Genomic DNA, 142,868 nt, shown 5'->3' with positions numbered 1-142,868 from the left:
CCTAAACGAATACACAGGGTCAAAGCTGCATGATGTGTAAAAACTAAAGCAAACAGGCCGAGTTGACTCTACTTCTAAAAACCCAACAAGATGTTAACAAATGACCATGATGGGGAAAATACACCGACAGGCCCGAGCCTGAAATCCCCTCACAGGAGGCCTCACTGCACATTATGATCACATAGGCTAACTCAAACAATCTTCAATAAATTGACAAACGCGGTAAGTGTTTCTTGTCTTAGACACATAATATTATTGACATTTTAAGACAGCAACCAAGCATCTTTATCTCTAGCCCAAACAAATGTGGTTGTGCTGGTGTTTAGGGTTTTCCCAGACGGCCACAAATTCATACCTTCATGTCAATGAAGCATGTTCAGACAATGAGCTATCATGTTTTATTGTGTCTTCCTGGAGGCCCAGTAACTAAAAATAAAAAAAGCTCTGACTGTTGATGCACTGCAGTACAGACAGACATTCAGATGTTTCTATGTATGAGTGCACATTAGCGGCTGCTGCAGAGAAGAGACTGAAACGTGGCCTGTGAGGCCTCAAGTCAGATTTGTGCCTGAAGGTTTTGAACAGACTAAATTTGTTTCCTAAATTCCTAATCATGATGAAGTTCCGTACATTCACTTTTTCTGTTCTGATACTGAAATCAGCACACAGGGAGATATAGGTGATTTTTTGAGGCTTTCCCCCAAAAAATAAACAATAGGCAGTGCCTAAAAAAAACAGATCAAATGTACAGTAAGGTGGCAACTTCATTGGTTACAAAGATCACAGGTCTGAGCCACCACAGATAAGAGTCGATACCTAGCCTATTTTTGTGACCACCCCACCGTTACCCCACTGTCAGATATTTAACCAAAGCTGTAACAACGTCTTAATTTCCAGTCTGTTACATTGACATTTTAACAGGTTATATACCAGACATCAGTGATGACAATCGGCACTACACAACATGTAATCTGTTACCATTATAACCTCTTTGTCAATTTGATAGGAGCTTCCCCCCATAATCCCTTTGCTGCACAAGTGAGCACTTGTTGGGAATGTCTCTAGCACTGCAGAAAGCATGCATTGTTGATTCAACACTTGTAATCTCCCTGGTTCTTTTTTCTCAGTTCTTCTTCAGTGACTGTCTATAGTCCCATTCAAAGTACATTTGCTATTTGAATTAATCATGTTTGGATGATCCCTGCTGAAACGTTTGTGACTCAGAGGGTGAAATCCAAGCAGTAGCGCTCCCTGGTGGTTGATTCTGACCTTTTTGTAGAGGGCAAGCATAGAGAGAAGTCCTTATGTAAATCAAGAATGAATCACATAAAACTGTTGATAATTAATATTTATTTTCAAAAGAACCACAGCATAGCATTAGAATAGCTTAAATCAGTGTGAATGTTTCTTCTACACTATAATCTTCTGATAACAATATAAACCAAAATATCCTTAGGGAAATTGTATTGCACATCATATAAATATTGCACCAAGACTCAGTTAACTCATGAACAACATGAGTAACTTCCTCAGGAGGAAATGAGTCAGCTACAGCCTGTTGGTCTCATCTGAGGCCATGTAAGGGCTCCCTCTACTGCCGGAGGAATAGGATGTGAACATAGTGTGAAATAGTTGTTTCCCTGTTTAAGATGTAGCCCATGATGGGAAAAAAAAGTGTGGAGTCAGTCAGTCTTTAGTTTATACCCAAGGTTAATGCTCGTGTACCAAAATAAAATAAACTTCCTTCAAAATTTGCAGCATGCTTCATGTGCTACTCTTCAGTTGTTTTAGTACAGCGTAAAGATTTTCACCTGGACATTCGGTCGTTCCCAGATCTCTGTGTCCAAACAGAGAAAACTCTTTGGATAGAAAACCCTGGGAAACTCCAGACTGCAGCAGCAGTTTGACTGCTGAAATTGACTCTTTGCTCGGTGTGTCATCTGAAATAAGAAGAAGTAACATTATCACTATGTATATGGTATGTGGCTGACTTAATGAGAGCATCCTGGAGGTTTGTTGATACTGTAACTTCCTGGTCAAATGATTGTGTTTGCATTTATTGCTGCCATAACACAAAAAGCAAACAAAGGTGCTTACTGTTGAAATTGCCCATGAAAGCAATTCCCACTGAGTCATGGTTCTGGCCTTTGGTATGAGCCCCTACCACACCCCAGCCACGGCCCTCGAACACTGTACCATCTTGTCCAACGAGAAAACTGAAACATACAGGGCATTGTTGTTGAGTCTCCTTTACTATAGAGAACTGACAAGGCATCCAGTAGGTTCATGTTGCATATTCAAAACTGCATACAATCAAATAATCTGTTGTGACATATATAGAAAACAAATCTACTTACTTATATCCAATGTCATCGAAGCGTCTCTCTGTCATATGCCCTCTCTGAATGCTAAGAACACGGTCCTGACACTCTTTCTGACCTTTGCAGCTTGGGAGGGCAGTGTGGTGGATGACGACTCTTTGGGCCGAGCTCTTCAGGTTCTCCTTCTGTTTAGGGGCAGCTGCTCCCCACTGGGCCCTTGAAACAATGTTTACTGTGGAGACAATCAAATGTACATTCAACATACATATAAACATATGTAAAAAAAAAAAAAAAAAAAAGAAAAAATATCTAGAAGGAAACCATGTGACACGATCTGCAGGTATTATCTTCATACCTTTTTGCTCCATCCCTCTGTGCACAGCTTCCCTCAGTGTCGATGACTGACTAGCACACTGTGCAGCTGCCTTTTTCAACGAGCCGGTATCAGGAGGTGTGGTCACGGGAAGTACACCGTCTTTGTTCTTGTTGCATGTGCATGCATGTTACTTAAATAGGCCAACATGTTGACTGACTGATAGTCCATGATTATGCAACATCATGTTTGGAATATACATAATGAGGAAGTGGGAAATACTTCACGTGGTGAGAGCAAAACAATTATCTTCCACAATTATGCATGCAATTTCAAACTATAAACATGTACTACCTGTTTTTGCAAAATCAACTGACATTCATGCCTTTACCGTACAAGGAAATAGGATGAGGTGTTACTAAAAAGTACTGAAAACGGTTGAGGCCAATCAACTTTCCACACTGAAAAATGCTTGGGTTTTACCACTGGTGTGAGTATTTGTAAAATCAATATTTATACATATTTTTTTAACATGTTTCAAAAAATACTCAGATGCATTTGAAACAACTGATTCTTTTAATCTAAGAAAGCACATTTGAAAATGACAACTGTTTAAAAAAACAACTATTGATACATAATATTCACAAGATGGTGTCAGACAAAGATCATTTCAGGGTCATCAAACATCAACAATGCAGCTGTTTTGACATATTATGTTCTTTTTTTTTTTTTTTACCAATTTGTGTTGAATTCTGACTGGTACAGTAGAATAAAAATGTCCATCTGAGTTCCAGCTGCGGTGTATTGTTTTTTTTGAATGGCAAAACTGCAGATGCAAATGTCAGACCTCTTCTTAATCATCATCAGCTTTACTCTGTCCATCTGTGTCCACAGTGGGGAGCTGTGCAGACGTAGTACAGTCTCATAGCATCCTGTCAGAAGAAACAGTAAAAGTTAATTTACGTTTTTTGCAGCCAAAATTGTGCGTGTATATCAGAGGAAAAGGCATTTCTTATTTTTTTTGACAACAGGGTGCAAGATTGCAGCAATGTCATGCTGCTGACCATAGAAAATTGGTGAACTTATTCATACGCAGATGACATAAAGACTTAAGCTCATGTATAGTGTATTTAATGACACATGATAGTTACCTCAGCCTTCATACTGTGAGACTGGAAGAACACTGCCTCCTTGTGACCACATCTGGGAAAAGATGGTTTGTACACAATGTCAAAAAATTATACTTTTTAAACACAACCGGTCAGTGTCACAAATTTGCAGCCCCCAAGAAGCGCTCTGCTGTGCTCTAGGCATAATAATACTGGTGATCATGCAGGAAAAAATGTCAAATTTGAAGAAGTACTGTGTACAAAAAATAAATAAATAAAAACATTAAGTCAATCAGTGTGCTTATTCCAACTTCCACAATGATTTTACTCCAATACATGCAAGCATTTACAATTAGCGGCTAGTAGGTAACAAGCATGAGCTTACTATGCAAGTCCAATTATAATTAATCTAATTATGAAATAGTGATACCTTGGAAATGTGACAAATCACTAAAAACCACAATGAGACATTATTCGAGTTTATTTACGTGACCTCAGCTCTCTCATCAGACATTACAACATCTAAATCTACTGAAGAGAAAAGTCAAACAACCGGCACATGTGAAGAAAGAATTTAGATAACTACGTAATGATGATGATGATGATGATGATGAGTAGAACAGAGATACGTCAATATAAAAAAATGACAATGTTCGTGTCAGCAGACATCCATTGTGGTGGTTCTCGTGGCTCTGGTGACTACCACCATGAGTCATCAATTTGGCAATACAGTGATTCAGATGACTACAGCAGATGATTACAGAGAGTGCTTGGCTATGTTTAGTTTACGCTTCCCCAAAGTATCCGTCACTGCACGTTATCTGTAATTGGACTCAAAAACACTCAAGTGATACAAAGTGTTGTTCTGCCCTACATACACTTAACAAAGCTGTTGATCTACAACATTCAGAGCTGTGTCAAGACAGTACTTGTCATACTAATAGGATATTAAACCACACTCTGTCTGAACCACAAAGAAGCTCTTAAAACAGCTGGTAAAGAATTAACTCCACATTTTGGAGGTTAAAACTAAGCTGCTTTTGCTCAGGTTTCCCTTCTCACATAATCAGTCACTCCAACTCACCGTTCCCAGTATTGAAATAATGGGCACATAAACATCCACCAACATGAAGACACACACTGTTATTCTTCCAAGACAGCAGGTTAACAAACAGCTAAAATAACAACATATTTTTGTCTTGCATTATTCAGGTAGAGAGAAGGAAGCCTATAGCCACAAGTCTTATAGCAAGTGTCTTAAAGAAAGGAACCCAATGAGTTGTTGTTGTTTATCAAAACTTGTTACTGTGGTTTTGTCAACTTTCTGCCCTCTGGTGGTTAAAAAAATCACCTAATGAAGCTCACAGGTCTAACGTGTTGACCAGCACTAACTGCCCATATCCTGAATGTGGCACCAAACTAACAAAAGCAGTGAGTTGGTACACTTAACAAAATAGATAAAACAGTTGGGCTGTCCAAAGGGAATGAGTGCAGTCAGGTGAGTTATGTCCAAACTTACTTGGGACATGGGTGGTCCTCTGTCCTTGGTAATGTAGGATCCTGAGAAACATCAGCGATGATCTGCGTCAACTCACTGGTGATAGAACAAAACAAAATGGTTAATAAAAAAAAGGGCTCAAATGACACACACAACTACAAGTCCAAATTGAGAATGTATTGCCTTGTGCGTGGTCACTCAATACTTTGTTTCACCCATCAAGAAAAGGATTTGCATGTGCAGATTTAACACCAAGGGTCAGCCTTTTATTGATTTTACCATCAACTTTAAGCACAAACTAAGATCAATTAGTCTGTACAACTAACTTACTTTTATCTCCTTCAGAGCTTGTGGCATTTTGGTTGCACAACAAGTAGATCAGATATTAAAGCGGAGATGACAGTGCAGTGTGCTGGGTCAGTTTTATCTGCATAATCTGACAGTGGTTCCTAATACTTACTCAACCTCATGGGTGATTTTATTGACATAGATGCAGCTGTTGTCCGCCTCTTGTTGGTAGTCACAATTTCTGCACTGTGGGTGAGAATAGAGAAAAACATCAAATATGACAATGCAAAAGGCACATCCGATCCCTCACCCAGGCCAGGATGGGCAGACAGAGACGTGCAATAGATACATACAGACAAGAAAACATTTCAGCTAGCCTAACCCTCCAGTCAGCGCCCCTGACCAAAGGCACTGGCTCATAATCTGGAGTTGGTCCCCGAGCACCGCACCGTGGCTGCCCACTGCTCCTCAGGGATGGGTTAAATGCAGAGAAAAAATTTCACTGTACTAGATGTATGTGACAAATAAAGTACCTTTACCTTTATTTCCTTCCATCTACTTTTTAAAAAAAAAAACATCACCTGCTGGAAGTCAAGGCACTTTAACAGTATTTCAGTGGTACTTCATCATTTAAAACTATTGTTGCAATATTTATTTGTAGTTGTATTTACATGTTAGGTTTCATTTACACTTTTCTTGTAAGTTACGACTCACGAGACACAAAGTTCAGTATAACCATATACTCTTTTGAAGGTGCACCCTCATTAGTCATGACTCACCATCTAAGGGTCAAAACTAATGCATGATCTCATCACTTCGTGGCTTCTATACTCAGTTTTGTTATATGCTGCCCCCCAGATCATCTAAACTCAACCTCCTGAGGTTACTGTGGGTTGTAGTTGTACAGTGGGAGGACTGAGCAGCTTCACAACACAGCCAGGCGACTAATGGTGACACACTTACCGCATAGAGCAGCACACGGTTCTCCTTGTCTTCTTTGGGGTACAACATGTTGTTACTGTAAAGCAGAATTGAATTGGCATTTTAGTATGATCATAATGACTTTATTAAAAATAAAAATAAAACAAAGCTTAACGTTAGCTATTCGCTAAGTTACGACAGCGCTTGGTTAACATGCGTGTAGCTAGTCGGCTAAGTTAGCTCATCTAACCGCTGGTCGACTCACCATTCTTGACAAAACCGGATCCCAACAAAACCCGGCTCGTACGTTCCGGTCTCTAAATCCATTGTAGAAAACTACAGCTGGAAGATACACTTGACAAATACAACAATTGTGATGCTGGTGGTCACTTCGGTGCACCCGCTATCCCCGGTCCAAAACCTGAAACGTTTGAAAACACACAAACTGCGCATGCGCGGGCTACTGGGCAGGTGACGGTTTTAAAGACAGCGCCTCCTCGTGGTTGGAAGACAAACTGTTTATTTAGCCTTATTCAATTTACACATGGAAATGAAACAGAAAAATACTGATACCGAAACCTCTGCCTCCAAAACCAAATTGCGATTAAACATGACACTTTGTCTCATGTTTCCCTTTTACATACTAGGCATTTACTTGGTATTTATATAGCCTAATATCATTTTAGGTTATGCGGGCTAAGCTGCTGGACAATTTGAATTTCCCTCCAGGGGATGAAAGTATTTTTTTTTCTTCTTCTCGAAACATTGCTATTCAAAAGGCAAACCCTTGGACCGGTGAGGCAACACACATACCACCTGTGTAAGTATTCTTTTATCATTGTTATTGATATGTAGTAATCGACAAACACACCCTATTTGTTATGCCACTGAATTTATTTGTGCATTACACAAGCTCTAAATTTGGATTGGTTTTGTCATAAAACAATAGGCCACACACATGTCCATCAAACAAAAGATTGAAGCCAGTCTTACATTAATGTAACTAATCAGAATGATCACATAAACCAAATTGAAATTTTGATACTGATGTTATTAACCCAAACGAACCCCAACAAAGACAGTGTCATTATCTTCAGTTGCAAAGATATCATTTCTGCCAGGCCCCCAGATATTCACCCAGACATTGTCCCCCTTAGACAGTTTGATGACACTGCTGACACTGGCCACTTGGCTACACTTATCTGGGAGGGAGGTGTGATACAGAGACACCACCTTCTCTCCATTCTTGTATATAGCACACTGTCCACGCCCATACACAGATGCATGCACAGTGAAGTGATAGAGTCCATCCACAGGGCAGGTGAAGAGGCCTGTGTCAGAACTGTAGCCGTGTCCCTCGTTGAGCACCACATCGGCAAATATCAGGACTCCCGAGTGTTTGGGGTAGCTGTCACAGCTGTTCAGCTTGGCTGTGAAGGCCACAGTGCCTGGATTGGGTGACACCATAACGGACTTTATTTACAGCCCAAAAAAAATCTGAGACAATATGAAGAAAAAAATATGTTGAATAGGTGGTTGTAGTTAGTGTCCTGTCACATAAGTCTCATTACATTTAGGTTTTAGATCTAGAGATTTGTTAATTATATTCACAAGTTCATTCAATTCAAAAACTGAATTTATGAATCACTGGCAAACATTGGTGTTTTAGGGGGAAGGAAGGAATGATGTTAAAAATGCCTTTTGTTTTTCTTTACCTGATGATGAAATGCTGTCTCCACGTCCAGGGACATAAGCCATGACTGAAACTTGTGGACAGGTAATTAAAAAAATATGTTACAAAAGGTTACCAGATATCACGTAACAGATGCTTTCAGTTTAGACCGCATAGTGGATGGAGTAGCTTGCCAAAATCTGAATTTAACCACATTTCTCTACTCTACTCTCCGAGCACATAATAACACCCCACTTCAAACTTCACAAGAATTATCTGCATCTGCATTTTAAATGTATTTTGATCAAATGAAAACCACCATGGGAGCAGAGAGCTCCTTACCTTTTGCCGTCTTGAAGGAGAATGCTGTGCATGTAGACGGACAAGCACACAAGTCGTATATCTGGTTTAGTTGCTCTGAAGAGCTGTTTACTTATTCCTGCTAGGTCTCTGGTGTTTAAGATACTCTCTATCAAGGTTTTTTTTTTAAACGTATTTTGGTTGAGCCTATACAGAGGATGCAATTCAATCACCCCGAACAATGAACTGTTAAAGGTAGGAAGCAAACATTTTGTTACATTTAAACCAACTTGTTTTAACCTGTAACTACTCATGGATGTGCAGCACCATAAATCACCAGTTTGACTCCTGGCCAGCTGGTCAGGTTCCTGCATGTCACTCCTAGGCTACTCTCCCTCCCTCTGCATTTCGTCTTTTGAATATGCAACGTCACATTCTGCTGTATTGTGGTGACAGATGTGCAAGAACAACGGCTGACTTTTAGTCAACCAACCTGAAGCTGGGTGAATGTGTAAACACTTGAATGAAGAAGCAGCACTGTCCTGATTAGGCAATGGTCGTTTATCTCACAATCACAAAGTCCTATAGATGCAGTGAGTCCTCCATGTTGCACAGGCTCCTTCACAACCTTGTTCCATATATAGTTTACTGACTTAGCCTATACAGAGAGGATTACACACTGATGGCACCTACAGTCACTGTGGAGGAGCCAGGCCTCACTGCTGTGAAGCTGTGTCACTTTGCAGGAGTTGATTTTTAAAATAAAAAACCCAGGTCTGACTTCCTCTGCACAGTTCACACATTAGGCTATAACATTAGGTTGAAACTATGTTTGAGAATGTGTATGAATGAATAATGGTTTCTGTAAAGCGTTTTGGGTGCCTTGAAAAGCACTATAAATCCAAGCCATTATTATTATTATATATTATTATACAATGGGAAGAGTGGAAGAGAGATTGAATTTCTAATTGGAGATACTAAGTGTGAAATAATAGAAGTAGATTAGTTTTGAACAGATATGTTACATGAAAGCTTGCTTAAATATTGTATATAATTGTTTTACATCAGTGTTAGCTGTACTGGTGCAGTTTGGGATGATAACCTGCAAAACATATCACGTTTTATGTATGAGTATCGGTAACTCTGATTCATGGTCACAAGTTCAACAATTATGCAGGGACTAACACTTATGATGAGTATATGATGAATAAAAATCTCTTAATGGTGCCTCCAGTTATCAAAGTAAAACCCATTAAAGATGATATCATCATCTCTCCCTGTTTTTACATTCTTAGACTAACAAATCTGAAATGTTGCTACCTGGAAAAAAGTTTTTGCTCCAAATTTTGACAACTTCACATGCTATTAAAAATACTGACACATAGAGGCACTGTTTAGCTCAGTGGGTTGAGCAGGTGCCCCAAAGGCTACTTGGCCCTTTGCTGCATGTCATTCCCCCTCTCTCTGCCTCCCCTGTCCTATTAATTAAAGGCAAAAAGCATGCACCTAAAAATATATTTATTGAAAAATACTGGCACATACAGTTTTTTTTCCTGGTTTGCAGAGTGAGTGTAGCCCTTTACAGGTTTTTCCAGTTGCTAACAAGCATTGGTCAAAACTGAAGTCTCACTGTCCAACCACTGTCAGAACTCTGCAAAACAGGAGCAAACTGCAATCACTTGTTTCACCACTGTTGTGGATAAATGACACTTATTTGGGGAAGTTGAAATGTTTGGTGGTGAAGAAGAGGGGTGAGATTAACTGTTGAGCTGAGATGCATGCAGATTGTGCATGAGAGTTTTTTTTATAGCTTCAGTTCTGACAAATGCTTGTTAGCAAGTTAGCAACTCTGTTTATCAAATACCATCAACCAATTTAATGCCAATTAATACCAATTCAACTTTGAGACCTTAAGACTGGATGCCTCGCTGCTCTCATGTAAAAAACATAACCTTAATCACAGGAAAAATAAAGAGCTATTCCAATTTTGCATGAAAATGCAATAGAAAAAGCAATGAAGATCACATCCTTATAGATCTTATACACAATGTGCCTTTGTGTGACATTGTGTTGAAAACTGCACAATTAGTCTGTGTGCAAAGAAATTACAAAATCATACTATCAACAATTTATAACATATCAATCAATTCACAATCTCATCACAGTCTTTCACTGGAAGTATAAAATGCTGCAAAAACTTAAGAGATTTTGCAACATGAAGGGCTCTACTACCTTGTTCCATATATAGCCTGTACTGGCTTAACCTACAGAGGAGATAACACATTGCCTGTAACAGCGCTCCGTCTGTTTAGCAATGGTTGGTGCCTGTTATATATATATCTATCCCCTCCCCATCCCTGAGCCCTTGATCCCTAGGCTAATTCCATGAATCGTCCAAATCTAAATCCACTCATGGAGCAACAGCCCACAGTTGGAAAGACATGGGGGAGAGAGAGAGAGAGAGACCAAGAGAGAGTAAGAGTGAGAGAGGATGGAGAAGATGGAAAGCAGCTGATATTAAGTTGTTGACAATTTTGTGAGCTGTTATACTCTGCTTGAGTCAATTTAGCCTCCATCAACAGGGCCATGTGCCATCTGTGTGCCCTTTATGTGTTTCCTTACAGATGCACTCACAACCCAGTGTGCCAACTCATCCGAGGGGACTGTCAAGCCCGGCTGACGTCACCCATCCAGCCTCTGTAATCGAAAGAGACGTTAATCCTGCTCCTCTCCAAAGCCTGGTAGTGGGTGGGGTGGGACAGGGAGGGATATTGAGGGAGACATGAGGAAGGAAGTTGGATTCAGGAGACTGGGGAGCGAATGCAGGCTTTGGGCTAACGGGCAGACTGAGCATTGATCCGGACAAGTGAGATAAGTCGTGTCCTGACTGGTAAAGGAACTCAGGCACACCTCCACCTCCTGATCCTCTACTCAACTTCTGGGATACCTGAGGGTTTTGGAAACCCCCCCATCCAGGCTTCGCCCTGGAGGCCAAAAGCCTTGTTGAGGGCTCTGAGGAGGGGGAATGCTGTGGGAACTGCTCACCTCCTCCTACGTCCCCACTCGCGTCGCCCGAACTCACTGTGGAGGAGCCAGGCTTCACCACAGTGGAGCTCTGCCAAGATGGAGAAGACCTCTGCCTGACTGCAACTGAAGGGTAAGGGCACGCTGAAGCTTACGAGTGTATTTTACACTCATATATAATTCTCGCTTTCAAGAAAAAAGGCTGATTCTTCTGTTATGGTGCACTATTCACCTACATCAGGTCATGATGACATGAGGTAGATAGTAGATAAGTGTGAATCTTCTGTATGTGTGAAACAGTAACCTATAGCATTGAGGTTAAAAGGTGTGAAAGTGACTGATAAGAAAGCATAACTGCGTGTGAAAAGTGTCAGTGTGGAAAATAAGACATAGAAGAGACGACAAAAAAGAGATAATCCTTAGTACATTAGCAGGAGATACTGGGTTTAAGATACCATTGAGTATAAGTGAGAGAGTGTATAGAAAAATGTTTAAGGGTGGGAGAGGGAGAGAGCAAGAAAAAAAAGCAAAAAGCAATGGAAAAGCATCAGAAGAGGTGACAAAATGACTCTGCCCAGGCTCTGTGTTTAAGGGTTTATGTAGAAGTTTGAATTTTCCTTACAGGCATATAGTTTCAATCCCAAAAAGTGCAGTTGTGTTGATTTTGTAGTGTCTCAAAGAACAACTTGTATGCACTCAACATGTGTAAAAGTCGTGCGATAAAACAGGAAACCCTCATGGCCTAATGGGGCCTCGGAATTTCATCATCACAATTTCATTCAGTGCATGCGAACATGCTGCAAGGAAACTTTCTAGTGTTGGCTCACAAATTTTGTGGAGGTGGTTGACCTGTCATGGTTTCAGATAACACCAATCTCAATATCTTGCAGCATAGTGTCTTTTTTTAATGTTCCGTCAGACCTTGGTTTCACCTAAAGAGTAACTACACGGAGATAAATATATGGCTTGTGGTTATTACAGAAATTTATTTTTATTTTACTATCAGCGGATAATGTTAAAACATGTTTATGTAAGGCCTGTGACAACTTTTCATTGAGCTCTATATCTTTCTAGATTTTTTCTCTCTGTGATTTTTTTTGCACGCTGTGCAAACGTGGACTGATTGTTGACTGAACTGAAACGTGCAGGTGTTTAGAGAGAGTGTATATGAGAAGGATTACATGGAGGTTAAGCTTCTTCATCATAATAGCTGCTGGAAGTTTCCATCCCAGGTGGCAACAAACAGCTTAGTGCAATACACTTGTCAGCAGCATAATATCAGAAATTGAATTGTAGGGCTGCGCACATTCACAACTGGGTCAAAAATGATAGCATCCTCCCAGAGCTTATCTAGACGAGAACATGGTGCCCTCATTTGGATGGTTAAGCAAACTGGCTTAGCATTTCTTCATTTGTCATATTGTACAATAAATTTAGGAGTATTGATTAGAAATACAGACAATTTGGGCACTCAGAAAGAAAGACAGATTGACTATAATCAATTTGAGAGAATGAGAAACAGAGAGAGAAGGCGAGAAAGGAGGAGCGATGAATCTGTTTTTTTTACATCCTCAGTTGTTGATACTACTGTAGGTGTTTTCCTCTGATGGGTGAGATAAAAGCCAGGGTTTATTTCAAAACCAATTCTTGACATTTTGAAAACATGTTTGCAGCTAATGATCTGAGCCTGTCACTGTTAAAATCTGACCTTTAGCATACAATTAACCTACTAGTAGATTGTTGAACACTACTTCAGGCTATCTCAGAGTAGATATTTACATCAACTTGTACATGGCCTTTGCTTTGGCAAACGCGAGTGTGTGCTAGTATAAAAAGGAGGAATTTGCAACATCAGCTCTGTAAGGTCCAGCAGTGTTTGACTTGTAATATAATGTCAGAATGTGGATGTCAACTACGTTAGCATGGAAACAAATTGCTACTTAGTGCTGAACACAAAGTAGTCTAGAAGAGTTAGCTGTTAGCTTTGACCTGCAGCAGCTGAGATTTGCTCAGGTGATTATGTCCTTTGGAAGTAAAAGCCTCTCCCTAGTAACCATACTTTAAATCTGCTTCATATTCACTCCGTTTCCTGCTTGACACACCCTTTTTAAATGCCCAAACCTCAACACCACTCATCACTTCACTAATTTAGCGTAACATGTGACTTGCCTCTGTTGGCAAATACCAAAAAGCACCCAATACAGAGTGTTCACAGAAAGACCGGAGATTAATTCTGTCATTACACTGAAATGTAATTAAAGAGTGGGGAAGATTTAACTGATTGTGAAAACAAACAGTGATTGGTACTTATGGAGTGAGAGCAAACACTGAGACACAGTGAGGAAAAAAGCAAGAGGGGGCAGGAGAGAGGGATAAAAAGAGGATTCGGACAGATCCTCAGTTCTTCTTAATCCCCCCATCGGCTCTTCTGCATAAACAGATTGAAGTTGGATATGGACACAGGCTCATGCATGTATTTGAAACGACTGAGAAGTTGTATAGTCAACTGCAGGCTATGATCCCAATTTACAGGATCAGGGCTTAGCTAAAATAAAACCAAGGGGACTTTGGATTGTGAAGGTACAGTCTTGGTTTGCAAATAGTGGCTGAGTGATGACAGAGACATCAAAAGCTCACAGCCATTTGTAAGAGCTGAATGAGCCAAAGCAGCGCATTTATTCTGTCAGGCTCACAGTCAAAAAAAAAAATAAACGACATAATCCATTCTGATATCAAACCTTGTTTGAATTCTGCTCTAATCTGGAGTATGAGTGTGTTTCAGTATGTGTGTATTTATCAGGAATACACAGTAATACCAATTTTGGCCAATGAGATGCAGGACAGAAAATATCTGAGCAATCAAAAGGCAGGACCTTCGGTTGTGTGATGGGGCTGTAAATTAGTTGTAACACTGAGACTTGGCAGGACATGGTAGAATATGGTTTCTGATTAAAAAATGGATGAGGTGATTTCATCTTGTACAAATAGATATATGACATTGTGGAAGTTTTCTATTTGCATGCTGGGCCACATCTAGTCAAATGGAAGGTTGTTGGCATTTGTTGCAGCGTTTTAAGTGTCAAACGCTATTGATCTGACAAATGGTAAAGACTGTTGCAATAAAATGTATTTAAATGACTTTCTGAATGGGATTTCTGTGAGTCTCTGCAGAGATTCCACGTGAGTATCCCAGGAGTCCATGGGGGGTTCAAAGGAGGTTACTAATCTTCTTATGTCTGTAATTGCCACAAAAGAAGTGGTTGGTAGAGGTTTTGAGAACTCAGCTCTTCTGAGTCCGTGAAGGTTCTCAGTCAGCGTAGTCATTACTCTAAGTGTTGAAGGCAAGTGGACTTCTTTTAATTCTTGAAGATGTTTCGCCTGTTATCCAAGAGATTTCTCATTAGAACCTTAAGAACTGAAGAAGCCTCTTGGATGAGAGGCGAAACGTCTTCAAGAATGAAAATATATCCACTTGCCTTCAGCTTTAGCTTCAGCTTCAGCTCTTCTGAGGTTTTCAAGCTTTACGTAGTTGTGCATTACTTGTTCACACATAACACACGAAGGAGAATTCTTATTGACAGAGGGAAGAGGATGCTGTTAAATGCTCTATGTTGGGAATGGCCCTAGTTCATTTATAATGCATGCCTTTCTCTCGTTGCTGGTCTATTTTCATTATGGCATTGTTTCTGCAGAGGGATGGAGGAAATGAGTAGTCAAGATCCAAACTGTGAAGACCTGCAAGGGAAAGACCAAAGATTGCCGTTCCGGGTATGTTTATGGGCAACATGCTTTATGAGCGGGGTCAAATGTTTTCCCCTCAGTTCTCAGTTAACTATCCCTCCCTTTCCTCCAGATCTTCCCTGACCCTGTTGAGGTTGTCCTGGGCCCAGAGACCACCTTGAACACCCTGGACCAGGACCACGGGAAAGAACGTCTGCCCTCCATTGTGGTGGAACCAACGGAGCTCAGTGAGGTGGAAAGCGGAGAGCTGCGCTGGCCTCCAGAGAACATGGACATGGAGGAAGACGAGGAGGACCTGTTCTTAGAGCAGTGCATCCCCCCAGCAAACATTGCAGACTGGGGGGATGAAGAGGAGGAGGAGGATGAGGAGGAGGAGACGTCAGTTATACTGAACCAGCAGCAAGGCTTGACACTCATTGGTGAGTTGAACTTCACACGCACCCATAAGATTATTAAGTCCTCTTAAACATTATGTTCTGCTTGTATCTATTTAGTTAAGTGGATCATGATAACCCTTGAATGCCTTTAGAACAGGTCATCAAAATAGAAAACCCCAAATAAGATGCCATACAAATTATTTTTAGTTTCCCATCATATTTAAAAATACACTTTCAACAGAAAGACACAGCTAAGCATTTTCGCTTCTCCAAGCGAAAATACACGTTCACAAGTTACTGAAACCCTATTATTTGAATTCTGTGGTTTGAAAGTATTTTTATTAAAAACACTTTCAACTCACAGGATCGCTTACTTCTGCTTTAAGAGTATACTTCTACGAAACCACAGAATTCAAATAATAGGGTTTCGAATAAGTTATACTCTTCGTCATGGATCTATTGGTCCTCGTCCCTACGTCACCACATTCACACGCATCCCTTGGCTGCACACACAGCTCTTCATGCCGTTCTCTCTCCTCATTGGATAAAGCTTGTAGGATACAAGAAAGGTTTTCTCCTCGGCTCAGAGCAGAGCAGAGTGACTGAGAGACCTGTGTTTCGGTCCAAACACTCTATATAAGTGATTGCTGTCGGAAGATATAACTATTTAAGACTTATATTAACACAAAAATATCGCTTACTTCTGCTTTAAATTGCTTCGGATTTTTTTTTTAATGAACAGGGAAAGCACAAGGTTGCCAAATTAACAGCTTGCAGAGCTATCACTGCCTTATGTGAGTTTACTTTTGTTGCAGATGCTCTGAGAAACTGATTTCCAAGGATATAAAAACTGAATGTTTTTGGTTTTCAAATTCTCCATACTGCCTGTTCAAAAACCTGGCAAGAATTGCAGTGAATGCCCATTGTAGATGCTCTAGACTAGGCTGCAATGTACAGTAAAAGTTGAGAGGTTGATGTTTAATGTTTGATAAGGGTGTGCTTTCTTTCTCTGCAGACCTTCAGACAGATGCATTTCGAGACGACACGCCCACACTTCCACCAAGCAGTGCTCCAGCCCTCAACTGACTTCACCACTAAACCTCTGCAACTCTCATGACCTAGTGAAGAAGCATCGTGACATCTATGACAAAGTATAGCAACCACGATTTTGACAGGGACAGATGATTCAGAGTGTGAACTGAAAACCAACGGCGTTGATATACAGCCACAAGGAAACTGTGAATTGTATGCTCTCATTGACATGAGTACGCATAAAATGAGCCATATACAGACATGTCTACACATGAACAGGGACATAGATACAAAAATGCACACATTCTGACTCAGGAGTCAGCTTGTTGACGTTGGTAACACAAAGTTGAGCAACATGGCGTCTTGCTAAGAAAAAGAAAAAAAATTCTGCTGACGGGGTGAGTTTGTGTTTCATTTCCCTATTTATTTCATAATTTTAATGGCTCAGTGATGTCATAGGGCCACAAGAAGACATCCTTGGCAACAGATTTTCTTTAGTTTGTGTTTTGTTCATTGTCTATATTTCATCTCTGTCTCTGATACACATAACAGGATGTATTTTATCAAACATCATCAGTAATGGTGCTCATCATCAGGGGTGGCACCTGAGGACTTTATCATTTTCACCATTTGTCAAAGCGCAGTAAACTGTTGACTGTTTTTTCTTTTTTTTTGAGCATTGAAATGTGTCATACTGATTTTCGTCCAAACATTTGGTCAATTTTGAGTTTTCTCACGCAAACTGGCATATGTCATCAGAATCTGACGTCCCATTGTGTAAATGACACATACCGAGGAATGTGGTAATCTATAAAACTCAGCATTTTCCATTAGCTTCCACTAATCACGTTTTTTTTTTCTTTCAACCTTGGACTGGATATTTGTTTTGTTCATTATGAAAGGAAGCCAGCTCTAGGCTGCTCTTCATCACAACAGCTGTAGATGCTACTGTTGTGTAAAAATGCTCTAATCTGTGTGTAGGGTGATTTGTGAATAACTTGTATATATGGAAAAGTTGATGTGTTAAAGTAAAATTGTTATTATGGACTTGACAATAAAGAAGTATGTCCCATTAATACAGGGAATGACTTTGGGTGCTGAAGATTTACATCTGAATAACTGATGAACAAAAAATAGTGGAACAAAAGCAAAAGTTGAGTCGGTGGGTCAAACAAGGGGCAGTTTTGCATATTCAAGATAAGATCCGGTTATCAAACAGGAAAACTGAAACATGACAGCAGCAGAAGTACAAGGTCTATGCCCAGGGCGAGAATAAACAAATAAATTGCAATAAAAAAAGATTTAAGTATAAAATTGACCATTTAATATCAATAAATAGAAGATAATCATTATTTGTAATGTTATGGCTGATCGGTGTATAATTACAAGAGGGGTCCTGATCATTAAAATAAATCAAATAAACCATGAAATTCAACTTTTCACCTGTTTTATCATGCAACATGTTCGTGAGGATTTAATCTCTGATCTCATCTGCAGTCAATATTTACATTTATTTTTAATATATTGGTCTCACAGGTCTTCATGACAATAACGTCAGAGGTTTGTGCGGTTTTAGAATTGTGTTCATCGTTTTTATTTTCTGTTAAATACTTTGTATTACATTCTATTATTCAATTATTCTTCTCCTAACGAAGACTGCACGTCTAAACTACTGGACAATCTGCAGTCTGATAGGACTAGGGTGTGTACATGAGGGATGGCAGTGTTTAAAAGCATTAAAAAGCAGAACAGCTTCACAACTTCCTTGTTGCAGTGAGACAGCAGCATCAACAGGAGTCTGAAACTGTAAGTTGAAATGACAACAAAATTACTACATTTTAAGTTTTGTAACATTTTACATGTTCTAAATGAGATAACTCTAAGCAAATTTTTTTTTTGTTAGATTTGATTTTGACATTTTGAAATTCAGGATCTATTATCATACTATTTACATTTGTTTTAAAATGTGTTTCGAATCAGATTCTTCTTTAATGTTGTCTCTCAACTTTGCATATTTATTTAAGCATAATACCATTAATATATATTTGACACTTCTCATCCACAGCTTGAACCAACCATGGAAACCTTTGGGGACGATGGTCCTTTTTTAAACTTTTATGATTCTAATGACACATTCCCTGATTTTGAAATTGACATTTTTACCCCTGAGATTCAACCAATCCAGATAGCGGCTCTGTTTTTCTATGCCCTTGTGGTCCTGCTTGGTGTCCCTGGAAATGCTCTGGTGGTGTGGGTGACGGGGTTTTGTATGCAACGCTCCGTCACCTCCATCTGGTTCCTCAACTTGGCCCTGACTGATCTCCTGTGCTGCCTGTCCCTCCCACTGCTCATGGTCCCTTTAGCCCACGACGACCACTGGCACTTCGGCCCTCTGGCCTGCACGCTGATCAAGGGCGTGTTCTACCTGGTGATGTACTGCAGTGTCCTGCAGCTGGTTTTGATCAGCGTGGACCGCTGGATGCTGGTCAGCAGGCCCGTGTGGTGCCAGAACAACAGACGACCAAAGCAGGCTGCCTTCATGTGCGTCGCGGTGTGGTGCCTGGCGCTGATAGGCAGCATCCCCCAGTTTGTCTACACCAAGGAGATCGAAGCAGGTGAGAGCAAGCGAGAGTGCCTGACAGTGTACGCTCCCCTCAGTGCAAAGATTGTCACCTCCGCCCGCTTCATCCTGGGATTCATTCTCCCGTTCGTGGTGATTGTCGCCTGTCACTGGGTGGTGTACCGGAGGGCGCAGCACGGACTGACGCGGGGTCGCACTCGCTCCAAGCGGACACTGAAGGTCATCGTCGCCGTGGTCCTGAGCTTCTTCCTCTGCTGGCTCCCCCTGCACATAATCGACTTCCTCTATCTGACTGTCCGTCGAAGTTCTCCCCACAGCCCCAGACTCTACATCGCACATGTTTTAGCGCTGAGCCTGGCGTACTTCAACAGCTGCATCAACCCGGTGCTGTACGTGTGTCTGGGCCGAGGCTTCAAAGACAGTATGAACCGCTCCCTGCGCAACATGCTGCACTTCATCAGCGAGGACCCCACGACCAGGATGAGCGTCGCCACCACAGACACCAAGAGCTCCAGCACCGGAAAGGAGATGACTAAAATCTGATCAACTTTGTACTGGATTTGACTTGACCAGTCTCACATCAATCTTGTGCTTCAAGCTGAGGTTTGGACATTGAAGTGCTGTTTCAACAGGCGTAAACTCTTATAAACTAGACTACAGTGTTTGTTTTTTATAATCTTTTACTGTAAATAATATGTCCCACCATAAAGACTGTACATAACAATCTGATGAAACTGAAGTTTTGTAAACAGTAGTGAAAAGTTTGTTGTAAATTTTTAAACACATGTTCAAAAAAACTCAAAGTTAATCAATGACTGTTCAATCACACTTTATTGCCAGATTGGCTGTTCACAATGCAAAGAGTTGGTTCATCGTGTCACCATGTCACTCCCAGTGGTTCTGCTCAAATCCAAGTGGACTAAAATACATAGCCGCCTACTAACTAACCATCATGATTGTTTTATAATCATCAAAAGAAACAGCCAGGACTTATCTTAAGACAGACCTAGAAAGTTTCTGTCATCAAAATACTAAAAAAGAGGGGTCTTAAAAGTGATTCTACTGTCAAACAATGTATTCTGGGAAGTCTACTAATAATGCTGATCAGATTTCTTCAAAGTTTTATTCTGATCTGTTATGTGAACTTTCATTCATTCTCATTCATTTGAGGTTTAAACACTTGACAGAAACAATCTGAGGTAATCAGAAAATAAAAAGAAGTACGTTTTAGTTGAAATTGTTTGAAAAACATAAAATAAAATAAAATAAAATAAAATGTGTTCAATTTTGATAGGTTAATGAAAAAAAGAGTGATTTCATTAAATTGGTCAAAGACAGTCTGAGTTTCTTTGACCAGTCACTGAAGTGTTAAAAGCTCCAAATGCAAATATGTTAATAGAAGCTGCACGTCAGGAAATGTTGGCTAATCTGCAAAGTGTGTCTCAACACTTGTTTTTCACTCCTACTCATGGATATAATTAGATATCTGTCCTGTGTGTTTTGTGATTCAAGTCTCAGAAATTACGTACGCAACTGACATTGAATCAACATTATTATATCAAATAAACAATTCATAATTGGTTCATAAAACACACATTCAGGAGCAGATGTGATTACATGCTTGTGTAACAGTGGCTAGTAGCACTGTTTATCTGACAGTTCCTTTGTTGACCACAAGAGAGAGCTAATACCTTAATAAAGATCTGCAAAAGATGGTGGTTAGAGGAGACAGCAGATACAGACTGAATAGCTAAAAGCTTCAGTTTGTCAACTTGCTATGAAATGTGAACTCATCTTCATTCAGCAATTTTTCTAACTTCCCTACATTAATATTCATAGACAAGCAAGAAAATATCTTAATATATCAATGGCTTTATTTAACAACTACATTTATTCCAAACAAGGCCACATGATAGTATACAAAAACATACATATTTACAGGAGTGAGTTGGTCTGTATCCCTGTGTCACTGAATGTGTGCACTTTATTGTACTGTATGTGTGCATGCATGCACACATGTCCCTTATTATGGCCTTTAAAACCCATTCCTGACTCACAGATCTGTTCATTCAATATCAGTGGCCCTAAAAGCTAATCTGCAAAGTGTGTCTCAACACTTCTGTTTTTATTCCTACTCACAGATAGATATCTGCCCTTTGTGTGTTGTCATTCATGTGGTCAAAATTGAATCAATATAATTATATCAAATAAACAATTAATAATTGTTTCTTTTGCCATGTTCATGCACAGATGATGGTGATAACATGCTTGTGTAACAGTAACAGTAGCAGCACAGAGGTAGTTTAGCTGACAGTTCCTATGTTGACCACAAGAGAGAGCCAATACCCTACATAAAGATGGTGGTTAAAAGGGACAGCAGACTGAATTTTAAATTGAACAGCTAAAATAAGCTTTAGTTTGCGTAATGTAAACTCATCTTTCATTCAGCAATTTTTTCTAGCTTCCTTATATCAATATTCAGAATTTTCATAAAAAATGAAAAAAAAAGTCTTAATATCAATGTTAAGGGCAAAATGGCTTTATTTAAAAACTACATTCATTCCAAACAAGGCCACATGATGGTATATACAAAAACATACATATTTACAGGAGTGAGTTGGTTTGTGTCTCTGTGTTACTGAATGTGTGCACTTTAATGTACTGTATGTGTGCATGCATGTGCACTGGTCCCTTATTATGGTTTCTAAAGCCCCTTCCTGACTCACAGGTCTGTTCATTTAATATCAGTGGCCCTAAAAGCAGCTGGCTGCAGAAAAGAAAGAGCAAGAGAACATTTTCTAAAGAGGCAGTGCTTTGTATGCTGTATAGGAAAACCTCACATAGACATAGATTTACACCATGATTCATTTGTTTTCTCCAGCACTAATGAGAGATGTTTCTCCAGGATGCTGGCTGAGGACAGGACAACGCCCCGCTGTTATGTGTCAAGTCTTACAACACATGAGTCGTGCTTAATTATATGCATCTGTAATTTCCAAATAATTTCAAAGAACCTTCCTGGAAGGAATGATGTAATTCTATAACGATCCCAGGGAAAATAGAGATAAGGTTCAAATGATAATACCTTTAGTTGATGAATAGACCTTTATTTTCCTGTAATATTATATTCCCCTGTAAATATTTTCCTTGGTCAATGTGGAGTTGGAGCACCAGATTACATATTTATCACAATCAGAAATGCAAATTTATTTAAAAATATGCAACAATGAAACAAATGTATCTAATTTCTAGTGTTAGCATTGGATTTTGACGATTTTGACCGTGTATTGTATTGAACTTGTGACTTATGTTTGTCTAGCTCTACACTGTTTGAATTAATCAACCATAAATCTATAATTGATTAACTATAAGGCCAAGAGACATCAAGAAAAAACTGTCAGTATATTCAGTCATGTAGCTTCAGTACAGTCTGTGTCAAACACAGTGTAACTTGGCATCACATCATCTGTCAGTTAGAGCAAAGTAATGCTCATTAGTCTAATGTCTGATGGTTGTCGGGTACAGATAAATTCAACAGATACTGCGGGCAGAAGATCTCTAGCAGATCATGGCCATTAATGTAAGCATCTCTCACTAAGAACATATTGTAATTAGAGGTAGGTAGGGTATAAAGACTATAAAGACTTGAGATGTAGCAGCCACAAAGTTGCTTTGACATTGACTTTAAAACACAGTAGTAAAGGTTATGGATCTGATCAAGTCCTCATACAGTGGTCATGACTTTGAGGGACCCTGAGCGGAATCGGAGGATCTTCTTCTTGAGAGCATGAGAGGCTTTGATCTTGACAAAGGCTTTCGGTTGTGAGGTGGCGTTTGCAGTGGCTTGTGGTGAAGGTGTGGACGAGGAGGAGGTAGAGGCAAGGCGTGGCGGCAGCTGCTGGGGCCATACCAGCCCCCCACTCTCATCCGAGTCACTGGACAGTGAGCTGGAGGCTGGAGAATACACCTCGCTCATGCTGGACTCGGACTCGGCGGGGGCAGCGCCAGCATAACCCTCCTCTCCCTGACAGAGAGGCGCTCTTTCCTGAAAGTCTGGGTGCCAGCGTTCGGTGTGCTGCTGCTGCTGCTGCTGGTGGTAGCTCTGGGGTTGGGAATGGGAACACGGGTGACCATAGCGAACTTTCCGAGGTGGCCTTCTGGAGTGCGCCTGCCCCGAATGGGTCTCTCCCTCATCCTGGCTGAGCTCTAGGTTGGAGCACCAGCGTTGGCCGTTGTTGCCCACCTGTGGTCCAGTGCCCTGAGCGAGATCCCCTCTGCCTTGGTGCCTCTCGGTGGTGCTGTACCGGCGCTCGGGCAGCACTCGCTGGCTCAGGAGGCTGTTTTCTGACTGGGATCGGTTGGTTTTACTGCTTGATTTCTTTGATCTCTGGCGGTCATTGTGGGTCTTCTTAGAGTTTCTAGATTTGGAGCTGGGGTGCTCAGGAGAGGCGACACCTCTGTTGGGCTTAGGTTGCTCAGGGTTGTAGTGTCTGGGGGAGCACACAGGGGCATGGCAAGCTTGTCCTGGGATATACTGAGCACTTACTAAATTGTGCTTGCGATGAATAGGGGGTTGTGCATGGAGATAATGCTGGGGGGATGAGGACTCACAACAAAGGTCAAGAGCCCCAACACCACAGTTGGGGTCCAGAGAGGGCAGAGGTGATGGTAGCCTCTCAGCCAGAGAGTGCGGCCTGGACTGGGGGTAGGGCAGAGCCAGATAGCAGTCCTCCTCCATGGACAGGGCCTCACCTCCACAGGCCTCCCCCTCTAGCTGGTCACAACCCCAACTTTGACTAGTAGGGTTTGCCAGAAGGTCAATGTGGGGCTGAAAATGGGGGTCAAGGAGGCGTTGCTCCATCGTAAGGGAAGAAGTTCTCCTGTGTAGAGAGCTGTGTCCAGGGGCACTGCAATATGGGGGGTCGGGGCTCAGGGTGGTGCGAGGCTGACATGGTCGTGGTGAGAGGGTGTGGCGCTGGATGAGAGTTAGGATGTAATTCTCTACCCTCAAAGCCTGTTGGTAGTCTTCCTCCGTGATCTGGTCCTCTGCAGGCTGCTGCTGCTGCTGCTGCCAGACTTGGTCGGCTCCACTAGGGTCCCACTGCCAGCCGTCCACCACTGTCCCCTCCTCAGCGATGCCCTCCAGAGGTGGGTACGGGGCGGAGAAAGAGCGGGGGAGTGTGGTGCGTAGGGCTGGCATATCCACTTCTCCATTCACCATGAGGGGGTCTCCTTATTACAGAAAACAAGACTGTTGTAGGCCAAGGCTAAGACAAATATATCTATTGAACAAGCATTTACACCATGGTTTTATTTTGGTTGTTGGGATCAGTTTAACTGTCAGCTGGATGCATTTTGCCTGGGGCTTAATAGTGTATACTGCATATAGCTCCAACTGCACTTCAGAAACACAGATTCAGTATGGTTTCTACAAGTGTAGTTAGGATCTTAATGCTTAATGTCACTTCTAATCTACAGTATGTCTTGGTGCATGTATGTTTTCCTCCCATGGGATATCACATCTTATTAAAAGATATGTTTATGCTCTGTGGTGTTCGTAGCTTTTTCTTTCCACTTGGATCTTTACCCCATTCCCTGATTCTCTGGCATTCAACAACCAGTATGATGGCGAGTCAGAAGACGCCAGAGAGGAATAACAAATCCACTGTCTAAAAAAAATGGATGAATACATGTTGTTGTGTTTCTAAAATTATGTACTAAAATTTGGATTGCTTCACTTACACATAGAACAGGAATGGCCTGTGTGACTGTCGCTACTTCTGAGAATGCATGTGTGTGCAGGTTTACGTGCACCTCAGTATTTCCAGATCTGCTAATTTTCCTTACCCACAGACTTTGGTCTGTCGTTGGTGTAATTCCAGGAGGAGACGGTCTCCGCAGGCTCGGTGAAACAAGACCTTCCTTTGGGTGACTGACCCTCACTCGACTCATAGAAACCTAAGAAAAAGTGCAGTTAGAGGGAGGAGAGATGACTATCTCATTTGTTATAGCTCACTGACCATTCCAGATGTCTAAAAATGTGCTGCTAGATGCAGGCAGCGTCTCACTACATTTCACAAATAGACCACAAAACAAAATTACAAGCAACTGGAGCATGAAGGAACAATAAGAGCAGAAATAAATTACAAAGTCTTTGCAGGCAAGCAAGAGAAAACATGGGTTCTGTTGTATGGAGCAAAAATTAAATGAAAAATACATGCCCTCTGGCTTTGTTGAAAATGAGTAAATCACGCAATGTTGTCATTAAGAGAAGCAAGTAAAGAGTTAGAGCTGTGGGCTCACCAGAACTTGGCCGACTGTCGCCTGTTTCTCCTTGAGCGGCATCATAAGAGCCATCGTCCGTATCGATCCTCAGCTCCCCCACTTGCTGTTCCAGCGCCTGCATCAGACCCCATGGTGAACTCTGGAGAGCACTCTGAAACACAAACACACACACATGCTGTTTTCTTGCTGTCTGTATTTGATTGTGGCGCTTTGAAAAGTAATTCTTAAGTAGATGGTAAGAGGCAACAATCAGCGATTTCAACAACAAAGCAAAAATTTTCAAACAGACCTTGCAGCCAAATTACTAGTCTGCAGATTTGCTAATGACAGAAACACAGCTGTGAATCCTTCACTGCTTGTTTCTCCAGCTGCACCAACACTCGTTATCATCTGTCACCTGCTGAGATGAGCTCTGAAATTTGGATTCTAGTGTTTAGCATTTGTGCATAGATGATTTGAAGTGAAGCATAAAAGAATTAATGTTGCATTTTGTTATCAGCTAATGACTAAATTGTAATAATTTGTGGGAGTAACTGTCATTTGGGTTTTTGTGCAGGAATCTTTTTCTTAGCCAACAGATTTTAAAAAAGAAAAAAAGAAAAAAAAAGAAATGACTCAAATGATGCAAGACAAACTGTCAAAACAGATGAAGAAACTTGGATGCAAGACTCTTTTACTAGTTACTAAGATAAGAATGTGGCCATCAAAGGTCACCACTGTGCACAGCATCCATATCTGTCTGTCAGAGGCCTCTCTTACATAAGCAAGCAAGCTTACAGAGGAAGCAGTCAGTTGGAACATGAATAATTCAAGGGTCTGTGAAAGGTTGGGGGATGTTTCTTCACGGACACGGACACACACACACACACACACAAATACTTGCCATATATACAAAGAAGATGTGTATATAGCACTTATAATCACAGCCTAGCCCCCCCCCCCTCCCTTCAAATAATAGAGTAAAAAAACCCACACACTCTCAGTTCTGCTGATTATATAATTTTCTCATATCTGCTAAACTTCTACTCGGAATGACTTGGTCTCACTACATTATAGTCAAAATTGGCTGCCAATTGGCTGCCACATGTGTTGAGGCTATAGTCCTCACTGCAGGCGGCCTCGGTTCGAATCCCGCATCGAGCGGCCCTATCTTGCATGTCATTTCCCGCCTCTCTGCCTCCCAATTCCTGTCTCTCTCTCAACTATCCTGTCCATTAAAGGCAAAAAAGCCCCCCAAAATATATACTGTATATACAAATTGGCTGCCATGAAGACAGAGGACTACACACACATGTACACACACACTCCCAGTGTAATTGGACATACTAGTTCTGTCAGCGAGACAATTTGCGCCAGTCTCATCTTCTGACACTCGGACTAACATCTGCAGACACTTGCACGCATGCCTGCCTGCATGGTTTAACAAAATACACACCCGCACACATACAAACCTGCACACATGCACAAAAGCACTTCATTTTGCCATTTGTAGAAGTGATAGGCCGACTGTTGACACTCAAGGCTCGTTAAGACACTTCATTACAACAAGACAGAGCGTGTCCTCACAACAAGGTGACACTTTTCACATTACAAACCTTCTATGATGGAGCACCTGTCAGGCTGTTGCTGCAGTCTCCAGCACTTCCTTTGTACAACTGTGTGTCTTTGCCAATAAAACACTGTCTATGGAAATGTAGGGAGTCCTGAGGGGGGGGGCCTATGTGCAAAATAGCTGATGCAAATCATTGGAAAGCACTGTTACTGTCATGCTGCTGGAGAGCGCTCTCAGCCATGACTGCATTAAGGCTGTGGAGATGACAAAGTCGGCCTGTCAGTCAGTCAGTCCACTCCTGAAATATCTCGGCTTCTATTTTGATGGATTGCCATGAAATTTTTTATTCATTTAGTCATTCTGCCCAGAGGAGAAACATCTGCTGTCTCAGAAGATTCCTAACGTCTACCCTAGTGCCACCATAAGGTTGATGGATTACGTCATGGGACAGACATTCAAATTCACCTCACGATGCACTGTAACAACTTTAAAGACCTCAACTTTTCATCTAAATTAGTTTCAACATCTGATCAAAACTATGGATATTCTTTTGTTTGGTACTAATTAGCAAATAGTACTTGGTAGACATTATTCCAGGTAAACATCAGCATGTTACGCAATGTTGTTGTTATTGCTGTTTACATGCTGACATTTTAATTTAGCTTAACTTCTCTGAAAGCACCATTACAGACCTATAAACCTATCCAACTTCACACAATACAAAGGTACAAGGGAAGGGAATCAAGAAAATATGGCTGCCTCATGTCAGTCAGACTTTGTTGTTCAATGTAAATGAACCCAAATGTCACAGATATTGTGCAACAGCGTCAGTGGACAGTGCTTCAGTGTTATGCTCTGAAGCCCTCAACATGGGAATCTTTGACGTCTTTTGAGAAGTGAATATGGCAAAAAGCACAGAGCCCCATAATGAGGCTGTGGACTCCTTTGTCTTAAAGGTCACACTGTCAATTTTCCTGGATGAAATCCCTTGGTCCGCCTCCTCAGTTCAAGCTTAAGAAGAATTGCACGTGTTTGTATTTGAACAGTTTAACACTATAGTCCAATTTGAACCCTTCTGAGTATGAACTTCTCATTCATTTGCTTCAATCAGTGTTTGCGCTATGACTCTTTTGTCTAAATGTGGTCATAATGCAAATGGTGCTGAGGGGCAATTGACCCATGCTAACCTATGCTTCCCACACAACCTCTTCACCCCAAACACTGTCATTTCTTTTGTCCCGACAAGGGTCCTTATTGTTTCACTATAAACAAAGCATTAGCATCCCTACATCAATATGGTCTTGTGTGGTGGAAACGGAGAGTAGGGAGCTTTGTCTCAGCTGCTGGCACGGGGTAAAGAAATGGTTGGGAGGAGGAGAGACTATTGGAAATCAATAAATCAATGGATGCTGTTTCACTCAATTGATTGCTTACCACCATTTTTTGGCCATGCCCGCAAATGAACACACATACACACACTGTGGAAGCCAAGATGCAGCTTATTAAACTATAATGCTGCAGGGAATAGGCAGACCATTGTGGATGAAGCAAACCAACCAACACAATAGTGTGGCTTTGGTGACGGTGTGGCTCCATTATTAATAGTCTCGCCCTGGTTCCCTGACACTCCGCACACTGTATCATTACTGTTTTACGGCATCCCCTGCCTGAGGCTGTTGGGGGATGGGGAAGACGGAGGACACGGTGCAGCCACCCTCACCTAGCCATTAAGCTGTTAGGCTGAATGTGCAACACAGCTCTTTCAGAGAAAGAGAATGACCAGCAGGTGTATCCAGGACATTTCTGGCTGATTTCTCATTGATATTACCTGTTGAGATGACAAGTCGAAGACAAAAGACATTGCATTTCTGTCTTCCAAGAGTTTTCTTTCCATCAGAGAGGATCAAAAATCTAACATTAATCATAAATCTAACATAAATCTCAGCTTCTGCAAAGGGAATTTTGATCTGTAGACCAGAACCCAAAGCAGTAGCTGGCTGGCAGCTTCTTTAAAACCACTACACGAGTATATGGAAATCTATGGGACGGGTTGCACAAGGCATGCAGCCGCACTGCTGGACCCTCTATAATTAAAGCTGTGTTGTGACTGGCTCCACACAGTCAAGGCTGTGGGAGGCCGGAAACACACTCAAGCACACACAAATACAAACACACACACACACATACACACAAGACACCCTACCCCCAGTTCCACCGCTTGATTGAACCACTGATCCCTTCTTTCTTCCAACACACACACACACACACACACACACACACACACACACACACACACACACACACACACACACACACGATTAATTCTGATTTGACAGAGTATGAGTTTGCACACAGACACACACTTGCACACATGCATTAATGCACAAGGTGTTTACAAAACCATTGTAGATGGCACTCATTAGCCTGCTCTGACTCTGTGCTCAGTGCACTGTGGCTTGTTGGCAGGGCAGCGGGGTGGACCGGCTATGAATGGAGTCTCTAAAGAGAGACGTGCACAAGGCCGCAATCATGTGACTGACAGCTCTGGGACCAGCTTAGAGTCCACCTTGTGCTTTTTCTGCTTGCAAACGTCAATTGGAAAATCTGGTTTCTTGTTGCCGATGTGTACTTGCATGTATATTTCCAGCTGCTGATGTGCACAAAGAAGCCAAAGACTGCAGACATTTGAGATCTTTTTTTTATGGCTGTGTGGCAGAACAAAGCAGAGGGAACCATGCAGTGATCCATTCGAGTGATCAGTCACTGCTGAGTAGACTAACAGTGCTGCACTCTCACTAATGACGTGCTGCTGTTTTAACATAAGGACACACAACTTAGTCGATGATGAGTCACTACTTCAGCAAAGGTGCACAACAAAGCCTCACATGCTTTTTGCACATGCCAAGAAAGACAGACCATGTTTAACATTTTATCTAAATCCACTGTCAATTCAAAATATTCAGAAAAATGTTCAAATTGCTCCTAATATTAAAAACAAACTTCAGGGAACCGAAGATTTCCCACAGCAAACACCTCTCCACACAGATGAATGTAAGTATGTCACATGCTCATACACAATTCATATATTCTCCTCTACTTTCTGCAAACACACACAGCAGGGCGGCTGCAGGGAGGTCAGAGCCTCATGCTTTCCCAGCTGCTGTCTGGCGTCCCACAGCTGTCAACACCTTCAACACCACACACTGTATCCAGGAGAAAAGGCCACTGAGACAGTCTGGGGCCACATTCATGTTCAAAGACACACGCACACGCGCATACACACACACGCGCGCACACGCTGGCAGTCTCACGGGTCAGCTGTTTTCAGTGTTGCACCGTGAACTATACATTTCGGGGACTTTAACCTACATGGAGGATGAGATTGGGGGGATTGGGGCTCGGACGCAGATGGTGACCTGATATGATGAAGACTCAATTTGAGACTTCAATTAAGAATCCTGAGCGTCGGAGAGAAAATACTCTCCAAGGAATTTCCCGTGTAATTACACACACGCTTGGATAAGCGGGACAGTTAATAAACATCGATCCGACAGCGCCGAGCTGCAGAAAATGAAAAACCGAGGAGAAATAAGCGGCACTGTGGGGGAAACGGTTTGTCACTTCCTCGCTGGCCTTGAAAATTGCTGTTTCCCGTCAAAGAGAGAGAGAGAGGGAGAGAGGATGAGGAGCCAGGTTGAAGTGACAGCTTCACCATCACCGGAGGATATGAATTTAAGAGCTGGAACGTGTGGCACATGGGAAACACTTGGCCTTGCAAACTGGCCCTATAATCTCTTAGGCAAAGATAAAGCCCTGTGCCCACATCGTGCCATACCCAGGATGACGCCAGCGTCCACGGCCACCTATGCGCCTTATCCTCAGGCAGGGGCCTCGGTCGGCATCATTAGTATTCTGCTCCATATGCGCCTATTGTTAGGCCCCCGGCGGAGGAGAGGAAAGGAGAGGAGAGGGAGGGGTGGCAGAGGGGGAGAAGGAGGTGTGAAGAGGAGGCGGCTGATTTAATTTCTTTTTCACTCTCCTTAATAATGGCTTCCTATTGTAGCAATGTTGGGACAACTTGCGGGCTGCACAAGAGCAGCAACAAAACTCAAAGACGGCACAAATGTAACAGCATTACCAAAAAATATATTAAATATAGGTAATCAGAAAGGCTGTCACATTGTTCAGTGATGCGTAAAAGTTCATGCAGGGGCTGAGGGATGAGATCATGCCGTAGCGATGCTGTCACACCCAAACTTTTATTCGTCTGGATTAACCCAGTTTTTTTTTATTCTCATGTTAATGCTGGCACCGCGCTGCGTCACAGCGGAACGTATTCGGCGCAATTTGGGGCTGAGCTCAGCACGGGAAAAAGCCAAGATAATCACGTATCTCGTAAAAATGTTAGCTGCAACATCAACACACAAGCCGGAGGAATAATTCATCCCTTTATGATCTGCAGAGAGCACAAATAAGAGCTTGTTAAGTAGTAAAACATACAAAAGTCCATGATGAGGGAACAATGGGCCATTAAATAGTGGGTCTGTGCCACAAACGGCGGGTGCTCCACCCCCTGATTTCGTTACCCACAGGCATAAATCTCAGCCTAAAGCGCAGAAACGCATTAGAGCCTTTCAAACGGAGAGCCTATTAATCAAGTTGGGTAACTTTTTTTTCGCAGATAGAGGTCACGTCTACACAAAAGGCGCTGCCCAAACCAAGAGTCCATGCACCGGTCAAGCGGATTACAATGAGGATACGCTGGAAAGGCTTTTATATTCAAAACTATGTACATGCATGGGGTAAAGTGGGGTTCAGCGCAGGGTGGGGTAACATTGGAAGAGCCGCCGGAATCCAAACGAGCAGTAAAAGACGCTCAATATAAACTTCTTACCAGCTGTCGCCTCAGTGTCAAGTTTTCCTGCCCCCAGCTGCTGAAACACGCCAGCTCTCCTCTGGAGCTGTCCTGGGGCAGGAGGTCTACCAGAGCCAGCGCCCCCAGCACAAGGCACTCCTGCCTCTGCTTGCGGAGCTCCAGCTCGCACAGCCCGGCCAGACTCGCCTCCAAGCGCTCCTTGGTCCGACTGCGCTCCACAGTCACCGGGAACGAGAACGCACGGTGCATGACCCCGCAAATCCCGGGATTATCTGCACAATGAAAGCTAATTATTTCCCTTATTTCGTATTTCGCATTCACCCACTTTGCCCAGATTTACGAGGGCGTTCGCAGGCTATAAAGGGCCATGCTGCATCCCATTCCGTGTGATAGTACGGTTGCCTTGGAGCAGCATGGTCTCTCAGACCTTCTATGCGCTATACATTTTCTATTTCGCAGCTGTCAAACGCAGCAGCGGAGCTCCGCCCTCTGCGACCAGCCACGGTGAAAAAGTGGGGAGTCTTCCGCCCCCTTCACAAATTCAATCTCAGCCTTCATTGGATGTGAGGCTCTGGCAGGGCGCAGCGCGTAACACTGTCCCATCCCCCTTGATTCATTACAGTGACGCGTCGACCTCACCCATCCTCTCATCTCGGCTGGGACTAATGGACTACTCCGGGGGATGGTTATTTCTGGGGAAAATAGCGAAAGGCTGGGAATTTATGACCCTGGAACGATTTAAAGTCATAATGAAGGAGCAGAGCAAGGGGGGCAACAACCAAGACCAGAATGCGACACTGGGGGAGAAAACTGTAAAATACAGGAACCAGCAGTTAAAGGATGGGCTATAATATGAAGACACTGCAAATGTCAACAGTATATTTCAGGGCATTGTGAAGTACGTATAGTCTGTGGCCACATCATTTAAAGTGTTGTTTAAAAACGCCAGTGGAATACACAGCTTTTACAGATTTGACTTAATTATCCCTGCACCATTATGCTTGCTTTTTTTATGACGATTTAAGCAGGAATCCAGACTATAATAATCTCCAACTCCAACTGCACACAAAGTGTAAAAGCTTGGCAGTGACTTCATCTTGCCATATTTGAGATTTCCCTACCACACATTAGTACCTCGGATAACGTCTTTACACAGGTTAAGGCCTAATGTTGTCAATTTAAAGTCCAAATAGCAAAGAATCAGCAGAAATGACAATCTTGTCAATACTCACTTTAAAAAATAGATATGATTTCAGTTAGATAAACTTAACAAATGTGATAGAGAAAAGCACAATTTAGAAGCAACTGGCACTGGGTAAAATAGGTGATTATTTGCACAATAAATGAAATAATATAAACAAGTGACTATACTTATGGTACTCTACTGACTCCTTTTACCCTCAGTGGCAATGGATGGACATCACATCATGGCTTCCACCTGGGTTCATGTGGTTAGTTTAAGTAACAGAGACAATGTTAATGTGCAAAGCATGCAACAGTAATTACAGTGAGAGCCATGGATATCCCATGGGAAACTTCTCTGAACAAACAGTAGTAGGTTATGAGCTTGTACTATAGGTACAGCTCCTAAAATAACAATGCTTTCAATACAGTATGTGCCATTAATATTTTAACATCTTGTGATTTTATTTTATTTTTTAAAGTGCAGTAACAGATGAATATTTCATCTCAGTTCGTCATGCAAGCTTCCTCTGTACTTTACTGTAAAGTCTCCTGAGGTCACACGTGCTGGGTCTTTAAGGAGAACTCTACTTCCTGTTATGAAAATAAAACAAACAAAACAACTCATGGTAGAAATATCAAGTCTGAAAAGCTGCATTTGTGGAATTACCATTGAAGTAGCTCTCCACTCCAAGAACAGCAACAGCTTTTTGTTCAATAGTTTTTATTCATACTTCCAGTTTCTACTTCACATGAACCAGAAAGTCACTTTTATCTTCATTCTCTATGAGGCAAAGTCATCGGCAAGTCAAAACCCACGCGCAGCGCAGGTTGGATTCTTTTGTCAGTGTGTACATGTGCACACTGCAGATATACACAACATATACTTACAGTATATTTATCTCATGTATAAAGTTCACTAAAAGTCTCTCTAGAGATCAAAACATTTTCTAAAAAAAAGAAAAAAAAACATACAGTAGAATTCTTTTTGAACAGAACTACACCAGTACATATTTTTTTATCAAGACACACTCAAAGAAGAGCATTTGCTATGAGTTTGATCAGTGGTCGTTTTCAGGAGGTGATTCCTACTGTGTGTTAACCAAGGCTGTTAGTCAGTACGGTGTTGTATGAGTGGCACTATTGTCTCGCCCGGCTCTGTAATAGCAAGGCAAATGCCAATTAATACAGTCAACGAAGCGCACAATTCATTAGTTGTCAGTGACAAAATGGTGGCATCCAGAACTCTCGGGGTCGCCTTGGTTCCACAGCTGTGCAGCAATAGCAATCATACAATCATTCTAGCAACGCAGATAACTGTGGGAGTGCACACGAGAAAAGAAGGAATGAGAACTTTGTTTGTTTTAGCCGTTTGTCGGAGGCTGTGAGAAATATTGGGGTTTCCAAGAGAGTACTGAAAACAAAACAAAACAAAACCCTCAAAACCTAATTTGCATAATTGGTGAAGTTAAACTGAGGTGTGCTATGAAAGTTTATTGTAATTTGGTTCTAAGAGGATGTGCGTTTTTTTTTTTTTACAGTTCAGTAATACAATGTTTGTACACTGAACCGTTTTCCCTCAACTTTGAAATAAAATGCAATTGCCCCAAGATTAAAATCAGGTATCAAAGGTATCAAACCAAAGCTGTGAAGTTAAACTAATTTACAATGTTTCCCTCAAAATGGTTGAACATAATTGAATAAAAAAAAAAGTAATTCAAGCATCTGAAAAAGGAAAAAAAAAATCCATTTCATCATACACTTTAAAAACAAACTCTTTAAAGCATTTCAATCACATTTTCATATATATATTTCATATATGTGACATCTCTGTACCATCATATACATGAAGCATAAGTTCACTATAATCTTTCAGTGTCATCAGGATTGTGAAAGTGATTTCTATAAAACAGAAAACATTTCCAACCATTCACATTCAGGTCTTAAGGTTTCCATGTGTTATTACTCCTGCCTTCTTCAAATGTAATACACAAACAGTAGGGGTCCAAATACTGAAGCTTTTTCTGCTGTTGTCAGTAACCCGCCACACAGGCACACAGTAAAAGATACCTTTTTCCCTTCATACTCATAATAACTTATTCTTGCCTTGCCCTGAAATAGACAAGAAAATGTGGCTGACATCATTTTGGAGTTGCTTCAGTTTGGGAAGTTTTGGAAGATTCACATGAAATCACCTCAATAATAATATTCTATTTTAGGCCAAAGCAACTCTATTTTTGAGCAGTAGCAAACCAGCAGGATTGAAATCCAGCCGTTTCTAACGAGTTTGGAAGTTGTAATCACCAGTGTGATTAACTGAAACATGCCAGTGAAACTATTTCCTCAGCCCTGCATTTATATCCAAACTAAATCACTCCCATTCCTCTCTCTCTCTCATTCTTTACCTGAAAAGGCCTTAAAGTGCTTCACTTTCTCTTCTGTTTTTTTTTTACATAAGGAAGTTTTTCTTAGTTTGGAAGTGCTTTCATCGCTGAAGTCTGTCAGCTCTAAGGGGTCTCTACTGACAAACTGTCGACAAAAGAGATGCTCTTTACCGCACCTACTCCAGTATGTGTATACACACACCGGTAATAAAACATGACATATATGATAAATACTTCATTTAAAACAAGGTGATAATTTGTTAAGGTACATTTCTACTTCTTTCTTTTGGTTCAATTTAGTTATTCTCATGCTTGCATCCAAGACAGACACTTGAAATGGGGAAAGGAGAGTATATATTTGCATCAAATAAGTTGCTTTAAAAAGTAGTTTGACATTTAGGGAGATATCAGTGTCACATATCTGCACGCCAAAGAGCAAGTTCGTTTAATTCAGCTAGACAAAAATGGATAACCGCTAACCTGGCTAGCATAAAGACTAGAAACACGGGGGAACCAACTTTCTATTCCAGCAGTTTTCCCCAGTTTCTATCAGTACACTAAACTAAGTAGCGAATAACCAGCAAAGAAGTTAGCTAATTAACCCCAAGATAGCTATCAGGCTGTAGCTTTGTATTTAGGGTATAAACATGAGAGTGGTTTTGATCTTTGCATTGAACTCAAGTAATCAAATAAGCAAATCTCTGAAAAATTTCAAACTATCCCTTTTAGCAAAGAGTGGTCAAGCCACTAATGTGGTGACAAGGACAAAGAGTTGTTCAGAGAGGGCAGATGAAGGGTCCACCTCAAAAATGCTTTATATCCATTTACAAGAGAAAAAGCATCAAGTCCAAGTTGATTCAATTACAAAAATTTGAATGATCCAATCGGTTTTCTTCCTTTTGTCATCCACAGATTTTAAGCTACTCAGTATGTGTCAAAAAGTTGCATTAATTGATAGTGTAAGCAATCGGTCACTTTGTACATGAAGGTGTAAATTGGAAAATCAAATCTTGGATACTTTATTGTGGAACAAAACTCTTCAGTTGTAAACTGTACCCTGGTGGGGCTAATGCAAGGCAGCATCCAAACGCATTAGCATTAAAAAAGGCAGTCTGGCTGCAGGAGCCAGAAAATAAAAATAAAATAAAATTAAGAAACATACAAGTGTGGTATGGTAAAAATGTCACACTTTACAGCACACATTTTTTGTGCGCGCACACACACACGCATGCACGCACTCTCACGCTCACACACACATACTCAGTCACACACATGCGCGAATATAATCGCGCGAATGCAGAATCATACTTGCACACTGGACATGTCACAGACATATCTGGCATGCATTTTTAGAAGAAAACACTTTTTGTTAGAAATTCTTTAACTGGTCTAGAGCTCTGATAATTTCTTTATGTACATAAATTAACAATAAATATAGGTAATGTTTATATATTTTGAAATATATATATTAAATAATGAAATATTCTTATATATTTCAAATATATTCATAGATTTTTTTCTAATTTGAAACATTTTTTTTTAAAGAGATATAGTCACAGTTTAGTAATAAAACAAGTAAGAACACAGATCTCCCTACAGGTGTGGCTGCAGCATCCCTTTTTCAAAGAAGAATAAGTTGTGATCAAAGTCTGGCCTTTTTTGTCCAGGCAAAAAACATTCAATTTCTTTACAAGGATGAGGAATGATGTGGTAAAAGGTAGTGAACACTGCGACTGGGGCAACTGGTCATGTGAATAACGGTCAAAAATACTGGTTCAGGTCCTCTTAATCTTTAGGTTCTACTTTTACATAATTCAACACGATGGTCTGACAGGGAACCAGCCCTGAAAGAAGCCAGGGTCAAACAAGGCAAAGGAGCTTCCAGCTACAACACTTCTTTTCCTTTTTGGTTGTGGGATGATACTGCACTCTGATTACCTGGTGGTTTGCTAAAGAGACGCTGCAGCGAGGACCTCTAGGGGACGATTGGTTTGGAACAGTCGAGAGAGTGTAGAAAGCCATTAAGACTCGAAAGGACCCCCGCCCCATTCACCCTTTCCTTTGTCTAAATCTCTCATCATCTTCTGTTCTTCTTTTTTTTTGACACACATAGACTGGAACTGGACCACATTAACACTGACTGAGGGGAGCTAGGTTGTCTAAACGCATGCAGTAGTTTTCCTTCGTTCCCTCTCGCCACTCTCCTGGTCGGCATGGCTTACAGAAGGATGCACTTGAAAACAAAGAGAGTAGAAGGAAACGGTTTTCCCACAAGTGTAGAGATGGTGCCGGTCTCGCACCGCCCCTCAGTGCCTCAGTGATGTTGGGGACACCTCAGTTCCTGTGTGTGATTGGGGCACTTTCTGTCTATGACTTCCTCCTCTGGGGGGGTGTTTTTTTTGTTGTTGTTGTTTTTTTTTAACCCTCTGTGCGCTGGTTACCCTCTGTTCCTGTTTGTCTCTTTTGGACCAGCTCACTGTTGGTCCCGCTTCTCCCACCGTTCCCTCTCTTGCTGCTGCCTGCACACTGGTTCACAAACTTAACAGGTCCTATATTGCACAGCATGCCCTCATGGCCTTGTGATGGTGTGTCAGTGATAGCGACTTCTCTTTTCCTCCGCCTCAGAGCTAAATTCACTTAACCCAATGCCTCGTTGGAGGTTCAATAAAGAGTCTTTCATCTAAAGAAGAGAGACAGAGGGGAAAAAAAACAAAGCGTCAGCTTGTATATTGAAGACAAGGAAAATCACACACTCCTAAGAAGTTATTAAATAGCTTTCCAAAAATGTCTTTACTTGGATAATATTGCAACCATTAGCTATAATTATATGAAAATGGAGATTAGATCAGCACTAGGATCAAAGTTCTCACCACGCGAGTGACTGACAGTGACCCTCTCATTTGTGCAACTATTTTTCGGCTGGCATAAAATGTGATGGTTCTAGGGTTTTCACAGACATCCTCTCTCAGTAGTGGATGTGATGCATTTTACAGAGCTAAAACGTTCAGGTACTGTGATACAGTGCTCTTAAAAGTCTATCTGAAGTCTATCCGAACTCGTACCAGTTCGATCTGGTACGAGTTCACGGGTCGGAAGTTACGAGTGGCCGTTATAGTGCACTTTCACGGGTAACAGGTCGGAAAAACACGAGTTACGGGTTGCCTGGAACGCTACAAAGTCCTAAGTCGTGACTTGAAGCCGTAACTTACGGTTTCAAAAGCCTGCCTGGAACGCAGCATCGGTTTTACCTGACAACGAGAAGGGAGGGGGGAGGAGAGCGCTGCTAAAAGTAACATGGCGGAGAACTCGAAGAAGCAACCGAGAGGTTCAGAAGTGGATCCTACTAAAAAGAAAAAGCCTTCCTGTTCGGCAGAAGGTCTGTTGGCGAAGAGAGTGACAAATGGTAGCGGTGGGTAGGGGAGGGGCGGGTTACACCGGGCCATAAGCCATATTGAGGTGCCAGCCGTATCGTTGTAATAACGCAGAAATCCTCTAGGGGGCGATAGAAGTTATGCACTATAGCTTTAAGCTGAGAGCATCACAAACATCACACATCACATAGTTCTGAGCTGATTAAAAAAAAAAGTCCCTTTGTGTCTGAGTACCTGGTCTAACAGCACCACCGACGACTTGATAATCTCCCTCCATTTCTGCAGCTCGGCGTCATGGTAACGCTGCTGCGCCTCCAGGAGCTGGGCCCACTCCATCTGCGTCTGAGGCAGTTTACTGGGAAACACAAAACACATCAGCAACGTGAGCAGAGTGCAGTCAATGAAGCTTGACTTCTATTCTGAGGGACTGCCAACAAACAGTTTGGTAAATAGTTTCACTGAGCCCAGAGCAATTTGGGGCTAATTTAAGAGACCATGTCTTCCTGTCACACACATCAGCTGCCATATGGACATAGTTTAATGTATGTAATGGTAACAGTATGTGTGTGTGTACCCTGTGTGTATGTCTGAAATTGTATGTGTATGATTTTGTGTGGTTGCTTTTGGGGAACAAAGCCAAATAACAATAGTGGATTTAAAGCTGAACGTTGCTCAATCTCCATCTTAGATTACAAAAAATGTGTGTGTGTGTGTGTGTGTGTGTGTGTGTGTACCTTTCATGAAGCCGCAGGCCTTGCCAGGTTGTTAAGGACTGTGCAGAGTACTCCAGCATCCACAGCTTGTAGAAGAGCATCATGTTGAGGAACACCAGCAGGACCAGGCTGAGGAAAGGCAGAAAATGAGTCATTTCCTTTTGTCCTTTTTTCATAGTGCAGCTAATTAGCTGAGACGTTAAATGGAAATTACATACAAACAATGATGGGAATACTGTAAACATATACTACGTATATCTGGCTATACTGGCTCATCAGATTATATATATATACCTTAAACAGATCCTATGGATGGCAATGAAAGGAGAGGAGAGAGAACAACAATGAAATATTTAGAAGGAATCTGGTTTAAATAGTAAATAAGACAAAACCACACAAATACACACACACTAAAAATGGATGAAATCATGCAACATAAATTTGAATGTCATGTGGTAATTTTGTATTTTTATCATCATTGTCAGATATAAAAGCTTGTGTGTGTGTGTTGTGGTCTGTCACGTACACAAAGCTGATGATGAGCAGCAGTTTGGAGACGCTGTACAGAGCGAAGCCTCCGGGCAGGTGGTGGTGTTCTGGACTCTGGTGCCGGGTCTGTGTGGATCCTGCCACTTGTTTGATCCTCTGAATCACTTCCTCGTCCGTCGGCGTGGTTACGGGGCTGAGTGCCTCGTCCAGATGCTGGCTGCGCATGTGGGGGAGTGGCCTCTTCTTCCGCCTCACCGTGGAGTTCTTCACAGCTTTGGCCTTGGGAGACAGCTGGTGGGTCTCGAGTATCTCCTCCAGCTTGGACAACTCCAACTCTGAGAGGGAAGAGGACACAGTCTTTATCAAGTATCTGCTTTTTTAAATTTTTTTTATTCACCCCTCCTCTTTCTTTAATAGTAAAAATAAAAATCTACGTCTGTGATTCAATTTAAAGTGTTGTGCCATGTGATTCTGTATAGAAATATATTCACACTGTAACTGCCAGAGCTGACAAACAAACTAACAACAATCAAGTTTACCAAGATGGCGGAAATTTTCTTCCAGCCCACTCCAGAAGTTTTTCTCTATGAAGCCTTTGACCAACCCCCATGGCTGCTTTCTGTAGCGCAGCTCTGTTGATACCCTGGAAGAGAGAGAGAGAGAGAGAAAACGCATCTTTACATATAGATCGACAGTCTTTGACAAAAAATGACAAATCCAGGAACAGTAAAATATTAAATGGAGTTGTTCAATTTTCACCAAAAAACTACCTCTTAGGGTTAAAAGATTACAGAAATACTTTTTTCCCCCTAAGTATATTTTGGGGCCTTTTTCCTTAATTGATAGGACAGGAAATTGGGAGGCAGAGAGAGGGGGAATGACATGCAGCAAAGGGCCACTTGATTCAGGATTCGGACTGTGGCCTCTGCACATGGGCCGCCTGCTCAACCCAAATACTCAAATACTGTTACTACTCCATCTCATTTTCCAGGTGTGTGTGGTGTGTGTATCTGACAGTCACCTACCGTAACCGACACTTGTTCTTGGCCACCCTGGTGAGCATGTAGCGGTTGAGAGTGTAGAAGTAGTCGTGGTAGGGCACGTCATGCGTGATGACCTCAGCATCGATGATGTAACACTCACTCTCCTGACTGGCTTTATACAGAGTCTGATAAAACACAGAGCATAGGGTGTGTCTCAATGTAACATCAATATGAACAATGAGCAATGTGTCTTATGGAGGAGAGCTGACCGTACTTGTGTCTCAGTAACTGTGGCTGTTTTAGGGGCCAGTGGATTTGACAGAGAGATGGTGTACAGGATCTCTCTGGTCTGGTTCCCAGCTTCCTCTTTCTTCCATGGGTGGTAAACCACATCTACACCGCAAGATGACAAGACAAAAACATGAATGACATGATAAACACTGCAGGGAGGAAGCACAGCGTTGATTTGCACGGTCTCCAGAGATATCAGCTGCAGAAGCAACACTATTAACAAACCTGAAAATCGCCTCTGGTCCATGAAGTCACTCATGAACTGCGACTCAGTGAAGAGGATGTCGTACAGCTTGTCCACACTGAACTTGTAGATCTCGTTGATGTACTGCCTGCCGTTCAGATCGTCGTGGAAAGCCTGCACTTCACCTTCATGTCAAAGACAGAAACAGACAAGATAAAAGTCAGATATTAGTTCCCTTTCAGCTCTTTCTGCTCAGAGCTACGCTACGGAGGCTCATGGGATTTCTTGGTTTCCCTCATCAAACTCATCAAATACACAATCCAACAACTCCAAAGCGCTCTTATGGACAAGTTGTGACCTGCACATTCACCACGCTATGAGATAATAACGGAACATTACAAGACAGAGTTGTTTTAGAGGTAAATGCAGAGACTGCTTGCCGAAAAACTGCCCCGGACGGGAACGCGCATCAGCTGTTTTGCATGAATTTACCTCGAAAACAACTTGTAATGTTCCATTATTATCTCATAGCGTGGTGAAAGTGCAGGTCACAAGTTTTTTGGAGTTGTTGGATTGTGCATTTGATGAGGGAAACATGTCCGATTAGCATCTGTAGCGTAGCTCTGAGCAGTTCGCGGCTCTGCTCCGCCGTTCTAAAAATAGTTTGCACCGACAATTAAAGGTAATAAACCTACTGCTAGGACTATAGGGATTATGGCAATGGGCCAATTTGCAAAAATGTTGAACTATCCCTTTAATGCTCCTATTACCCAGAAACCACTTTAGACTTCACCCTCCACATCTGTCCTAGTAGTTTTTTCTTGCACTTTTCGTGCTCCCTCTCCCTATATTACTGTCAGCTTGGATTGCCACATCACACATCACTACTGCCCCCTTCTCCTTCTTGTCCACCACCATCTCCACCATGTCTGGTCCCACAGGGTCTTTACTCTGTTTTTCTCAGCCACTCTTGGTGGTATATCCCATCAGGCCTTGGGGCCCTCACGCACAGATGTTCCTGTACACTTGGTAGTGCCTCTCAGTATCTGCCATCTATACTATGAAAACATAATTATTTCATGACTGTGTTCTTTACCTTCGTCGTGTGTTTCCGATGAGTCGCTGAGCTCAGTGGGGATGTCCTCGTTGTCGTTGAAGTCAAGTGACGGTGAGGGCACGGGACCACCAGGCCCACTGTTATCATTGTTCTTCTCTTCTGCCAGCAGCGGCACGGCCAGCAGCTCTCCGTCTGGTAGGCAGTCTGCGTATTCCTCAGCTGGGAGGTCAAACTGGAGGAAAGAGGGACAACCGCCATTAAACGCAGTCATAACGTTTTCATTGTTCATTTGCTTGTTGCCATCTGCAGTGAAAATGTGCGTGCACGTTGTGACCTACCGTGATGGGTGTGTCATGGTTTCCTGGGCTGGGGATGGCGCTGTTGGGGACGAGCTTCTTATGTAGTGTTGGGGGGCTCCCTTCAGGTTTGGCCTCCGTGCTGCTCTTAGACAAGTTGTCATTGTTGATCTCATTCTCTTCATTGGGAATCTCTTCACTGAACCTGAAGGCGCCAGAGAAAAGCGACAGGCAAGAACTTCATTCATCTCTACTTGTCTCGAGTGGTGTTTACAAAGATCTTTCATGGTGCTTTTCTGTACTACTTTGATTCCAGATGGGCTGGATTTGAATGGAGTAAAACAAATGCCGTTGACAGGATGTTTGGACAATCAGAGTGAAAGGATCAGCTCAGTGTATCTTAGAAACGTTAGAAGTGAATTCAAGAACGAGCATTGTTTTGAAATTCAGAAACAGTTGTGTTTCAATCTGTGTTTGCAGGACAGCGGCCAAACCTCATCAAAAAGAGGGCTGTTTTTGATTCAGTAAAAGTTTTGAAACATCCGGTGTGTTTGGGAAACAAAAGAAATCACAGCACATCAGTGATCTTACCACTTTACTGTGTGTGTGTACTTGCACTGATTAAAGCCACAATCACATTTAAATGGATCTGGAGCTTCTTATTTGACCTCTGTTCAGCCTGTGAAGTAAATTGTTCCTCTTTTTCATTTTGTCTGAATGACCTCACCTGGAGAAATAGTGCAGACTGGTCGGTGTCAGCCATGGCAACGCTAATAAATTCCACTGCTAAAACATTCAGATCACATAACTCTGCCGACCTCACGTGGCAGTCAAGAGAAAACTTCAGACAATATGAGCACAAATGGATTCTACCCATGACTCTGTATTGATTTTATCTTGCAAATCCTCTTTGGACACAAATGCAGGAGGAGACAGAGCAGAGAGAGGGATCTGTTACGCCTTCAAAGGAATAGCTCTTTGACTCTCTCCTTTTTGCTGTAGTATGCACACAAGGCGGTAAACCAATAAGTTGAAAATAAATGCTTCAAAGTGCAGTCTAAATTGGCAGAGAGATGAGATAGATGTCAAGTGTGTAATTGTGTATATAACTGGATTATGTTTATATTTGTATGTGACTGAGCATGTGCGTGTTGCTTATTACATCTCATACCAGGCTCCCTAATTATTTTGTAATTTGGGTAATTAGGTAATCCACTGAAAAATGTTCATAACTGCGGCCATAGAAACTGATGCTGCAGCATGACCAGACTCACCCCATGGTGTTGAAGTCGTCATCAGGGGGAACATAGTCCTCATCATCACTCGTTAGGCCGAGCTCGTTGCCATAGCACTGGTGAACAAAGTGCCACAGTTCTTTGGGGCACAGGGGCTGCGAGAGGCATGAACCAATCAAAATGAGCAATAATTTGTTGATAATGCGGATTGAAATATGTGAGGCTAGCGGCATCACCATAATCAACATCTGTGATGCTAATGTACAAAAAATAAAAAACAAACATATAAACTAATAACAGATTAGCGTACCTTGTCCAGCAGTGCATTCTGCCACAGTCTGAACATCATCATGTACGTCCGGTCCCTCGCTCCAAACGAGGTGAAAAAGTGCTGTGAAGAATGAAAAACAATCAGTCGATGAAAGAAATCACAGTGGAAATTAAATGTGCATTATGACGAATGTGCTTCAAACCCTAATTGTCTGAGTTTATCTGACACATCAGGGCAGAGATGGTGGGTGTTAATAACTTGCCAACCATTCTCCAGTCACCCATCTGTGACAGGAACATGTCCCCCATGTTAGGCATCAGTGTTAATTTCGTCAGACGAGACTAGATGAAATATATTCGTCAACGATGGTGTTTTTCATGACGAAAACAAGACGAAGACGAGACAAAATCAGTGCCTTTAAACACTGTCTGTGATGAAAGTAACATGCATTTTTTATCTACTTAATTAAACAAAAACTTGTCTCTTTCTTTTTTCGTCACAGTCTTTGGTAAAATTAAAGGGATAGTTCAACATTTTGGCAAATTGGCCCATTACCATAATCCCTATAGTCATAGCAGTAGGTTCATTACCTATAATTGTCGGTGCAAGCTATTTTTAGAACGGCGGAGCAGAGCGGCAAGCTGCTCAGTGCTACGCTACGGAGGCTAATGGGATTTCTTGGTTTCCCTCATCAAACTCATCAAATACACAATCCAACAACTCCAAACGCTGTCGTGGAGAAGTTGTGACCTGCACATTCACCACGCTATGAGATAATAACGGAACGTTACGAGACAGAGTTGTTTTCGAGGTAAATTCATGCAAAACTGCTGATGTGCGTTGCCTTCAGGGACAGTTTTTCAGCAAGCACACTCTGTATTTATCTCGAAAACGGCTCAGTTTTGTAACGTTCCATTATTATCTCATAGCGTGGTGAATGTGCAGGTCACAACTTGTCCACAAAAGCGTTTTGGAGTTGTTGGATTGTGTATTAGATGAGCTGATGAGGGAAACCAAGAAATCCCATTAGCCTCCATAGCATAGCTCTGAGCAGCTCACAGCTCTGCTCTGCCGTACTAAAAACAGCTTGCATCGACAATTAAAGGTAACAAACCTACTGCTATGACTATAAGGATTCTGGCAATGGGCCAATTTGCCAAAATGTTGAACTATCCCTTTAACACTGTTAGGCATGAGGCTTAAATCATCATTAATGATGTTAGGAGCCAGACTTTCTACCCTCTGAACCTCAGGCCCACTCTGGCGCCTCTTTAGGTGAAGATGATTTGATTTCACACAGTGACTGCTTGTATTCACTCTGTCTGTATCATTTACCTTCTCAGTGTCTGTGCAGACCTGGATGGCATTGGGAATGAGGCGGGCAGTCTTCTCTTTCGTCATTGAGCAGATGTCCTTTAGCCGTACTGTCAGCTACATGCAAATACAAAAGCACAAATGATATATATGCGCTATGCACACAAATTACTGCTTCAAGTATGACCCAATGGAGCAAATATATGAAACACAAAAGATTGCGCAGATGTGCAGAGTGGCGACAACAGGCATACCAGTGTTTCCCAGCGGAAGATGTTGCTATAGAAACAAATCCAGTTCTCAGAGAGGTAGAGTCGTCCCTGCAGGAGGATGTCCCGTTGAAGAGCACAGGAGTAGTCTGAAACATGGAGAAGTCACAAAAACTGTGAAAAAAATGTCACCAAATACGCTAAGCATGATACAGATGAAAAAATTACATTACGGAAACAACGTCATTACCATACACAACTGGTGAATAATTCATTAAGAGCATACGCTTTTCAATTAAATGTTACCACCGACGTGTAAATAAACAGTTCATTTGAGGGCAGTCACTTGACCGTTACGCAAAAAACCACCCACTGTGTGTATATTTTGTTTATAAGCTGTAAATTCAGCATAATGAAAGCAAACCACAGTCACACCCTGAGCTTTTATTTTTAAGGCATTTCAGACAAAGATGGCATTCATCAGAAAAAGGGGGAAAATCACGCAACAACAAATCAGCTAAGCTTACAGTAGGACATGATGTGTTCAAAGTGACTGAGTGCTTGTAGCTTAGAGTGTGAGAAAAGTTTATTATCAGGTGATAGGTTCCTCTAAAAGAAGCAGAGGGGAGTGTTTTTTTTTTTTTTTCCGACATCATAGGGGAACAAAATCTAGACAATCGCATCAGTATGTTCAACACTTGGAATGTGCCCCCTCTGTGTTGTGCTGTGTGAAGATTAATCATTTTCTAATTACTAATAAGTAAGCTGCACCCTGCCCCTCCTCAGATGGCCCCAGTGTGTCTGTGGCGTCCACTCACCCACAATGAGTCTCTCTGTGTCGGGGAGCTGCTTGAAGAGTTTCCTAAAGTCTTCATTGCGCTGCTTGTATGTCGGGCTCAGCACCTGCAGTGACAGACAGAGTCAGCAACATCAACACACACACAAACACACACGCACAGACGCACACACACACACACACACACACACACACACACACACACACACACACACACACACACACACACACACAGTCACACACAGTCACACACACATATGCTTCCAAAGCTCACGCTCTTCATGCTCACTGCCGCACTCACACACAATTGTCTTTTCTGTCACGCAGCGCAGGTTATTTGTGAGCATGTGAGATAACCTTGTTAAAACCTCCCACAGGGATGTTGCCTTTCGTTCTGTGGGGAATTTTGACAAGCACTGGACATGGACATATAGTGAATGGCAAGCAGAGGTATGTGGCTTGAGTTATCTGCAGTCATTAATGAGACTTAACAGCAGAGCGATTTGAAGCGCAATTCCAAAAACATCAGCCCGCTGCAGATCATTCAATACACATGCTGCTGTGACTGCGAGCATTTATAATAAGAGTCACATTCTCAGATTTGCATTACAGAGCAGCATGTATCTGACAATGAGGCTTTTGTTTAGAGACAAGGGGAAGGACAACTGATGAAATCTCAAGTATAAACAAAACCGCACAATTGTTTGAGTAACCTGGTCAAACAGATTCTTTTTCCAGCACTGGGAAGGATATCCTATTCAACATGATCAGATTTTCTCTTTTGCTTGGTTTTGGCAGACTCGATTATTTGCAAAGTGCAATGTGTAAAATCTTGGAGCGTGTGCTGCTGAAGAGTGGGCTCTCACTGTCTGCGCCAGATGCTTCCCTTCCACAGGAAAACTTCAAGAAACAATGGCTGCCAGTAGAATAACATGAGGTACAGTGAGAGAGCGAGAAAAAAAAAGGAAGAAATATATAATTCTTTGGATTGGAGCTGGTGGGAAAAGAACAGTCTGTTCACATCGAGTGCTTCATTTGCAAAACAAGAAGTGGAAATAGTGAAACAGTCTGTTGCTGCTTCTACTGGCCTTTTAGATATGTGTGTTGATGTGGAAAACTGCTCTGAAATCATGTGAGTGACATATCTGAGAGCCCTTACTAATTGCCCGGTATTCACATTTACTGCTCTGACTAAACAACACCATCATGACGCTTCTTCTTCTTCTTTTTTCTTTTTTTTAAAGCCATCATCGGTTTCCAGAAACGACCAAACACACCTACACTGTTTACACATCAAGTCACTCACACAGTAATATGATGATCGCTCCAGACAACAGGCCTCTATGAGCTCTGGGAGAATTCAAATAGCTATGACTCATAACCAAACCAGTTGTTTTCTTTAGTGGTGGCGAGCTGCCACGGGGCTACGCTTACAGCAGCATCCAGTAAAAGACAAAGATTGCTACAAAGCCATTTCCCTCGGTCCAAAAACCACAACATTTTCCAGCTTTCTCACATTGTTTTGCTCACTCTCCTCCTCTTGTTTTGCGCTTACAACTTACAGCGGGGATGTCCTCTGTGTCCCACTCAGGTTCCTGAAGATCTGAGGCAGCCCAGCCCCATTCCCAACCCCACTCCCCTCTAGCTGGACCCTGCAGAAGCCACCCTGCCAACGCCTCATCCAGCTCCAGCACGGCCTCCCAGTCTGACATAGTACAATCCTCATCCAGTTCCATATCCATCGCGCCAAATCTCCCCCTTTTTGGCGCCTGGGTGGAGGCAAATTTTCCACAACGAGGCCCCAGCGGACTCCTCGTGAAGTTGGTGGACTTGTCAGTTAACAGTAGGTTTTGGAAAATAAGAGTAGACAGAGAGCTGGTGAGGTCCAGTGGTTTGGAAGCTGCAGTACCCGCCCCCTGTTTTGGGTGCTGCTCCCTCTCAGTGTTGAGCAGTGGACACGGCACACTCCAGCCACATGATCCTTGTCTCGCTCTGTCGTTCTGGGGCTCTCTCTCTCTCTCTCTTTCTCTCTCTCCCTCTCCCTCTCTCTTCCTTTCACACACACAGGCAGACGAGTTACGGCCGTTGCCCTCTAGTAACCCCCGTCCAACAAGTCCTTTATTATCATGCCAGTAGCTTTTTCCTTTTTTCTGCTTACTCCTCCTAGTAAGTGCGAGTGCGTGAGTGTGTGTGGCGCTGTCCAGGTCTGAGTGCCTTGTAGTTACCCTGTTTACGACCAGCAAATAATCAAAGCAAGTAGACTTTGTGGAGAGAGGAGGAGTAATATAAACAAAGATGTAGCGTAGAAGGAAGAAAACAAAGCTGAATAAAACAGAGGAGAACCGCTGTTGTGAGTCTGTCTGTTGAAGTATGTGTTGAGTCCGTCTTGCTGACCGGCCTGGTGATTGAGTTACAGAGAACAGATGTGAGCGTAACCTCCAGTTACCTTCGTCTGCAAAACAACACCATCAATCTTGACAGCGTCTGTGCTGGGCTGCAGGGCCAGACTGCTTCTATCGCAGGGTGAAGTGGCTGGATAAACACACTGTAAGTATCTCTCAGCTTATCTTTTTCATGTGGTTGTTCATGTTGCGTATGGAAATCTCCTGTGATCTGACTTCTGTTGCTTAAAGCCCCCACTCATTGATGATTTGAAGGTATTGCACGTATGAAGGCGTCCCCGCCCTTCTGGCTGGTATTGAGGTCATTCATGTTCTCCTGATACCTGATCACGCTCTGTTGCTCTTCTTAGCAGGCGAGAAAGATGCAGAGCTTGCGGCTCCTATTTTAGCAGCGCTTAACTAACAATTGGTGTACATGTCCTCCCACTACTCTTAACTAAATATATTTCAAGAGTCAAGAATGTTGGCATGGCGGTGGAGGTCCCAGTGGCATTGAAAAAAAAAACAAAAAAAAACGCACCAATGTTACTACAGCTTGTAGTTCGTTGACTCCTGCTGGATGAAGCAAATGCGTGGCCCACATTTGTGCAATGGGAATGGGCCATGACTTCCACCCTTCCCCTTGCTTTGTTACCCAATCCTCCTTTAAAAAAAAAAAACTAGAGGCAAAGGAGACAGTACGAAACGGGAGGAAAAAGATATGAATCTTCGAGAATAATCTTCAGTGGCCGTCTTTTTGGGAAACAGTGCAGGTCATTGACGCAGAGCTCTAAAAACACTGAGAATGCCTTTACATCATGTGGATGAAATTCCCATGGAATGAGGGAACCGGAACAAAACACTCCTCGAAATGACTCGTGGTGTGTGCAATCAGAGTCGTCCCTTTATTTCCTGCTCAGGCAATTCTTTCTCTCTTATACTGTATGTCCAGCAAAAGAAAGAGGCCATTGTGACTGATGGTGTTCAGGTGACAGTGCGAGACTTGTGATGAGGTGGATACACCAACTTTATTGATTTGGTTAACTATTAACTTGCTGGACAAACAGTAGGAGATGGAAGAGAGTGGTACTGTAAAGCAGGGTGGGGTTTTAAGTGTGTTAAAGTGAGGGGGCGGTTGAGGGTTGGAGGTGTGTGTCCAACCTGTTTTTAATTTGATGGAAAGTCTGACGAAGTCCGTGGGCGAGTGGATCGATCTGAGTGAGGCAGCGTGCACGGCGCCACATTCAATACCTGCTGCATTTACCTGTGTTGATCTAAACAAATGTAACTCATCGACTGTGTTCATCTCACTTATCAATGCACTGTTTGTTTGTTTGTTAGTGTTTTTTCCTCCGCCAGTGTCAGTTGCTAGGGAAGCGTTGCGACAAACTTGTGCAAGTGGAAAGTGAATAAACACACACTTTTCAGAGGAGCAATGGCCACAGTGCAGATCTCTAACAGGCTCAGAACTCACATTGGGACGGATGTGTTTTTAATCACAGTGGTTTCAGTGCCATGGGAGGTCATCATTGCCATGTACAGATGCACCGTGCACACACAGAAAACCATGCATGCAATCTCCTCCATGCAGGTGTGTCATAGGTGAGACCTACATATACAGTCAAAGAAAGCCAACCGAGGTCCAAGTATCAATCGAAACGGTTTCACTTATTGATTGTGCTTTTGTGTTTGTTCTGTCATTACAGATGAGTGTACAAGATATCAGGAACACACCCTCCATGTGGAGATGAACGTTTTCCTTTAAGACTAAAGTGCATTCAAAGGGCACAGGGTAAAAACGTCGCTGCATGATACAGTAGAACAGCATTTATTTTAGAAGCAAAAATAAAATCACTGTGGTTCAATAATTCAAAGCCGCTTTGAAAGCAGGTGAAACACTCTAAAGCAGCTGGAGGATTTTGGGACTTTCAATGGATGAAGCTGATGATACTTTGGTATTTTTCTACTTGTTAAAAGAATTCCATGAAAAGACCAACATCAATAATGCATTTGGCCATTTTCCAATATTTTACAACCCCCCTGTCTGTCTGTGCCATTTAGCCCCAGGCCCATGAATTCATTCTGAAGAGCTTAAACAGGTCACACACTACATACTTTCTATACCAGAGGTGGGCTAAGTTTTTGACTGAGGGGCCACAATGAGTTTTAAAATTTGATGGACGGGACGGGCCAGTATCAGACGGATGGAGAATGTTTGTGTGAACTTATATAAATTACATGTTAAAGGCATTAACTAAAAGTAAAAGAAAACTTTAAATTACATTCAATTTCAGTGGGAGCAGTGTTGTTGGTCACCATTTTTTGCCAAAGCATCAAAGTCTTTGCTATAATTTGGTAAATTTTGTACCAACATTTGACCAGCCAGAATAAAAAGCTGGGCTGTATATGCCCGCGGGCCATAGTTTTCCCATGCCTGATCTATACTGTATTTCAAACCCTTAAAATGAGAATATATGTAAATAAAGAAATTTCTGTTTAAAGTAAAATTCACAGCCTCTGTTTCAGCCACTTTGTCCCTTTCTAAAACAGCTGGACTCTGTTATAAGAACCAAATGTTACTCAAACTGAGGTAAATACACTTGTTGGGAACTACATTCAGCGGTGGATTAACACACATACTGTGGTTCAACAGTTACCAGCACTCTCAGTATAAAAGTGTGTGTTTTAATTGTTTTCTGTAGTTTTTGGACAAACTTGGGACTCTATGGCACAAAGGAACAAAAACAAAGGAAATACTTAGTTAGTTGGATCAATTCATGGTCTTGCAATGAGATTTGCTGACGACAGAAATTTGAATATCACCTGCTTAATCCTTTTAGATAATACAATTTTGGGGCAATGCAGTTTGTTTGACGAGAGCTGGTGGTCGTGACTTCTTGTACACTCCATGTGCATTGTTCTGGTAGCCGGCTCTATATCATCTGTAAAGATGACATTTACATGTGTTAGACATTAGCAGTGTCAGGGTGTTATGTATAATGCTCCTTTCTAAACAGTGGGTCAGTACAGAAAATGTGAGTGGTTTATTATAGCTGAGTGGATTAGAGAAGGGTGTAAGAAGTTGTATGGAGTTATTGGCCCAATTTAAGCCTTTTTTTTTTTTTTTTTTTTTTTTTAACAGCATTCCTCCATTTTCCATTTTCCTCCTCTGATAATCTTACCTGAATTATAAAGTCTAAAAGTTCCGGTGTCCATGTTTGTTGGTACATGGGAAACACAGTCGGAATGGGGGGAAGCATGCTGAGACCGAAAGCACCATGCTCCATTCCCCTGTTGTTCAAAGGCATTCAAGGCTCGTCCAGAGGCCCTTGTGATGGTTTGTTGATTTGTTTAGTACAGTGAGAAACTCAGTGCGCTTGTTAGCACCTGTTGCGTACCAGATTTAGAAGTTTGGTGGTAACAGGCATTCACATCTGAAGGACTAAAATACAGTCCAACACAATCTCTGATGCAACGAATCAGTATCAGTCAGAAATGACTCAGTAATTGAAACTTTGGGAGGACAAAAATAATAGAAGTCCACTTCAACATGTCCGAATTACTTCAGCGAAAGCGTGGCTGTGCTATCTGGTGGTAACAACACTGAGTGGAGTCAATGGAATGAGAAACAGGCAGGCAGGAGGGATATTATCATCCCACCGCTCTGAGAACCAGGAGACAGAGCAAGAGAGACTGAAAGATATTCAGGGTTGTACAAGAATACAAGTCATGCTTACTCTCAGGATGTGTTGTCTTTCATGCTAGGGAGAAAAGGGAAGAGTGTACACACAGGGAGTAAAAAAAAAAGAAATAAAGCAACGTAAAATAGGAAAAAAGTCCAATAAAGACATTTATGGAGAAACTAAGGTTTGACACTGAGCAGTGTCAAGATCAACATCTTCAATCTTGACAGCTCTGTGGGCTTAGTTAACACAACAAGCTTCTTTTCAGGGTAAACGTTGGGTCAAAGTCATAAAGAGAGGTTGTTCACTGAGAAATGACAGCTGAGGAACATGCTGAGGTTTGTATGGTGTTAGCACTCCCTCCAGTGGTGCAATATAAAACTGCAACACTCAGGTGCTCTGCATATAACACTAGGGGCAACCTTCAGTAATTATTTTAAGCATCATATCTACGTAGTTTTCAAAGTCCTGCTGTCGTCTTTTCATTCTCTCCATTGTCCACATCAGACAGGTTCACCTGTTGCTCCTTTAAGCCCGTGCTAATCCCCACCTGGAGGACCAGTAACCCACTCTTGTGACTTGGCGCTCCAGTAAACAGGGTCAAGGACGATGACCTCTAATCATGTAAGCAGCACTCATCGCTAAATCAACTTGAGGACACTTCCAGGAGTCACTTCACCCACAGAATGTGAACACACACACACACGTAGCACACGGATACACCCGTACAAGACATACAAATTCAAACATGTCAGTAATATGAATAAAAACAAAGGGTGACTTACGTTGTACCAGCTTTGGCTCTTCTGTGGAGGGAGAAAGAAAGAGAGAGGGGGGAGGGAGAGAAAAAAAAGAGAGAGAGAGAGAAAGAAAAGATGTATTAAACTCTGTGAGGCTAGTAAGTACTGCAGAAGGCTTGTGGGCTCATACAGTCGTACTGCGCGTGTGAAACATGATCAACCTGATCATAACAAGTACCAAAAGGCGTGAAGGTCAAACTGAACCTCACAACCCGTCCTGCCAGAAATCACAGGAAGTGATCCACACTTTTTAAATACCACAGATGAGTGTCCGAGGTAAAACACAGCAGGGTGAAATTCTCTTTCAGTTCCCGCACTGTTAAAATGTAGGAATCCTTCAAAATAGAGTTTCTGAAAGTAAATCTGCTTCCTGTGCTGGCGGAACTGAAAGTAATTTCATTTCAAACCTGCCATTTACTGCAATAGCACATTAGATATACTGTTATAATAACATCCATCTCTCCATCTTTAGAAATTATAAAAACAATCTATAATTGAGAATGTTCAATGTACAATATCTGATTCAGCAAACATATACGTGAAATTATTTCAACTTCGAAATTTTGTGAGGAGTCTGGAGATAATATTTAATGTGCCATACCATCTTTAATTAATTATAATGGCCGTTTGTTAATATTCATATTGATATTTTTCAGTGGTGACCTGCTGCACAAATCATTCTGTGTGCTGTTCATGAAGAGCCAATTAATTTAGTAGCAGGATTATAACAGCAGAGGGCAGCAGAGATATATCTTAACCATGACTATGACATTTCAACATTTTTCCAGTCACATATACAGACTTTCCGCTCTAATACTCTATGAGCAAAAGTCCCACAGGGAAAACATGCAGGTGATCATTCAGAGGGTGAGAGAAGGAGGGAGGGTATCCAGAGGGAGAAGAGGGGGAAGATAGGGATAAAGATGTGATATCCAGTGTCTGATTACTGTGGTACTTCAAATAAAAGCAACATAGTTTTAAGTCAAAGCGACAAAAAAATCCAAAAACTGAAGAGCAACAAAATTTATACTTTTCCTGAACAGTACTTTTTATGATGAGGTATAGTTGGACTTCTTCCCAGTGAGACTGTAAAATATTTCTGCATTGCTGCAAATCTGACAACAGAAACTATAAAACGAGGAGTGAGAGTGAGAATGTGTTTCGGACAGGTTTTATTTTATTCTGACTTTATAATGCGCTTCTAAGTTCATTTAAAAATTCCAGTTTTTCTTTTCTGCTTGGGTTCGTCTTAGGTTTTCTGTGTGTGACAGACTTTGATGATACAAATCCCAGATGCTAGTAGTTGTTGGTGTGCTTTTTAGTCCAGTGTAAAAGAGGCTCTAGTGTGTGAGTGTGTGTGTGTGCATGTGGTGTTTGTGAGCAGTGAGTTGCAGCAACAGGCCCGAGGCCTGGCTGTAAGGATAGCTGGGCCTCTGTGGGCTAATCTGATTTGAAGGTGACAGAGACACGAGAGAGGAATTACTCTGAGGCCACTGTCTGGATAAAGTGTGTGTGTGTGGGGCGTGTTTGACTTAGTTTAACTGCATGCCAGTGAGTTGTGAGATCTATGACAGCAATTGTTTACATGGTGAGAGAGTATTTATTGTGACTGTTTATGAGAGAGGGAGAGAGACAGAGAGGAGGGAGACTAACCTGGAACAGTTTGTTTACTACAATTTTGTGTTGTTTTATATGTTACCACATATGTGGATGAGAATTAAAAAACTGTGAACCATTTTATTGGACACACAGCTTCAAAAGAAATTTCATAAAACACTTTTGCCTTGAACATCATTAAATGAATAAGTGAATTTAGGGTTCCTCTAACGATGGCATATGATTCTGTGGCGGAGCTTGTTATCATGAAATTAATCAACAGAATAGCTGGGAGGCGCTCATACAGAAAGTTTTACACAGTTGACAAATCACTGTCCTTCCACATTAACTCAGGGGATGGAAAGCATTGGAAAGGACATGAGGGACTGAGACTATCAAAGGGGGATCCTACAGTCGCACAGCTACAGAGGAAGTGCAGGGCCGAGGACTGTAATGGGGGCCAGCGGGGACTGTCAATGGGTCAGATGAAAACAAGAAGAAATGCTTACTTTAATCAGGTTTAGTCTGTCATACTGAAAGAAAATTAAAAGAGAAAACAAAATGTTAACAAAAGCAGTGAAGCAACATGAGCACAAAGAAATAGAAAATGAGAGAGAAGAAGCGGAGGGACCGAGGAGACCTGACATCAGATCTGTTACTGCGCTGCGTCTGAGTCTCCGTGTAGCTGGCGTGTTACATGAGAAGCCTGGTTGATTATTGCTGTATCATTGTCTCTGTTATCATCACTGGGGCCTTTCTGCACAGAGGTACGCTGCCTCTGTTTTCGCTGAATGCACTCTTTTATTTGGATTGCATTAGGGCTTGGATGATCAAGCTCACGTTGCTGGGACGACCTCACGCCATCTGGGGTCATGTGACCGCTGCTGACCACAGAGGCTCAAAGGGGGGTGGTGGTGGTGGTGGGTGGTTTGCAATAGGATTGGGGTGGGGGGTGAGGTTGGGTGGGGGCGTTAACTGTGGCACAGACGTGAGGAATGAGGTAATCGATTAGGATTTGTGTGTATATGTGTGTGTGTCAAACAGTTTGTGCAACTACATAGCAGCAAAGAGAGCATCAACAAACTCACATTAAATATCTCACTGTATTTCATTGTCTGCCCTGTTTCTGTCTCTATTTAGAAAAGCTCAACTCAGCTGAGGCCTTGTATTATGGACAGCTTACGTAAATGCTCAGCAATAGATTTAATGAGACTGGAAAAAAAGTAAAAGAAAAAAAAGAAAGGTGGGATGACATCTGACAAGTAGCAAATTAGATGGATGAAGAGACAGTATGGGCGATGCACTAAAACGTGACACCAGTTTGCATTGCGTTTACAGGACGGGAGGAGGGAGGTGGGGGGAGATTTTAGGCTCGCGGTGCGAGAAAAAGAGCAGGAGAGATTCTCTCATGTGGCAACAGAGAGGCAGCTCAAATAATGATGTAGTCCTGGAGCTTTGGACCAGGATCCTGGCAGAGTTTTTAAGCATTTGTCCCTCTGCAGCCAGGCAGTCACACAGCAGGACGGATATAAAGCTCTCATTGCCAAAATGCAACAAGGGGATAAGTTTGTAAAGAGAGGGAGAGGACACGGGCCAATGTAGGGAGAAAAAAAAGAAGCAGGGAAGAGAGAGGACATTTGACAATTATTTGCACTGTTGTTTATTCAGGAAGGGTTAGGACCAGAAACATTTATTTTCATTCTTGTAATCGTCGAAGTCTGAAAAACAACCGCCTATCCTGATGGGATCTCATCTGCACTGTGCATATCATTTGATTTTCAAATGTGTAATCAGGAATTGCCACATTGCATATCACCAGAAAGGAAAAGGAAAGGACAGGAGAGAAGGAGGAAAAGGAAGTGAGTGAGGTTCGGAGTGGGCTCGTCGGTTTCAAGGAAATGCCCATCTGCTGTGATGGTGGGTGCAGATGGGGCTCGTAATGGTTGCAGTGTGCACAGAAACAAGCTGGGTTCGGGGGGGGGGGGGGGGGGGTGAAGCATCGCAAACAAGGTTCGGACATTTCCACAGAGCTGCTCACAAGACAAGAGGTGGGTCATGGGGCGGGAGGAAGAGGAGGAGGAGGAGGAGGAGGAGGAGGGGGCGGGGGAGGGGGGGGGGGGCGGGGGGAGCTGGGCACAGGAATATTTTCGAAGAACAGAAAAAAGAGTAATGCTTACTTTGGAAAGTCGCTTGTGAGACTAGCATGCAATCAGGAGAAGAACAAAGAAAAATCAGATAGAAAAAAAAATGAAACTAGAAAGAAATCAACTGCAAGAAGAAACAGCTGAAAAGTACCAACAGAAGAACTGAACAGTCATTATCAGATGGCACACATTATCACATGGCATGTAGCAGCAGCAGCAGAGACAGAGAGAAAGAGAAAGAGAGAAAGAGAGAAAGAGAGGGCGTGCACACTGTGTTGTGGAGACAAATTAAAATTAAAAAAAATGATTCAAACAAAAGAGTCAAAAAACAACACGTGGTTTAAAAACAGCAGAGACGGATGGAGACAGAATGAGATGGAAAAGGATGGAGGGAGTGTCATGGCTGGTTTCTAACATTTTGGGAGCTGAGCATTGAGTGCTGAGCGTAACAAAACATTAGAGCCACATGCTCCTTCTGTGAAATAACCTGGATGTGTGAAAGATTGAACTTCAGCTTCACTTGTCAAGGGGGTGGGTGTGTGTGATGCAGATGGAACCTAAATAACACCTAAAACTGTTTTTATTTTATTTATCTATTCATTACTTTGTGCCATATTTATGATCATAGATGCAAAGCTGCTCCTTCTGTTGTCCTCCTACACTTCCAACACAACTCTTTCATAACATACAGTATATATAACACAAGCAACAATAGAAAGCAGAAACACCCTCAACACAGTAAACCTCTGCCAATGACACTAGGTTCTCCCACCTGCTGTGTTCACTCTGTCTTAGAACAATACTTACACGTGTACATTACGAGTTTTACTTGCTGCGTCCCTTCTAATGCTCTGCCAATGTAAAAGGGAGGTGGGTGGGTGGGTGGAGGAGGGGTGCTATGTACCTGGACAGTGTTTCTGCAGCTGAAAAGTTGCAGCAAGTAAAACCCCTGCACCATTGCATCTTTAGGCTGCATTCAGATATTGAAATGTACAAAATTTTAGAATCAGGAGATTGATAAAACGATTGAAATACTTCACCTGAATGAACAGTTATGATGTCGGCTTGTGACCTGTCTTATTAAAATCTGCTCAGAAGTTGTAGAACATCCATCTTTACTATCTTAACTGAGGTAACACCTGGCTTTAATTGGTATAGTAGATTTGTTATAAGGCGTATAAAACCAACCTTTGCACAGCTAGCATGTCGTCATCAGAGTGGTTCTGATGTTACACTACTTTAATGAAGACATACTGCAGCTGTAGTCATTTAAAGCTTTAACTATGACAGTGTGGACCAGACTATTTCTGCCCAATCCTGCACGTTGACACACTTATATCAGTTCAATGATCCTTCATTCATCTACCACATCACTTCTAAATAGAAAATATAAATAGTGAATAGTGAGTGCCTGGGTGTTGTCAGTGTGACTCATTATGTCTGATTGATTTCATTGTGTAGGACAACTCTAATAAACTCAGCTCTGTGAGGGAGGGATGGAGGGAGGGAGGGAGGGAGGGGAAAACAAGCTTTTACTAAGTGATTACATTTCTGAAGATACGGACTGACAGCAGCATTTCAACACTCGTCTGTCCTCTCTGTCATTCAATTGTTGTTTTAACGCAGGGAATAAATAAAGAGTTTAGATACTGGGGAGCCAATGAGATGTAAAAATGAAAGGCTGGAATGGAGAGGAGGGTGCAATCTCTCCTGAGGCGGGAGAGTGATAGTTACAGCTCACTAGTTACATATCAGTATGTACAAGTCAATAACCAATCATATCACATACGTCACCACAGTGGGGAGAGGAAAAAAGAAAAATCATAAAGCCTGGGACAACTCTGACGTATTTATGCAGTTGCAGTTAACAAACGGCTGCATAGGAGAGTTTACACATCATCTTGGCTATCACAGTCAGGATAAACATTTACACTCTGTGCACCCACACTTCTTTACGTGCATGTAACAAGTGCAATTAGTTGTAATGCCTGCTGTTATGTTTCTGATCATCTATGAGTTAACGCATCGTTTTAAAAAATGAGATCAGTCTATCCTTGATCCATGTCTGTGAAATCGGCCCCTCGTTACAGCAGCTTTTTGCACCAGAAGTGCTCCACAGTTGTTCTCTACCAGGAACCTCTCTTCACATCGCCGACTTTTTTTCAGTGGAAAGGACACACTGTTGAGCGTTCTTGACAGAGCTGAGAAGGTTGTGTGATTTTCGAGTTCAAAAGTAGTGAGAGATAGTAGACACTGTATGTACTTTAAACTGCACTGCACTTCAGAGTGTGAGGCTAACCTTTGTCTCTATCTGGAAAAAAAAAGAAAAGAAAAGGAAAAAAAAGGTACTCAGACGTTAGAAAAAAAAAAGAGCATCTTCTGGTCACTCACCTTTGAGTTCTTTCCCCCGCTTCGTGCTGACTGCAGGGAGTATGTTCGCTGGACAACCTGCTCGGGCGTGGAGGGGGACTTGTCAGAGGAGTGGTCGGAACCCTTCTCCACCATGTTCTCACCCTCCTGGGTCTGTGGCGTGGGAGAGCGCGAACGTTTACGTAGGACCGGTGAGCAGGCAGGTGTGCTCTTGTTTGAGTTACTGGCAGTGCTGAAAAAGAAGGAAAGAGACGGAGTGATGAGGAAAATATCCATGTCATCATTTTAATGTTACTTCCTGATAAATCTAATTAAAAAAAAACAAAAACAGAATATAGTCTGTTAAAGGACAGGGAAAAGTTAATCACAGACACTCCTTGTTTACAGGTCAGTATGGAAAGCAGTACACACACACACACACACACACACACACACACACACACACACACACACACACACACACACTTACATCACATGTGGCTTAACGGCCTTGAAGCATCATGTGCTAACCTGACTAATAACAGCTGAGCTAATACGGGAAACCAACAACAACGGCAGCAGCAGTGACGGAAACGTAGGCAGAGACGCTGTCTCACACACACACACACACACACACACACACACACACACACACACACACACACACACACACACACACACACACACACACACACACACACACACACACACACACACACACACACATCCCGAGGACTCTTCGTCTAATGCCGCAGCGGTGAAATTGATACGTTTGCTTTTGAGCCCACTCTCAATTTGATTAAGAAATCCACCGCAGCGAGAAAACACAAGCGAGTGAAATTGGCTGGACCTCGACATTTATCGAGCGGTTTCTTTCAAATCCTGGAAAACACAAGGCCTCATGATAATGAAAGATCTTTTTTTCCTAAGAGAGGATAACTGTTTCCATGCTCGCAGCAGAGCCTGGGAGACATAACAAGGATTAAATGATCACAGATACAATACCGGGTGGAAAAATAGCAGGCCTATAGTTTGTGATTGCGTTATCTACAGTGATGCTGTGTGTCGACTTCAACACAAGGATCTCCTTTATACATCCACTGACAGCAACCTAGCTAAGACAGAACTGTTGTCCTAGGACAGGTAGTCCCTGCTATTTCACTTATTTCTTATATGCACACACACACACACACACATACTGTACATGGACACACAGATCAGAGGATTAGCAAGAAGCCTTCTCCTCAAAACGACAGAAGCGAACAAAAGGCTGTGTAAGTGATCTGGGCGGCAGTGTGCCCGCCAGGCTCGGTTACTTGACATGACGTTATGCAAGCCGTTGCGTCACTGCCAGCCAATGGCCGTTGTTAGTGGCCATGAATTACTGATCTACTGTTACGTTCTTCTAGACTTCGCTGCAGCTCGGAGCAGTGGATCATACAGAGCAGCGTCGACAGCTTCTGTCCCGCTGTCGCCGTCTGACGTACCAGTGGCTGTTTGATTTTTTAAAAAGGCCAACACAGAGCCATCACAGCTGGAGGACAGATAATGCACGTCTGGTATATTATGGTACATCTAACATCAATTTATATGATTGCCCGGGGGATGATCATTTCGACTGTACTGTACGTTGTGTGCTCTGCGACGTCAACTGATTAGTCCCTACTGACCCGATTAGAGTAAATTTGCAGGATGGCTCTTTAGTGCAGTGATCTCCTGGCTTGTATTTAGCCGTTACTTACTCTACTTTTAACTTTTGATATATGTCTTGATTTTCAAGAGTCATCCACCAGGGTATAACTGTGAAAACACGAGGTGCATTGATATTCAGCATGCACGATAATCTCTGTCTGAGCCAGGAGAATGTCTGTCTGGGCTACACACAAACATACAGCACCAAATACAAGTTGGCAGACAAATAAAGCAAAAAAGGAAACTGCTGAGAGGATGTTATGAACCACCCATACACTCTCAAGTCTCTTGTGATCAATTCTGTTGTTTGTTGTTGGGTAACATCCACATTAATCATTAAATATTTGGTATTTGTCGTGTGACACAGAGTCTGTGCTTTCTCCTTGATTGTTAATATTTCATTTCATAAGTGTATTCATTTTGCATGACATAAGCAGAGGAGGTCATTTCAGAATAAAAAATAAAACACTGCAACAACCCTGTGGGCTAATGTCTGTTTCCATTGCAACAAATTAGATAACAATGAAACTAAGCTTAAAAACGGTATAAACTAGACTAGAGGAAGAACAGTTTTAGACACATCTGTGAAAATCAGCTCATCTATTGACATATAATGCAGCACTATGCAGCAGGACACAAGAGAGTGGCCACATCCTCTACATGTCAGGTGCAGGCCGGTGAAAACCCTGCAGTTCTGTTTGTCCAGCTCTGCTGAATCATCTCTCACCGGGTCTCAGCTCTCCTTAGTCAGAGCAGCACATTAATAAAACGTGTCATCTCCTTCCAGGATAATTTCATTATCATATGTTCGTGCGTGGCTTATTAAACATGCTGCACATTTGCCTGTGGCCGTTCTCAATGTCTTATCCAAGGTCATCAGTTAACTCTTGGGGCTGTTCTCGTCCATCTACAGTTAAAGTCCTAAAAAAAAAATACACAATTCAATTCCACAGGAGAACAGTTTGTACACTCAGAAGTACGTTTTTATCTAAAATACCCTGATGAGGACAGATACAATCTTAATTCAGCATAAAGTATGTGTTTTTATGAAAACTTGAACTAAAGTGAGTGATTGTGGTGGCATACAGTAAGGTGTTGGCAGGTGCAGGTCCTTCATCTTGCTTTGCCCCATTAAACACCACAGACCATGACCCTATGGCCGTAGGGATTATATTTATAGTTGACCTGTCTATACTGGGTCCCTCTGTCTCGCCAGACAACAGAGAGAGTTAACATGAAAGTGAAGGGGGAGACTCTGTAGAGAGAAAAAAATATTTATACAAGTAAATAAATAAATGTTAAGACTCCTTTTTTTTTTTAGCACTGTCATTTTACAGTCATTTTTTCTAAATACTATTAAACATATGTTTTGGTCACTTGGGAGTCATAATAATACCCTATACAAATGTGGGGACATAAAGAAATACAATAGAAAGATAAAGAAAGAGAGCAAGAGCACTGTTTCATTCCCATTCAGGTGTTTCAAGTAAGTAAAGTAAAGATTATGCACTCATCCTAACTCTCCTAATTTTTTTTAAACAAACTATGTTGCACAAGTCTGGACGCAAATATCTGCTTGTGTACATCATGGGCAACCTGACTGGGAGAGGTGACGGCACATTGTAAGATAATTAGGCTTAAAGCTTAGTATCTTCCCACACATTGTTGACAACTGCCAACCAGGACAAGTGCAATCATGAGAGATGCAACCTCATGGAAACAGTCAACATCACAGGAGTACTGTGCAGGTTACATTTAAACCATATTATATTAAATATGCAGGATGAATATGTTACTGATATTGAAATGAGCAGCATCTGATCTATTTAGAGGACAGTAACAGTTTTATTTATAAAACTTTATATAAGTTTGAACATCTATGAACATGCTCTCCAAAAATACATAATCAATCACTATGTCCTAATAATAATAACAACTCGTCTAATCCCAATCACATGTAGGAAACACAATGCACACACTGGGTTCCCTGCTCTTTTGTTACTACATCCACCACTGCTGCATATTCTCAAGTACACAATGTACTACACACACACACACACACACACACACACACACACACACACACACACACACACACACACACACACACACACACACACACACACACACACACACACACACACACACACACACACACACACACACATTATTCGATTCCCCCTCTGATGTAGACCGTCAGAGTAACTTCATACAGTGTGACAGTGACGTTCTTTTCCATGCCACATCCTGGCCTGGTTCCCGATATCTCACTCAGCTTTCGTCATATGCTGACGACAACACACACCCTCACATGTGCGGTGAAAAGGTGCAAGACTGGGTGGGGTAGGCTGGTGTCAGGTTAAACCCAGGCCTCCCTCAGGTCATTAACTACTCAAAAAAGTCAAAAACTTTTGATATTACCAGTTAAAAACAGTAGCTCTGCCTCTTAAGAAAAAGCAGCTGGAAACACAAATATTAGACACCCTAAATAAGAAATAAAGCATCACCCACTACATTATAGCTATTGTTTTTGATTTGTTTTTTTACCTGTGGAGCAACAAATGCCCAAACTGAAAGAAATATAAGAGAGAGAGAGAGAAAAAAACACCAAGTCGACCATCTCTTCTACCTTCCCCAAATACAAAAACTGACAGGACACTCTGGTACAGGACCCTCCACTTGTAGCAGAAGAGGAATTCATGGACCGCCTCCTCCTACTCTTCCCAGATACACAGCGGTAAACAATGGGAACACGGATCCGTCATCAGCATATGAATGACTAAGCCTGATCACTCATTCACACAACAGTTTGCTCTTTGAACCAGCATGGTGGTGTGGATGGAGCGAACACGCAGCTGACGCTAGCCTGCCGAGAGGTGCACAAAGGCATCCATCACAGATGCTTTGTGGGTAACTCCTTCGTGGAACAAAAACACAGAGGGTTTGCCATGTAGCGACAGTACCTGCTGCCTGCCGCATTATCTCCGGACTGTAATGCTCGGGGAGTAACAGGAAGCGCCACAATGAGTTCTGCAGCTGTCGAATAATAGACACAGCTGTCGGTACCTGTACAGTTAATGGTTTAGTTTCGTTATTTAGAGGAGTTAAGAAAAACATATACCCTGGGCTGTCATCTACCTAAAAAAACAGAGCTTGAGTCACTGATGGAGAACACGTGTTTTCAGCACCACTCACATCACATGAGTGATCGACTTATACAACTGCATTGATGAAGTGATCTGCACTGAACTATTTACTGTAGAGAAAAGGGGGGTGACAAACAATTTTAAAATTGAAAAGTCACATCGGTTAGAGTGCCGCCCACACAACTACATCGCCCAAACAAAGCTCAGCTTGGACCGAGAATCGCTATAGCAACAGTGAACAGAGAGTGTGGTTTAAATATTCAGAGTGTGACTAAATATACTTGAGCGGCTCTGCTGTTAAGAGATGCTGCGTCTGTGTGGGAAATACAGCAGGGAGGCAATGTGACAGACGAACCGTTGTGGTCCACAGGGGATTAGATCTTCATCATCTGATGACGGATTTCTGAGCTTCTTGATCTAAACATCTACAATTATAATAGCTACTTTATGATACTCATATGTATTTAGGTATTCATTCTGTATTTATGTGCAATATTTCTGCTTACATCTGAATTTGAATTAAGTGAATTAGAACCTCATTATTCATTATTTTAAAATTATGATAAAATGAGTGCCTAGTTAAAGAAACATTGACATGGCATAGAATAGCTTTTCTGTGACTAAGCTGTGTAAAATAAAATAAAAAACATTATGGTGGGATTACAACTAGGCAATCATTGTCTTTATTTTGATCCAGTGTTCCTGTACACACCATTGTTAACATCTTCCTTGATTATTTAACCATAAAGCCTCACATTTTACACAGCACAGTGCGCTCATTTGCATACTGTGCCAGAGCGATTGGTCCCAGAGGCTGGAGCACGCAACTCATCTGCATTACAGAGCTCGCCACAGACAGACTGCATGACTGACAGACCGACTGACTTCAAGGTGTTGATCAAACAGGATCCCAGTATGTCACAGTCATTCAAAATAGGTCAAGATTTTACATATGAAGTGCAAAAGAGAAAGAGAGAGACAAGCACGCTGCTTGCGCCACTTTGTTACAGTCTTTTCTTTAAATAAGCTCTAAAGCTCTAAATCCAACCGGCTCAAGCTGTCCAAACGCTCAGCTTCACAATAGAACAGAGTTCCGGGCCTTTCTGAGGGCCCCACTTGTTTTCACTGTTTTGCTGACCCTGGAAAATACCCATCTGGCAGTGGCCCTTCAGCTCCGCTTTGGTTTGAAAAGGCCATGAGGAGCGCCGCGCTCGAAAGCAGCCACTGCGCATGCACGCACAGGAATGCGCATACAGTACACAGAAGCAGACATAAACATGGGGCATGCGCGTGGACACGGAGAACATACGCCCACAGGATCACAGAAATACATGACACTTCCCTCCGTTTCCAGCGAAATGATCAATACAGCACCATCATACATGTAATCTACTAAAGACTACACATTCAATCACATTCACAATTAAATACATACATGAACTGCATGTATTATATAACCAGACCTATCCTACCCCACCCATCCACTCTCTCTCTGACCACCAACATACACATACACACATATACACACACACACACACCCTGGTACCGCCATACCCCTGCTGATAGACACAGTCCCTCAACACCTCGCCGTAGCAGCCCTCAAGACAGCGACAGCCCTCATTGGCCACCGTCACACACTCAAACACCACCATGTCCTCGTAGGCAGCCCCGAGTAATGAGCTGTTCATCCAGCGGATCATCCCACGGACTGTGGCACTGCACCTTCCTTTCTCTCTCAGTGTAAAAGAAGAAACGTAGCTGGACAGATAAAAGGAAAGACAGAGAGAGAGAGAGAGAGAGAGAGAGAGAGAGAGGGAGAGAGAGAGAGACAGACAGAGAGAGAGAAAGAGAGAGAGAAGATGGAAGAGGCAGGCAGGGAGATTTTCTTTAGCAGGCTTAGGGCCACTGATCTTCCCTGGCCAGCTCTGATCTCCTAATAACCAGCTTACATCGCCCTTAACACCACCTGCCAAAGAAGAGGCACTGGTGGTCTGAGGTGCAGCTGCCCTCCCTCCCTCCCTCCCTCTCACCCTCCCACCCCTCTCTCTTCTTTTGGGCTCTGTTCCTAAATAGTACATGCTGATCTTGCCAAGCAAGGAAACTAATCATTATGCAGACTCCATGTAATTCTGCCTGAGTGCAGGCAGGTATATCGGCAAGTAGCACTAACCTGGTCGCAGCCATGTAGAGAGCCACTCCGCAGCGATCAGCCCTTTGCAAACGGCTTCATTCACACAGCGGGAGACGTGGATGAGGCATAGGAGGAAGGAGAGGAGGAGGAGGAGGAGAAGGAGGGAGGAAGAGGAGAGAGGAGAGAGGGATGAGGGATAACGGGGAGGAGGGTGAACGAGTTCCGGAGCATGCCAGGAGGATGGGAGGAAAAGGAGGAGGAAGCAGACGCAGCACTGGCAGATTAAAAAAAACAACAACAACAACGTATTTTCCCGACAGACAGAGAGAATCAGGCCCCTTCTCTTTCTCTCTATCATTCACTCTCTTCCTCTTTGTCTAATTGAGGCTGATAAGCTCCTGTTCTCTCTTAGCAACCTGCACTTTTCCATTCCTCTCTATCTCTTCCTCCACTCTGCCAGCCGTTGGATCATCTGCCTGATCGCTGCATCCGCTAGTATCCAAGCAAGGCTCTTCTCTCGCGATTTCTGCTCCTCGCTCGCAGAATTTCATGGCTGCAGACTGACAATAGATGGAAGGAGATTCAGTGAGAACGTGCGAGCGGAGAGAGAGAGAGAGAGAGAGAGAGAGAGAGAGAGAGAGAGAGAGAGAGAGAGGGAGGGAGGGAGGGAGAGAGAGAGAGGGTGAGAGACAGAGACACAGCGAGTGTGAGGGAGGAAAGAGATGGCTTTCACTTTGCATTCCACCTCTACTTGATGCTGGTGCACTGAGCCTGCTGCTTTCTCAATTATTCATGTGCTTCATGAATGGAGGGGCTGACATCACCGGCTTTCAGGTCACTTTACATTCGAAGCTCCTTCTAAATCAGACAATAAGTGAGCTCAGGCTCCGTGGTTTTGTGGCCTCACAGACACACACACTCAACACTCAGACTATAAATAAATATATACAAACTTCAGTTATATCACTATAATAGAACTATGTTCATCAGTCAAACTCTGTTCATATGCATTTCTTTATCTTTTTGGCAGATGAATTTGACTTTGACTTAGGGAGGTGGAGAGAGAGAGTCTGTAACCACAACTGCACAAAAGCACACAAAAGGAACAATTACTCTCTGTGTAAAGTGAAAACGGAACCAGACGAACTGATAAACAAAAGACAATGTTAGGCAAGGTCTGACAGCTGCCATCAGGATATTATACAATTGACACTATATCAATATTTAATCTAAATCATTGTTTTCATCAATATTGGTATCAGATGACCTCTATATGACATATTCCAATTATATCCATCAAATATGCACAATCTATTATACTAGTGGATTTAGATCTGACCAATATGATAAAGTGAATGCCCAATTAAAACTAATTACTTATTGTGTGATTTCACTGTCCGCTGAGGCCACCGCTTTGCAGCTCAAGAAATCCAACGGCATCGTAACACATCGCCATGTGCAGAATTAGTCATTCCTGCCGCAGTGTTAAGTGCTTACTTCAGTTGATTTCACCAATTTCTTTTCTGTATTTCATTTGCAGGAAGGAGCCACTGCATAACTAAATATTCTCCTAGATACATATGGAAATGTTGATTTCAACTTCAGATGAACCTTGTTCCCCCTTAAGCAGTTCAGGGAATTTATCTTTTAATCTTTGTGTGAAGTTTAGAAGCTACTCTAAACGGGTCATGGTGTTTTTTTGTTTGGGCTTGTTTAGTGTTTTATTTCATGGCAGCTGTGGCTGTGTCAGCTGTTGTCTTTAAGGTTTGTTATGTTGTCACCCCATGTGTCACTCCATTGCACTTTGCATTTTGTTTTTTTAGCGATACATCAACTTCTCCAACTCCATCAGCTCTTGCAGAAAATGAAAGGCTTAATCCATAGGGCTGGAACTGGGGTTTCCGTTACTGGATTACTAGTGTTATGGTGGATTACACACCTATTGTAGCATTTACAGCCTCTATGCGTGAAACCTTGAAAGACATGTCTTTATAAGATGACAGAGTACTATACTTGTTACAATCAAAGTCTCCTCAGAGCCTGTTTCTCTCGAAAATAAGATGTACACCATCTCCACTGCTCTTTCTGTTTGAGTGACATCGTATTAACACTAAACCAACACGGACTGGTCTCATGAACATGTCAGGAGAGGTAATTTTAAGGTAATCCATCCCCACATACATAAAGATTACCACAGTTAGTAATCAGCTCTGTGTCTTTATAATGAAGCAAATGGAGCCCTGAGCCGTGCTACTGGAAAGACTTGACCCCGGGGCTGCAGCAGTGCTGGCTGCCTCTGTGGGAGCGCTGAGCGGAGCCGTGCTGTGGAACAAAGAGAGCTGGACCACTGAGCCCGACCACTGTGTGCCCAGATAAGCCTGCCCAGCCTCACACCAACAACTGACCTACTTAGGGGACCTCTGTTCTCATTGTTGTTGCACCCGGGGGACACGCAGATGGTCAAATTGACCACACACTCCCAGAGATGGTATGCACCGAACAGCCACGGGTACATAACTGTTGATTCACGCAGATGACTGACAGATCTGACAGCCTCCAGTCGTTTCAATTTCATTCTTCTGCTTATTAATAGTGGTGTAGTTCAAAGCACCAACACATCCCGGGTATTAGAGACACATTTCTCCATCTTTCTGAGACGAAGGCGTGCTGTTTACCAAGTCGTCATGGTAACACCAATGTGGCAACGCCTGGCTGGGTCGGAAATGTCTGTCGGCCCGACTGTGTCTCGGCCGTGCAGTTACCATGGCAGCCCGTCAAACCATTCATGTGCACCTCCACTTGAAGTGTTCACAACTAGAGGGAGAAAGAGAGAGCCGGAGGAGGGTGCGTGTGTGTGTGTGTGTGTGTGTGGGGGTGCTGCATTAACACACACAATTAGTTATCTACACAGCCCGTTTTGCTGTAAACATGTTTGGAGTAACAGGAGCAGGTGACAGTGTGGGACCGGATGGATGGCTGATGGTCCGTTTTACTCACAGCAAGAAGACACTGTAGAAAGATGAGACAACGAGATTTTCAATGTTGATGGTTGTCTGAGAGCAGAGTTTAAAAACTCCACGTCGCTACCTTTCCTAAAAACTATTTTAAAAAAACAGTCCTGAGACATAACTTCAGTATTTAGTCCCAGGCTTAATTAAAATGCTTAATTACCCTCACTGTATGGTGAACCCAACATAGACAGGCCTGAGACAATTTTTGGGTTCTCATTGAAGCTGTGACCTACTGTACCTCTGGGTACGGGAACCTGTTTTAAAAGCAGCTATAATTAAACACACTGATTTAAATTCAAGAGCACAACTCAGCACGGTGAGGTAATTTAAGGACCCGGCGGACATGTCAGAGAGTGGCGGGAGGGGACAGGAAACTGGCAACCGGATTAAACCCCTGTGGGACACTTTGTCCCAGTGGAATGGGACACAGCCACTGCCATCTGCAGGGGATACACAGGCGGAAGGAAAGAGAGCGGTGGGCAGAGAGAGGGTAGCCAGAGAGAGAGAGAGGGGGAGAGAGAGAGAGTATAAGGGAGGAGAGGCAGGTGAAGCGAGGAGGTGAAAGGGTGAATATTTGTGAATTCAAATATTGTAACTTGTGAACAAAGCTGCTACAATTCTTGGATACTTGAAAGAAAAAACGTCTGAATTCTTGCACACTGTCGGAACTGTGTTTTTTTTAAAGACACAGAACGTTTTGGTCAAATTTCAGTTTAGTTCAGTTGAGATACACTTCAGACTTAAAATACATCCCACGCAGATGATGCTTACATGTTCTGTCTGTCCATTTCAAAGGGATGAATATGCATTACCTCTCTGGTATTAACGTATATTCAAGTAGAGCCTTGGTAGCTGAATAGTTACAGCCACATGACTGCAGGATCCTCAGCCTGATTCCAGTCTGGGACTTGTTGTGTTTCATGTTGTGTCTCACTGTCCGCTTATTCCCTGTTTGCCTCAGGTAACTACGAAGAACTTCTGGTATCAACATGATCATGGTTTGGATGAGAACTTACTACACACAGAAAACATGTCTGAACTTCAATAACTGAGTAGTCCAGGCAATTTAGCTCATTTTGGACCCAAAAATAGAACTAATTGTCACAGAAGGTTTTTCACCATACATCATTTCTATGAGGTGTCTAGAACAACATACTAAAAGTCCTAAGAAATCCTAGTTGGGGAAATATGTTTAATTTGCATCATTATTTACTGTATAAAGTCTATGGTGCCGACAACAATACACCCCAATTGGGCTATTTTTTTCCTTTACTTCTATCACAATGAAACTTTACATGATGAAAGTATCCATGAAATGTAAAATTTTTTGTATTACTAGTTTCTTTGAAAATGAATTTGAATATGCAAATGAGCCTTACACTAATCAAATATGCCCAAAATACACCCGAATATGCTTCTTTTTTTCCTTTACTCCTACCACAATGAAACTTTACACAATGAAAGTAGACATTAAAAGTAACATTTTTTGTATTACAAGTTTCTTGGAAAATGAATTTGAATATGCAAATGAGCAATACACTAATGGAATATGCCCCAAATACACCCGAATAGGCTTATTTTCTTCCTTTACTCCTACCACAATCACACTTCACAGAATAAAAGTATACATGAAAAGTAACATTTCTGTATTTCAAGTTTCTTGGAAAATGTATTTTAAATATGTAAATGAGCTCAACACTAATTGACTTATGGTCAAGAAGTCATAAAGCCACAAGCAGCAAAAACAGGGGCCAAATAACTTAGTTCTTAGTTCCGCTCATATGTTGTTGAACATAACAGCATATTTACACACAGTTGTTGAAACGACTTTGATGAATTCTGACTTTCTTCTGATGTTCTCTGCAAACTGGGAGGAAAGTCATTAGGTAAGGCTTGTTTGCTAATAATAATAAAAAAGAATTTAGAAAGCAACTGGAGACAAGACTGTGCAATTAATTCTTAAGGTCAATATAGGTCTTTTAAGTGTGGCAAGTGACATGTGTGTATGCATAAGTCAAGTGTGGCAAGTGACAGCACTCAGTGCATAGGCATAGGTTAACTTATTGAATGGACATGAATGTGTTAGTTATTTGGCCCCTGTTGCTGCTTGTGGCTTTATGGCTTCTTGACCATAAGTCAATTAGTGTTGAGCTCATTTACATATTTAAAATTAATTTTCCAAGAAATTGAAATACAGAAATGTTACTTTTCATGTATACTTTTATTGTGTAAAGTTTCATTGTGGTCGGAGTAAAGGAAAAAAAGAAGCCTATTCGGGTGTATTTTGGGCATATTTGATTAGTGTAAGGCTCATTTGCATATTCAAATTCATTTTCAAAGAAACTTGTAATACAAAAAATGTTACATTTCATGGATACTTTCATTGTGTAAAGTTTCATTGTGATAGGAGTAAAGGAAAAAAATAGCCCCATTGGGGTGTATTGTTGTCGGCACCATAGACTTTATACAGTAAATAATGATGCGAATTAAACATATTTCCCCAACTAGGATTTCTTAGGACTTTTAGTATGTTGTTCTAGACACCTCATAGAAATTATGTATGGTGAAAAACCTTCTGTGACAATTAGTCTGTCGTAAAACGCTATTTTGCCTGGACTAGAGGTACTGATTGGATTTAGACTTTTTCTCACATGATTTCATTCTTCTATGCAATGGTCACATAATTCGTTTTTAAAAATTCAAATGCAAATGTGTAACTTGGAAAGGTTCAAATCATCCCCCTGCCATAGTGTTATGTTATGTCAGCTGCATGTTTGAAGGAATAACAAATACAGGAAGTCGTGCTAAACTGTTTGCTTCAGCTTGTAGATGAGATAGATAAACTATAGACTATGGATTCCTAAACAACCACCGCAGAGAGCAAATGAAAAGCAAATAAATCCTAGTTTACTGTACTAGAAGGAAATGGGTTTGGTACACAAAAAGCTATTTTTCTGATGTACAGTAGCCTTAGTGATTCATGAGAGGGAGGAGGTGAGCAGGTTCGGATGATGCTTTTAAAAAGCTTAATGGAAAATGGCCTTATTGTTTGTACAGGCTTAATTTGAGAAGCGAGCATATGGAACGCTAATGTGAAGTCTTTTCATCAGACATCCATCACAGAGCCGTACGCATGACTGTCTGTCCCTGAATGCAACTTCCAGTCCATTAATAATGAGGATGATAGAGACCAAGGTAACCTGCCTGTCTCCTAATGTAATTTTATAATTACACCACAGTGTCCGAAATAAATCATTTATAAAATAAAAACAAGACATTTTCATCACTAAATGCAATGCAACCTGTACATTACTGGCCTCCCACATTTTTCTTCCTCGTTAAAGTGAGCACCTATAATGCCAATTTACACACAACTCGTTTGTCATGAAGTGCTGTGCATACATGTGTTTCCTTCAGTTACTTTATCATACATTACAAAATCAATGCATCATCAATTACATCCCCTCACACGCCAAAGATAGGAAAATAGGTTGGATATATTGGGTGCAGGCAGAGGAGTGTGGCAGAGAACAATATAGAGTATAACCAGCAGTGACAAATGGGCTGTGGGAAGGATGCAGTAATAAAAAAGGGGAGAATAAAGTGGAGAGAGAGAGAGAGAGAGAGAAAGAGAGAGAGAGAGAGAGAGAGAGAGAGAGAAAGAGAAAGCGAGCTAATAAGCTGAGGCCAGGAGGGAAACAATTCTGCGGTTTCTCCTCACTGCGGAGCCCCTGCTGTGAACTTAGAGGTCCATTGTGGCCCAGTCTGATGGTGCAGTGCTTTATCTGTCAGGCTGCAGTTGGTTCCAAGCTTCCCAGTCCATCCCTCATAAACCCTACCAACTCTGGACATTTCATGATTTTTTTGTTTTCTGGGCAGCTAGGAATAGCTCTGCGGAAGTGAAAGGGGCTTAATCATCAGGTCCGATGACCATATAAGATACTGAGAAGCATCTGAATGACCGACAGTTCACCTATACTCCTTTTCCTTCTTCCCTTCTCTAATACTTTGCATATTGAAACAAGTCTTCTTGGTGCAGAACAGAGGCCTGGGAGCTACAATTTTCAAGTCAGTCTTAAATAGCCCAGAGACATATTAGCAGCACAGCACTGGATAATATATGCCTGGGAGTCTGGTTTGCATGTATGTACGTGAGGATCTGAGGCATCCCTGCATATGTTGGCGGATGCAGGGATGCTTTGATGTTTTGTTATGTTTGTTTTGTTTTTGAGCATGTGCACACTAGTGGTTGTGACCAAGCTAAAATCTGCAGTCTCAGGAGGCTGTAAAGAAGAAGTTGGAAGGCTTCAGTGCTCTTCTCCTTTCCTGCACGGCTCTCTGATCTGGATCTGGACATGAAGCATGGCCTGTTTGGTAACGGCCAATAAGAAGAGGGGAACTGAACAACTGACCAGACAGCTGGGGTAAAGATACCCACAGGCCTTTATGTATGCAAGTCTGTCCAACTGTCCTGCAGCAACAACCGGCTTGTCCACGGTGCCACGTGCAGAGAATAAGCTCCAGCTCCAGCCTCCTGTCAGAGCCTTGCTGTTGCTACAGCTGCTGGCTGTGTGTGCACATCTGTGTCTATGTGCGAGTGTGTGTCTGTGTGCAGATTTAAGTCACACCAAATGTCATATCAAGAGCAAACATCCCCACACTGGGGCCACTGCCAAATCCTGAGCAATCTCTCTCACACTCGCACACGGATGCATGTGCGCACAAATGCTCCCTCTCTCTTATCTCTTCCTTGTCTTCTGACAAGTAATGCTGCAAAAATACCCTCCACCCTGGCTCTCAACACAGTATGCACTTTGACAAACATGCACCCAACAGGGCAGCCTGGTTTCCAATCTGAAGACTCTTTGACACCCACTTTTCCTTGCATCAACTTACAGTACTCGAATCTAAATAAAAGTACACCCCCATGAGTATAGCAAAGATGGAAGAACACCCTCTTTAAAAAAAAAAAAAAAAACTGATGAAAATCCTATCAGGACCATTTTAGTCAGCTGGTCACAGACAGGCTTCCTACTATATAAAATGTTGATATTATTTTCTTTCTCTTTCATTGTTGGTATAGGTGACATTTACAAAATGCTGCTATGTATGATAGTCTGAAAGTTAATAAAATCAAATTATGTGAAACTGTCCAGGGCTCCAGACTGCCCCAAAATGGGGGCATTTTCCACTAAAATCTGAGACAATCTGAGATTTTTCATCTACTTGCACATGTGCATCCAGTAAATTTACCTTACACTGGTGAAATGTGGCAGGGGCGACTCAAAAAAATCTGGAATCTGTCATTACAGGTGGCAGGTCAATGTGTGTGAGGATCATGAATGAAAAGGAAATGTGACTATTTGCTTTGCAAGTCGATTAGTGCCCCTAAATCTTCTGCTTGCACTCTGAAAATTCAAAGTTAGGGGCCACTGTGCTCCTAGTAAAATAAGTTAGTCTGGAGCCCTTCTGTCTTTTTTTGTCTTTATTTTTTGATAATCAATGCAGGAAAAACATTTAATACAACAACATTATTATCAATATGAGCATCTTGAGCTATCTCATCTGTCATCAGGCAGACTGGGAGAGTCACTGGTTGGTTTAATATAGATACATATATGGTATAGATAAATAAACTGCATGATCCAGTGTCAGCTGGTGGTTTATAGGACTGAGGACAACATATTCACTGATTGAGCTACTGATTGATGGAGTGACCTCTAGGTCACTGTGTTTTGCCTACGTAGCAAACTGTCCCTGCGGAGGCCACAGGCCAGCGTAATAAACACTAATAACAGGAGAGAGATTCTGCTGGATCCTCTCAGTGATGAATCTGCAGGGGGAACTGACACCTACAACACTGTTATTTGCTCCTTGATTGATTTTGTTTGTCCTTCAGTGCAGACTGAAACACAGCTGGACAAGAAGCTTCTGGACAGGTGGCTCTATTTTTGAACACAATACTGATTAAAAAATGTACCAAAAACACATTGCATCATTTAGTAAATCTGGAGAGGACGGAGGTGGATCTTGTATTGGATACATTACAACTACAGACGTCCATGCTGTTACGTAACATAACAGCATGGCATCCAAACTATAGCCTGCTAGCCAGCCAGACAGGTCACCTCCATGTATAGGAGAAGACTATCGGATGCTAACAGATGGTTGTTCAGGGTAACATGTCAGTGTCTGTCACGGTGCTCCAAACAGATTAAATGAGGACAGACACAGGGTTAAAAGTGTTTCTGTGTGACATGATGATAAAACAGCTCAGGATGTCAGAAACCCACACACATATGCACTCACTCTGATTAATTTCATAAGGGCCTGAGAGTCAATGTTCAAAGCAACAATCCACAGCCTTAAGAAAAAAAAAAGATTGGGGGATTAAGTGATAGATTTGAGCTGCTTGAAAAAGAGAGGAGAAGGATGTACATGAGAGGACACTGACAAATATAGAGAGAATGAAAGAGACAGAGACATTAGGGAAAAGGAGAGGTCCTTTGGGGAAAAGAGGTCCTCATGAAAGTGAGAAGGAAGGAAGCGGGACGCACGTTGCCGAAACTGCTCCCCCTCTAGTTTTTTTTCGTCCTGCAGTGCTCTGTAATTCGTCTCTAAAAATATCAGGCAAGAGGAGGAGGAGCATAAACAAACACAAGGGGAGGAGAGGATAGAAGGAGGGATGGCTGGGAAGTGCACACAGAGAGCGCGTGCACACAACACGCTGTGGCAAAAACTGGTTAAAAGAGAAAGTGTAAAGTGAGGCCACCTGGATGTGGATGTGTTTGTCCATGTGAGATGACCAAGGAAGGGGAAAACAAGCGAGGAAAGACAGCGAGAGCGAAAGCCGGGGAGAGGCAGAGGCAGCATGTGCCTGCTCTTTTCCAGGCGGCCACGTGAGTGCCTCTCCTCAGCTGCTCCGCTCACACTGAGCCCGCCAGAGGGGAGCAGAGCAGGGTCGTCACAGTCGGGGTGAAAAAAGAAAAAAAAAATCATGCTAGTCCACACTGGCTGCACTGGATGTACACACACTCTGGTTACAGCATAGTGCTATATATTGATCTACTCATTACGGACTGGTATGTTTTCTGTAGATTAACATAACCATACCCAGGTTAAGATGGACAGATGACACAATTCCAGCTCTGCCAGGAGAATATGTAGCCATGGAAGCACATAATAGTCATGTCAGTGCAGCCCTAATCCAGAGAAAACAGAGGAGGAAACAGCAGAAAATGGGAACAGACACTTCGCCTCTGACTCGGTTGTGCTTTTCATACATGACGACCTTAAAGCTACAGAGAAAAAAAGCATTTAGGTTCCATTTTATGCGTTTGGTCTTACCAGGCGAGCTTGAAGCCTTTCATTAGTACAGTGAGGAGTGTCTGACGTCCATAGCGTGATGTGGGCACTGGGCTGCCCGTCCACACCGCCGCATGCTGACTGACAGCTTGCCAAACCCTCACCTCCCATGCACGGAGCAGGAGAGATGCATGGAGGGAAGAAGGGAGGAGTGGATGATGCAGACAGATGGATGGTCGGGGGGACCGAAGTCCGGAGAAGGATGATCCTCGGCTTTGCCCACCTGTCTGCTACATTCCTTCACTAGGATGGAGGTGCCGCAGTGCTGAGCGACTTGTGCCAGAAATTCAAAACCTCCCTTGGGGTTCTTCAGATTTCCCGAAAGAGAAGGAGGGTGACCCGCACCGCAATCTTTCACGATGCAAACTGCGGCATGCGGCGGAAGCAGGCGGACTAGCTGTTGCCGATGAATGGGAACATGGCTGGTGACCGGTTCCCCTTTAACTCTTCTCCATCGGGGTCTGTCAAACACTCTCCACCAAACGCCTCTGTTTGCTCGCTCAAACTCTCTCTGTCTCTCCCTCAGCCCTCTCTCTGCTGCGGATGAAAGCTGCACTTGCTGTTCTCCCAGTGAGCAGGCGCAGGATTTCTACCCTCCCCCCTCCCTCCTGTGCTCTATCGCTCACTCGCTCTCTCACCAACCCCCCCACCCCCCCGCTCCTGTTCTCTCTGTCCTCTTCCCTAGATGGCTCTCTTTCTCTATTTCTCTCCACGATAAGCCTAGCTGCCCCCAATTGGGCGACTAGAGCAGGATGCTCGCCTCCGGCCATAACATCCTCTGTGCAACGACCCCCACCCCCACCTCCAACCCCCGTGCTATGTATGAGAGGGGTATTAAGTGAGTGGGGGTGGGGGTGTGTGGAGGGGGCTGCTGCCATTTTTCCCTCTTGTATTGGAGTCCTGCCTTGATCAGTGTCAGCAGCTCGCCCTGTTAATCTCTTAATGAATTGAGTGTACTGGGGTCCTGTGTTTATAGCCGTGCTGTGTACTGTATGTGTTGTGCATACATGATGAACCAAATGAACATCATGGTGACTCAGTGCGCTCCAATGGTTTAGGTTATAACTGCACTGTGCTGAGTTTGAATCCAACCTGGCAGGCTGGTATATCAGCACAGCAGGCCTCTCAAGCTTTGGATCTCTGTAGTTAGTTAGGCGGGAGGTGTGGGTTTTATGCCTTTCCAAAAACCAAAACACAAGAGCTGAAGTGTTGGGGATGAATTCAAATATGTGTCTATTTACTTGTGTGTAACTGAAGATGGATTATTATTATTATACTATTGATTTGTGGTGAATATTATTCCATAGTTGTCACCGTACACTGTGTCATCATATCATGTGCAACATGTATTGATGATAACAACAAGAACCTGAATCACCTTGTAGAGGCTGTGTGATTTATTACATCCCTTAAACCACGTCAGGTCACAAGGGTCAGAGAGCAGCCGACTGGTTCACTTTAAGGGGAAGCGTCATCCAAAACAATGGCGACAGGCACTGGGTCAGGGTTCCAGCACATTCTTCCCCTTTAATCTTCTTAAAGCACTGCACGCAAATTACACCTCATTAGCCATGGCTAATACTACGGCTAATGCAAACCAACCCTCCAACATCAGAACACCTGAGATTCTGGTTGGACACACACACACACACATATACACACACTCACTGATGATTTCAACTCACGTATTTAACCGACTTAGATTTATTTCATTTAGTTTCACTGCTACTTGCTCATTGATTCTGGTAATTGAAGCGAATTTTGTTGTTGGACGTCCCCTGTTTTATGATGGCTATATAAGGGAAAGCACTTAGTAATCATTTTTTTGGTGTAGCACAATATAATGTTGTTGTTATTATTGTTATTGAGCTTTGCCTGCTGAGTCACTGAGCTTCATTCACTCACTCGGCCTTTTCAGATGCTGATGGAGCCAGGAGAGAGTGAGAGAGAGAGAGCATGACTAACTGAGTAAGAGATAGAGAGATGGCAAGCAACCAGAGAAGATAAAGTAAAGCAGATGATGCAGTTGGACTTGAGCTCTATGTCAGAATCAGGGACATATTTAGACATTAGAGATTACTGAGCTGTACAGTGTACAGTATGATATGTGAATCTCAGTATTGTTTTTAGAGGCTGCACAAGTAAATTGTTGTGTACTGCACAGGTGACAATAAAGTCTTATCTCTTCTGCTCCTGTGACATTATCTACACTACATCATGCTTTCCACAGGGATTTCTGATGACAGCCTGAAGCATCCCAGGAGGAGTATCACCTGTCCACAGGTACAACTGTACAAATTTTCTCCTAAATTATCATCTTATTATTGGAATTTGTTCTTTCCTCCAACAAGCTGGGGTCTATGTTTGTTTTGCAACATATATGTATGTGTCTGTGTTTGCATATTTGTGCTTGTACAAGCACTTTGGGTTCAAGAGGGCACCATAGAACAATCTATAACTAGAAATCAATAGGTAGCAGCTGCCTTACTCTTCAAAAGCACCTCAGACCACAGTTTGATTAGTTTTATGATGAAAACCTCTCATAGGGACAAGGATCTTTCATCTCTGAGCCAACGGGCAAGAAACGACATGACAGGAGGACACGCGTTCTCTCTATCGCTGGCCGGCATTGTCTCTCCCACCACGGGTTATGGTGCGAATGCAGAGGGACTGCTGGGAGAGAAAAGTGAGGAGACGGGCAAAGATATGAAAGTGCTGTAGTCTGTTCCCAGGGTGAGGCAGTGAGTGCTGTAATTTGAGCTTCAGTCAAGCAAGAGGACAGTAAGTCGTCTCATGCAGAGTCCATCTGCTAGTGCCCACCTTGTTATGGCTTCCTTACAGTTTCACAGGAAAAAAATTAACACCATAGACCATCCTAATAATATCAGAATAAATGACAGTAAACATGCAGGAAGGTCATAGAGTTCAGGCGGAGTTCACTTCTGACAGTCTCACTCTGTAATAGTCGGCAGAACATCTCGACCCAGCTTCCTCTACTAATGTGACTGATAGACCAAGGAGCATGCATGGTTAATTTCCGTCAATATTACTTTGTGATAAGGAGGAGCAGAGCTTCCACTGAGGGTCGTCGTGACACTGCATATTTTTTGCATTCTAGTAAATACTGGCAACTTAGCCTTTATGCTTTGTATGTCAAAAAATAGACATGTTATACCTACAGTACGTAAATACATACATACATTGAGACATCAGCCAACCTGCTCAGGAATTATTCAACATAGTTACTTTTTTGTTGACAATTTTTCTTTCTGTATGTGGTGATGGTTTGACTGTGTCCAGCCTGTTGAGGAGAAGCAGCAGAGTGGTGCTGAATGGACAGCTCCTCTAGAGGAGAGACTCAGTCAGATGTTCCCACTCATTGACGCCACCTGCTGGCCACACCACGGCTACTGTAAGTGCTGCTGTTGTAAACTTATTGTTATGATCAAATAATACAAAAGGTGTTCCCACAGGCATCAAGCAAAAAAAAGACACGATTTTACTCTCACGTAAAGGTAAAATATTTAACAATCTTCCCCTGAATATATGCTAAGAAAAACATGGGCTTGCTTTGTTTTAAAGTTTGCTTGAAAAAAAAAAGAATAGATGTTTGAGCTAGTGTTTTAATTGAGTGACTACTACGTTTTGACAGACAGTAGTCATTATTGAATGTCAGTACAACAGCAGTCACGGTTTCCTGCATCAGCTTCTTTTTTTAGCACTTCTTGAACCCTAATCTGGCCCAGAGATTTTTCATTTATTTCTGAGAATAGTATCGGCAGATAATCTGGATTAATCCCTCTACACTGCTTTGTGGGATTGGATGCCTTGGCGAGCTCCACTCTCCCATTCTGCCTGGTGGGCGTTCCTTCTGCCCTGTAACACAGAGAGTGGATTACTCTCGAACTGTTTCCCTTCAACATGGATAAACCCTCATAGATTGATCTCAACTATCTGATCAGAGAGGGAAATGGCTGATCATGTGACTGGCTGCGCCATTTGTTTATTGACAAACTGACTGTGTCAGATAATCCATGCTCTCAAAGCCACAGTGGGGAGACAGAGAGCAGTAATGCATTGACAGCCCATCCACACACACGCATACAATACAGAAATGCACACACATAAAACATGGTGCAAAACAGAAACAAACAAACAAACAAAAAACTAAGAAAGCTCGATTTACTTAACTCTAACTTTCATTTCATTAAATTGGAAAAGTGAGAACTGCAATTAACCCATAGGGTGCACATGCTGCTTGATATTTTTGCCTGATCAAAAGAGTGTCAGCAAAATGGAAAATATCAAAAATGGCATAAAGCTCAACTGCTGCAAACATGGGACAGGGATGCACAACAGAAAACCAGCTCACTAGGAGGCCCGAGTAAATTTAATATCATGCGGAAAACACACCGGCAGCAGACATCCCACTGCGCGCACACAGAACAGACACTAAACAGACTGCCAACATTGACTAAAACATAGAAGCTGGGCAGGGAGGGAGAGTGAAAGACAAGGACAGGCGGTGATGATGTTTGATGGCAAAAAAAGAAGCACCCACCCTGCAAAGAACAGATATCATGTTCAATACGAGGTCCACCCAAAAAGTGATACAGTGAAATACAGATGGCCTGTGTGCCGGTCACGTGTGCCATGAATAAAAGAACAAAGTACAGCACGTGCTGACATTAAAGCACTCATTTAAAAAAGCCCTCTATTTCCTGTTTCTGCTGCAGCGAGCAGGATGAAAATAGACCGAGGTTTCTTTTTCAACAATCCTCTAACACACACACATACACATACATACCCATAATTACTAAACAAAGCAGAGTGAGAGGGAGGAGAAGAGAGGGAGAGAGAGGTGGTGGTGCAGAGTGGAGTTGGGATTATGTCTGTTAATCTACAGTGAGATAAAGAAAAGAGACCTGCAGCTGTGGAAGGAAAGTCAGTGTAGCACCTGAGGAGTTTACAGTAACAACCTGCTTTTTTCTGAATGAGTGTCTACATCTTTCTTAGAATGATGAGATCAAAGCTATTCTGACATTCAGAGAATTTATCAAGTTTATACAATGAAGATCAGTCTCAGTACAAATATCCTGTCACTGTTAATATTAGTCATAATTTAAAAAACTGTTTGACACTCTCCTGCTCTCCTGTTTTCACACCATATGTACAGAAATAGGCCGTTATATACTGACCCTATTAGGCAGATGGAGTCAATCACATGTGACCAATCCACCAATGCATCATAAATTCATTCATTCAACTTTCCTCACTTGTGCGAGATTCCTTTATTTATCAGACTTAGAATTATTCTGTTTATTCACAGCTGTGCTCTGTTTCCATTTAATGCATGCAGCTCATACCACTACACATATATTAACACAAAGCTTCCACTTTAGAGGAGTGATCCTATTGCACTGAGGTCTACAGAGATGAATCTGGTCAGCTGTTACTGAGGTACTCGTACCACGTTCAGGTACTGACACCGATACCAGGAGAGAAAAAGTCAGATTGGGGCATCTCTGATAATAAACACTGTGCACTGAAAGCAACATGTGACCATTCACAAGTGCTACAGTATACTGTCACAAATGTATGATACAATTTCAATCATGCCAGACAAGTAAAACATACAAACCAAAATTAAATAAACTCTATATGTCTTTATTTAGGCGCAAACAATGTCTCAAAAAATGCAGTGTGGCCAAGTGCAATATCCCCCTTGTGAAAATGCTATGTTAAAATCAGCATTTACCTTTAATAAGTTCCACTGAGATTCATTGACTATAGCTGTGTAGCTGCTGGGACAATTTTGAAGAGACTGTTATTTTCTTTTAAGGGATAATTAAAGAGTAAGAAACGTTTATTTGACACAAGGAGTCACAGCTGTGGCATTCACCATCATAAATACAAAGGTTGTGCTCTAATAAGAACCCAGTAACTCTATCTGAATTGATGTTATTAGCTACTTCATGACAAATGCAGATTAATCAGAAAAAAATTATCTCTTATACAGTAAAGCAATAATTAGCAAATCTCTGTTGGCCACCAAAGAGGCAGAGGACATCTTTGGAGCTGAAGCTCTTATGTTCTACATTTATGACTCATCACATCCACGACCGCAAGCTCCTCCAACACACAGCCACTCCATTCAGAAAAAATGATGTCATGACACAGAAAGATCAGGTTATGCTGATCTCTGAGGATCTACTCCACATGCAGTAGTGTGCAGTTCACATTTAAGCTGCTACTGTATCACTGCGCTGCTGACACCGCTGTCTGGGGTCAAATATGTCAAGGAGTAGATGAAGGGGAGCTTTGATATGTACGTTTTTAAAGACTCCTTGGTTTTGGTTTTGTTTTTAATCATATTTTTTTTTACATTTACAGTCCACAAAACTACCGCATATATGGGGGAAAAAAGTACTTTGGCTGTGATAAACAATAATTTCGTTATTCCATATTGTTCTCAAAACATTTCCACACCAACACCCATCTCTCCGTGTTCCTAATTACATAACTATACAATGCCAACTCAGTCGTCACACCATTATGAAATAGCTCCATATGACCTCATCATCAGTGAGCGTGAGAGACTGTGGCGTGGAAAACCAACATGGTCGGATAATATGCTGTCGCTCAGGGGGGTTGTTCACTGTTGGTAACATTCAAACGCAAAATCTCCGCGGGTGGAAGAATAACCGCATCTGTGTCCTCATGCTCAGTCCTCAGAGGAACTTTTGTTTAACCTTTATTCGAGCAGGCAAGTTTATTAAAAACACAGCTGCTGCATGGACGATGCCGTCTAAAAGGTGTCCACCTTCATTCTGCTGCTTAGTATTTCAGCTTTTCTCCTCAGTGGTCTCAGTGAAGCAAAGGCTTGAAGGTGGAGTGAGGAAAGCTATTTTTATAATGAAGGGCTCTGGGCTGTAGAGCAGTGATGGGAGAAGAAGGGATTGGGTGGGGGGGGGGGTATCGACTGACCCCACCCAGGCAAACCTTCCATCTAGTCAGTCAGGGCTGTTGCCACAGAGACGACCCTGCCATCATCGAAGCCGGGAGTGGTCCATCCTGCTGCTTCAGGGCCACATGTGGACCTTGCCTGCTGTTTTCAGTCAGACACACAGATGCATTCAGGGGGACACAATGTTACGCCCCACAGCAGTGCACACACACACAGCACACACACGCACTAACTTCACATTTGCTTACCAGTGGTTGCTATGCCATTACCACGCACAAGGCCCTCAAGGACGGCTCTTGAGTTATTTTGAGCCTCACAAATGATCCACGTCACTCACGGTGACAAAGCAACAATCACCCAGCGAGGTCTTAGACTTTCAAACACCTCAACTTTGCATTGATGAAATCTGCAAAGCTAATGTCATGAATCACAATGAGGACCCACTGTTTTTTTCCGCCCCACATTCAGCCCACACTCCAGATGAAAACCAGAAACCTTAGATTGCATCAACACCAGTGTTAAATATTACAGAGGAGAAGATTGTCCTCTAGCGGCCTCGGGAACAACAAACATCACCTCCGTCTTATGTAACCCCAACAGATACAGATACCATTCAGGCTTATGATAATTACCATTCATTACTGACCAGCCTTAAGTCAACCCTCAGTGCCTGACACTCATAAAACATCAAGGCCGGTGACTAAACCTCTGAGGGAATGATTAATTGATTGTCTGATTGATTGAGTGATCCCTTCCAGTAGGATTTAGAGGGACTCATTGAACCCCAGAGCAGGACACTGCTCAGCACTCACCACTGCTGCCAAAGTGCCTTCAAGTGCCTTATATTAGAGGTGCGGGCAGCTATCCACCCACAAACCAATAAGTCATGTCTGTCACCAGCCCAGAGGAGGGTACTGCTGGTTGAGCAGATGTTGACATATGTCTCAATGACTCTTATAGACATGTTTTTATATATCCGTGATGCACCCCATCTCTCCTATTTCCCCCCCCCCCCCCCCCCCCCCCTCCAACTCACTCCTCTCTCACTCTAAAAACTCAGGTTTATGTGAATTACTAAATCATCAAAACATAATACCAAAATATGAACAATCTAATAAATTTAAATAAAAATTAAAAATCCACAATGATATTGATTTAAATTTGTGTTGTGATTTGTGATGCAAATCTCATGCTAATCCAAAACACAGATTGACTCAAGTACCACATCAGTATCTAGAAATGTACGTCATGTAAAAGAGATGTCACTTATCTGTACTTTACAGTGTCAGTAATTAAAACAGAAAATTAGAGACAGGACCCTGACAACTGCAGGGTACATATGTACAGTATGTTGAGTAATAGTTATTATTTGTTGGACAGCTAATAAAAACATTTATTTTATCCATTTGAGGGGCTACTCCATGATTGAGAGAAGAAAGAACGAATGCAGGACTTTTTGTCCATAGTATGCATGAAGCTCTAAGAGCAATACCACAGGTGTTTTGTAATGAATGTGCCCAGGACCTCATCAGGTATATTATGTTACTTTCTTGTCATAGCTCAATTACAGCCACAGAAAACTTCTGTTATCAAAGGATAAGTAGAACTCATCGCAACTAAAACACTTTACCAGACATCCAACACAGACGTTTATTCAGCTACAGTACAAATCTCAGCAGTTACACTCCAGACAACATTTTGGCCATATTTGAACCAAAATGACTGTAGTATCACATAACCTGTCCTTCTGCAGAGGACAATGCTGACAGTGTGTCAGTAAGTGATGCTGCAGCATTTTTGTTCCTGGATGTCACACATAGTGAAATCTGAGGAACAGGAAGAAATGAAGAGGAGCTGGGTCGACTAGTGGGGATCTATACAGTAAACATCCAGCCACACTGGAACAGCTCCCTCTCTTGGCACGTCTGAGTACGGCATTTTATAGATTCGTTTACAACAACTTGCGTATTGGGAGTGTAAGCAGAGTATGAAGGATGGTAAAATGCAACCTATTGATTATTTTGTGTTAATAACATGAAGCACATCTGAGCTGCCAAGTAATACCACTGCAGGTGCGTGAAGTGTCTTTTGATGAATGAGTTTTATCCTACCTTTGAGGTTTCCATATCAGTTTCTTCCACTTCTTTTGCTTGGCCTATCAGTGAAGGTAGAGAAGAGTAAGAGAGGTTTTGGTAAAAAATATCTTCTTTATTTTTCATGACGTCAATGTCTTGATGACGGTATTGATGCTTCAGGTCGGCAGCAGTTTCAGGACACCCCTAAACTAAACAAACACAATCAAAATGGACTGTAGTCTTACTGTAGTAATCTTTTATCTTGGGTCCTCGCCAGCGGCTGAGCTTTTTATTTTATATTGTCTCTAGTAGGCTCATATACTGTAGATGTATATAGATTATATATTTTTTTCATGGTGCAGAATGAGAGCACAGTTTTCCTTCAGACTGTCAGTCATCTCTCTGTGAGGTTGTTTATTGACCACTTCAGTTCAAATGACGAGCCCTAAAGTGGCGGTAAAGATGTTGTGACATTTCGGTGTTTGTTTTACTCCAATCCAGACAATTTGATAATTAAAAACAAATGTTTGGGACTGAACACTTCACACAAAATTACAATTTCACACGAATTTGTGTGTGTTTGTGTGTACATGTATAAAGTACAGCAATGGATAATTGGGACTGCAGAGCGCAGCCCTTTCACTATAATCGTTACTGCCGCCAGTGACTCAATACAGAGCGCCCACATGTACCATGAATCACTGTGATCACAGACCCTCAACCACTCCTCCATCTATTCAATCAATTCATTTTTGCTGTGGCACCTGATAATACATTTGCCTCTGCAGTCAGAGCAATTTCTTCCTACTCTTTTACCCCTGACCGAGCTTCCCAGCACTTACTGAGATGTTTCTTTTGGCTGTGCAGCACCTTCTACAAAAGTCATGTCTGTCAGATGGGTAATCAAGTTTAATATTTTTCTCACAGAGAGAGAGAGAGAGGGAGAAACCCAAAAGCTGATGTATTTCCTGTTGCAGCTAAAGGACATTCAGCTAATGTTGCGGCATGTTGCTGCTTGACAGAGGCAAAATAAATGCTCAGTGTCTTAATCGTTGACAGTGAGACGATAAAAGTGGATGTGCAACACTGACCCTGGACGCTTTGCTCCATCTCAAATGTAAGATGCAGAGGAACAGAGAGAGAGAGAGTAAGAATATTCCACTGGCCCTTTGTGAGCAGCTAGAGGGGAAATCAATCATGTCTGTGACGAAGGAAGGCAATTCAGAAGAGAGATTACAGGTTACACCACTTGATTTATGAAACCTGAAAATGGATCTCCCTATTTAAGATGGATATGTTTAAGTAAGGAAAGCTTGGGCAGCAAATTGCATCCGATTGTTGTTTGGAGTTTAGCATTCTCAACAGCTATGCACAGCTAAAGCTCTGGATGGATCTGCAGAACTATTGTGTTGGTAATTTCTCCGTGACAGATGGATCTCTCCACCTACAACATATTTAAGGTTGATCCCTGTGGATATGTGTCAGGATAAGAGTGATTATTTGCAGAGAGAGAGAGAGCAAGCGCGCGAAAAAAAAAAAGCATTAAATGTTGGCCTGCTGTGGTGGGGATAGAAGACTTTTAGCGTGATCAGCGGGATTGATTTGCTGATGAACATATGTGAATTACCCTGTGAGTCACCAGAGGCCCTGTGATTAGTCAGCACTGAAGGACTGCTGAATGCAGACACGCGGCCCACTTGGATGGATATGGTATGAGCTATAGGTTGATGCGCAAAACCTGGTGGTTATACATTTTGGCTGGCTCAGGCCTCCATATCTCTACAGTAACCCAACTCCTCATCTTTACCCTAATACTGTATCTGCCTCAGTTTACTGTGTTTAGTTGTACAGTGGACTGAATGAGACACGTCTTCATTATCTCAAATTTCCTGAGAAACTAATACTCTGCACATAAGACTGAATCTTAACTGGGCTTTGGACAACTGACAAAATGGATCGGTTTCAATTTCAGCTCCAACTGTTGAACAGATTCGGGCAGAGTCGTCTCTAAAAATGATCACTGAAAGACAACGGCGGGTCTATATATAGTGTTCATGGCATATGTGCATGGCATACTTCTTTGTGCAACTGCACAGTGAGGCAGATGTCTCCTCAGCATGAAAACAAGACCTTTCACAAAAACAGCAAGTGGGCGTGTCAGTGACAGACAGATTGGCTACAGACAAGGAGACCACTTAATGAATCACCTCCAGTAAGGACTGTCAACAGCTGCCCCCCCCCCCCCCCCCCCAAAAAAAAAAAAACAAAAAAAAAAAACAGGCTGTGATATAAGAACAACTACACTGGATCAATAAGGAATTAGCTCAAGTCTTAACAATAACTTTATGTTTGTGTATTATTTTCTTTTTGATTGAAATTGAATGATGTGTACAGAAGAACAACACTATTCCACTGTGTTCTAGCATTTTGCTAATACTGATATTTGATTGAAAATATTCAGCTCTGACAAATTTAAATGATTAAAGTTTGAATTAATTTCAGTTTAATCTTTTAATAGAAGTGTTGCAGTCATAAGCCACAAATAATCAGCAGTAATATTTTAATAGTGTACCTACAATAACATTTTTTCTTTTTACAATTGATTGATTATATAATTGTCCTTTAACTTTATACAATTTGGTAGAAGTGTGTCTAGTCTAAATGAGCCTTTTATCAATTTTCTGTTGTAGCATCACGGATAAATATTGGAATATTCTGCATAAAGAGCGAGAACATGAGGAGCTTTTTAAAATGACAGCGTTAACACGTAACACAAATTAATAATAACTAATTGGCGAATTTAATTAAACATATTTACAAACTGCACTTTACTTGTATGAATGTGTGTGGCGCAATGTGTCCTTTCTATTGACCAACAGACTCTTGAGCCATTTGTTTATTTTAATTTAAGCTAATGAACTATTTATTCATTGTATGATAATCAAAGTAACGTAAGTGTGCTTCGGTTACTGGCCTCTCTTTCGATCGTCATTTATTTAAGGACTGAAGGGATAGTTATGTGAAGGTAACACACCATTACCCGCTGGAAGTATTTATCACAGGGAGCGAACCCTAAAGCAGCCACAGGACTGCCCTGTATCCCCACTGACAGGCACAGTAAATCTAACAAAATTGCCCCTAATGAACCAGGGGAGCAGAGATCACAGTAGAGATTTAAGAGGCCTACAAGCCATCTGGAATAGCCCTTCTACACCACTGTGTGTAGGTGTGACATGCAGTCATTTATTCCGCCGACCCTACTGCATTCACCAGGTTTCGGTAAATGCATGTGCATATTTATCATGTTTGCCACATTGCTGACGAAAAGTTATTTTAACCAGCCTGAAATTAATGAGCCCCGCCCCATCTAGGAGGACAAAAATATGGAATACCTAATGCAGGCAATGAGGTGCATTGCTGCTTTTCTTACTGAATGGTCATATACTATGATCGCATAAGCCTATATATGTGTATTAAATAGTAAACCATGACATATATCTTTCACATTAGCTTGAAATCGTAATAGGTTTGTTTGAATCTTTCCATGCTAAATTTCTTAAAGCAAGTTAAAGAAAGACATTAATGTGACTGACATTTAAAAACCTGCTGTGGACAGAGAGAGAAAGAGAGAAAGAGAGAGAAAGAGAGAGGGAACAGATGCTTATTCTCAGCAAAGGTCAAACAGAAAAGGGTACAGCTGCAGAACAATACCAGGGTCGTCTACGTCATCTGACGTGGAGAGTAGCGACAATAGCACTTAATTCAGTAGATCATCATATATGATAATGATCAGTAGTATAGGAAGCCATGGATTAGAGTAGCGCATATTTTAGTAGCATATATAAGAAATACCTAAGATCCAGATAGCTATAACAGGTGAAGTTAAATTCATAAGATGTTATACTGTACGAGTTGAATTTTCATCACAATCTTGTAATCTTCAGACGCTTCAAATATAAACATAGGTTGACAAAAGTTATATTTCATATTCATTTTATTCACCTCTATGTCTGCATGTAAGCTAATATGCCGTTGACTGAGCTACAAGATGAGAATGTATCAGACCTGACCTTATGTTTGTGCATGGTGAACAGGCAGACACCATCCTGGCCTCTCTCCTGGCTCTCATGGCCTCTCTCCAATCACTGTCCCGCTGTTTCGTTGTCAGACTGTCACTTGTCCAGCATGGTCAGTCATCATCGCCAAGTCTCACAAAATCCCTCTTCTTTACTCCTCTCTCACACAGCACATCCAAAAAAATCAGTCAGAGGAAAAACAATGTCATCACCTCGGACAAAGTTGCAAAGAGAGGTGATACAGACAACAGTTGGTAATCTATACTGCCTGATCGGAAGCCACAGGATGTCCAGGCTGACCAGATGCCACTATCCTGATACAAATCTGACTGAGCCCACAATTCCTTGCAGCTGTTGTCAAACCACCATCTTTCCTCGCTGCAACACAGCGAGTTCGAGTTTTTTCTGTCCAGGAGGTTCGCAGCCTCGCTTCCTATCGTATCACCTCAAATCTGCTTCGCTGAGCCATGCATGAGCAGTTGTACGAGGGAGGATGGGTCAAAGATGTGAGCCCTCTGATTGGCTGGCCAGCCATGGTGTGTGTGTGGGAAGGTCCCTTTGGTAGGCTCACTAAGAACGGCTATGCTCGATAAGGGTGGTCCTTCACCTCCTTTCCTGCTCTCCCTGCTTCAGCCTCCCTTCCCTTGCGCTGCTTTCCGTCACTTTCTCCATCTCTCCTCCTCCTCCTCCTCCTCCTCCTCCTCCTCTCTCTGCCTCCGTTGTCTGCGCTGCAAGCTGCAGGCGTGCGTCCGTGATGCTCGACCGAAGCATCACGACATCTTTGTGACTGTGAGCTGCATTAGTGACATGGTGGCTGCACACACACAAATGCACGCATGAATACGGGGAAGGGCAGGCAGCTACGTCATGAAGTCATCCTATCTTGCAGACATAACACCCCGGCAAAGTCAGTGACCCAAATTCACCAAGCAACACACACACGCACACACATCACTGGCAGCATCATCATAACCATCCGTATGTAGCATTAATAATGTGTGCAGCTGGAGTAGCTGCTGGAATCATTAGAGGAGATTACCCTGAGATACCACTAATGAATCCAGAATAAGATTAAACAGAAAACAACGATGCTGCATATGAAATCTTGTAAGGAAAATTAATTAAAAAATAAAAAATATATGACATTAAATAAAATAAAATAAAAAAGGACAAAAAACATACTTTGAACCATTCCAGGAAGAAGCTGTGTTTGGGAATAGCAAACTGTTCATTAATAATGTGGCTCATAATTGAAGTTTTTAAATATTAATAATATCTTTTGTCAGCACAAAGTGAAGAATGCATGAGCATGACTAAATTAGAACAATTATGAGGTAAAGTTTTGAGCTGATTATTATGGATGTTCAATAATGTTCTCAGTTCAAAAATCAATTTCTGACAACAAGTTATCAGTTGTCTAAACTATAATTGACAGAATTGACTTTCCTTTTCCTTGTTCGAAAGTCATCCAGAACAAGAAACTGGGCTCTCATGTTATTTCCGAGTATCATTTACCCAATATGTTTGGATCCATGCTCTTCTGAGGCTATGTAAAGAGTGAGATCAGATTATGCTGACTTCCATCACTGGAAGCTAATGCCTCACACCACAGACGATGATCGATAATCCAGCAACTGAGACAAGGCAAGAGCAACGCGGACATTAGAACATGGACACAAAGGCAGAAAGTACAATGCTGGACTGTTGAGTTGAGAAATGTGACAGTAACTGATCAGGTTACTGGTTTATTCTGATACTGAGATCCTCTCAACTGCCTCTTAGTCCGTCAGCAGTAGACGGATCAGAGCCTCTTTCTGCCTTCCAGACGCATTGACAGCAACTGAGTCAAGCTCCTCTTTACAACATGCAAGGTATACAGAGTTTCCAAATGCACTTGCACCGTGCCCACTTTATCCAGCCAGAGGGCTTTTTGCATGCATCATTTACAGCTTTATAAAAAAAACTACATATTGATCTTGTGAAGTTTGTGTGATTCAAGACCACTTAGGAAATACCTGCAATGAGGTTACAAAGGCTACAGAAACAAAACAAGAGATGCTCTTTGATAGAGGCAAGACAGGGCATGATTTAATATGCCTTCAATATTTCATCAATATGAAACTGGATGTCAAGTATTATTTTTGGTAGTGTATAATGGAACTCCTAATGTCCTTGAATATCTCTAAAGAAATACCTTCAACTGCTTGGCTATTGTATCAACAGCTCAACTATTTTATAAATACTAAAACTCACTATCTTCTCATTCCAGTGGGGGAAAAAAAGGGTTTTGCTAAATGGTAGAACATTAACTGGCCTGGTCCCAAAAAAGAAGCAGTTCCTCATTCTGACTGATTTATTATCAGACTGGTTAAAAAAACATTAGCAAGTGCACTAGTCTTTTTATATGTGTGACTAATGAAGCTAATCCTTTAAAAACTTAAAGAGCTGAAAAAAGTTAGTTACAATATATACAGACAAACTTTCAAGCCAGTGAAGTGCAAGAGCAGCTCATCTTTAATTTAATAACACATCCCCGCATTAGCACTCATTAATTATGCTTTGAATATAAATGGTGACAACACAAGGCAACATTACTTGGTCTAATGGCTGACCTTCTGCCACATATCACACTCAACACAGAGAATAAACTCATCCTGCAACAGGAACAACACAGAATATAACTTAAAGGTGCAAGAACATTGCACAAAACCAAAAATGACTAAAATGATTGTTGAGTAAACTTGTGTATTTTATCCATCTAATAAGGCAGTGAAGAGACTTAAAAGTGATGATAAAAAAATGATGGGTGACCTCATGTGGATAGTTCTTGGCTGAATAAACTACCTGTTGGTTATATGTTGGAATACAGATACGCATTGTAGTTAACGCGGTTCATCCTGCGCCTCACTCAACTTGCATGACTAACCACTCAAAGCATAACAAACCAGACGCACACATACCAGAGCATGCACATCAAAACACAGCGTCTCACTCTCAGCTCAGAAAATGTGCCAGACAAACTCCACTTCTCCTGACCAGCAGAGCACACAGCACACACTCACACACACATTTAGCACAGATCCACACCCACCCAAAAAAAACAAAGCACTTGGTCACGGCTTCATAACAGGCCGTGATCATTACATTTCACAGCTGAAATTCAAAAATAAACACTAAGTTTCGAGTTACCCACACAACATTTGGGGAAATTCTATTACTCCATTTATGCACACATGATGAGAAAACATGCATGCATCTTGTGTATTAAATGAAGATATCATTACAGTAGGTAAAACAAATATTAAAAATCCCTTATGTATACATTTTGTAAATTCTGTAGCATACTGTGCTGGTAATAAAGGGGAGGTTGAGTAACAGTTCAAGTTCCAGCTCCGACACAATTTAAATATGAACCATGCAACATTGACATAAACCTACCACCGGGAAGATGTCCTAAAGGTTTTGTAAATCCAGTGTATGGAATGTAATGCTAAACAAAAGCTGTGTTATAAACTGTATGTTCTCCATCACCAAGTTAAGCATAGTGGACCAGCTATTCATTAAATTCCCTGGTCCACTTCTCACGTGATGCACCACAGACTACAAACATCATTACCTATCACTCACCTTTTCAGCCTGTGCCTTGAACCCCTTTACTTCACAACTGGCACAGTGTCTCTTGTGACAGCAAAGCCTTCACACCCTGAAGAACACAGTGTCTGGGCCCAGAGTGTGTGTCCACACTGCTGACCTGCCACCAGCTGGCTAGCTAAAAGACTAAAAGCTCCACAATGGTTTCCAACTCACAAAGCCCTGTTTTGGTCTGATGTTGATGTTGTCCAATAAAAGCAAACAATGGCATTCCATGGCTTGCAACTGTATTCACTGCTGGCCTCTCCAAATGTAAAGCGCATTCAGACACCTTGGTTGGTGGACAAAGCCGCAAATCTGTGTCACATGCAGAGTGGGCGGGCCGGGGCAGGTGGGGTGACAGCAAGGCCAGTCCTGCTGCATCTCTCCACCAACATACGACGCATGTTCACACCTCTGTAGGTAAAGGACCAGTGTGCAATAGGAGCCAGACAGCAGACTTACCTGATTTTGTCGGCTGCACTGTCAGACCTGGGAAGAGGAAGAGAAAAGAGAGAATTCAGTCATGAGGCGCTGCATCCTCTGCCAGTCATTTTGAAATTCAGTACGTTCATTTTCACTACACCAACTTCAAATACTATTAAAAGCTGTATATAGTAGAAATTTTCCATCTATATGTAGGATACAAATTATTAACTAGCATATAACACACAATTGTAAAGCCATAGGGAGACATTTTGCAGTATTAATCAACTCTAACACAACTTATTTATAGGTCTATAAAGCATCTATAGTTCATGCATAACATTATCTAACGGTTTTTACTACTGTATATTCAGTATAAATACTTTTACAGTATATCACCCAGTCAGTGAATATAATATTTGTGTATAATTACATTATACATCTTTATGTGTGAAAAAACATAGAATTCTGTTAATCAGTGAAATCATTACCTGTTCATATTGTAGCAACAGATTTTGATAGGACTTATTTTATCAACATAAATTATAAACATGAATAAACTCCTTAAAATGTTATACACCTGTTTACAGTTACAATGTAGTGTTACATACAGGTATGTGTTTTTACCTGCTAATACCCGAGGTAAAGTGGGGGGTTGCAGTGTCACATGCTTGTAAAAGGCAGCCAAGTACGAAATATTGCAGCTTCATCATGGTCGCATACAGTAGATAGACAGTCAATGCTATAAATTAACCCAGTGATGGCTTGTCTCTCAAAGTGTAATCCTGATTCACAATTCACAATCATGTGCTGCGTCATCTTCACTGATGAGTCATATTATACTGACTTGGCAAAGTCACGCTGTGATATTACATAACACTCTGCAGTCATAGCGGAGGATGCAAATGAAAGAAAATGGCAGCAAATAAGAAAATGTGCCCTCAGCCCCCCCCACCCCCCACGATCCAACGCGGATGCCCAGATAATCTGGCAGAGGCAGCTAAAAAAAAACGTAGCTAGTGGCACACATTAGCCGACAGCTTGCTGTCACTTCCCCCGAAAATGCAGCTGCACACAGCGCACGGAGCAAACTGCAGCTCACAAGGCAAACAGACAGACGCGCAAATGATGAGAGCAAAAACAAGACTGACAGACATGGAGATGGAAAGACAGGCAGAGTTTTTTTGGGGGGATGCAGCAGTACATCCTCCAGGCAGAAAAGCAGCTGTTTTTTTTTTACCTGCAGAGGAGACATGACATTCCGTGCCCTCTAAAGCCGGCTACAGAACGCTGCTCTCCCTGCAGCTGCTGCAGATGCCCCTCACTAGCTATCACCAGCACAGCAAAGAGAAGAGCAGCGAGAAATCCCATAGGTTTGACAGGCACTGTTCCTAATTCGAGCGAGTGGAGGCACTGAGGGAGACGAGTGCGCGGGAGGCAGAGCCAGAGCCAGAGCCAGAGAGAGGAACATGCAGGACAGAGAGAAAGAGTAGAGGTGGTAGTGAAAAGATGCACGGAGCTGAAGGCGACGACAGCTCAGTGGGAGGTTATTATGAAGATAGACAAAGAGGATTTCTACATATTCACTGTTTCAGAATTGTCTATGATTGGTGCCTTTTTGCTATTAACTTTTGCTTGATGTAAAAAACAAAACAAAAAAAACAATAGTTTATTTTCTGAGCAGCCAGCAACTATTTAAGTATATAGGAATAAATCACTGACTGCATTATATCTAAGATACACTATGTAATGTTTGACATTATCAAATGCTTCAAATTAGTTGGTGTTTGATTAAATTCTGCCTTATGTTCTTTTTCAGAAGACTTCAGTTATTTAAAACAACTTTAAATGCCCCTATAGACCTATAAATTGTCAATTTGAATACATTTACCAACAAAGGAAATATGTTTAATTTGAAATGTAGTCCAGTAATCTGCTAGTAAAATCTGAGATCTGACATTACAAGTACAACTATGCCTGGAAAGTAAAAACAAACTAGACAAAGACAACAAAAGAGGCTCAATCTTTTCTTTCCCACCTTCACAGCTCAGGCTGCAATACAAGCCAGGAGACACGTATCTGTGTCAGTGCGGTACAAGTCAGTGATTTGCTATTCACACTGTGTTTACTGTAGTATTTCAGCCCGAAAAGTCAGAAAGATATGAAAAGTACGGTGGTGCAGGTACTTCTACTTTCCTGTTACATCCTGTTCCTAATCTCCTTGGAAGGCAAGAGATTGCTCACTTGAATTTGCTCCTGGCTGCACTGCTTTACTTCAGGTATAAAGTATGAAACTGTATGATCCAGGCCAGCAGGCACACCTCCACACACACGCTTAAACAGACACGTACACACACCTACACACCGGGTTCAGTAGCTGATTTAATGTCCAGGTCTGTCAACTGGTGCTCCTGTGACAGCTTCAACATATTCCAGGGTGATAAAGAGCTAATGATACTGCCTGTCTCTCAACTCAAACTGAGCTGTGGTGAACCACACACAATAATCACCACAGGGGTAATTACATGAGGCCACTTTTAGATGACTATAAAATTGGCAGATACCTGGAAAAAACGAAATAAATGAGACCAGTGTGCTCATTAATGTCAACAATATGTGGCATTTCTATACTTGCTTTAGGTGTCCCATGTAAATCTATTTTTCACAGAGTGGGTTCCTTTCAAGATAAACCCTGTGAGTTGACTGAAGGTTTGGACTTGTATTTTGACTAAAAAACTGAAAAGTCTTCATTATTCAAAATGAAACAGGTAAAAACAGATCATGCAGTACAGCAACGCCTCTGCACATGACCACCATAGTTGCCAGAATGGGGAGAAAGTGCCCTCTAGTGGAGAATGCATGCAAGGAGTGAAACGATGGGACCAAAAACTATGGAATTCATTAACATTTTGGGTTGTTATTCTTCCCAGCAGCATAAATCTACCTGGTGTCCTCGTACAATAGATCCTGCAGCAATATAAAACACACTGCCTCCTTTATCCCTTGCTGGATTAAACTCTGATTTGATTAAAGTTACATGTTTTATTAAGCCACACTTTGATTTGGAATAGGTTGTAAAAAAAAAATAAAATAAAAAATAAAACAATGAGGCCCATGCACGTATTGCTCACCTCTCCTCTCGGATTAATGGAGTCAGGAAGCGATTGTTGTCGTCTTCATGGCTGCTCTGCTGGCTGCTCTGCTGACTGCTCTGCTGGCTGCTGCTTAGGACACAGGAGAGAGGTCAGGGTTGTCACTCATTACCAAGTCTTTCTATTAAACTACAATGTAAACGGGGTGACAATTGCATATATGCATTCCTTGGTGTGTTAGGTAAAGAAAGAGCCTATTGTGAATTCCTCATTTTACTGTAACTAATTTGAAACATTAAAGCAGATATCAGCTTCACGGCCGTTTCGGCTAATGCTGCGTTCAAGGCAGGCTTTTGAAACCGTAAGTTACAGCTTCAAGTCACAACTACGACTTGGTAGCGTTCCAGGTAACCCGTAGCTCGTGTTTTTACCATCCTGTTGTCTGTGAAAGTTCCCTATAACGGCCACTCGTAACTTCCGACCCGTGAACTCGTACCAGATCGAACTGGTATGACTTCACAGGAAGGAAAAACACAAAGTACGAGTTTCTTTGAATGCACCATGAGTTAGCAGCCCCCGCCCTTGTCAGGCATCAATTGGTCCTCGTGCTACGTCACCACATTCACGCGCATCCCTTGGCTGCACACACAGCCCTTCATGCCGTTCTCTCTCCTCATTGGATAACACTTGTATCCCACAAGGAAAATTTTCTCCTCGGGTTACAGCAGAGCAGAGTGACGGAGAGACTCGTGTTTAGGCTGAAATACTTCATGTAAGTGATTGCTGACGGAAAATAGGACTATTTAGGACTTATATTAACAAAAACATTCCACTGATATCTGCTTTAAGTTGAATCATGAAGTAAGTACATAAAAAAACAAATAAAGTGTAAAGAGCACATAATAAATAACATAACTAGGTATACAGTATATCTTGGTTATTTAATTTATTTTCAACTGTTTACACAACATTATTTGGGGGCAAAAGTGGGAAAAATGTCAGGGTTTCTGCCATGAATCTGTTACTTCTGTGACTAACATCAGCTCTTCATGCTCTCCTGCAATTTAATAATCAACTATATACAATTTAGATTCAGTCAAATATACAGTATAGCAATTTAATCCATAGGAAGTCCTGTCCTGTGCGTGCACAAATGCAATGTTACCACTAGAGGGGGCTGTATGACATCGGCTATGCAGTAGATATGGCTTCTGATAATAATTAAAGGAGGTTACAGATGAGTAAATGAATGTACACAGAGATAATCATTCATGTAAAGATTAAAGAATCATGAGTAGTTTTTCATTCAGAAATCTGTTGGAGACCTTTCTAACTGCCACTTCCGAATAATAAAGTAGAGGATTAACATCTCTGCTATCAAGTAATTTTTTTGTCAACAGAGCAAACCTTATGTTACACATACTGTATGCATGATCCTGCAGTGTCACGGCCCGCTTTTTCTCTCTACTTTTAGGTCTTTTTACAATGGATGTTTCCCTATTTTTCGACTCTGCTTCCTGTCCGTACATTGACATTTAAGAATAAAGCTGGTCTGTTAAGAAAGGTCTTCATTAATTCACACTCGGCAGGAAGCCCTGATCTCCTTCCTACAACAGCTGGGCCTGAGAGGGATGCTGAAATGGATGAAAAACGCTGATTTTGGAAGGAAGTTTTTACTTTCTTTTTTTTAAATTATACTTTAGAAGCTCTTTTTAGAGTTAATTACTTTTCTCTCACATACGTACACTGCACTTTATTTAGTTACACCACATGATAACCACTGAATTACTCTATTCAAAAGATGACTTTAAAATTGAAGATACAATGAACCAGTCAGTCTTTAAGTCAACACAATGAAATAAAGTCTAGGTTTGTATGTTTTCATAAATGAAAAAAACAACAACACACAGTACTGTTTGTACATTCCACCAGCTGTAATAGATATGATATGCTGATTTAGGTTAGAGCCAGGGTAACATTGCATTATTATGCTGCTCTTCACAGAATCAACATTTTTTATGGAATATCAGTTCCACCGTCTCCTGTCGTTGCCTATTCTCTCTCTGCTGCAGGTATTGTGAGTTTGCAAGCTGTTCCCTCAGAGGGACGACATACAGTACGTGCTGCAAAAGCAGCTGGGTTTGTTCGTGTTATGCAAGTGTTTATACGTGTATCCCTGGCTTTTGGAGCATGTTCATTTGAAATCACAGGGACAGAAAGTTGACTGGCATTGGCCCTCATTGAATAATTCAGTACTCATGCACAAAAGATGGAATATGTGCTTTGAACATGATAGCAAGGGGGCGTTACAAACGAACGTCAATTTCAAGACAGAGTTACAATGACAGTCATCTACAGTAGACAGTAAAACCACAACAAACGTGTGGAATAATACAGTATTTTGTTCTTTTCCAACATTTTTCCACAACATAGACCCCAGACTATATAGAGCACATAGAGTCAACTACCGCCACATATTCAAATTAAATATGATCCAACTCTGATTCATATTTTTTGAGCATCTCTGTGTCTACATCCACACGGTCAGTCAGATCAATAAAAGCTATAATGTCCATACATTTACTCTACTGTACTCTACATTTATTATTGTATAAAATGTTTGTGAGCTACACTGTCGTAAAGGCAAAAGCAAGATTCCCTATCCGTGGACAATAAATAGCCTATTGTAATTATTATTACCTTGACCAGGTAAAACAAAACAACTTTCTGGGGATAACTTTTTAAGGTCAAATGTCAGCATCACAGAATTCTTTTGTCATAAATTTTGTTACAAACACACAAGTTCAATTATTGAAAAATTATGTATGAACATAAATGACACAAATTGTTTACAAGTGTTTTATGAATAGGTATAATTAAAAAAAATCCTCAAATCCTCAAATATAACAGTAACACATCTAATTTCTTGTTTTCCTATGTTGTTTTGCGAATTGTGTGTTTTGAAATATTTAAATGCTTGAATGAGGTTGAAGCAGTGAAGTCTGGTGAAAGATACTGCACCACTTCCTCAAAATAGCCCTGCTCTTATCAGACTGCAAAACAGCATATTTCCACTGTGTCTGCAAGCCTCCACTGTTCCCAGACAATCTCACACACTCACACAGACACACACACAGACCTGAAATACACGTATTCTGTGCACGAGAAAAAACTAAGCCTGGAAAACAACAAGGCTGAGATGCTACAGTCACAAATGCAGCTAATTAACAAAGAGAAGTGACAAGAGTGAACACTCGTGCTGGACGTGTTACTGAAGCTCCTCTCTGAGGTCAGAGCAGATTAAAATACAGAAACACTGAAACGTTCTCATCCCATCATGAATGCAGTGGACTTAAAAGAGTCTGAGTGGAAAACTGCATCATGTTCCACATCAGTGACAGAAAGTTGAAGCTGCGTTAGAAAACTACACTGAGCCAGCCGGACTTCAAGCAACATGACAGTACGGATGCAAAACATTAAGTGTCAAACTTCAGTTATTTCTTGAGAAAAAATGTTTTTGAATACTTACAGCATTGTTTATTCCTTCCACTATGAGAAATCCAACATTCTTCAAAAAGCACTGGACCAAATGAACAAACCCATGTGTATGTGGTTAGCTATAAATGCTCGGCCATGTTGGTATATTAACTGGTTGGTCACAGTATGTTTCAAACCACAAACACACAGTACGTGTCTGTAAATGCATCGACTAGAAAGGTCTTGTACTGTATGTTTTAGTACTCTAAGGAACAAATTTGAAGGAACTGTCAAAATGACAATGACAGGTGACTTGACTGGTTTCTCAGCGCTCTAATAATTAATCCATAGCTTGAAAAAGTGCTGGGAAGCCGCGAGTGTCACCCGTGGTGGAGGAGGTAAAAGTTCAATGTACAAAACTGCCGCAACTAGAAACAATGTAGGACCACATCACCTTGAGATAGGGCACTGTAAACGTGACTTCACTTCATCACAAGTTAAACTTTGACTTGGACCTAAACACATCCTACGCAGAGTTAACTTTGAAAACTGTGGTTTAGTACTGTAGTCCCTCTTCTGTTGGAGTTTATACATTCAAATAAAATATGGCTGTTGCCATGTTGCCAAGATGGAGAGACTACAGGCAACATGCTAGCATGCTTACAATGACAATGCTAACATGCTGATGTTTAGGTATCCTAATACTAGTTCATTATCTCACTGTAATTTCCCAGCTTGGGATCAATAAAGTATATCTATCTATCTAGTTTGGTGGGTTAGCATGCTAACATTTGCTAACTTAACACAGAAACAGTCGAGGCTGAACGCAATGTGATTAGTTGTACACATATCAGTCAGTCATAAACTGGAACTTGGAACTTGGAAGGAACTTGGAAACCTCATTACTTGATGTTGACACCAGATCAAAAGTTTGGGAATAACTAGTCTTGCGTAGCCACATCCACCTCTGCAGCTCTGTGACTCTGTTCCAGTATCATTCTGCTAGCATTGAGAAAACACTAACTTGTTTGTGTTGTATTCTTTAAACTAATCAAAATCGACAGTGCCCATGCAAATATTTTCAGGGACTGGAAGATTGCACAACAACATTAACGTCTGTCCCAAATTCTTTTGACATCCATCTAATAAGAGCCACAAATGTGAACCTCATGGTTGAGTTGAATGAAAAATCAGGGAACAACCCAAGTCATTAGATTGTATCCTCTGGGCACAATGAATATTTACAGCACATTTCAAGGTATTGTTCAGACAAATTATTTGGGTTTATACCAAAGTGCTGAACCATGAGACTGGCAGAACGACACTTCCATCTCTGAACCCAAATCCCCCCAGCATGACTAAATATCATGGCTATTGACGGAGGTTTTTCAATGTAAGTCCTATAGTAGGAGTTTGCATTTGCTGTGCTAAACATAGTTGATTATGCCTGCTTTACTTAGACGTAGAGCATATTTACAGTGAGACGAATCTCCCTGCACAGCCACAGTTCCTCAGGTGCTGGTGGGCAGCAGGAGTACGCAAAATAGATTGAGATGAACGACCACCGCACACTGATAAGACTCTATGCTGATACAATTTATTATGTGAACAATGCGTTTCGCTTGTAGCGTCGTCAGGTTTTGAGCATATAGGCTAAATACATTTTCTATTAATTCTTAAATACTGAATACCACAGCTGGCTTAACAACGTAGATAGTGGAGAGTATGTGACTGCTGCAGGCACAGCTCATAACTACATCATATTTACATCACCATCAATAGGGATGCTAAATGCACTGATGCTCAATGTTAAAGTTGTTAAAGCTGTGTACAGAACATGATTTGTGAACATGTACAACAGAGCAACAGAGCGGAGTGTGTGTTCATCTTTAAGTACCAGAAGAGGAAGCTACTGTATAACCAGCCAGCTTTACAATGCTGCTACAACCTGCCATTAAATGTTAAGGACGTCAAAACTCCAGACATAAAAAAAAAAGTATAGGTAAAAACAACAGAACTGCCCACAGGGCGGCAATAATTAAAGGATGTGGGCAGCAATGCTGACTTGTGAGAAAACACTCAGTGAGGACAGAGCGTACTGCAGCATGCCGTGTCCTCGCGACTTAACATGACAAAAACAGCTTGTTCTGCTACATCAATAATTGAGTGATAAGATAAACATTAACATTTGTATTATTTATGTCACTCCCACACAGTTGTTAAGCCTGTATAATTTCTTACAGCCAGCAAGGAGGCACACTGAGGAGGAGTCTTAATATGTTTTAACGCCACAGTATGGTATTAAACTGAAGAAGGCATGCTACAACAACTGTCCAGTTGGACCCTCAGGGGGAGTCGAGTTTTCCTCGTGTTGTGATGGATAATGGCAGCATTTCACACTCAAGGATTCTGCCAGGTTTGTATACACACTCGTCTCTGGAGATTTGGTGTCTTTAACTACGAGAAAGATAAAAACTACTGATGGAGTAAGTAATGAACCTGGTTCTGTCTACCATCTGTGACCAGTGACACCTTTCCTATTAGGAAGGAGAAATAATGACTAGATACATGTTTTTCTTTTCTCTTGTAATTAGAGTGGAGTGAGGTGAGAAGGTTTAATGCTACAGAACTGGTGTATTGCATGAATTCTGCTAATAGGAGAACATTTGCTCTGGTTGAATTTACCATGACTATAACTCATTAGTGGTCGGCACATTACTGTACCTCATGATAGCCGAACCTCCTCTAAACTCAACTAAGGTCAACTACAGTAATAAACACACAAGTATAGTAATGATTACCGCCGGCGCATACAGAAACTTGATATCGTTCATTTGACAGATTTTGTGAAGTTTACATTTGTAGTCCTTCTAAGTAAATTTAGTTTAAATTGTTAAAATACCTTAACTTTGAAAGGGCGGATTTACTTTATTGACCCTATGACCTTTTCCCTACTGTGCCATCATCAACTACTGTATCTCATTGGACCTCACAACCACGCATCCAAAAGCAAGAAAGCTATTGATTTTGTAAACCCCGTGACCTTTCCTCTCATGCTGCTGTCAGACCAATCTTTAAAGTGGCCCTATGTCCTGGGCCCTTTATTTTAAGTGTTCAATATCTACTGTGTAGATGTGTGCTCTACTGAGGACCTTCAGTCACCCCAGGCAAAAGTCCACAAGGAACATGAGTCCATGATTATTAACAAATCTTGCAATGTCTCAAAGAAATACTTGAAACCCTGAGACACACTTGAAAACTACACAAGGAAGTGCACATCCACTTGCTCTAATCTATGACTATCAGAGCTGAATTGTTCAAAGCAGATGCTTGCAGTTCTTTTGTCTTTTAGATTGGATCCCAAATTGCTTTAGAAAAGCACCTGAAAAACCATCAGTGTAACTACTTCTTATATTGTGTGTGTGGTCATTAAGCTGCTTGCTGCTTAAAGAGTATCTAATCCTGAGAGGTGAAAAAAACCTCAAGCTAAACAGGAGTCTACATGTTCAATCCTTGAGTTGACATGACAAAGCTGAACTCTGGTTCGGTTAGTGATACACCACATTAGTGCAGGCAGCAGGAGCCTTGAAGCAGCATGGAGGCATTAGGGAAGATGTGGTGGAGAAGAAGGGAATGGGGAGAGGTAAGTAGGGACGGCCCCATACCAACCTGCTCTCACTGCCTTGCTCCTTCTTCTCTCGGACCTTCAGCCACTTCCTCAACAGGAAACGCTTGCGGCGAGGGGAGGCGCTGGGCGTGGAGCACCTGGACCAGGAGGAGGGGGCGTCTTCATCGCTGGAGGGTGTGATCTCAATGGAGGGAAGCTGGAGGTATTCCTTGGAGCTCGAGCGGGAACGAACTGTGAGGTGGCAGTCGTTCAGCCTTGCTCTTTCGTTTTCCCTCTCGCTGGGCACGTTCCTCATGCGGCGCATCTTGAAGCGCTTGCGGCGGAGGGTCGGGGTGGAGGAGCTGGATCGCATGGAACCATCTGAGACGACGTTGCTTCCTCCGTCTGAGTATGCCGGAGCGTCGTTTGGGACGCTCACCTGGAGTGAAGGAGGTCTAAGAGTGTCACTCATGGTCCTGACTATCTCACTTCAAAGCAAATGCAACGTCTAAAGCCCTTCCCTGGTATAAGGATTTTTTACAATCCTGCAGCTTGACGGGCTACTAGCTGCAGAAAGGTTGAGGCACAAATTAGATCCTTGACCAGCTGGACTCAGGTGGACCTCAGACAGCCCCCCTCCGTTCCTCTTGTTTATCTTAAAGCCCTGTCCACATGCCAGCCAATGGATTGAAAGACAGGCTGGGAGTCCTGATAGCAGATATCTGGGGCCTGACCAAGTCCTTCTGCTGCTCCTCAGCTGTTGGTTGATATGTATCAGTTCAGTGGCTGGCTGACAGACTGTGAAGAGCAGTCTTGTGGCAGTAAACTCAGTCTCTCAGGCTGGGGAGGAGAGGGCTGGATTAGATAACAAAGGGGGCTTCTGTTCTGAGAGCAGCAGATGAAACATGTATAAGGCCTGTCAGGGAGTGTAACACAACTCCTTTGCTGGTCGTCCCCAGGGACTGGCAGGCCAAGTTACACACACACTTACACATTGGCTGTGCTAGAGTCCGAGCTGCCAAAGCTGTTACCTTAGCTGCTGTTGCTAATGCTAAAGAGGAAGGCACCAACTGTCAGCCCTTGAATATTAATGCTGATGCTGTGTAAAAGGCTGGAAGGTTGTTTGTTGTCACTTTGTGCCCATGTGGGCGCTGGTGCAGCAGAGGAAGACACTGTCAGCCCTTGGTTGTGCCCATGCCGTAAGGGTGAGGTCCTTCTTGTGTCGCTGTCTCCACGTGGTTAATGCCTACAGGTTAGAGGGAGGTGATAGGACTGCAAGGTACAGGCAAGGCTGAGGGTGATGATGACCAAGTTAAGCAAACACACGCACATACACATACACACACACACGCATACACAGGCAGGCAGATAATCAAGAAAGCAGGCATCATACACAGGAAGTCACACAGACAGGCAGACTCCATGATGAGCAACCACAAGGAACAGGCAACGCATGAGATGCACAAACACACTCATACATGGTCACATTCTTCTCTAAACATATGCTGCCTATCCTCCACCACCACCATGCACCAGCTTAAGTTTATCAATCCATAATGCCTTTCTTCCCCAAAAATGGCATGTGTCTCTCACACACACACACCTTTAAATGTTCTGTCAATAGAACAGATAACCTCTATGGATCACTGCCACTGTATTCAATGGGTATCTGAACTACTTAACAGGTTAAAGGTCGTCCAAATGTACACCGGACCGGAGCGAACCCACTCAACAAACGTTTGACATTGACAGAGATGTCAATATGATAAACCACTGATGTTTTGCTGCAAGGACTTAAACCACACTGATCAGTTTTGGAGCTGCAACTGTCAAGCAGGAAAAAAAAACTCGAAGTGAGCTATGGCAGAATGGATCACAAAGCATATAGTCGAGAGAGTGGAGAATGTTAGCCTCAAAATACAGCAGGTACAAAGCCAATAGTAAACACAACCATCTGCGTTCTTCTCAAAGCCTACGCCTTTAGCATCACTAGAATAATTGTTGTGCACATATGGCTTTCTCAGCTGGGCATCTGTGAGGTGAGAAACAAATAGCAGGGGTAACTGTTATGTGCCCACCGAGACAGAACAGAGAGCATGTCCTGACTGCACGAAAATACCATACAAGCTAATAGTAGTACCACTTACTGCTACTACAAATTAATCATTTAAAGCCGCCAGTCAATAAAAATTCATAGAGCATTTATTTTAGGAACAGTATATTGTGTAACAGTGCATTTACTATATCTGGGTTAAAGGCTCTTTCTTGAAGCTGATATGGATTGAACAAATCATGTGGAAGAGGTCAGTCTAATTCTAAACCTAAGTTTAGTGGCTGCTCTGAGTCAGAGAGGAGCACAACCATCCCATAATCCTTCCAGGAGGAAGTTGAGAGCGTGAAAAAGCCTCTTCCTAAGTGGGACGAGTGAGAAGAGGCCTGATCTTATGAGATGATCCCGAGACTTAATGGAAGTGGTATTTGACAGCTGCACTACAGGAGATACTGTAAGACCAGTGCAAAAATGACCCCAAGGTTTCCACTGGAGGGTTTTAAAGCAGCAGACGAGCAATGTAAGTGATTACAAAACTCATGTCACATCCTGGGACTGGGACTTTTTTTTTTTTTATATAATATATCAGGACAAAACTAGCATCAATTTCTGTGTTAAGAATAAATACACTGTGAGCTGAGTTACTCTAAAGGTAATTTGCTCTGCATAAAAAACTCCTTTAAGTATTGTATATTAATACAATACTCATTTTTTGTAGGGAAACAGTTTAAACATTGCTTTGATGTTTGCAGAGGGGCATCTCAGGATCAGTGCTTTCATATTGACAGAAGCATGACTGAGACTGCCTGACTACTTGTAGAATATTATTATATTATATTATTTTCATGCAACTCAAAGTAAAAATAATGTGGAGACTCAGATCCAGTAATAACTATGTACTGGTCATAAATTTGAATTAGAAATACATTTCAACACTGTAAGTGGCTGATTTTTTCCCCCCTAATACTACTGATGTTGTAGTTGAAGCTGTCAATGCAAACACTGCTATCAGTGTCACAAAGAAAGCCTGCCAAATATTACAGGTTACCTTTGGCAAGCTGGGCTTCATCCACAAATATTTGACTTGAAGCAATTGGCCTGTTCAAAGGTTGATGCTACTGTAAGAGCCTGGGAAACAGAGCTTTCCAGAGAGTGGTGAAATCAAACACTTCATGATAACAAAGCTAAAACTGTAGGGGTTAAAGGTAATGTCCTACCAGACAGTACTACTTATCATATTCTTTTTTTTTATAAGATTACTGTTCGACTAAATGATATTTAGAAAACAGTGCATTTCTATGACGATAAACTGTGTCAGCATTACTAATGATATCCTGGTAAGTTATACATTATTAAAACAATAATGAACTATTCATTTCCTCCATCTGCATTATTAAATCATCATGAAATTGTTTAATATTCATTACGATAGATTCCTTCATAAACTGAGGATGAAGGTGTAAACAAGATAGAAGCAACTGCTGTTGACACAAAATGTCATCTATGCAAGTTCAGCTTATGTTCCAATAGACATGAAACATGCAGGACGGGCACACACACACGCACCAACACGCACACACGCAGCAACAACAAGAAAACCACACTCCGACCTGCAGGCTGTGTGTGTGAGGTGGGGAAACTTCATGCATAAATCATGGCAAGACAACGTTTCTCCTTACAGTTTCACACGTTTGAGTAGCCCCGGGTCGTAATCTGGTGGCGCTGGGTTTAACTCAGATGAACAGGTGATATAATGGGTGAACATATGCGCATGGCTGCCTATCTTGTTAATGTGTTGTTTCTGAGTTGTTATGTATGGATATTTTCAGATTTCATTAACAGATTAGTGATTATTTTTCAGTGAGTCACGTCTCAGGGACAGGAAAGGCTGTTAAACACTGCTCTCTAGCTGGGGAGCATGTTGATGCACCTGTGCAGTGTAATCATATCAAAAAGAGCACACAGCAGGAAGGACCCTAATGATCCATCCGTCTTGTGTCTCAGTGCGTTGTGCACTTTGCCATGTGTACGTTAGTGGAGTCAACAGATGGACCCACCATGGAGTAGCTTTGCTGTTACAGCTGAGACACAGATCACAGTTTTCCATCACCGTGATGGCTACACGGCGCAGAACAACCATGTGATTGCTTTGCCTTTCACGCGTCATTACTGACCATCAAAGTTCAGCTCCATTGTTCCCTGCCTCTCTATTCTTAGCACCATGTCCCTGTCAACACAATGTCAAAGACCATGGGCAGATTACAAAGGCATGCTAATGCTGATTAAATGAACACTCAAAAAAAACATGCAACATACAGTGCTGCGATCAGTCGGATGCCTTTACTCACAAGAGCTGGAAACACACAGCACCTCAGGAGCAGGAAATCTTTGGCGTGGTGGATAAAGAATTTAAAGAACTGAGACAATGAGGAGGCTGCTATTTTCAGAGGAAAGAAGAAAGTTGTGAACAGAGACAGACAGCTGACTGGCTGCAGCAGAGGCTCAGTGCTATATCACTGAATCAATCACAGGGTCTATGACCAACAAGCAAACAGACAGGAAGTGCCAAAGCAAACTCAATTTTCAAGCTTCATAAAGCAAGAAAAACTGTTTTGAAAGGTTTGTATTCAGTTGCAGCAAATCACCATTGGAGTGATTTGTGTTAATTACAATTGATTATGTTGCTTCAACAACAACAACAAAAAAAAGTTCAGAAACTGAATTAAAATTCAGTGTGGGTAAAGCCAGACAACTCAATCTCACAACAGTGCTGTTGAAAAGGAATGAACAACAAAGCTGAGATAAATAGATGAAATAATATCACTGCATAAAATATTTATACGCAGTGTCTGCTGCCCGCTGTTTATCTCACAGGCATGGTGCTATTGATGTGTTACGATGTGGAGTCCATGCTAAACAACCCACTCCCCTCATAAGGCCTTGCCACTGAGCAATTACCAACCCATGTAGGAGTGCACCCTGCAACATTACAGGGTCACAGCACTGATGGACAAATATAATGGCGAGCACAGTGAAGCTGTCATGAGATTATCAAGTCTGCTCATGTAACAGGCTTCACCCCATTCTACCATCCCCTTTCCTGCACTAATCTACTGTAAAAATCTTACTAGAGCTCCAGTCAGACTGGCATCTGAGTGCACACCGGCTCGCTATAAAGAAGAATGAAGGAACACATTGTGCTGTAAATGACTACATCCAAAACAGACCACTCTTTCTTCCACTTCTGCTGCTGTGCTGTTCACCAGCCAGGGGAGTTATTTATGGTAAAATGGCTTCTTTGTAAACATAAATACAGTAGCAAGGTTATTTTCAGACATGAGTCATATTAGTTGTGTATCATTTGAGGAAAAGGTTACAGCGACAAAGCTGCAAAGCATGCAAATAGACGATCCCACGGGGCTTCCCCACAAATGTAATTTGTCTTTTTACCGGGAGCAGGCAGTGATGGTAATGGTAATACTAGTGGAGGTGGTAATACCTGCTTGCCAAGAGCTTCAGAAAATGTACCACCCCCCTCAAAAAAACGTACATATAGAATCTTTACCATGAAGCTACTTAAATAGTTTTAAGTTTTGACGGGGAGCTTCCTTTCAATCAAAGCTGGCAGGCATGTCCCACCGTCCTCATCATGAGAACGGCTCCCTCTCCCTCCTCTTTGGTCCATGCCTATGGAGACTTGCTGTACTGATCAAAAACCAAGCTTTCATCTCTTATTTAGATCTCTTGCCTTCTAAAAATAGCCTTGTTACGCTATGGAAATGGGCACAGCTATTTGGTGGAGTACAAAACAGTCTGTAGTATAATGCAAGACTGGAATGAACAGATCTTAGTTGATGATGAAAGGAAGTCGAGACAAACCAAACAACAAAAAATTCAGACAGAATGAGGCTACATCCACTACTACGTTTTCATTTTAAAAACGCATCTCTTTAGCCGTTTCTCCTCCCATGCCCTCCCCACTGCAAGTTGTGTTGTGAGGAGTTTTCGAGCACTAAAAACAGTGTGTTTTGGAAAAGCTGCTGGCCTCCTTTCCTTTCCTTTCTTTTTTTTGAAGTCCAGGGTTACGTTGTTGTCTGGATAGGTGAAAACAGAGACTAGGGCTGGGCGATAAATCGATTTTATCGATTAATTCGAATTTGTATTTTACGTCGATTTATTTGAATGAAAATCGATTTTCTCTTCAACATCCATCACCAACGCTCCCTGCTGGGCTCCCGTAGTTCAGAGTGCGCGCGCCCCCCGCAACACCTCTCCCGTGTTGTTGCTCCCTATGAAAGGAACAAGACCGAAGCACCGCCACCACCGTGTACCAGCTACCGCTAATGACTGCTAATGATGGCAGCGCTAGTTGCCTGTTACCCGACGGTCGGGCTGTGTGTTCCATGGTGGCGACAACGGGATCGCCGGTGCGGCCGCACCGGGCACCCCAGGACAGGGCGCTGTGTGTCGGGGGAGAGAAGCAGGGAGACACGGGGTCTAAAGCTCGCGAAGCCGCGGTGTGCTGTGAGCAGCGACCCCGCTGCAGCGGCGGTGCTGATAGAGCTTGTGTTGAACAGGTAATCTTTGGTTTTATTGTGGAAGTTGTGAATCCGACACTGTTACTCCGCATTCAAAACCATGTTTGGTTTCTGCTGACAGGCTTGTTGCTCTGCTCTGGGGTCGGGGGTGTGTCGTTAGGTTCCGAGGGGAGGGCCATACGAGCTCAGAGGGGAGGTGTGTGTGTGTGTGGGTGTGGGTGTGTGTGTGTGTGTGGGGGGGGGGGTCTTTTTAAAAAAATGTTCTCATCATTTTCGTAGACCAGGGTTGTCAAACGTGTGGCACGCGGGCCAAAACTGGTCCAGCAGGGAGTCCAATCCGGCCCTCAGAATGAATTTGCCAAGTGTGAAAATTACATAGAGGACAGAAGAGGCATATTATTGTTGAAATTGCAGATGTATTTTTATCAAGAAATTTCAGATTGTTGATAATATGTTTTGTAAAAGAACAGTAACTATAAACATCTTATAATACAAAGGGAAAAGTTCTTCTTTTTATTTATAGCTTATCATGCTATTATTTTACTGGTCCAGCTCACTTGAGATCCAATTGTGCTGTCGTAGACCATAGCTTTAGGTGGGAGGGGGGGAAAATCGATTTAAATCGTGAATCGGATTTTTTGTAAAAAAAATCTGAGATTTTTTTTTTTTTAGGCCATATCGCCCAGCCCTAACAGAGACTTCTGGAAACAATGACGTAGACACCCACGGTCGCTCCCTGATTGGGTCTCATTTTGCCTCAACTACCAGTGATGTAAGCAACATGGATTATTAAATAAAAGCGTACATATAACCTTATTATCTTTGCCAACAGCTGTTGTGAAGTTAAATTCTGTACTTTAGTTGCAAAAATACTACAAACAAGAAACAATGAAGACAGCTGCAGTGTTAATCAACTGCTAATCAACAGCTCCCTGTTTAAACAGGTGGAGACAAGTTCAGTGTTTTTAGGTTGGTCATGTGCTTGTGCGCTTTCAGGTCTGTTCGAATGGACGGAGATCATCAAAAGAAGAAAAAAAAAATCTCCGATGTGGAGATTTGTTGTTTGAAAACACCATTTTAAGAAGAAAACGTAAACGGGCAGCCATAGCCTGAGGTTTCAAAGTGACTGTGTCTTAATTGAGGGTATTGTACGCACTGGGAATGCTGATCAGAATCAACCAAGAGGTTATCTTCTCATCTGAGATGAAAAATAGGCCACGCAGTTGCAGATTAATGCTACATTTTGTATCTGTGACACCTCCCGTTCGCAACATTTTCACATCCTCTTTGACACACTTCCCATACACTAACAGTGTCAGATTTAGAAAGCCTTGTATAATGCAATCATACTGTAAACTAAAAACCCATTCACTTACACACATGTTCAGATAAAAGGGAGTCTAATTGGAAGCTCTGCATTTGAATTTCAACTCACCAAATACAAAACCTGTTAATGGTTCTCAACAGGGCTTTAGGTTAATCAGTGTATCTGAATTAGGATTGATTTAGATTCTAGTTTCATGACAGTAATTATGAGCTGTTAAAGCAGATATCAGTGGAATGTTTTTGTTAATATAAGTCCTAAATAGTCCTATTTTCCGTCAGCAATCACTTACATGAAGTATTTCAGCCTAAACACGAGTCTCTCCGTCACTCTGCTCTGCTGTAACCCGAGGAGAAAATTTTCCTTGTGGGATACAAGTGTTATCCAATGAGGAGAGAGAACGGCATGAAGGGCTGTGTGTGCAGCCAAGGGATGCGCGTGAATGTGGTGACGTAGCACGAGGACCAATTGATGCCTGACAAGGGCGGGGGCTGCTAACTCATGGTGCGTTCAAAGAAACTCGTACTTTGTGTTTTTCCTTCCTGTGAAGTCATACCAGTTCGATCTGGTACGAGTTCACGGGTCGGAAGTTACGAGTGGCCGTTATAGGGAACTTTCACAGACAACAGGATGGTAAAAACACGAGCTACGGGTTACCTGGAACGCTACCAAGTCGTAGTTGTGACTTGAAGCTGTAACTTACGGTTTCAAAAGCCTGCCTTGAACGCAGCATTAGCCGAAACGGCCGTGAAGCTGATATCTGCTTTAAGTGACATTTGTTAATTAAGTCTTGCTGAGGCAATCTATTTGGGTCCGTCATGCTACAGTACACTGCTGCTCACATTTTGGCGTTGCTAATATGATTTATGTGTTTGTGATGCTATACATTTCCAGCTGGCTCTAATCCTGTTCAAGCTGCCAAAAACTCTGCTGGCATAATTGTGATAAAATTCGGACAGCCTGAACTACTCTGCAAATTAACTGGCAGGTTGATTTTTGTTTTAAGAGATGTTTTAAAACTGACTAATTCCATTATAACAATCCAGAAATGAAGCAGTTTCTTACTTTAAAAATTAAAGAAAACTCATCAGACGGCGCTGCTTTTACAGCTCCAGCAGGTATCATCATCTGCTCTCATCTGAGGATGTGAAAGTGAGCCAGTTTTTAGATCTGTTCTCACAAGTCATCTTCACAGCTTTAACTTTTCAGAACTTTATAATTAATGCACTGTCCCCTGAAAGACATGTTTTATGAAAACTATTCATTGTGATCATCATTTAATTGCATTTATCAATGAATACATTTACTTCTTTTGTCCTCAGGTGTTTCAACTAGTAGCTGAAAGCCCTCGTACAAGCCAATCAGCAACTATGGCTGCAAACCTCTCCTGTAACAACCCCAGAGCTTTGAACCTGATTAAGAATAGTGTTGAGAAAGTATCACTGTTGTGAAAAACCACATCTAGACCACACAGGATCAAAACAGGAAAAAGCCAAGGCCACAAAACCTACATGTCTCCTGAACAGAACATTATAGGTTGTAGGCCTAGACAATACGTGTAGAGTGTACCTACTCTGTCCATCTCTATCTGTCTATCACCAGAACAAAGCCAGAAAAGCCTGGAGAACAATGACTTACATAATCAGCTGCCGCCAACAGAGGAATTTTGCCGTGCATGTCCAAAAAATCCTTCTGAAATCACCCTGAAGAATCTCATCTTTGAACACAAGCAAAATAACTGCTCTATTTGCAGAATCACTGAGGTAAAGACAACTGCAAGCAACAGCTTGGTTTGTTCACCAACTGTCATTTCCTGTGGGGTTAAGAGGCATTTTCCCAGGCCTGACAGTCACAAACAGCTGAGAGAAGAGGGGCTGTCGGAAGCTAGGAGACATCAGACTGTGAGATGCATTCAAAGTGGTCTCATTCAGAGAGAGCTGGCCACAACAGCCACACACTTTACCAACTGCTCTAATTTGGTGCATGGTTGTTTCTTGGTTGTTATCTGAGACATGCAAAGGTGTTAAATGAACTATGAAGACAGGTTTCTGTCTGAGATGCTGCAGTCACCGTGTAGGTTATGGGAATAACACCTACTGTAACCGTTTTCAAAAGCACAATGTTTTGACAGTTTTAATGCTGAATGTGATTTACATGGACAAGTGGGATGTTGAACGGTTTCCAATTTTTGTCCTGAGCTAGGAAAAACAAAGCCCAGGGCTAGTCAAGGAAAGGAAATTGAGAAACCTCTTCATTTGTATTTGGTTAAGATGGTAATCAAGTGTATTTTATAAAATGCCAAAATTCTTTTTTAAATGGCCTCATTGTTACAGTTTCTCTTACGGCTTCAAATGTCAGATGTTGTTAATGCATGAAAGGAAGAGGCACAAACACCCTTGGGGAGTTTTTCTCAACTCATGCTGTGCTGTCACATCATCAAACCAACTGTCATCACTCATCATAACATGATGATCATATAGATATTTTCATGTTTTAATTTGTACTGTATAGCAAATACCTACTGCATGTCCGCAGACCAGTCTGCACTGATTACTCTGTGCTGTAGTACAGTACACGTGTACCACAGGAACTGTTAGAGGCTCTATCTTAAAAAGCAGCAGCTACAGAATGTGATCCAAAACAACCAAAGGGTGAATTGGTCTCAAGCAATACAGCGATTACGTAAATGTCACTTACAGGCCACCTTCCTTTACTCAAAGTACAAAACCATATCGGGAAAACTCTCAGTCAAACCATTAACAAAAAACTTTGACTATGACAGTGTGAATGAATACAAATGAGAATCAAGCTCCCACAACAACAGCCTTGTAACAGGTGACTACAGACAAGGTGGTGATGTGCACAGGAAAAATCTGTTCAAAGTAAGGAACACATGGGACGGACAAGGAGGACCACAATGTTTCAAAAACTGCGCACATTTCTGCAAAGCTTCACTCACATATTTTCACTCTTTGTTGCAACTTTTAGCTCCACACAGGTCAAATGGTGAATGTTGCTGCCAGAGCCAAGGTGAAAACACAGAACAAATACGACCATTGTTTGACTGGTGGTGGTGCACACGTATCAGGTTATTATTGCCTATATGCACACGTTGGTTTTTTGTTCATTGCAAGATGATCAATGAGAAGAGTCACTCTGAAGACATGAGACAGCAGACATGAAATAAAAAACAACTGTGCATGTAGGCCTTGATGCACTGGCCGCTAATTTAAACTGTACTAAATTACATACTGTCTAACACAAAACAAATCAATAAATAAAAATGAGTCACTCTCTACAAGTAAATTGTTACTATCAGAAGATTAAAAACCTGCCAGAACATGCTGAGACATGGTCTTACAATGGTGGTCACAGTGTGAATGAACTGACTCAGACAGGAGGAGCTGGGGATTGATCCTCCAACCCCTGAGATTGATGCTGGCTGGTTTCTTTCAGTTACATGTCAAGTTAAAAGTCACACTGAATTTGTGCTCCAATAATAGTTTCAGACAAGACATGTGTAGGCTATTGTGAGACTTGGTGAAGTCTGCAGATGCACACACACACACACACAGAGACACACACACAGCAGCATCTGTCTCTGGCAGGCGACAGGAACTGGACAACAAGTGCAAGTGCACGAGAGCGCACATCGATGCAGGAAATTACAGCCTGCACTCCGGATTGTGGTGCACACATTTGGCTATACGCAACTATACTGTTTAATTTGTATATCTAAAATATACGGGTTTTTACTTTAACGGATTTTAAAAAGTGTTGAAATCTCTGTCGCACACCGAGTTTTCATATAGGCTATTAAACTGATGTTTAAACGATTTAACTGACGTCGTTTCGGTCGGTGCTTTTCAGCCTGACACAAAATAACTGCGAGCTCCCATAAGGCAGAAAACCTGTGAAAACTTGTTTTAAAATAAAAAGAAGAAGAAAGGAAGTCTGTCAGGTTTCTTTAGTGTCTTAGATTTTTACCTTCGATTCGCCTCCGCCAACTTCCATAAACTTTAATGTCCGTCCACTGAGTCACACGCCACCGAACCCAGAGGAGACGTTCACAGACGGAACACATCCATGTTGATCGGTAAAATAAAATAAACCCGGTGCGGTGTGGAGCTTTGTTTGCCCGGCGCCAGAACAAAGTCAAATCAGTGCATCTTGGAGGCGGAGAATCGCAGCCCGTTACTTCACGGATGAGAGCCGCGGCAGAGAGCAGACCACCGAGCAGTGACCTATCAGTGTCTGACCAAACACCACAAATGACCTCCCTACTTTTAACCTCTTAGTGGCCTGAGCGCTGCTCCTTGCTTCTTCTTTTTTTAAATACAACTTTACGATGATGTGCATTACTTTTAGGAGTCAGGATGTGCATCAGGTATTTGTGCTGAGTAGTGTGCAACAGTGGGATTTACAGTAGTGAACGGTAGAAACTCTGATTCATTCAGTAAGGGAACTGAGAATGACTGCATAAAACATTAAAGGTCCCAAGGGAATTTTGTGCGTCTTTTTAAAAATGTGTTATCATAAGGCAGGTGTAGGTGCTATAAAAATACTAGACAGCATCAAAATGTGAAATTCACAGACACAAAGCATACAACCCATATTCAAAAACTGTCTTAACAACAAGCCATTAAAAACAATATACCCAACAGCAGCACAGCCTGCCTAATGCCAACCTAGCAGGATTTAATTTCTCCAAGTGTTAATTACTTTTACTTATTTTTATTGAATAGCTAAGAGTCAGCCAATCAGAGAGAGGCTCAAAAAAATCCATAAAAAAAGTGTAAAATATTGGATATGTCTTGTATTCAGTCTACTGTACACATTTCATCCTAGGCTGAACTGAAGGAAGATAGTGATCTACAGTGCAACCATAATGGGCCAGAAAAAAGGGAACATTTGTAACCACTGATTTACAATAGTTGTACATTTATATTGCTCTAGTGGGTTTTAGCAGCTAGTGAGTGTAACAGGACATTTGTGTGAATTTACATTAGCTAAAATATGGAAACTATGGATGTAGCACTTTGACAGATTTAAAGGGTAAGAAATGACCCTTTAATGTCTAAATGACAACCAATGTCTGCATAGTGGTCTAAATGTATTACCAATATAGAAAACAAACAGCATGTTTGCATAAGTATTCTTTCTGTTTAATAGGACACACCTGTCATCCTGTGGCAGCCAAACAATTAGTTTAATGGAGATCACCTGTGTGTAGTCTGGGGGGTTGATTAATAACAATATAAACGCTGTTTGGAGCGTTGAGCTTCTGGGAGCTCTGCGATTAATACAAAGGAACACAAACCTACCGGTGATGTTGTAAAACTATTTCTAAGCACTGTAATGATGTCATTCACACAGCATACAACAAACTATTTACAGTATGTTTTATGCTTTGTCACCGTTAGTTTGACATGCATTGCAGACTGATATAGATACATGGAAAATTCACAGATCTTTGAAGTCACCTACTTTTTGTTTCCAGCGAAAGGACTTCAAAAAGACATTTAACAGGTCAACACCACAAAAGATAAAGGAGTGACTAAGATTGTGTAACAGTGTTGTAGTCTGTATTGCTGCACAGAGAAACACAGAACAAGCACTTCACCTGTAATCATTAAGCCTTTCCGTGTTTCTGTTATGACATAGACTACTGTGGATTTTTGCATTTACTGTTTTGCTGCCATCACACTGTAAAGTAATGCAGGTGGACATGCATCTAATCTGATCCTATTCAGCACCACCAAGTTAATCTTCATCAGTGACTGACCGGCTTTTCAAAGATGGCACGAACAGGGAAGGTTACAGTCTGCAGTGACTTGTTATGTCACAGATCATGAGGACTGACCTTCTCCGCCTCTTTGGGAACAAATGGTTGAAGGTTACAGACAAACAATGTGGGCAGTCTGTCTGCCAGCGTGCGATTAAACAGTGTGCACTCGTGTATTTGTGTGTTTCCACACCTCCCTCTCTGTGAGTGACTTTTTCTGACGCCTTGTGCACAGAGCATGCAAAAAGGCAGTTGTCGGGCAGAAGCAGCCCGATTCTTGGATTCTGTGGCGAGCCTGAACAATGCTTCTATTGATGGAAAAGTGACACAGAGTGACAAGAGAGAGACAGTCCAACAGAAGAGACAGAGACAGATCTACAATTATTATCTGGTTACAATCAACATCATTCACTGTCAGAAAATACTTCTAACTGGAGCAATAAGGCTCTTGGGAATTCTGGCTGACACAAATCTGTCAGTTGACTGACATTCATTTTGATCTCTTGCAGGTGTATTTGCTGAGCAGGGACTCAGATCAAACAATAAATGACCCAGGATTTCAATTACAAGGCTGCTTTACCATGCAAATGAAATTTATATATTATGCAATCCATCCAATGTTTTTTTTGTTTGTTTTCCCACCTCTGGCCACTCTCCCATATCTCATCATGGCTTCTGATTGACTTCTATTAGTCTGCTCTAAAAGGGGATAAGTGCTCCTATCTCTATTCAAAAATGTTAAGAAAAAGACAGACAAGCATAAAGCATAGACATATTAAAAAGTCTTGACTCTTTACTACAACAGTTAATGGATTTCCACTCTTGCATGAGGGCTATCAAGGACTGGGACTGACCCATGAGATTGAGATAAATTTCACATTTACACCAGTGCGAGTCAAATATTTGACTTCATGTTGGTTCATTATACAGCAAATACAACTGGGTTACTTGTAGCTTTGACACTCTTCATAAAGTTGTGTCTTACATATGAGTAAGAAAGCCTACTGTACAGTAAATCTGTGTATGTTTCACCAACACTAACTGACTAAGAAGTCAGGCAGAAATCAAAGAGAAACAACATACAGTTGGGAACCTGGCCTGAAAGAGCTCCAGTTATTCTGTGAAAGAGTTCTGTTACACTGCTCTGAGGAAAAAAATCTATAAAATCACTATGCAATCACTGATAGTAATTCATGACACATACTGGGGGACGACTCTGCCACTCATATACAACACGTCACCGCCAGCTGGACAGATCATGAACTCATAAAATCCCATCTTAGTTATTGATTAGCCCACATAAACAGAGCTGCTGCTGTGTCTTTGCATATAGATAACCCTGCAGAGTATAGAAAGATAGTGTAGAGTATAGTGTAGAAAGTGATTTGTCGAATAGGTAAGTGCTAAACCAAACCACAAGTTGGAAGTTCCACTGTGGTAATGCTCAAATGTGATGAACAAGTCCTGCAAGAGCCATACATTTCTGTTTGTCACTGAGTTTATATTGTGCAATTATACGAAAAGACCATAGAAAACTCTTTGTTAAGGGAACCAGAGTGTTGCTTTTTTCTGGGCCGACCTCATAAAATACATCATCCCTGCACTCTATAGTGCAATATATTTAGTTTGCCGTTTTGTAAGCATTATGCATTTCCTCTAACTAACCTGTTCACATTATAGGCACGTAAACTGTTGTTTGACTCTGTACGCATCAGTGATGATGCAAAACAAAGGTGATTAGACTGATATTGTCTTTGTCTGGTGTGCCTCCATTTCCTGTTCACTGTAGCTCAAACTACAGAGTTTTATCTGATCTCTTTTTTTGCGAGGTGGTGAATGAATTAATGAGTACGGTAAGTGATTCTAGAGAAAGCCAAGAGCTCTATCACAAAGTATAGCTTCACCAATTTAAATCCAAGCACTATATTTTTGATACTATTTGATGTGAGATGATACAGTATGTTAGGTCTGTCTGTGCAGACTTTTAGTATTCAGCTGGCCACTTTTTTTATTTCAGTTTCCATAAAATGACTCATTAGCACAGCTATGGTTGGTGACAAGCAATCAATCGTTATAAATGATGCTTCCCCCCCCCCATTTTCTATGCCTCTCTCTCTGTGACAACTGTTTGTCACTACATTGAAGACAGAGATGATCAACAGCCTGGAGCTTTAACCTCCTCTGGTCAGTACGGTGAATCTCTAGCCCATGCTGCCACCCAATGAGCAAATGGAGAAAATTCAAACTGACACCATGTGTGTTTTGTGTTTTGAGAAAAGCTGGGAACCTGAACCGCTCTCTTCTCCGTTCTTCACCAAATTTCTCATGTAGTTTTAGTGATGTCAAGCTCACCCTATCACTGAGCCATGAGCTGACACAGTTGAGTAATGTGGAGAACAAGACCACATTACCAACCTGTGCTTGCGTTCGATTGCTGCAAATAGGTACAGCAGAGGCAGGAAGAAGCTGGGGTAGGTAGAGGGGGAATGAGAGAGAGACTGAGGCAGATGTAGGAGGCTTTGCACCAATATTGTTGGTAAAGTAATAGCATTCTTCCCCGATATCACATTCATCTTCAGCTGTTTGACAGCTCCAAAAGAATGAAGATCTATAGTTGCCCTCCCCTACAAACACACATGCATTGTATGTACAAGATGTTAGATAATTTATATACAGAACATGATATGAAGGAGAACATTTTTCTTTGTTTCTACAGCAACAATGGGAAGATCACTGGTTGTTCACTGCCTGAAAAGAATTGCATAGTCTTTTTATCTGGAGATCCTTCACAGCCTCTTTAATGTGGCAGCCCATGAACATGAGTGAGCTACAGAGAGGCTTGTCATTTATGTATGTCATAAGTTTTAAAAGACAATATGTTAACATTTAATGCTGATTCTGTTGGGTTTTGACCCAGAGAATGAGAGGGAAGATCTTAGCCCATTAACTTTTTATGTTTTTCTTCCTCTTTGAACTATCTCATAAAGACATGTCATAAAAAATTATAGCCAGGTACATCAGGGAAAGAAATTACAGTGAGATAGTGAAGGGTGCCAAATTGTTAGTGCTGCTTAGTTGTAACTTATCCAGGTGCTATAAAGTTGAGCGGTCTGGTGCAAGAGTATCATGTATGTTTTTCTTTCCTAAAATACACTGTATATTCAAACTTCAATTTCAGAATCTAATTTAAAAAATGCAAATATCACAGAGCTGTTGACTCAACGGCAGCCACTGCAATGCTTTTTTTTTAATATAGCGATGTCTCTCTTCTCTGTTTGCCCACTGCACAGTATTAACATAAGAGGACTCAATAACAGGATCCCTTCACAACAAAATGAACTGAAGGACTTAAAAAAGGAAAGCTACTAAATTGACTTTGAGGCTTCACTATTCGTGGCAGAGACATGTGTGTTGCAGTTCCAACTGGTTACCATTAGATGTTACTATAGTGTTACTATAGTGTCCATATGGGTGTCTTTAGTCTCCATATGGATTTCTTGACCTTGAAAACATCACCTACGACTTAAGTGTGAATCTTAGTTAGTTCAAGTGCAACTCACTATAACATGTTACTCATTTACTGGTAGAAATCTCAAACTCACATTACTCAAAATGTTCCTTGATACAAGGTCCATCTGTCTAGTACATTTCATGGAAATGTAATCATGTTTTTGGGATATTCTGGTTAAAGAAAGACAGACAAATAGACACACAGACAGGTGGACAGGCGTGTATGAGTTCCAGGGGCGGCAGAGTAGAGAGGAGAGAGGAAGAGAGTTGGCAATATCTGCACTCTGAGCAGCAGACTGATGATGAAGTATTTAGTGGGGTTTACATAATACGACCATGTTCAGCATGTTGCATTTACGCAGATGATGATTTGACTGATGGTCTAAATATAATACATTCAGATGAATAACTTAGTTTATTAAAATGCACTGGCTACACTGTCTGGTAAATGACTATGTGTAGTTTCCTAGTTTGCCATAATAAAGGTGGCTCACAACTAGCCAAAGACAGAGAGGGGGAGCAGAATCATGGGTAGTTTAATTTAACCTATCTCAGGTTCTCAGACCCGTAAATAATTGCTGCATTGTTTTTTAAATAGCTCTGGGTGTGTTTGCTGGATCACAAATGCGTATGTTCATGGATGGGGTATTAAGTAATGAGGTCACACAAAATATTTTTCGGTTTGCAAGTAAATTAGTTCACAGCTGGTGTTCCAGAGCTGCAGACTGAAGGAAAACATTACACAAAATAACATACTTCAAGCCACCTAGCCACTGCATGGGGCTAGACATGAATTATTAATATAATTCCAAGCAAAACTGAAATATTAGGTGTATCCAAGGCACTGACGTGAAGATTCATCTTTTTGTGGAATTTGTTGTAATCATGTTTTTTTCTTAAAGGAAGATTTATCTGTAGTACTAGTGAGAACAGAGGTAATAAGGATTGCTTGGAATGTATGTTTTGTAAAAATAAATGTATATTAAAGGGGAATTGCCGTTTTTTTTTTTACAATCTGGACCTTATTTCTAGCATAAATTAGGATCATTTTCCCACCCAGATAACTTTGGTGTCATTACAAGTTGTTCCGACGAAATTAGATCCAGACGAAAGCAGCGTATATCCATATAATGCGAGTCTATTGGGCACCGGAATGCAGCCTCTAAATAACACATTATCTGCTGCGAAACTCGTTCATTTCAACAATATTTTGTTATGATAGGCTATAGTGCTAGTCCCCTCTGAGTCCGAGCTGACCTGTTATCAACATCCGGGCTCTGTAGGTTGACCTACTAACCTCTGACCTGGATGATGTCATCTCGGACCGCTGCCCGGCTCATTCTGATAATAATCATTCAGGTCCATTTTTAGCGCAACCGGAAAGCCGGCGCTTTAGTAAGTCCAGATTGCGGAGAGGAAACCTGTGGAAGCTGAACTTTGTCCAGCTGCTCATTTTGTTCTGACAAGTCGGAAACACGCAGAAATAGTAAAGTATTAGCGGTAGCAACAAGCCGCGCCACGCGGCGTTCAGAGATGATATCATCCAGGTCAGAGGTTAGTAGGTCAACCTACAGACCCTGGATGTTAATAACAGGTAACCCCGGACTCAGAGGGGAATAGCACTAGCGTATCATATTAAAATATTGGTGAAATGAATGAGTTTCGCAGCAGATAATGTGTTATTTAGAGGCTGCATTCCGGTGCCCAATAGACTCGCATTATACGGCTCTCGACTGGATCTAATTTCGTTGGAACGACTTGTAACTAAAAACATGTCGGCTAGGTTAATCCTCCAGTCAGCGCCACTGACCAAAGGCACTGGCTCATCTGGAGTTGGTCCCCGGGCGCCGCACAGTGGCTGCCCACTGCTCCTCAGGGATGGGTTAAAGCAGATATCAGTGGAATGTTTTTGTTAATATAAGTCCTAAATAGTCCTATTTTCCGTCAGCAATCACTTACATGAAGTATTTCAGCCTAAACACGAGTCTCTCCGTCACTCTGCTCTGCTGTAACCCGAGGAGAAAATTTTCCTTGTGGGATACAAGTGTTATCCAATGAGGAGAGAGAACGGCATGAAGGGCTGTGTGTGCAGCCAAGGGATGCGCGTGAATGTGGTGACGTAGCAAGAGGACCAATTGATGCCTGACAAGGGCGGGGGCTGCTAACTCATGGTGCGTTCAAAGAAACTCGTACTTTGTGTTTTTCCTTCCTGTGAAGTCATACCAGTTCGATCTGGTACGAGTTCACGGGTCGGAAGTTACGAGTGGCCGTTATAGGGAACTTTCACAGACAACAGGATGGTAAAAACACGAGCTACGGGTTACCTGGAACGCTACCAAGTCGTAGTTGTGACTTGAAGCTGTAACTTACTGTTTCAAAAGCCTGCCTTGAACGCAGCATTAGCCGAAACGGCCGTGAAGCTGATATCTGCTTTAAATGCAGAGAAAGAATTTCACTGTACTAGCTATATGTGACAAATAAAGTACTTAAACTTAAACTAATAACACTAGGCCTGGGACGATAATACATTTTGCTGGACGATATATTGTCCCACAAATTATTGACGATAAACGATATTATTGACACATTTTTTGAGAACAAATTAACCACTAATATAATAATAATATTTAATAATAATGCAAGTAGACCCTTTTAAATGCGATAAACTTTTATTTCTCATGAGTATTTTTTTTTAACCATTGTAATTGGAACTAGAAACAGCATTTCCTAACGGAACATGCGTGTGAATGCTGAAAGCCATTGCTGAACCATGCTGAATTAGCAGAATAAATTGACAAAGACATGCGGAATGGCATACAAGAAACGTGTCCAAGGAAGGAATTTAACCCACAACTTCATGAGTGGTAACCTAACACACTAACCATATGGCCACAGAGGACCTGAATTACAATGAGCTTTATACTACGAGGAATCAAAGACTGTCCAATGACAGCTAAATAATTGGAATCAAAAGTAAAGCAATGATGTGAAATGACTGAGGCAGGAATCGAACCCATGACCTCATGATCACTAAAATCTTTACTCTTGCCACTAGTGCAAGCAGTGATGACCATACAAATGGTTGACCAAGGTAGGAATCGAACCCACAATCTCATGGTCAGAAGACTTTGACTTTGCCTCTAGGCCACAGTGTACACACAGTTGCAAAGACTGTTGTCTGTTGATGAGCTGCACTCTGTCTCACTCTGAAGTTAACGAGCCCAAAGCTGCACCTGTTGGAAACACACTGTGTCAACACCAAGAAAGCTTGAGAGTCAATGAAAATGTCTGTGAATTTCAGGCTGAGAGCAGCAGTTTCAACATGAAGCAAGTTATCAGAAGTCAACAGAGGACGACTGGGAAAATAATTCACTATAATTGTTGTTGAGGCAAGATTTGAACCAGCAACCTTCAGGTCTCCAGCCCAGCAAGCTAACCACTAGGCTACAGACACAGACAATAGCCTATGTCAGGGGCAAAGAAAACCTTTAATAAGAGGATCACTGGCTTCTGCTTAAAAAGAAAAGTAAGGAAAGTGCAGAAATTAGCCACACCAAGTAAGAAGAGGACTTTTTTGTGACCTGTGACTATTTTTTGGTGAATTAAAATTAATTAAAAAGCACTTAACAGCAAGTTACAAAGTTGAGCTCCTTCTCCTGCTGCTGTGAAAAAAATGCATTGGGCTGAATGAGAGCAGAGAGCTCCCTGGCTGCATTTAAAAAATATTTTAAATTATTATCTAAGTCTCTTTGCATTTTTGACCAGAATTTTAGCCAGAAGGCAAGTGTGGCTACAAAACTGGAGAAAATAATTTGTCTAGAGTTTAATTTGTGGCCGTGCTGACAGTTTAGCCAGAAAAACTCTAGAATGTCTTTTTGCCTCTCTCCACTCTGGCACCACTCTAGCTCTGCTCGTTAGACGCAACACACACCCATTATAAAGCTGAAAAAAATCAGAAAAAGTTAAATATTTGAAAAAGTATAAAAAGTATGAAAAATTTGAATACATCCGATAAAGTCCAGAAAAAGCTGCACGTTTTGATATATGAATTGTTGAAATAGCACAAAGTATGAAGGACTAGAAGAAGACCGTAAAAAGGCGGAAGAAAATGGCCGAACAGAAGAACAATAGTGTGAATGCTTTCAGCATTCACAACAAGAACTTATATAGCTACTATCCTAAATAAATAAAATAAACAAAAAATAATAAACAGTGCAGTGCAGCTCTTCTGTCCAATAACGTTACACACCTGAAGCTCCACTTTTCATTCAAACAAACTAATGTGACTTCCACAGATGTAAGATTTCATCAATGAGACCAGCATTTATCTCCTAAAAACTATTTAACCAGCCGGCGGTAAACCTCTAAAAACCTGCTGATAAGTTTTCTTAGTCGTTTTCTTTTCTCCCCCAATGACGGAGGTCGACCGGCCCGTGAGCTGCTGCAGTCAGACGGCTGCAGACTGTGGGAAGCCCCGCTCCTCCTGCTCGCTGCTACCACATTAGCTCCAAAAACGTTGGAGGAAATCTCCTAACAGGCGATATGTGGATAAACTGACCACAGACTGGGGATCTAAACTGTGACTTTCTGGCATGAAAAAATATTAAAACTTTAAAAAGTGACGTGTTAACAGCGTGGCAGCAAGAATTAAGGTAAAATAGCTTTTAGCTGCTTAGCTTTACAGCTAGCGCTGCCGGTTGCTGCCAAATGCATTCTGGGAAACAAAGATCCTGGATGACTGAAAAGAGGGTTCACTCCGTCCTTTCATTCTGCAAAACAAACGGCCCAGGTGCTGAGACCGATGCACAGAGTGAAGCCTCTTGTCATCCAGCCTGGTTGGAGGCCAGAGACCAGGAAAACAAATACGTGCGCATGCACATGGCGATTTATCGAGGCCGGAAAAACTATCGAGTTCATTTTCATTTATCGTGCGATTAATTGATTTATTGATTATCGTCCCAGGCCTAAATGACACCAAAGTTTTCTGGGTGAGTAAATGATCGTATTTTATGCTAGAAACAAGGTCCAGATTGTAAAAAATGGCAATTCCCCTTTAACTTTGTTTTACACTCAGTGGTATTCAACTTTTTACTTAAATTAAAAGCTCTACATCTCATCAATTTCCTGTTCTCAACTTCTCATGCTCCTGGAGTAGCCTACATAGAATGTATCAACAAAAACAACATATGCAAATTGATTCGCTAATGAGGCTCCAAAACAAACTCAATTGAGCATCCAAGCAAGGACAAAACTAATTCATCACACCCTGTTCTGGTGACACAAGAAATGAGAAAGTGACAGAAGAAATGAGCTTAGTATTGCCTGTAAGACTGATCCTCATCCCTTTCCATAGCCTCATTCCCCTACACAGCTCTATGAAGACCATAAATCCTTCAGATTATGGGAAAATGACATTTGGATGTTATAGCCTGCCACTGTAACAGATGAAGCAGCTGTGAGTTGCTGGGTAACAAAGTGAATTACCATCATGTTTTTTTTTTTTCTTTTGGTTTGGTGACAAAGCATTGTGTCCTTGGTACACGGGTTTGACAGTGAATCTAACTCCTGGATGAAAGTTCACTACTGCAGCAGTGGTTGGTCTGAAGTTGGCGTATAGGCTCCTTTAATCTACTAAATACTCAAAATTTTGTCCAATTGAGAGAACCAAACCCCTCAGACAAGAAAGGCAGCTTACATCTATGGTTTGAACAAATTGACATCAAACTACTCAATAGTTGGCTTTTGAAGGATTTCAGCTCTTCAGTCTCTTTTGAAAGCTTTTGGCAACATCCTGCAGTCCCTTTCAACGAGCGAGTGTATTAAGTATTTTTTTTCTATGAGAATGAAAAAATTGTGTGCAGCTAAATCTGCAGACAGTGACAATCTGTTGTCTCCACAACACTGTGAGTATATTCTTTTATAAACCGTGAAGTCATAGGAGTGAAAATCACACTCCCAGAGGCGCAATACTGCTCCATGTGTCATAGCTGTGAGACTGAGAAATGCACACGAGTTTTACAGTCACTGGACTTCAGGTTCAGGAACTATTGTTCTGTACGTGGATTGTGATCAGAAATCATTTTTGCATATATGAATAAACAAGAGCCTTTGATTATCGTCATGGAAACAGAACAAGAAAATTATTCATGAGTATGACTTTCAACAATAGATGTATTGAAGATGATGTTCTGTTGGATTTAGGCTATTTTTAACATCTTCTCCAATCCCTCTAAAGCTTGTGGAAGAGCAGGGTGACTGAGGGGAGTGGTGATTTATACCTTGAGAAGCAGATTTGAACGGTCAAATAACTCACTCAGAGAAGACTCAAGGGAAGGGCACTGACAGTCTGAGATTCGGGGACTATAAAGAGTGACCAGATAATTAAAGTCAGCTGGTAGACAGAAGCTGGGGCTATTTCTGTTGCCAGAAAAAATAGATATTTAATTGTTGGGGATTGGAGGCTGACTCAGTGAGTGTCCATACAGTGTGGTACCCAGGGCTGCTGCCTCAGCACGGATAATGAGCCTCAAATGCTTTAAGTACGTATGTCTATAGCCTCCAGAGCTTTCCCCTCATCAAATGATGGAGCACATAATCTTAAGAGACTGAAAGGCCTCGATTGTTCTGACGGTGTCATTTTACAATAAAGGCAAGTTACATAACAGTGCTGCTGTTTGCTTACAGTGATTGAAATGGCTGAAAAAACAGGGGGATCTTTCTGATGGCCACTTACAGTACAGGCCCATTGCATATACATAGAAGATACAAACTTGATATGTGGTGGCAAATTTTTTTTTTTAAAGGGACAACGAGGAGTTTTGGAAAAGCGAAGCGTTTTCACACTACATTTATGAGCCTCCGCGCGCACCGTACATTTCTTTGACCGGGCGCAAGACGGACTCATGTTTTCATTCATCAATAATTAAAGTCAGAGGTTCAAAGAGGTTCACATACCACCGTAGTTCCGACCATAAACGGCGATGCGGCTGCGTTATTCTCATGATTCGCAACGAAGGAAACGCTGGTCGGCTCGACCAGCACTTCCGCCACCACTAATAATAACAAAATAACGATAGAGACAGAACGATATACAGTATTTATCGAAAATGGGCCCATTAACAAGTGTGGGTAGCGGAGATTCATCCACATTAACGTGAGACTTTTTTATAACCGAATAGAAACTCCTCGTTGTCCCTTTAAATTATGTTTTTCATGTTTGCTTATCATCATGCATATTAAAGGTATAGTTCAACATTTTGGCAAATTGGCCCATTGCCATAATCGCTATAGTCATAGCAGTAGGTTCATTACCTTTAATTGTTGGTGTAAGCTATTTTTAGAACGGCGGAGTGGAGCAGCAGGCTGCTCAGAGCTATGCTATGGAGGCTAAAGGAATTTCTTGGTTTCGCTCATCAAACTCATCAAATACACAATCCAACAACTCCAAAACGCTGTCATGGACAAGTTGTGAGCTGCACAATCACCAAGCTATGAGATAATAATGGAACGTTACGATACGGAGCTGTTTTAGAGGTAAATACATTCAAAACCGCTGATGTGCGGGACAGTTTTTCAGCAAGCAGACTCTGTATTTACCCTATATTTACCTCGAAAACGGCTCCGTTTCGTAAAGTTCCGGCATTATCTCATAGCGTGGTGAATGTGCAGCTCACAACTTGTCCACGACAGCGTTTTGGAGTTGTTGTATTTGATGAGTTTGATGAGCGAAACCAAGAAATTCCTTTAGCCTCCAGTCCATAGCATAGCTCTGAGCAGCCTGCTGCTCCACTCCGCCATTCTAAAAATAGCTTACACAGACAATTAAAGGTAACGAACCTACTGCTATGACTATAGCGATTATGGCAATGGGCCAATTTGCCAAAATGTTGAACTATCCCTTTAAAGCAGAAGTAAGCGATCCGGTGGTTTTGGCTAACTTCCTGTCAGCCGATGGAGTTAGCAGTCCCCGCCCTCGTCCCTACGTCACCACATTCACGCGCATCCCTTACAGCAGAGCAGAGTGACTGACAGACCCGTGTTTCAGACCAAACACTCTACAGTACATAAGTGACTTATATTAACACAAACATTCTGCTTACCTCTGCTTTAATATTTGGTTGTTATATTCAAATTTGAAAGACAATCAAATCAGCTACAGAGGTGACAGGTGATGATGTAGAAATGAATGGTAACCAATCTGGGGAGCATGTTGCTTGAGATTTTCTTCTATAGCCTTTTCTTATGTCCCATGATCTGCCTCAGCAGATGTGATCAATTTATGAGACACTATGTGGTGATGAAACTTTCATTTTTCTGACCCTTAAGGATGACTTGTCTATGTTGGTATTTTAACTTTGAAACCTGATTTGAATCACATTTTTGTTTGATTTGAACCATTAAGCCTCAACTTTCGAGCCACCGTCGAAAAGAAGTCATTATAGTGCTTTGATTTAATGAAAAATTGGCCATCGACATTCCCCAACAGCTGTGCAAACTCCATCTGCTGATGAAGATCATGGGACACATTCAAAAGCTCGAGTACTGCTCTCCAATGGACCTTGTGGTGAGACAATTTTCTCAGCTCCTACTTCCAAATTCAAGACACTCAAATCGTCTGTCACCATCTGCTTTGATTACCTGGAATGAAAGCCTCATGTCACAGCAACTCAAATAGAGTGTGAAAACTACACGAAAATTGCCAGCCTGTTGCGTAATCAGCAGGCTCTTGGTTCACCTCTCATAAAATAGTATGTAATTACCCAAGCCCTTACATAACCTTCTCCCTGCAGCTTGGACCTTAGCTGTGTTGCTATGGAGAAAATGTTGCATTGTCTAATTTTGTGGTGTAATTTCAGGAGGTTCAGTGTTTACCGTGTTAGGGTTATTTTCTTTGGTATTAGTTATATTGTAGATCATCTCATTTGAGATAATGGAGAAGAAAGTAAAGCTGATATAATACGTACATCAATGTTTTACAAAATGAAAAGCATTTGGAGCTACAGTTAAATCAGTGCCTCATCAACTGAATCACGTTTATAAAGGAATCTTTTTTTTCTTCTTGCACATTGTGCCACATTTATGGAGGGAGCAAGAATGCTATTTCGGGCTGGGGTTTGACATCTGTCATGATGTTGTTATCTATGAACAAGTGACAGGTGATTAAGCATCTGCAGTTAGCTGTGAATAGTCTTCTGGAAACAGCTAGGACTAGGTAATTATTGTAGAAGAAACAGGAACCTTTCCAGCTGAAGCTGAAGAAAATTGTTGGCGTCTCTGAGGACAACAGCATCAACTGCTTATTAGTAGTTAATGGAGAAAGGTTTTACTTTTTGACAGTAATGGATACTTTCAATATTGCTCAATTTCCACTGAATCAATATGCAGTCCTGTTCTTGGACAATACAGCCCTAATGTGTTTAATTAAACAACCTGCCTGGCTACACTTAGCACATACATTCTCCAATGAGATATTGACTTATGAGCCAAAAAAACATGCAGCAAGTCAATAATTGCATTACCTTTTCCATAACAACACTGTGCACATGGAATACCTTGGGGCACAGCAGAGAAAAAACATTTTATTGAGTCAACAGAGGGCACAGTCCCAGGTTTCAGGAAACTGGGGTTTCCTACAATTTCACTTGAGTAAATCTTACTCATACATCCTTTGGTGTGTCATCTAGAAGTCAGACCTCGTAATATGAAATTCATTTTGTCACAATCGCCCTCCACTGATTGCATAACTCCAATAAGCGTCTTACAATTTAGGTGAATAAAAGAGAATTGAGTGGAAGACTGGAGAAGGAGTAAAAGCGGTTTTTGAAATGCTGTAGGAGAGAGATCTTACATATTTGTTTCTAAACCAATTACACGCTGCTATAGAGCCACCTTGACAAAAAACAAAAAGTCAGAATTACAGACTGTGACGATCAATGACAGCTTGACAGATGGAGGCATGCTGGTGTCAGTACAACGTCGTGATGATTAAATTATTTGACAAAAGAAAGGCATTTTATCAGCTCTACTGAGCATCAGCACCACTGAACACGGTCTCTGTCCACATAAATCTGCCTTCACGACCCTCAGTTAGCCCTGCTGTATTGTAGTTTAACAGCCGGAACAAAGAAACAAATCAGGTTTTAACAGCGACTGCTTAATAGGAATCACAGGCATAATGAAAAACTGCCTGAATCACTGACAGTTTTTACAGTTTTAAAGTGACACACTAAAAGCTCATCCTTCATCGCTATAAGAGGCTTTTGTTTGTTCCTTTGTGGAAAGCCAAGCTGTAACTGGTGGATTCAATAGATAAAGACCTTCAGAGCAGAAAAATGTATTAAAATATCAAAAGAGACCTCTCACACCAGAAACACAACACTGTGGAAAAAATACAAAGCTCTTGTGTGTACAGTATTGCATGACCGTAAAAAGAAATCTAGAAATTACCATAGAAAAAAACATGACGCCTACTATCATCTCAGCCTGTGTGTCGTCTGTCTGACCCACTCTGTACATACTGTACTGCAGGGCTCAGTTTCTGTTTGATTGTGTGGAGAATCAGTTTCTAAATGTGTCACAGTCTTTGTAAATTACAAAGTGAAGTCTTTTCTCTTAATCAGATGGAAAAGTCATTTCTCTGGCTTCCCAGAGAACGAAAGTGGGAAGTTCATTTGCGCAATTAACCAGGCAGTTTCCACATAAAAGGCTTCTCCTCCTATGGAAGTTATAATAACAACCTGATGCTTGAACTTAATTTGGCTATACAAATCAGTCAGCACAAGAAATGCCCCAAAAGACAGAATAAAAATGAAATGAACTTTACTTTGATCTCAAGGGGGAACATGTGCTATGTTTTTTTTTTAACTACTTTTGAATATAGAAATCTATCCAGAAGGTATATAATTACATAGAAAACCCAAATTATTGCTGAAAACTGCAGACTTTTCATATTTTGATCATGTTACTAATTGAAATAATCACACCACGTACTGTTCTTAACATATTACATTATACTGCACTGTACTTTCTTGCACATTTTCTTGTATAAAAATGAATGATCATTTGCATTATTCAGTGGTTGACATTCTGTGTTGCATATTGAGAACATTCTTTGCCCTTTCAAGCGGGTATCAAACATATTGACTACTACACAACTCAACTGTGAACATAATGCAGGGTATTGTATCTCATAGTATTGTGCTGCTTTCACACCACATATACAATGTGGTAAAAAAAAACAAAAAACAAAAACAGTTTTTGTTACAGAAAATACATTCATGTGAAAAACACTAGTGAATCATAGTTTTGCAGTCATTTACTTTTTCATTATTGTTTGCAGGAACACAGCACTTTGTGAGTGTCAAGAGCACTGCTACAGTGTTTTCACATATTCAGGATGGAAACACATTATCAACAGGCCAGGTGCTGTACTTGAATGTGGTGAAAGCATAAAAAGAGTAGTCACTCAAAGTAGCTTGATCACAATGCAAAAGAGCTGAGGTGCAGGTTTAAAGGGGACTTATTATGCTCCTTTTTGCACAAACTAAAATAGTTCCTGGGTGTCTTAAAGACATGTCTGTGACGTGCTTCGGTCAAAATACCCCAAAGATCAAACATCACAGCATTCTCAAAAACAGAGCTGTGCAAAACGGTCTGTTTCAGTGGCCCCTCCCTTTAAATGCAAATGAACCACTCCCTCAGCATTGCGTTACCATGACGATGTCTACTACTAGTACCTATACTGATTTGGCCAAAATGTAGTATGCAAACAAAAGCTAAATCTGCAGTAGGCAAATTGCCAGTATCTCCAGTCTGCATCTGACCAGTCTACATTGTGTAATGAAATGTGCCCATGACCGTCTCACCTAACCAAAGATGGTATAGAGTAGTCTTTGCCATGTAGGCTACTGTAACCATGTAACATGTAATATAACTTCATAAAATAAATTTAAAATATATTTAGTTCATTGTAAAACAGTTATTTATTGATGTAAATGTGGTGATTTGTGCACCTCCTCTCCTCCTTCTCACAGCTTCATTTTTCATTCAAACTAATTCAACTGCCACAATTGTAAGATTTCATAAATGAGACCGACATTTATCTCCTTAAAAGAATAACCACACGGCGGTAAACGTCTAAAAAACCTGCGGGTATGTTTATTAGCGATGGTTTTCACTACCGCGATGAGCACGGATGTCTGCCCGGCCAAGGAGGCCTGCAGACGGGCTCTGCCTGTGTGAGGAGCCGCTGCAGCTCCGGAGCTCCGGTGCTCCGTTGGTCCAGCGTTACGTCGGTCCGACGAACAACGTCGCCCCGGCGGTACGTCGCTTCTCACACAGGTACAGCTTCACTTACATGAAACGTCGGCGTAAACTTCGAAATAAAACTTAGTAAAGTGACGCTACAGCGCTAAAACATACAGGGAAAAAGCAGGAAGTAGCCAGCAGCCACAACAGAGCAGCATGGGAGGAGGCGGGGCTGGTCTATGGGCTGGAGCAGAGACCTCGGCATGACCATGTAGGGGAGTCCGGCACGCCATGACGTCGATGCGAGCTCATGTAAAAAAAAACTCAGCGCAACCGAGTGTAACAGGTGTGCAGAGAAATCCAAGAGAAATCCCAATCATCTAGCAGGGTTTACCTCCAAATGCATTAACCTCAGGATATGACACTTCCACGGCCTCTAGAACCATTATCCAACATTTTAAACATATATAAAAGTCTGAAAAGCTGGAAAAGCATAATAGGTCCCCTTTAAAAAAAACAAACCCCAACTGACCTCTCACTATCCTGTTGTGCACTATGTTAAAGCTCACTCTAATTGGGTATACTGATGAAGCATGAGATATATCAAGGTGCCAGAAATTCACAAGGGACATATGGAATGTGCTGGGTCTCATTAAAAATTCTGTAAAATGAACGGAGACAAAACTTTTATTACATTTCTGCTGTAGCTGAGATGTAAACTACTGGAGTTTCTGACACATTCATTAGACTTGCTTGGTAGCCAAGTGTACCAGAGCTGGGTGTTTTTTTTTTTAATGAACAGCCAATCTGGGGATGGTTTCACTCCATTTGCGATAAATGTGACAGCCTGGGGTCTGGTTCGGCTGTCTTGATGTCTGAGTCCTGCTTGTGGTTTTGACCGTCTTGCAGGTAACTGCTGGAGCAGGGATGTGCCTCCAAGGCAAGCTCTGTGTAAAAGCTCTTTAAAGTTCTCTCTCACTGTGTGATGCATTCGTGTTTCAGTTCTGCTCTCAAACATCCTCACTCCCATTATCTCCTAAAAGCTGGGCATGACCTACACTGAGCCGAAGCAAAAAGTTACCCTTTTATTTAGTCTGGTGAGCCCATGAAGGAGCAGGAGATGGAAAAAAGGAGAGGAGGAGCAGGAGAGGAAAAAAAACAAGGGTCATCAGTGGTCAGCCAAGAAAAGAGGACAATGAGTCATTTTTCTACACACGTCAAACAAAGAGGCAGGTTGGTCACACAGGACATAAGGGAAAAATAAATCTGCTCGAGTGGTATAGAGAAGGTTGTTGCGAGTGATTCTCCTGAGGGATTTGATATCAGCACTGAAGAAGTCGTCCTCGCAGACACAAGCTTTACAGTTTCTCGCGCTCACAATATTTCAGAAGGTTAACTCTGAATGTGACGAGTGGAATATAACAAGACATGCAGACAAAGTGTTGATGGTGATTTAAGTGGTGGTGAAAGCATTAAAAGGTCATCCAATCAAAACAAGGCATCACTGATCTCAGAGTCCTGTTGAAATGTACATCAGAACAAATGTGGAAAAAAAGAGAAAATAAGAAATAGAAAAGGCTGCAGTTTACAGAGTAATACATGTATTACAATGCCCACAGGTGCATAAAGTCTGCAAACTACCCGTCTTCTCATTTATTTAGGAATGATTTGTCATTACTTACAATTGGATTTTGGACATAATTCATGCTCTATGGTTGTGTTTTTCCTGCCAATTCCTTATGCTACCTAGTATAATCTTTCTTTAACAGGGGTCATTTGAATCAATCAGAATCTGAATCATTTGCAAGTTTTTTCTGTTGCTGAAAGTGGTTCCTTGCCAGGTGTGGGTGCTTGTGATTTTTACTTAAGAGCTTTGTCTATCATCGTGTTTACAAGACAAGAGGATACACGAGGCACCAGTGAGTCACTATTAGTCTCGATACAGACAAAAGTTAACACTAGTGTTGCTTTCCACCACTGGAGACAGCTCTTGGCAAATAGAGGCATGAAGTGTGATGGTTAAGTCACAACATTTCTCTTAGGCCTCTTTTAGTAAGGGAACAGCTGTTGATGTTCATGTCAGTCAACATTACTATAGCAAAACTTTCAATAGCTCATTTAAACAAAATGCTAATCAGCATGATGCAATTCATTTTGTTGGCAGCTCATTCAAGTCGACATTTATTTCACTCACAGCCACAAATGTGAGGAACATAGTGGCGCTTGAGGAAAAGTCAGGAGTTCAGCAAAGTTAGGATTCGGCCTTTGATGTCAGTATAAAGGTATTTAATCTATCTTCCCATCAGTGGTTGTTGGAAAGTGCATGCAGTCTTCCATCCTGCCTCTGGACCTCATCTCGTACCTCCTCTAACTCCCTCTCCAGTCTGAATCACTGTTCTTATCAACTGGCACTTAAATTTTCCATTATGAACCTGCCATTAATTATGTTCGATTCTACTCTCTGTAGAGGCTGCACAGGAAATATCTTCCAAATCTGTCGGGGCATCTAAATCTGGCCTTCAGCGAGCCACATGTCTGCTCCACCACTGATGTGCTGTGCTGTGTTTATGGGCCTCACAGTGCCACTCCTCTGCCCTATTGTGAGATGCCAGTTGCCCAAAGGTTATCTGCAAAGTGGTAAACAGTTTAATTTTCTATTATGGCAAATGTCCACTGCCCACACACACACACACCTACACCATTTGTAATCTTAATGTACACAATACATGCAAATTACTGCTGTTTAATGAGCTCCAGTTTTTGGAGATAACTGCTGCCTGCAGTCAGTAAAAAACAAAAACAACAAGAAAACTTCTGCTACACAAGCATCATGACAGCTGCTAATTATAGCATGTGTTACTCCCACCCCCTAGTTTTTGTTTTTGTCTCATCCTGTCTCTAGTGTGACTCGTAGGAAGTTAGTTTTGCTCGCTAGTTACTTGTTAATTTCCCAGAGGTAAAGTAAACAAGTTTTGTTGCATTGGCTAAACGATCATTGGATGTTATCATTTCTGTTTGACTACATGAAAAACTAAACTGTAAAGAGCACTTAACTGGAACTAACATGTTTTATTACAACCAGGATTCACTGGACCTTCAATATCAACCATTTTTCAATTGGGCTAAATCTTAAGTGGCAGCCTTTCATTTTTTGTTTTTACTCTTAGCAAGCTCTAAGAACATGCACTAGCCAAGGGGAGCTGAATGTCATTTTCTTCTTCATTCTTCTAGTTCATGTAACTAGTTCCTCAAGCAAAAAAGAACTGTTTTGATGTAAGATACAAAAAGTACTTAAAATTAGGGTACAGATTCTTCAATCACATCTGATCTGATGCGGAATATAATTCCCTCTCCTAGATAGAAGTGTTACGAAATCTTCTATCTTCTCTCACCATCTCGAGAGATTAAACTGGAAACCACAGCGTCCTTGGGCTGCTTTTCACAGCACTCACTCAACATCACTACGCTGCCACAGGAAAGCCGCTGCTACAAAAAGACAGAGCATCGGTATCAAATGCCTCGGAACAGAGAATAAACACAACTAGCCTTTGTTACTTTTAATGTCAACACTGAGTAATAACGTCTCTTATTAATACTGATGATGTGATAAAGCGTCAGTGCTGTACAGTATCAAACCAAGTTTTATCCATAACAGTTGAACAAAGCATGAAAAATGTGAACATTTATATGAAAAATTAACATTACATAAAATGACTAAAAGCAAACACGGTAGTCTTGAATGTATCAGCATTTAAGTAAGTCAGTGAATTGTGTGAAGGCAGCTCTTAATTAAATAGTGGACCATATAAAACTCAGCATGTCTTCCCGCAAACAGAGTCAATCTGGCTTAATGTAACACCTGCTAATACCAGTCAAACATGCCAACTATGCTAACCCCTCAGAGCTTTTGATTTTCATTAGCAACTGAGGAGGTGATTAGTCAGGGAATGCCAATAAAGAGTGTTTATTAGGACAATGATTACATGGGAATACAGTTTCAACACATGCCACTTGAGTGTTTTCCTTTATTAAATCAATACTACAGCTCTTTCTGTGAAGAAAAAGGCTCAAGTGCAGAGCACCAATATATTGTACACCCAAAGTTTGACCATACAGAAATACTGTGTTCAAGTTTTATATAAACATTAATTCAGAAAAGTACAGAATATCTACGACCTTGAGGTATTGTCGAGTCCAGGATTAATATTTTTTCCTCCTGTTTAGTTCAGTGACCTTAAAATTTGTTTTGAATTCTACTCATAACAAACTAAAACAAAATCGAGAATAAATGGAGAAAAAAAAAGCTAATATCAAACATATATATATATATATATATATTCTGATGAGTTCACAGCAGAGCCCTTTAATAGTATTGCTCCACCCAGAGCAAAAGGTCAACCTCTGACTGTAATGTATTAGCTCAAACCCCTGACCTCATTCAAAACATTCATTTGTGTCACAGACACATTCTCTGTCAATTAGGCTAGAATTGGTTCATCTACAGCACTGCGGGGACTACAAATCACCTGCTTTGTCACTTTGTCTGAGAGACAGGAAGCCAGAGCATCTTTAATCTATAGATAATGGTGTGGGTTTCAGCATGGGCAGCGGAGAGCAAAGAGAGTGAACCTGGGAATGCAGTGGGAGGGAATCCAACATCAATCTTCATTCTGAGCAGGGTCAATGAACGCTAAAAATAAACACATTAAACTGACAAGGACAAGATGGCACACTTTGAACTATGCACCTGCAGACACCTCTTCACAAAGGGGAAGGTACATGTTAAGACCAACTATGCATTTGTTGGTCCTCTATTGTGCCGTATAATATGCTGAGTAAGGCGATGGACAGAGGAGCTCCAAAATCATATTCACAATCAGCATAAAGATTAAAATGTATAGGTCTGCAAAATTTGCGTCAAAGCAGTGTCGTCATATATAGCATGGACTGCAGAGCTTTCTGCAATTCATGCTATGTCTGCTAAATATTTAATTAGCTCAAAGTATAGCATGTCTTGTGCACATGGATTCAGACGGTCTTGGTGCTGTATCAATCAGATAGTTCTACAATAATCTGGGATGTATCAGTGAGGTAGAAAAACAGGATTATTACAAGACTGTTTCTGTTCTTGCAATGTAGATGTTGTATTATTATGAATTATTTGGTACAAGCTTTTGATAAATATTCAAATCCAGTCTGGTAAGGGGAGAAAAAACCTTTGAAGGGCAGTGATGTATTCATATTCAGAGATGTGTTGAATTCATATCAAACAATATTCAAAATATGACAAATGGACACACACAAAGGCCGGGAAAAATCAATTCTTCATGAAAGGGATTTAACCTAGTAGTACAGTTATTAAAATTCCTTTTCGAACACTGCTACAGTAAAATGGTGTGGGCAGAATAGGATGTGATCAACCTGTTCATCGGTACAGATATGGTCACCATGCCCCTGTTCCTTGAATTCAACTCAGAAGTACTAGTCTTCTTTGTTCATGACATCTATTGTCATGAATTTTGAAACCTTCATATTTCAGATACTTTTGTGGCATTGTTTTCGTCTTTCACAAGGACACAATGGCTGTCTGACATGAAATACTAATAGGGAGGCAACCTGTGTGTGTGTGTGAACTCACTGTACTTTTGTGTTACACTTCAAGTGATCATCTGAGTGTACTATAGTTGTGCAGGTTTGTATGGATACGTGAATCAAAAATAATACTTGACTCTATGAAAAATGCATTTTCAGCCCTTATATATGCATGAAAAAGTTCCATATATTAAAATATTTTATCAAAAGTTAGTTAAGAGTAAAATGAACAGTGAGTGACTGTGTAGCAAAAGCAAATAAAAGGACACATGTGTGGTAAATTTTAAATAAATAAATATTTTAAAAATGTGTTAGTGTCACACTGTTGTCTTATGTCACTTGTTACGTACAATAGGTTTTCTGTTGTCAGAATTCCTCTGAACATCAACCTCATGCTGAGAGCAGCAGTTAGAGGACAGGAGACAGACTGTGTGTGTGTGTGTGTGCGTGCGTATGCGTGTAAGATGAAGAGGGCTGTTGAGAGTGAAGGTGAGTGAATTATTACACAGAGACAAGCATGGCTAGTGAGCTATTGTTTCTGATGCAGACTTCCCTACATTCAAAAATCTCAGGTTGTCACTAGATATCACAGAGATTGTCTTCTATTTTTCTAAGGAAATTAAACAATACATTTCCAACAGTGTTGGCTGCTTGAGAGAAGCTAGCACATTGTGTTGAGAGTATGGGTGTTAAAAGAAAGGCTGGCGAGTGGCCAACAAGTCATCTGATGTTAATCCTGAAGTAGAAAGAGTCCAAAAGTAGAACTCATTCACAGTATCTCTGGTCATAAGTACTTTCTGAAGTTGATGTTTCATGTCTGGATTGTACTTTAACAATTACTTATATCTATAGATATTGCTATTTGTCATTTTATCTGGATATGACTAAGTCTAATGCCCTTGTAAAATGTTTTCTCAATTATCTAAAAATGTCGTAATATATCTAAAGACACAAAAGTCAATAAAGACATTTCTAAAAAAAAAAGGGGGACATGCACTAATTTCACTCTATTCTGCAACAACAACCACACAAATCCCAAACTCTACAAGGATCACACCACAAATACTGAAAACTACAACGGTAGAAGGGAACTGTCTGTTATTTCCAACATACAGTAGCAGCTCCTTCTGTTGGAACTCGTGTCACCGTGATTTGTAAGTCTGCTGCAGCCAGTCAAGGTGCAGGGACCAGCATCACCGGTTTTATTTACGGAGGATGGGTAATTAAAAAAAAGTGCAGGTGGGTGCAGACTCAGGAGAAAAAAGTGCTGGCAGCAGGCAGCTGTCCCGACCACCACCTATAGACCTCAGGTTACCCAGGCATACAGCTACGAAGGTCAGTCATATACTGTACACCTCTGTAACATAACCAAAAAGCACTATGGATAAAAGCAGCAGGCAAACAGTTCCACCAACTAAACCATGTTAGATAAGTCCACTATGCTGATGAGGTGGTGATTGAGCTACAGTACTTCCTGTCCTCTCATGTGAAGGCAAATTTCAGACATACTTGCATGCACACTGAACAGCCACACTCATTTTGCACGTTCATTCAAGCACATTCAAGCACACAGTGCAGCAGAAAGCATGTGCGAGCACGCAGTTTTTTCTCTTTTTTTGTTGTTGCTTAAAGCAGAGAGGAGATGGCATACGTTACCTCAGTGAGTGGAGCGGGGACTGGTCGCTGGGTGAGAGTCAAAGATCATTCTGCCAGTGCCATCTGTCAAGCAGGCTGGGTACAAAGGAAGTAGGAGCAAGTGTTCCTTTCCCTCCTTCCTGTGCGCCTCTCTCTTGCTTCACAACAAAGTCCAGTGTTACATTAGAAGAGGGAGCCGTACTCCACAAGCGAGGGAATCCTCTGTCAGACTGGAGCCAATCTGAAGCCAGTTAAAATCCCCCATGAGAAGATGGAAGGACGCACCTCCCTTTTCCTGGGGAATCGCGACTTGCTTTTGCACTATCTGCACAAAGCCCTCTCTCTCTCTCCCTCAGTCCCTCTCTCTGTGTGGGTTCCTCTGTCTCCTTCTCTGCTCTCTTTCTCTCGCCTTCCTGATCCTGCTCCACTCGTAGACTTGCTCGCTCACTCACTCTGGCATGCAGTCGTATCCACCGTGGCTCAGGCACCCACAGACACACACACACTGTGCTGTACACACAAACAAATGCAAATACCACAGAAAAAAAAACACACATACATACAAGGAAAAAAACACACCTCCTCTCAGCTTCATCAAGGATCATTTCTGTAGGGTTACTTTTTGCTGTCGTACAGTAAAACATGTACGCTAGTGCTGTCATGTTCTCAAACACACCATCATGAGGGTCAGAAAATGTACACTAGGTATACTGTAAGTATTTGGTTCCTACAAATAAACAACACACAATTAAACTGCAATACATCCTTGCTTTGTGGGCAACAAAGAATTAGTCAGTCATTGAACCGGAAAAGTATGTGTGGGGGGGATTCAGACAGAGTGAAGGAAGCCTCAGCTGTGATGTAAAAAATAGATGTAATGAATAAAATAAGTATTTCAGAATGAGTCATTGTACAGTAACATCTCACTTGCAAATCCTTTCCCCCCCATGATCACATAAGAAAAGGGGCTTCACTGTGTGTGTGTGTCTGCGTAAAGCTACCACAGGCGTGATTGGATGCTCCCGAGAGATGTTCTATTTTGAGCCTTCAGCCGTAATGCACAACAGAAGAAAGAGGACAGCAAGGCACTATTATGAGAATCTCCCCTAAAACTACACCCACGCTCCAAACACCACCTCCCCATCTCTCGGTGAAAATCTCCATGCTTCAGGGGGATAACAGCAGGAGGCGAGCAGGGACAGAGTTGCCTAAGAGATATAAATAGTTCTATAGTGACCTGAGCCATTAGCAGGTGGTGGGGAGGCGTCCAGCTGCTTGGATTGGAGACCAATCACTTGGGAATTTATCATTATCATTTCTTAAATAAAAATAGCCATTCAATGAATATGTGGTTTAATTTGTTTGTTAAGTTAAAGCAGAAGTGAGTGATATATTTGTGTTAATATAAGTCTTAAATAGTTATATCTTCCGACAGCAATCACTTACATAGAGTGTTTGGACTGAAACACGGGTCTCTCAGTCCCTCTGCTCTGCTCTGAGCCGAAGAGAAAACATTTATCGTATCCTACAGTTTTTATCCAATGAGGAGAGAGAACGGCATGCAGGGCTGTGTGTGCAGCCAAGGAACGCCGTGAATGTGGTGACGTAGCGACGAGGACTGTTATGGTGCGTTCAAGGAAACTCGTATTTTTCCGACCGTGAAGTGGTACCAGTTCGATCTGGTACGAGTTCACCGGTCGGAAGTTACGAGTGACCGTTATAGTGACTTTCACCGGTAAAACAGGTCGGAAAAACACGAGTGGGTTGCCTGGAACGCTACAAAGTCGTAAGTTGTGACTTGAAGCTGTAATTTACGATTTCAAAAGCCTGCCTGGAACGCAGCATTAGCGAAAACGACCGGATCACTCACTTCTG

The 142,868-nt window shown here is 41.7% G+C and overlaps 5 protein-coding genes across 5 annotated transcripts; 1 reads left to right on the top strand and 4 right to left on the bottom strand.

Moving 5' to 3' along the window:
• Positions 1 to 1,764: 1,764 nt before the first annotated feature.
• On the bottom strand, positions 1,765 to 2,707 carry pglyrp5 (peptidoglycan recognition protein 5; the record flags this gene model as incomplete). The annotated part of the gene is made up of 4 exons (XM_083984666.1): positions 2,677 to 2,707; positions 2,358 to 2,553; positions 2,098 to 2,216; positions 1,765 to 1,940 (listed from the first exon to the last, which is right to left on the bottom strand). Exons 1-4 carry the CDS (start codon positions 2,687 to 2,689, stop codon positions 1,765 to 1,767), a joined length of 504 nt encoding a protein of 167 aa, XP_083840792.1. The 5' UTR covers positions 2,690 to 2,707.
• Positions 2,708 to 3,189: 482 nt separating this feature from the next.
• polr2i (RNA polymerase II subunit I) lies at positions 3,190 to 6,896 on the bottom strand. The gene is made up of 6 exons (XM_083984444.1): positions 6,716 to 6,896; positions 6,493 to 6,547; positions 5,702 to 5,775; positions 5,263 to 5,337; positions 3,786 to 3,837; positions 3,190 to 3,566 (listed from the first exon to the last, which is right to left on the bottom strand). The coding sequence occupies exons 1-6, from the start codon at positions 6,775 to 6,777 to the stop codon at positions 3,504 to 3,506; spliced, it is 381 nt and encodes a 126-aa protein (XP_083840570.1). The 5' UTR covers positions 6,778 to 6,896; the 3' UTR covers positions 3,190 to 3,503.
• An 11,771-nt stretch (positions 6,897 to 18,667) lies between these two features.
• Positions 18,668 to 19,872, top strand: c5ar1 (complement C5a receptor 1). Its single transcript, XM_083984534.1, has one exon. It carries the CDS (start codon positions 18,674 to 18,676, stop codon positions 19,718 to 19,720), a length of 1,047 nt encoding a protein of 348 aa, XP_083840660.1. The 5' UTR covers positions 18,668 to 18,673; the 3' UTR covers positions 19,721 to 19,872.
• A 3,029-nt stretch (positions 19,873 to 22,901) lies between these two features.
• On the bottom strand, positions 22,902 to 32,139 carry LOC310995298 (dapper homolog 3-like; the record flags this gene model as incomplete). The annotated part of the gene is made up of 4 exons (XM_083984312.1): positions 22,902 to 24,409; positions 25,025 to 25,135; positions 25,481 to 25,613; positions 31,909 to 32,139. The coding sequence occupies 4 exons, from the start codon at positions 32,137 to 32,139 to the stop codon at positions 22,902 to 22,904; spliced, it is 1,983 nt and encodes a 660-aa protein (XP_083840438.1).
• A 1,727-nt stretch (positions 32,140 to 33,866) lies between these two features.
• On the bottom strand, positions 33,867 to 104,785 carry gramd1bb (GRAM domain containing 1Bb; the record flags this gene model as incomplete). The annotated part of the gene is made up of 23 exons (XM_083985192.1): positions 33,867 to 38,136; positions 39,062 to 39,182; positions 39,562 to 39,669; positions 40,067 to 40,364; positions 40,569 to 40,672; positions 41,055 to 41,197; positions 41,287 to 41,405; positions 41,529 to 41,672; positions 42,584 to 42,776; positions 42,883 to 43,045; positions 44,115 to 44,230; positions 44,386 to 44,466; positions 45,682 to 45,777; positions 45,915 to 46,018; positions 46,688 to 46,772; positions 52,784 to 52,807; positions 53,515 to 53,535; positions 55,635 to 55,658; positions 57,303 to 57,323; positions 59,661 to 59,871; positions 94,177 to 94,203; positions 97,269 to 97,358; positions 104,376 to 104,785. 23 exons carry the CDS (start codon positions 104,783 to 104,785, stop codon positions 38,047 to 38,049), a joined length of 2,793 nt encoding a protein of 930 aa, XP_083841318.1. The 3' UTR covers positions 33,867 to 38,046.
• Between the last annotated feature and the right edge of the window lie 38,083 nt (positions 104,786 to 142,868).

Source organism: Trachurus trachurus (genome assembly GCF_905171665.1).
Source record: "Trachurus trachurus genome assembly, chromosome: 13".
Lineage (NCBI taxonomy): Eukaryota > Metazoa > Chordata > Actinopteri > Carangiformes > Carangidae > Trachurus > Trachurus trachurus.
Note: the sequence above shows the minus strand (reverse complement) of the source record. Positions and strands in the feature narration are given on the sequence as shown.

Excerpts from the sequence above, each read along its gene's own strand:
- c5ar1 (XM_083984534.1), top strand. The coding sequence starts at position 18,674 with ATGGAAACCTTTGGGGACGATGGTCCTTTTTTAAACTTTTATGATTCT.
- polr2i (XM_083984444.1), bottom strand. The coding sequence starts at position 6,777 with ATGGATTTAGAGACCGGAACGTACGAGCCGGGTTTTGTTGGGATCCGG. Across the intron at positions 5,776-6,492 it reads ACCGTGTGCTGCTCTATGCG|TGCAGAAATTGTGACTACCA; the intron begins GTAAGTGTGTCA and ends TCTCACCCACAG. Across the intron at positions 3,838-5,262 it reads GAGGACCACCCATGTCCCAA|ATGTGGTCACAAGGAGGCAG; the intron begins GTAAGTTTGGAC and ends ATCTTTTCCCAG.